Genomic DNA, 144179 nt, shown 5'->3' with positions numbered 1-144179 from the left:
TCACCTAGTATGAAATTAACAACATCCCAGTTAGGTGCAAACAGAATGCACAGTCTGAGTATTTCCAAGTATCAAGATGCATGCGACTCACGGTATGTCTGTTATCACTGTCACTGTTAATGACATTATACTCAGCCTGCGACTTACTTTAATGGTTTTCCTTTTGTTTTATTTCCATCCATTGATGCAATGGTTTGAAAAATATTCAACTACAGGTAAAGCGATTTTTATATAATGTACTAAAGACTATGATATTTGTCACTGAATTTATACTGTTCCAAATACTGTATTTTCGCTGTAGCATGTCTCAGGTCACTGGTCTTAGGGCTGTGAGATCCATGCTCAAGCGGGAAACCCACTCTACTGCTAAGACTAAGTATCAGTGGCAAGTCTGAGCCCAGGGTCAATCAGCTCTGGGGCTCCCACACCCTCACCGTTCACTGCACAACAGTAATTCCACAATAATAATAATAATTATTCCACAACGTAAAACCAAACCCACATGCTCTTAGGCTTTCCCTGGTGGATTCTGGCACCTAGGGAAGAGGGAGTGTGGAGGGTGTAGCATAAATCCATTGTCACCAGTACAAAACAAACAAGAACATATCTTAAAAACTCTAAGCTGGGTGGCAAGGAGGAAACTTTTTTTTAAAGATTTTTTAAAATTTATTTATTTGACACACACACACAGAGAGAGAGAGAGAGAGAGAGATCGTAAGTTGGCAGAGAGAGAGGGGGAAGCAGGCTCCCTGCTGAGCAGAAAGCCCGATTTTGGGGGCGGGGGGGGCGATCCCAGGAGCCTGGGATCATGACCTAAGCCTAAGGCAGAGCTTTAACCCACTGAGCCACCCAGGAGCCCGGAGGAAACTATTTTTGATTTAAGGGATTATCTTGTACCTTAGAAATGTCGCAGCAAAAATATAAAGCTTTGATGAAAACACACAACAGACTACTTCTATTTTTCATTTCAGAAGAGGATCCATTTCCTATCCTACTAATGCAATTTAAAGATCTCCAAAACAGAAGGAAAGTAAATGCACTGTCTTAAAGTATATTTTCAAAGTTAAGATTTTATTTTTATATTTTTAATTTATTTATTATTTTATTTTACTTGAGAGAGTGAGAGGGAGAGAGCACAAGCTGGGGGAGCAGCAGCAGCAGAGGGAGAAGCAGACTCCACACCAGGCAGGAAGCTGATGCATGGCCTGATCGCAGGACCTGGGATCATGACCTGAGCGGAAAGCTTAACTCATCAAGCCACCCAAGTGCCCCCAAAGTTAACTAACATTCTAAATAGCTGGTGGTTAAGGTACGAAATCTAAACAATACTCTTCCGTTTGTAGATACGATTGTTAGCTATCTGTAAATGTGGAACATTAAAAAAAAAAAAAAAAAGGCAAATGCAGAAGAAAAGCACAGTAATTACAATCACAACCTTTCAGACAAATGTGAGCTTTATGAGATGTGAACTGGAGTATAGCATAATTCTACCCTTTTGAGGAAAGGCCTGTGAACTGGGAGATGAGGAAAGAAATAAAATGCACTTAAAAAATTCTAACCTTTCAGCAAAATCCATGTATGATTGATCACTGATCAGCTACAATGATGTTCGCAGAACAGGGAGAAAAAAATATGTCTCTGAGGAAGAGCAGCAGAAGTTGAAATGACTTCCCAAGTATATGAAATCAGTTCTAGGATGAAGTATACGCAACCACTTCTAAAATACATGGCTCAGAAATACTGATGCTATCGTTCTTGATGCCAGTAAAGCTACGTAAGATGTCACAAGAATGTTTAAACTGGTAAGTATAGAGAAAGGATGAATAAATTGATTATACAAATATGAAAAACAGATACTACACAGAAATAAACAGACCACTTGTCGCTCTATGACTGAAAGTCATGTTTATTACAGAACACACTTAATTGCTCATGTACCAAGAAGTTCAGGCCTAAGTTAAGACAGCATCCATTTGGATTCTGGTTTGGAAAAAAAACAGTGAAGGAATAAAGCAGAGAATTAAAAACAAAAACAAAAACAAAAAACACACAATTCAGGCTAAAAGCAATTAATTTTCCTTGTGCTGTTCTTTTATCAGAATTAAAATAGGCAAAAGTATAGCCAAAGGATTATTCAATACCTTTTTAGATAAACAGTTTCTCTTTTTGCTTAAATGCATTTAAGTGCACGAACAGTGAGCATTCCCAGGGCCTGGTCTACAAGCTGATGGATGTTAACGACCTACCCTTTCCTACATAAATTACTACTTGGAGCTGCTGATCATTCATTGCCACCTTGAGTGCAGGCAGAATTAATACTACGCAGAGCTCTAAAACATTTTTCTGTGTGGAGAAAAAAACAGGTGTTAATTAGAAAAATACAAACTTTATTCCAGAATATACCCAGAGCCACAAAACACACAACTTCCAATTGTTTTACAAATTCAGCAAGATGCACGAAAAGCCAAAAGACCATGTGGGCGATCAAAGTCCGAAAGTGGGCAATTCAGTCCCATGTTTAGGTGTCTATCGAGGTAGAGGAAGTCCCCCAAGTTCAACTCTGTAGATGTGAACAATGGAGTCAAGGGTAATTTGTACAGTATCTTCCCTTTTACTGAACAGTCTCAAAAGCTTAATGACAAGTCATCGTATGTTGCAGTCATATCTTGTTTTATATATAATAAAGGTATCAGAATTTGGAATTTCGGAAAAAAATAAACACAACTGCATGTTCATTAGAATAATGGCTTTGACATCAGAAGGTCCATCCCTCCACTCGAAGCACTTAAGATCGCCAGAGTCAGGAGTTGGCCATTACAAACATTCAAAGCAGTTCTCTCCTAATCCATGAGTTTCGTATCCAATATTGAGCATTTGGGGGTTTAAAAAAAGCAGTATCTGATTTGGGTTTAGTAAAATGAGAAACAGAAGATCCTAGCCGGTTTGTGGTCTATAATCCTAAATTCACTGAAAAACAACAGTGCCACCTGCTGACATAAAGATAAATCACCAACTGCATTGAAAACCAACAGTTCTGAAAAGGAAATGAACCAGCAGTACACAGTCTACATGCACGAAACAAATATACAGAAAAGGCATAGAGTCTACATGCACAAAATAAGTTCTGTGGGCAATGGGATGGTGGAGAGGGAATTATTAGTGACTACATTCACGTTTTCCTCCCCAATGATCATTTATATGAAGAACAGTGATCACGGAAGGTATCAGTTAATACTAGGCTGCCGCCAACAGCATAAACGAACCAGAAGCACATCGTCTCTAAATGTAAACAAAGTAAATTCTTTTGCAAATCTTCACTTACGGCCACACTATAAACTTTAAAGCAGAACCGATTTATCACTGAAAAACAAGAGAAATAAAGTCAGTCAAAAGAAACCAGCCGACTGTGGGATTGTGCTGTTTTTTTTTTTTTATTGTGTTTTCAATGGAGAAATACATCATCTGTTTACAAAATAGCTCTTGAAAAATACAAGGAGTACAGATACTATAAAACAAAGCAAACTCCAGTCATGAGACACTACATACATCATGCGAAAGCAACAGTCTGATCTCCAGGTTATGAAAACTAGAATTAAAAAGTCACTACACAGAAAAGGTCCAAGTTTCCAGCTTGGCAAAACTTGGGTGCAGTTACATGAAACGTTTAATAAACTGAATTTTTCCCCCAATGTGTAAACAGAATGACAAGACTAAGTCTGCGCCTGGCAATTTCAATCTAACTCTGAAGCTACACAAAACACACACACACCTTGTACACTTCACCTGTTAGCATGACCATCTTTTTTTCTTAGGTGGTGGGAGGAAGGGCAAGGTGAGTGTGCGGAGCGAAGATGTGGGAAGCGGAAACACTGCCTACTAGACATCATAAGGTACGTTGAAAAGAAAGCCTCAATTAATGCATAGCCTAAGGGGAAAGACTACACTCCAACTTTGGAAAATTAATTTAGGAGGATGGGGAAGAGTTTAAGTAACTGCAGTTTAACATGGAAAATGCACATGTGATAGGACGGAGCACGATGAAGATTCATAAACATGCTCATCAGAAAACGCTAGGTCTGCTTTGTCCAGATTAGGAAAGAATAACTAACTTTATCAACATCCGGCACCCCTCATACTTAGTGACGATGGATGCTCTGCTGCTTAATTATGAGGACTTCTTTTCTTTGCAGAAAGGAGTTCCTAATCTATTGATCGGATAAAACAAAATGAAAAAGGAGAAGAGAGCTGACTAGATGCCAAGTGCTTGCTAGAAATGATTTTTAAAATGTTTCTACATGTAAAATTTACTGACAAATTTTGGTCAACCATTTAAAAATAAAAATTACTTTAAAATTCTTGGAGAAAATGCCTTTTGCCCACGTGTTTAAAATTGAAAATCAACTTTACTACAGAGAGTTGTTCTGTGGAGTGTACAAAATTCCGCATGTCCAGAGATCGAATGGCCGTCCCAGACAGGGCATCACATTCCACTCGCATTTCTTTTAGTCACCCTAAAGTTTCAGCCCCGAGACCGAAATTTAGTGCTCTGTGCCGCATGGCCACAGGATCATTGGCTTCACATCATGGCTTAAGAAAATACTGGCATTTTGTTTCTTATGAAATTAAGTTCTATCTTATGCATATAAGCAAAGAGGGAAAAAGAAAAGGGGGAAGGAGCAAAGAGCTTTGTTTCAAAGACAACAGACTGAAGGCAAAAGAATATGGAGCTTAATAAGCTCAAAGAAAAATATTTGCTGGCTGATCGCTGATTTGTATGCACTCTAGACAATTCTATAAATAAAACTAATATATCACTTCTTAATCATGACCCCATCAAAACCAACTATTTCCTAATTATTATTTCAATGTCAAATATACACCCTTAGAGTTGACATTTCATTGTTAAGGGCTGCAGCTACCGCACAGGGACTGAACTAGGTGTCCTTTCATCCTTTCTCTGAAGTAGAACAGTATGCCACTGCACAATGGTATCCGATTTGAAGACTAATGGTAAAGGAAATTTTTCAGGAAAAAATGAAAATCCATCAAGCTGAAAATCTAAAATTAGTTCTACTTTCTAATAAAAAAATACATAAAAGTGCATCATTGAACAAGGAATTCTTATGCCAGTTTGTATTGCAAATTTTCCAAACAATGCATCAAACATAAACCCAATCCAGATGTCAAATTATGGATACAAATATAGCTTGAGGTTGGTTTTTTTTTTGTTTTCATTTTTTTGTTAAAGGCAGTAATTTTTTGAAATAGTTAACGCAACTGTTGCTAACACAATAATAATAGTACTCCTGGCTTCACATACTAACCTGGACTTCCGATCAAGTGCTGATTAGCCCAGTAAGGGAGGTCACCAAAAAAACCTAAATCCATTTTCAGTCATGTCTAGTCTTGTACCCTCCATTCTCCTTTTTTAGCATTTGAAGACAACAGGTTGAGTTGGCAGAGATTGTTTATGGACCCCTGAGGTTGTTTTTACCGATTCAATCTCAGTTTTATTGAATTCTTGATAACAGGAATAGGATTTGCAGGGAGAGCAGGGATATCAGAAAGGTCTGTACTGGATGTTTTCTGAGAACGAAAGCAAAGAACACAACATTGTTCAAAGCACTGTAACTTAAAAATGAGATTTACGTTCCACTGCTTGACTCTCTAAGAAATGGATGGAAACCTTACCATAGAAGTACTAAAAATTTAAAGAGAAACAAGAATAAAGTGCAAATAAATATGACTATTACTATGAGATTATTTGTTCTATACTTGTAATTTTCAGATAATAAAATATGAATATTTTAGCAATACACAGAAAACTCTTAAGTAATCTTAAAATACAGCTTTTACAGCCACACTCCTCTAAGAATGACCTATCATATAATTATTAAAGTCATGTTAAACTGTATTTACTCATAGTAACACTAACAGCTGTGAAGTTAACTGGTGCTGGAGCACCCCCGTGTGGGAGAACACTTAAAGTTCACCTCACACCCTGGAGAAGCAGTTACCAAGACATTATTTTCTGACCCTATACATTATTAAATTAAGTCTATACAACTCAGCAATAATTTAGTTATTCTAAATTTTAGGAAAACTTCATGTTAAAAAAACAATTAAATCACAAGCCTTCTTTAACATTCAAAAACAGAGAGAGAAATTTTTAAATGTTTTATTATGGGAAATTCCAAGCATCCACACAAGTAGAGCGCGTTCTATGATGATGAATCCCATATAGCCATTACCAAGCTTAGCCAGCGGCCCAACCAGAACCATCCACTGTCCCCCCACCTTCACTCCCAAGCTTACTCTGAAGCAAATCCCAGAGATGTTTTGTAAGTATCTCAAGTTATCTCAAAACAATAAGGATTCTCTATTACACACAGCCACAATAGTATAATTCTCTCCCGGAAAGACATATACCCCTTATATCACCAAATATAGGTATTTTTTTTTTTTTGTAATCTACATCATCATTCTTTTTCTTAACTGGGTCATTTTTCTCTCAATGTCTCTACAAATCTTTCCATTAGAAATTAAGTTCTACCTCCCCATAAAAATACAAAAAGGTAAATTACCCACGAGTACTCATCACCATAGGGATGAATTTAGTAAGACAAACTTTGAAAACAGTTCCCCAGAGGACTGTGACAGGCCAAAAGACATGCAGTCACATCACAGGAGCTTAAGCCTGACAGACTACTTAGTCCAGGTATCAATGCCAAGCATATTTCCTCGTGTTGTTTTAGTTACTTCCTCCATCCCAAATTTTTATTAGATAAAAATTATGGAAATAAAAGACATTCTAGAAAGTCAAAATGGTATTTCTCCCTTTAGAGGCTATGAGGGTTAATAGTTAGCAAAAACACATCTTAAAATGACCACATTAATTAACTCTGAGCCACAAAGCAGCAAATATCACTGCGCCAGTTCTGCAGCCTCACCGTGAGCAGCAACGACCTCAGTGGGGCTGCAGAGCGTCACCAGCTCCACGTCTACTTAAAGAAAGTATTTACTATGTGTCAGAGTATACCCCAGATCCCACATATACTCACACTGAAAGGGTTCAAAAAGAAAACCATTGTTTCACAAACCAAACGAAGGTTCACAAATCAGTATTCAAAAAGAAACTGATTCTAGGTGCCTACTGTATATAAGAAGGGACAATCACAAAATTTCTAGGACAAATAAAAAATTTGAAAGAATTACGGGTTACATTAAATTAATAATTGAAAATCAGGAGTAAAATGTGAGACAGAAACACATTTTAAAAAGAAAAAATCATTTTAACCTCACAAAAAGATCCACAAAGAAATGTTTTTTAGTTCTGTCATGATTCAAAATTCACTCTTTGATCTGTAGAGAAAACCTTTATATGAATACTGCATATTGTGACTAGTGAGGATTTAAATAATTTGCAATATCAAGTAACCTGTAAGGAGATGGGTTAGCATCTTGACAGTGCAAAACAACGGTTCTACCGAATCTGATGCCCTACCTTGAAACTACGATACACACTGATACACGAGTGAGTTAATCACTGTTACAGTGAGAATTTCAACAGCCTTCTGTATATGCTCATTTCAGTTCATTATACCACAGTCATGTTAACATTTATAAAACTCTCCTTGCTTTTTGCACTTAGTACCTGAGAGGCCAACAGAGCAGCCGCTGTGTGAATAGTTTCTGATTGAGCTGTACTTGTCTCTGTATCAAGTTGTTCCTGTGAGACAAAGAGGACGGGGGAGGAAAGAGACTTAAAAAAAGAATAAAAGAACATGACTGGGTTTGGTGGCTAATAAAGAAGACAACCTGGAAGACAGGAGGATCAAGAGAAAGACGGGACCACATCACAAGATCATGTAGCGAGCCTGGCCGCAGGCCGCCTCGCCCGTCACATCGCATGTATTTCTATTTGCCTACTTCAAGTCCACGGGCACGGTCAGAATATCTCCTGACTTTCCAACTACCTCCAACTTAGACATTTGGAGCAGATAATAATTAAAGACACACACAGGCACATTATGAAATGTTGCCCAGACAATAATTAATACACTAGAAATCTAAGCCCTAGCTTATGTGAAAAAAACAAAACCTGGTTAATATTATTAAATAAAACTACCTTTTCAAAAGGATAAAAACTGCTCCCACACCTTTGATTAAAAGTAGAAAAAAGTCCCTAAAATATTCCTCTTTTTTTTTTGTTTTTCCTCCCCCTCCTCAAAAATCAATGTACTGATCTACTCTATGTATTATCTGAAAATACAGGGAGAAGCACGTCATGCCACTGCTCTCAACGTTTTTAAAGCTGTGCACAAAACAAAATACAACATATATCCAGAAACAGATGAAAATAAACATGTAAAAATCTGAATTTCTGTAAAACAACATATATAGTAATAAAACAATGAAATGTCAATTTTCTCTTATGAAACAAAAGAGGGTAAACAGGATGCAGGTAACAGAAATGGAAGCACGGGCTTTCTGAAGCACAAACTGGAGTGATCTACTGAGTTTTACAAGTAAGCATACTATTTGCCTCAGTAACTCCTTTTTCATTAATTTAGTCTAATAAATATAAATGGACAGCAGGTATTTACCCACAGTCAATACTACAGTAAGAAAGAACTCTCTTTTTTTTTAACAGAAATAACTGCAACAATTGGAACTGGTTGAATACAATATGGTTATGGCCTTAAGATAGCTATTAATAATTTGTAAATTATATAATCAAAGGAACAATTTTTCCTGGTTTACAGAATGAATAAAGATTTGAAAGCAAAAGGCATTAGTATGTGTGCCCAAATAAAATCTATAAAGACCCAAAAGAATACTTCCTAAAATGTCGATTATGGGAATAATTTGGGAGGAGGAGGATTTCCAAATTTTCTACAATAAGAAGAAAAAGTTAAAAGCCTACAGTACATTCCAATTTCTGAAAAAATGATGTCCGGAGTCTAATGTGGTTTGGCTAAACCACTCTCTCTCATCTCATCTACCTCATCTCAGGCCCCATGCACTCCAAAAGGCTCTTGCCAGAACCTTCTGCCAAACACTGGTTCTCAAAACATACCATACGTTCGCACCAAGTGTGAGATGACCTTCTCATCTTGGACTGCCTCAAATCCTACATATCCTTCAAGGACTATGTCAAATACTACATGGTCTTCCTACAAAGCCTCTTAATATTTCTTCAGTCAGAAATAACAACCCACTGCTCCTGCCCTTCACACCACCCCAGCAGCCTCAATTACTCTGATCTTCTCTGATAATATAATTAGTTGCTCCTACCTCTTATCTTCTCTACTTAATTACAAGTTCCTTTAAAGGCACGGAACATGGCTCACTTGTCATTTTATGCCATTCAGTATCCACCCAGATTACTCTGCATTTAGAAGGAACTCAAACATTTGAGAAATTCAATTTCACCATTATAAATTAACATTCAAAAGGGACAAACACTTCTCTAAAAAGAATACTAAAAACAACCTACAACCTAGAGAACGAAAAAGACAGTACAATATTCTAGAGACATTTCTATCACATCTTCCGTACTCTTGTGTATGTATTTCAAGGCTAAATTAGTATACCTTTGTTTCTGTTTTATCATGTCCACTCAAAGCAAGACAGTTAGCATCTTCGCTTGTTTCATCCTGTTTTTGAAAAAAAAAGCTTTATTCTCTAAAATGAAAAATTTAGATTATTTGCCAATCAATGCTTTAATTGATAAAAAAAATTTTTTAATTATAAAATAATTTAACCTGTAAGATCAACTATGGCCTTAAAGTAGATTACTCATTCACTTGAAAAAAATTTTTAATGTAACGTATTTAATTCAGCTTCAATATCTTCCAAACAAAGAATACGAAGAAAGCTGTTACTGTTAAGCAATACCACCTAAAGTACTTTCCTAAAACCACTAAGTTCATAAAATATTTTTTGTAAGGAAGAGAAAAAAAAGAGTTCTTTGATCTAACAATTTAGAAACTTGGAATCCTATCACCCCCCATTCTGGGAAATTCACATACATATCAGCACTTTTTATAAAAGGTTCTGAGAAGTTCTATAAAGAATACTTCTTTAACTTTCCCCAACTTATTAACCACAGAATCCCCCTGGCTTAGTAAAACTTAATAACATCCTGAAGAACAGGTGGTTTGAGAAATGCTCTCTTCGCAGTCTTAATTTTTTAATTTATTAGGGTTATATTAAAAAACAACTCATTTGATAAAGGAAGGAAAAGGGAGGCCAAAGATGGCTGCACTTTCCCATATTTGCAATTAACATCCCTTTAAGAATAACTACTTTAACCCTAATTTCTCTGCTGTATTTACTAGGCATAATTATAATTTTAAATGCAGCTTTATAACAAGACATAGAAACTATGTTTCTATGAGTAGAAGAGATTTAACAGTTAACAAATTCTAATAAGGATCTTATTTGTATCCTGCAAACATTACAAACTTCAAGAACAGTAATTTGTCATAACTAGGCAAATATCAAACCTGACTGGATACGTAGCATTATGGAATTATTGCTAATACTCGTAAATATACTGGCATATACATATATAGGTATGTACACACGCACACATATGGTGATAATATACTGTAGTTGTGTTTTCAGAAATCTTTATCTTTCGATACACACAGAATATTTATGGCTGAAATGCTACGCCTGGGATTTGCTTCATAACAAGGGAAAGGAAGTAGATGTGTAGATGAAGGAGACTGGCCGTGAGCTGTTAAATGTGGAAGCTAAGTGATACAAACAGGACTGTTCATTAAAATTTTGTACATGTTTGAAATTTTCCATAAGAAAAAGTTTAAAAATACATAGGTAGCATCACTTAACCATACAATCCAGGGCAAACATTAGTCTATTTTTATTTTACATATCTGTAAAGCCTTCGCCTATGATGCAAATCAAGGGGCAGTACACCTCCTGACCACCCTGAACCTCCCTGTCTGTATACATGTTAGCACACGATTAAGACCAGTGTTTCTACCTGGTTAAAATTTCTAATACCAAGTACTCATTAACAGAAAATAAGAGATCCAGTTGAGGAGACCTCCAAAGTGATGATATTCATAATAATCTTCTCCTTTAGCACCATGAGATTTAGGCCTGGATTCTAATCCTACCTGACTTTAATTAGCCTTATAAATGGAAAAACCACTGAAACTCAAACTCCTCCTTCTGGGAAATGAGGAGATCAGCCCATGAGATACCTCAGACCCTCACGTCTCTTGTATATCATAAAGCTGTTTTTGTTAGTCAACTCCATGAGGCTGCGATAAACAAAACCCAGACTCTGAGAAAACATAAAAAAACAAAACAAAAATTGCAGGGAAAAAAGGGAGGGAAGTCTGTTTTAAAGAATACTTAAGAGAAATCAATAAATAGCTACACAGGGATCTTATGTAGTTACAGAATGGAACAAAGACTAAAAAAAAAAAATCAATGATGATGCAATCGGGGTCAGTTGAGCACTGACTAGATATTTGATTTTTCTAAGCAGGATAAGTTTAGTTTATTTATGCTTTCTTTTTTGTAATCCTTATCTTTTAGATACATGATTTAAAAAATACTGATGATATATGATGTCTGGATTTTTAATTTCTGTAATACAGATAGAGGGAGATGGAAAAGGCCCACAGAATGAAGGGTGTAGGGACTGGCAGAGCCCACTGTTCCCAAAGCTGCAGTGGGAATGACTCTCTACTTGTGTACAGACTTAAAATTGTCCATAGTAAGTTAAAAAATCCTATAATCCTACTGCCTTCGTATCTAGACAGGAAACAGGAGTGTTTTCTACCAAGGTAAGTGCAAATGAAACTACCAACATTATGCCGGTACTCCATGAGTCAGAGCTCTCAGGAGCCATTAAGGGATTAAACCATTAACAGAAGTAAACAGAATGAATAGGCATCTCCAGTTATCCTTACGTGTACTTTACTAAGATCAAAAGAAATGTGAGTTCTGAATTCTGCAATGCTCTGCCAAATTCCAAACAAGTATCAAGAGACACACAAAATGTGCAGTTCCACCAAAACCAGCACACTTTTAGGTTGCTGCACAACAAAGTCATGCGGCACTGGGGGTTTGAATAAAAGATTCCCAGGCCTAACTTCTGGAGTCTCTGATTCAGTGTATCTGGAGGAGGCTGTAAAATCTCTATGAGGAGGGAGGGAAAAATCACTCTGAAAAATTCTGATATGCAAGCAAGGCTGAAAATCATTGCCTTAAGAATTAACTACGCAGATGGGTTTTCAGGATAGGAGTTGTAAAGCATGATATGATATAATCATTCTTAATTCAGGACCATTAGAGTGACAAAATTCATCAAGTTATTCATATTCAGTTAATAGGGACCATATTCAAAAAAAATCTAAACCAATAGGCTTCAGAATAAGCTAGGGAATAGAACACTTACAAATTAGTGACAATAACATTTCACTATTACAGATCAAAACACTCACTCTCATGAGAAAAATCCAGATTTTTTTTTTCCCATTCTAAAGAAACTTTGATGAAATGAGTAAATTCCTAAGTAACAAAATTTCAACCAAAAATCACAATGAAATTAGTTTTTGGACTGTCATCTCTGGGACAACAGTGACTGTCCTACTAACTGGAAAAAAACAAGAGAGTGAGTCCAGGGAGCAATGAAATTGTGTGACAAGCCTACTCTCTTCTGTTTTATATTTCAAAACACACACCAAAATCAACGTACACTTTTAACGGTTTCCCTAAAACTATCTGAGACTTTGGCAAGGCAAATTGGCCACTATAAAAAGTGAAAGTATTGTGAGAAAATTTTCCTGAAGGGTTGGAGGAAACAGTTATTCAAGGTCTCAAAATTAATCTGACTTTGCAACTTTGGCCAGTTATTCAGTAAGAATTCCCTGAAAACCTCTCATAGTCAGTAACCCTGTAACACCAAGTATGGTGTAAGAAACTCCAAAACTCCACTTGGATCCTGGAACTATGTCCAAAGGGGCTATCAAAGAATCAGTACACGTAAAAGATACAGCTACGAGAGAAAGAGAAATTGAGATGACATGCTAAACTGTGCTATAGACTAGACAAGCTAAGTTTAAACGAGGCCCAGCTTTATGGACGAGGTAGGCACTGAGACGGTAGAAGGGTGAAGAGAGACTATGGCCCTAAGGCACTACCTGAACATTTTCTAAATGCTTTCTTCCTTGCTGCTTCTTAATTTTGGCTCACAAAGATTTTCTTCTATTGGACTTTAAAATAGGCAGACTGGTATTCCCATGGCTAACTAATATATAGATACCTCTTCTGTTTTGGTTTTCTTAGGACTCTCTTCTTTATGAGGTGAGGACGTCCTCTTGACTCCTACTATAGGGTTAGGTATTTTTGTTGCTGCATTTCCTGAAGGTCTAGGTGGTGGGTTTACCAGACGTGTTGAAGAAACAACTCTGGAGACCGTAGGCTTTGGTGGTGGTGAAATGGCTGGTTGTGTGGCAGTTTGAGGAATGCTTTCACTCGATGTACCTAAGTAGGTAAGTACATGAACACCATAAAAATTACAGTAAATCCTGTCAACAGCAAGTTACAAGTAAAGCTTTAAGTCTCTGAGTTTTATTTTTTCATCAATAATAACACAGTAACATTAAAAAACTGAATTCGAACCACTTAATCAACAAATAAAGCTACCCTTTGAAATGAAGGCTAACACCAAACACTGTGTAAGGATTCTCAAGCCTGTCAACCCCATCTCCTTACCCCCTGAGCTTTCACTGGAATTTACTTGTGGCACAGAAACTTCAGTAGCCTGTATGTTGGTCACAGATGCTGCTGTTACAGCTGGAGCAGGACTGTTTCTGCTAAAAAAAAAAAAAAAAAAAAAAAGTGAAAATCGCAAACAGGAAAGTATAAAATAAAATTCCGTAACAAAATTTAATATGGAAATTATTATTTGAAGGAAATGATTGTTTGGTTTTACTTCTGTGTATACATCAGTAACTGACTTTATTTGATAAATATGACCAACAACCCAAAGCGCTCACTCTAAAGCAGTGCTGTCCCACAGAACCCTCTGGAACAATGTCTCACAGCTGTGCTATCCAGTACGGTAGTCACCATACAGATGCAGCTACTCTGCACTTGATATATGGTTGGTGAGAAACTGAGTATTTTATTTAATATTAATAAATTTAAATCACCACATTTAAATTTGGCTAGTGACTAGCCTATTAAACAGGACAGTTTTAAAAACAATCTGTATCTGATTTAGGGGAAAAGACTTAATGGATCTGAGGTTTAAGAAAATCCTGTCAAAGGCTATAAATAAGAAGATGGTCTAAGAAACAGAAATAAATTTCTAAGGGTTCGTGACACCCTAAAAGACCACCCAGTGGCCCAGATAAACAACAAAGGCTTTCAATGCCATCCCTCCTCTTCTATGTTCTGGATCCTACTCCCTCCTGTCATTTCAGGAAACTGAAATCATCCATTCTTTACTCTATCTCTTCAACTTTTTTGTCTCAAATAAATCCTATCGCAGTTAAATAATCTCATTTTAATTACCCCTTGAAAGAAAAATAAAAGCACAAAGTCCCCTGGTTATTCTCACTCCCTCGCTACAGCTGGCACTCTGCAACTGTGGCACAATGACGCCCTGACAAGGTGGCGGCAAGAAAGGACTTCAACTTTTGGTGCCTACAAGACATCTGCATTTAACCAGGACTGTCAGCTTATTAAAGCTTTGGAGTTCAGGGGCGCCCGGATGGCTCAGTCGATTAAGTGTTTATCACGTGGTTTCGGCTCAGGTCATGATCTTGGGGCCCTGGGATTGAGCCCTATTTCAGGCTCTGTGCTCAGCACGGGGTCTGCTGGATTCTCACTCTTCCTTTCTCTCTGTCCCTCCCATTTATGCTTTCCCAAATAAATAAATCTTAAAAAAAAAAAGTTTTGGCGTTCACTGGTACACAGAAGTAAATGCAGTCAATAAGCACAGATGACCCCACTCCCCCAGGGAGAATACTGAGCCAGGACAAGAGCATCCTCAAAGGCACACACATCTAATGATCTAAACAGAAAGGGAGAGCTGGCCAGAGCACCACCACAGATGCAGAAAGAAAACCAGAAAGAGCTGGCAAAATGGTTAGTGCATAATAAATACTCAAAATATGCTAAGCAAATATACAATTACAAACTTAAAATCCAGAAGTCTTATTTACAGATGTTACTCTGTATTACATAGGAAACTACCGTTGTTTAAGCTTCTGCAGTTACTTACTTAGTTCCTTACTTCATTACTCTGAAGTTACTACTTTACATACATGTGCATGAACTCAAAATACAAAAGGCTTTTATACAAATCCCTTTGAAGGTAACCTAGTATTTCCATTAAAAATAAAAAAGACTCTACAAGGATACACTGGAAAAATTTACAGAAGATTAAACATAAATACAGCTCTTTGTGTTCTAGTTCTTGCCACCATAGCCATGTTATTTCTTTAACAAAAATGTTTAGCTGTGTTAAATGATTTTAAAGACACTTAATTCTTAAAAAATAAATAAATAAATAAAAGTTTCCTGTAATTAAAAGCAGCCCACAAAGACCTTCACCTTCCTTAGAAGACCCCCAGTATGTCCACACATCTGCTCCCCAGCTATACAGATGTAAGCAGCCCCAGGACAGAGAGGCGATTTTGTCCCTCTTGTCCATTCTCCTTAGCACCATATAGTTCACCTGGAGGCAGGAGAAGCCTCAATACAGATCTTTCTTAAGATGGCGTTACATCCAGTTCAATCCACCATAAACTGAAAATACCTTAAGTCCAAAATGCATTTAATACACATAACCACCAAACATCACAGCTTAGCGAGCCTACCTTAAACATGCTCTGGACACTCTCATTAGCCTACAATTGGGCAAAACCACCTAACGCAAAGCCTGTTTTGTAAAAAAGTGTTAATTGTCTCCTGTAATTTACTGAATATTATACTAAGAGGGAAAAACAGAATGGCTGCAGGGGTGCAGAATGGTTGCGGGAGTAGTGGCTGCTGACCCTGGGAGCGCAGGGCTGACTGGGAGCTAAGGCTCACTGCTGTGCCAGGTACCACAAAAGACTATCATATGGTGGTGTGTACTGCTACCCTAGAAAAGGTCAAAATTCAGACTTCAAATTATGGTTTCTACGGACTGTGTACTGCTTTTACACCGCTGTGAAGTCAAAACATCTTAAGTCAAACCATGTTAGTCAGGGACCATCTATATGTGAAATCTGAGGGATTACAGCACTAACATTCATTCACATCTGAATTAAGATACACCTGTCTCAAAAATGGAATACAAGTATGACACAATAGGATAAAAAAAAATTACTTTCCCCCCAAAATCAGTTTAATTGCTATCTTTAAAGAATCAGAAGGAATAAAAATAATATGCTAAAGAGACAACTCTAACAAGGGGATTCATCAAATGCATTTAGCGAACAGCCAGTCCACTTCACTCCCTCCATTTCCTTACCCCTGAGAGCTGCCAGAACTGTTCAATGGACTGGTCCTCACAGCACTCGTAGGTGAAGGCACAGACATGCTGTTGTCACTGTCCATAGACAAGTCGAGGCTGCTGTCGTTCAGAGGCGCCAATCTGACACCTTCTGTTGAATGCTGCGATTAATAAAAATATTTAGTCAAATATATAGTTTACCCACATCTTTGAAACACGAACATCTTTTACTTTGATAAATGATTCCTACTACACAGCATAAATCAGTAAATGCATGAAAACTCCGAAGTGTCATGCTGACTTGTAATACAAGGCGAAGATTTTGTAGATACACACCTTCTGACTTTTAAGAGGCCTGACTACACTACAATTCTTCCATGGGAGAAAAAAGGAGAAAGGAATGCTACATTAAACGTACACATTCTCCACAAGATACACTGCACACTAAAAAGCACTATAATGTGAAAACACATGGATCTTAACTCAGACAACTATAAATATATACACACACATACACATATAAGGAAAAAAGTCTTAATGATAAACCCAATACTAGCAATGAATATCTCTGGCTTTGGGGACTGTGACCAATTTCTAATTATTCTACAATGAACATAAAATTGTGTAATATCAAAAAAATTACCAAATAAGTACAGCATAGTACCACTTCTAAACATCTATAAATAAATGAGGCTCTCTCAAAAGAAAGAATTTCTGGTGCTCTGCCTGCCAACTTAGAATTTTAACACGGTACATCTAATAGTATAAATTATCCTGTGAAAATAGAAACAGCAGAAATACTTCCTGAAAGTGAAACCTAATATCCACATGTAAATCCTAATGCTAGTCCTGCTTCTCAAAAATCAAAGCACTCAACATGTTACTTAATATAGGAAAACCAAAATAAAGCACGATTTTTAAAGAACTTAGTTTCCGTTTCTACAATCAATGGTATTGCAATATCAAATTGATTTCTTCAGCTTTTTTTTTCCAGAATACTTTTTAGCCTTGGTGCTCCACTTACCTACAGAAACATTTTAATGGAAACGACTGCATTGCTGACAAAAACCCATTTCCCATACGTGTGTGTGTCTGTGTGTGTATGTGTGTGCTCTAGTTCCCCAAATGACAAGACATTCTTTGATCTAGCACTACAGACATTACTTTTGTACATAAATCAGTATTAATCAAATGGGGAAGATGAGACCTGGCAGAATGGAGAGAAGAGAAAGTAATGCCACATGTTTATGAAGTCAGTTGTGAAAAGAATTTTCTAATGAGCTTCTTTCCTATGCAAAAATGCTACCAATTTCATTCTCCACCAGTGCACAGTAACTAAATTACACTAAATCTACATAGTTACCTGCCTGCCCAGGTGATCAAACATCTGTGAGACAACAGGCCACTGCTGAGGATGATCTGTGAACCTGAAGGTTTTAACTGGCTGGTTTGAACACAAAACAGTTGCTCTGCTTTGCCTGTGTCTATACCAAATTTGGCACGAGAGACTTCAGTACCAAGATACCATAAATGTTCTATCCACACTTTCTAATAAAAGATAAATAATGACAGAACATACTACAAAGAGAAATAAACACACGTGCACTGAAACCTAGGTCGAATTCACATCTCCTATTATACAACCATGGGCGAATTTATTAACCACTTGGTTTCTTCTATTAGACAATACCTGTGGGTTGTCGTATCATTAAAAACATAGAAAAACATTCATACAGTGCTTTGCAAATAAATAGCAGTTAATAAAAGGAAGTAATCAAGAAGAGTCTAAGAAAAGATTCATGGATCTAGATTTCTAGATACTACTTCTAAAAACAAAGTGTTTTTTTACTAGTGGCAACTTAGAAATAATCCACATGATGTCAAATAAAGTACAGATATAGTCATACTATAGCCACACAAAGAAATACTAAGCAGCCACATCGTATCTGTAATGTAATATAATTTGGACACATAATAAACACCCAAAAAGCAGGTCACAAAAGGGCATGTACCAACAAAAACCTTTTAAAAATACATATGATATGTGATTACATATGTGCACCAAGAGACTATGTAGAAATACACACTGGAATGTGAAAAGTAGCTATTACTGGGTGATGAGAGTACGGTTAAGCTTTATTTGATAAATAACAAAGTTTAGACTAAGTAAGTTATTTCTGAATGCTAATAATCCTTTTTGTTTCTAGAAGATTATATTTAGATAGATAATACCTTAAGAAATAGAATAAAAATAAAATTTATTTAAACTGTACTTTTGTCGTTTCAAATATCAACAATACCATGTGAATAGGGGTTTTAAAAGGTAACCAGAGAATAAAGGGCTCTGGAAAATCTAATTCCCTCAGACATAAATAGATGTTTTAATAAAATAGAAATAGCTAAATAATGTTAAAGAACATAACAATCTATTTACATTGACTTCTGAAAACACACAAAATGTTTATATACTTTTACATGGAGTAAAGACACATTTAAGTATGGTTGTTTAAACTCATTAATAACACCAAGGGACAATCAGAAGACAAATGTCTGGCTTGATATTTTAGTTTAAAAATAAAATTATTCAATGGCAAACTTTATGTATATTTTATTACAAATAAATAAAATGGCTTGAGAAAAGAACAGTACTTTTTGCCACTTTCTAGATTATTTAGTTAACTCACAAAAGCATCAGGATGAGAACAAAACAAGTCACATAAAGGCTTTAATGTACCAAGTTACTTTAAAAACAAAAGTGCCTTTTAAAACTGCATTTTAGACCAGACTAAAAAAGCAAGTACCTCTACCCCCAAGTTATGGTGATGGCAATAGAAACAAATATGAGCATTTGCTATGTGCTAATAAGCACTAGTCGAAACCACTTCCTACAGGTATTAACTCATTTCATCCTCACAAAATATCTAATGAGGAATATTATCTTAATTTTAGAGAAGCAAATCCAGAACATGATGTTGATTATACAGGTGGCCCAAGTCACAGCAGGGAAGTAGTGGAACTGAAACTGAACCAGCCTATCTACTCCAAAGTTCTTCTCCTTGATTTAGATGCCTATATCATACTATATGCTATACTACTTTTCTTTCATATTCTCTTAAATAATATATTGTTTTACATTTTTTAAACTTGTAAAATTAAAACTATAGAATTATTAAATAATACATATTCATCAGAACCTTTTAACATACTAATATATGTAGCTCTAACCCATTCATTTTCACTGCAATGTATATTCCATTATAGAAATTAGCCACCTATTCTTGAAATCACATAAAGTAAAAATGTAACTGTCATCTCTGCACTAAAATTCTAGTATGTCCTTTACAGTAAGTTTAAATAAGAAAAATATGTCCTTTAAGAGTTATTTAAAGAAAAAAATGTAATAAGGAAGTCAGTAAATAAATAAATAAAAGAAAAATATGGCTGTAAGTTATTTGACAGGAAGCACTATTACCAGAACGACATGCTACAAAACATTAATTCTGGTCACCTCTGTTTGTGATCTTTATATTCAATAACTTAATTTTTCAATAATACACATCTATACTCTTAATAAAACAAAGCCATTTTATAAAAAGTCATGTAATTTATCCACATGTTACCTAACTGACTTTTTAAAGGAAAGGAAATTAGCTACTGAGGTGGGTATTAAATGGATAAAAACAGAAGACTCTGAAAGAGACTATAAGCCTATGTAAAATAAGGACAGGAAGCATCACCACTAGTCTGAGGTCTCCAAGTATGTGCAAGAAATACGACTGGGAGCAAGGTTTCACATAATGGGACTGCTCCCTGGAACAGATTTTTAAAATGCTGTGATCTACTTCAAGCATGCCTTAAACAGAGTCTAAATGCTGAAGTAGGGATAGGCTGAACACAGTAAAAACATCATGCTAGTAATGCTTTTGTAAGTACTTTCTAAATTTACCTTTTTCTTCTTCTGAAGAACATGACTAGGTAGTAGCTGATGGAGTTGCTTTCTTTTTACATGCATTGCAGCAATTTTCATGTCCACCTCAAACATCTTGCTGTTTATTGCTTGCCTATAAACTACACAATTAGGAAATTGTTACAAGAAATAGAAACATTTTAACAAAGACAGTTAAACCAGGATAAGCTATTCTAAGTAAGGATCACTTCCTATCAATCCTGTGCATAAAATGATCAGGCCAAAATTACCTCTCATCTGACATAATCCATTGCCTAATCAAACTCTTGAGTACCTTTTATACCACGAGGTCTACAGAATGAATAAAAGCACAAAGTATACTAACTCTTCCAGTTAATTACTCTTAAAATAGTAACTTTAAAGAGGAACTCTGAGAAACAGCAGAATTTTGGGGGGAAAGGGGGCTTCTTCATACCCTTTTGTGCTACCACTATTTAAAATTCTAGCCCAATTATGTAACAAATGCAGCAAAAGTCAAGCTTACTGACTAAACCCAAAGATACCTTTTCAAGAATGTGCAGGATAAAAGTTTAAGTATTCACCATCTTCTATTGTACAATCACTCAAATAACAGAGGTCACAGGCACAAAAAGAAAATGCTAAAAATAAATTCATCCAAATAAGTTCCAGAAAATCCCCAAATGGAAAAATTCATTCACTCAGTCATATGACAAATTATTTATTGAGCACCTATACTGTCTCACACTGTTCTGGGCATTGGGGATACAGTAGAGAATAAGAGACCAAAAGAACTTCGAGTCTACATTCTAGTAGGGACAATACAATAAACAGGAAACAACGAAGTAAAAAATAATTCATATCAAATGATGATAGTGCTATGGAGAAAAACTGAGTAGGGAAGAAAACAAGAAACTCAGTGTAGAAACTGAGAGGACATCAGAGCGGAGAGTGAAATCAAAGTGAAGTAAGCAAAGATAACTGATGGAACCACATTCTAGGGAGATCCAAGGTCAAAGACAAAATGTCCTCAGTTGAGCGCATGTCTGGGATGTTTGAAGAACAACAAAAAGGCCATTGGAGAGAAGAAAAAAAAACAAAATCCATAATCCCTTAAGAGCAATTCTAGAAATCCCAAAAGCTCCCAAAACATAAGTTCTTCCCAAAATTGGCACCAAAACTCATCTGGTAACAACAAACCCTGATCTAACCTATTTGTGGCTATATGGTCTATATGGCTATATGGCTACCTTTGCTTAATGTGAATCCAAAACAGTTCCCTGAAGAAACGCTAACTGTCACTGACTACCAAATGTTGCTCCAAGCCCTACAAGGAATATTACTTACTAACTTTATTACCTTTCTGGCCCCAAGACATATGGATAAAGGATTTTAAACTTACAACAGGAAATGAGGCCAGAGACATAATGAGAAGTCCAGATTAGGTAAAAGCTTGCAAACCACAGTAAGGAAGGACTTGAACTTCTTTCCAAATGAGAATGGTAGCCATTATAGTTTTTAAGCAGGCAAGACATGATCTGGCTTAATATCATTTCGTATGCTGGCTGAGAATAACCATTATCCCATTAGTAGCTGGGCTAGGACAGGCCAAGGAAACTGTAGTTAATGAGAGTAATACAACAGAACAATGATAAATGGCTTGGACTAGTGGGAAAGCAGCAGATAGCAATTAGTAGCAGGAATCTCAACAGATACTAAAAGTAGAGACAAAAGGATTCATCATCAAATTATGAGAAAAGCAGGAGTCAAGGAGGACTCTAAGATTTCTAGCCTGAACAACTACAGGGATATAGCTGCCAATACCTGAGATCAAAAAGATCGGAAGAGACTGGAAGTAAGAATTTGAGTACTGAACATATTAAATGTTCTATTAGAAAATCCCACAAAGAATGCAAGCTGGTATAGCCACTCCTGAAAACAACATGGAGGTTCCTCAAAAGGTTGAAAACAGAGCTACCCGAGACCCAGCAATTGCACTACTGGGTATTCCTGAAAGATACAGATGTAGTGATCTGAAGGGGCATGTGCAGCCCAGTGTTTATAGCAGCAATGTCCACAAGAGCCAAACTATGGAAAAGAGCCCAGATGTCCGTCAACAGATGAATGGAATACTACTTGGTCATCAAAAAAAAAAAAAAATCTCACCATCTCCAACAATGTGGATGAAACTAGAGGGTGTTATGCTAAGCAAAGTAAGTCAATCATATGAAATTAAGACAGTTATCATATGATCTTGCAGATATGTGGAATTTAGGAACAACACAGAGGATCATGCGGGAAGAGAGGAAAAAATAAAACAAGACAAAATGACAGAGGGAGACAAACCATAAGAAACTCTTAAGCATAAGAAACAAACAGGATTGCTGGAGGGGAGAAGGGTGGGGGGGATGGGCTAACTGGGTGATGGACACTAAGGAGGGCACGTGATGTAATGAGCACTAGGTGTGATGTAAGACTGATCAATCACTAATCTCTACCTCTGAAACCAATAATACATTATATGTTAATTGAATTTAAAAAAAAAAAAAAGAAAAAAATCCCACAAAGGGGGAGCCTAGCCTGGGTGGCTCAATCATTTAAGCATCTGCCTTCCACTCAGGTCGTAACCTCAGGGTGCTGGGATGGAGCCCCACATGGGGCTCTCTGGTCAGCGGGGAGCCTGCTTTTCCCTTTCCCTTTGCTCCTACCCTCTGCTTGTGCGGGGTTGTGCACACTCACTCATGCTCTAATAAAATCTTAAAAAAAAAAAAAAAAAAAGAAAGAAAGAAAGAAAAAAGAAAACCCCACAAAGTATTCCATTAAAATGTTTCAAGATCCAGGACAACTAAACACTTTCCTCCCAAAATAAAAATTCCTTGAAAATCCCAATGGTTCATCAACAATCTTTGATAAAAAATTGAGGATGAAATGCACAAAACAAATTTTCTAATTCAAGTATCTCTACAGGATTTCTTATAGTTCAAGTTGACATCAGAATTTTTACTCTGGAAAAAAACACTTCTGCGGTGTTCAGCAATGTAGTTACTACCCTCCAAATCACATCCTAAAAAAATCTGTATGAGTGTTTTTGTTGTCAGTTATTAAGAGTTACTACTTGCTAGGGACACTAAATATCCTTCAGTGTTCCCAGTGTTCCTCATCAAGAATTGTGTATTATGCCACTTACATGCCTAAAAATGAAAAACCTACTTATCAATTATTTGAGAGAAATCAACTCAATTTTTCATAAAAACAGAGTATTTTTAATCTGAATTCTCCAAGGAGGCAACTACCATGGGTCTCATTTAGAGTTCATTTTGTTTCATTTGAAAACTTAAACTGCTTCTGTATCACCAACAGCAAGGCTGCTGTGGTCAGAATCACAACAGACAGCACCCACATCGCCAAAGGCAGCTCCCGGAGGGCACACTGCTAGTGATCCCACACATAGTGCCACCACCTTCTAGTCGCCACACCTGCATATTCATCTCTGTCTCTATACATAGTTACCATTCCCTTGAAAAGTTGTACATCTGTGTATAGCCTTTGCTTCTGTGAACTACACTCATTTGTTCTTTAGATAAACTATTCTATCTCTGTTCTCTCAGGGTATAGGTCAATCTGAAATGTAGCTCTAATCACCGATACTCTAACTGTGAATCAACACTTGAGTCTATATATTTGACACAAAGAATAAAACTTCCTCACATCACCAGAAGTCTAGCTTTGTCAATGGCTAAGCTTCAAGATTACTGAGGCAGTCAGACACAGACTCAGTCTTCTACAAAATCAAATTCTCTTCTAACTTCAAAAATAACTGTGAACAAATTAAAATGATCCTACTTAACTTTAAAGCTATAATACAAAAAAAAACCCCTTTATACATTAGACATTACTGAAACTAATAACTAATCCAAAACATTACGATTATTCTGATAATCACTGTTTAATTTTCCCAAGTAAATTAACAGTTATTGCAAATATTACTATGGTACACATGAAGACAAATTAAAATATGCAAGTTACGTGTTTGGATCATCCAAGGAGAGATATACCTGTATCTGTGAAAGACTGAATATCATAGGTGAGATCAACACTGAGATTTTCTGAGTTTTCTGTTTTTTTAAACACTAACCCAATCACCCACATCGTGCGAAATTCTTCCCTGCAAAGTAAGAAAAGTGTTACTATTTTATCAAGACTTCATGAAAATGTTATCAATGTGGTTGACAACCTGAGGTATGCGGAAGAACTTGGAATACAAATGTGTCAGCAAACTAAGTGAAGTTCTAAACCAAAACTCCATCAAAACTACCCCCCCCCCAATGCCTGTCCTTCATATTCCTATGACTATATACACAGGGTAGTGACAACCAATGTTAATGATGATCCCAAGTACGAAAGGCACAACAAAATTATGTTCAAACTAACAAAGGAAAAGGAATAATGCATTTTAGAAAAATCTGAAAGAAAGAGTATTCTAGACAAAAATTTTAACTAGAACTTAACATATACTCCTTAAAATTTTAAAACTCAGTTGAAAAGGTGGCATGAGGGGCACCTGGGTGGTGCAGTTGGTTTGAGCATCTGACTATTGGTTCGGGCTCAGGTTGTGATCTCATGGGTCACAGGACTGAGCCCTGTGCTGGGCTCTGCACTCAGCACAGAGTCTGCTTGGGTTTCTCTCTCCCTCTCCCTGTGCTCCTTTTCCCCCTGACCCCTGCTCTCTCTCTTTCTCTCTCTCTCTCTAAAACAAATAAATCTTTTTTTAGAAAAGAGAAAGAAGAAAGAGGACATGAAAGTAATGTGACTACAGCACAATATAGTAGAACAATGGGTGATTCAGGTACTTGTGAACAATCAATAATCTATGTGCTGAATGGATCAGTCTTTTAGTAATTAAGACTGCAGCAACAAAAAGTGATAAAAAAGCTCACATAACAACTCTTTTACGGGACTGCAAAAGAAAATAATCTCTATCAACAAATCAGAGTAATGGCCATACCACTGTCACAAAATCTCAAACGATCGGTTCTCCTACATTTTTCAATCTTTCTTTAATGCTACTTTATCTTTTTTAACTCCTTTCACCTTCCAAATGCAATGAAATATAGGCAAAGTAGAATCTCAAGTAAATAATAATACAGGAACTGAACCAGAAATTGAAAGACCCTTAAAAGAATAATGGGAGCCTTTTATTAACAGATCTTCCCAGTGTTCCAGAATCTAACACAAATCAGATTTTTGCAAGGTAAATTGAAAGCATGTTCTCTCTTTCAAAAAATTTAGATGAAAAGCAAGACACATCTGGGATAGCAGCTATTCTGATGACCACTGTATACCACGGGTGAGAAGTTTCAAGAAATGCTAAAAGGCAGATATGCATCATTTGAACTCTAATTAGTTAATAGGTATATCATTAGACTATTATCAGAGAAAAGTATTTTAATATTGATTTTTTTCAAGAAATAATTTTTCTCCTGTTTCCAATCTGGAAAACCTAATCTACTAATCTCAAATTGGTTTTGTGCCATATATGATCAACAGAATGGTGACTCTAGTTATTAAAAACTGCCTAAGCTTCTATGAGCACAAGTTAAAAAGGAGAGAAGGAAACTAGATGAAATTAGAAGACTGCTTACTTGTCAGGATTTTCTTTGGGTGCTGGAAATGACTGGGGATTCACATGCGCCAGCGTAATAAATTCATTCTTCTCCAAACTGCCAACCAGGATTCGGATTTTTGATTCCACCAAGCCCACCCTGAACAAATGTCACTTAGTATTAATGAAAGTTCTGGTTAATTTAAAAAATAAAATAAAATGCACAAAGTCAAATACATTTACACCAAGCAGTAAAATGAAGATGATACTTAAATACATGTGAGGGCAGTTCAACCATATGAACTCACATAGATAAAACCAGTCTTAGGCTCTAAACAAAAATGCTGAAGCAAAACTGAGGAAGGATAATCAAGCCACATTTCAAACTAAGAAGGTTACAAAAGACATTCCTGCAAATATTTAAAAGAAAAAAATCAGTAAGCTAAAACAAAGAACTTTAAATATAGTTAATAATATATGAATGTCCCTAAGGGAAACAAAAAACAGTTGTGTATGAATCCCCAAATGCCTACACTTCGCTACAAGTAGGAAAGTTCCATTTATGGATAAAACCAGACTGAATGGGAGGACAAGCTTTCTCCCATCTGCTGTGTTCTGAAGCTATCTGATTTTTGCTTATTTTCTCTGTAAAGTCTAATCTTATACTCACCATTCTAGGCGTTGTTTTTCTGTTGGTGCACTTGCTAGAAGTACAATATAATGCCTTTGGAGATAAAGACAACATGCTATTTATTTTATTTAACTGCTTTGTGCTGGATATTAACACCATAATGTAATAGTTTTGTGACAGTTCTAGATCAGTATCAGTTTAGCAAGGGGGACTGCAATCTTAAGATGTACATAAAATCCTAAAAGCTCAATTCCTCGTTTCTAACTATTGGTGGGTTTAGTTGTTCTGAAAAAGAGTGATTTTATAAATTATCCCAAAGCAGCTTAGTTCAAGAACAATAAACAAACATTAACCGATAGTTTGTTCAAAGACTCTGGTGGAGTACTTTGTATCTATAAGCTGCTCACTAAAATATAATCTATTAAAACAAAGTTTTTTTTTAACAGAAATAATGCACCAAGTCTCTAGCCACAAAAACAAGATCACTAATTATACATATTACATCAGTAAGCTCAAAAACAGTTCAAACACACCATGCTTTTTACTCAAATTAATAGGCAGCAAAAATTAAACTGAATACTAAAGACAGGCCTCATGATTTTTTTCAAATAACACCGTAAATTTCTATTAAAAAGCAGACATGACTAACATGAGAGCAAAGAAGAAATCTGATTTTTATGCAGAATCCAATTCCATTAAATTAGAGAAAAGGCAAGTTTTCATTTTATAAAATGCCATCATAACCAAATGCTAAAAATTTAAGTCTTTTTAAAACAAACTATTTAGAACTAAAATATAATTCATGTAATTTTATGATATTAAAAAAGTCCAGTCCAACGTACTCTTCCACAGAACCCATTTTTGAGGTACGAGAAGCCAAACTTCTTACCAGAAACTACCTCACAAAAAAAGCAAACGGACAGTATGGGCACTAGTCTTAAATACCAGAGCACGATGGAAATTTTTAAATTAGTTAATTCTTTTTTTAAAAAAAAGGCTGAAACCCTTATCTTTCACATATTATAAATAAGGTTTCGGACCAAAACCAAATGTCTGAAAAAAACTAATAACCCCAGTTCAAATTAGCCATTAAAAAAGAGAGAGAGAGAGAGAGAGAAGATGTTTAGGTTAGGGACAGTGGAAATTTGGCAAGTTAAAGCATTTTTTAACCATTCTTCCTTAAAATATTCCATTTGATTACTTATTATTTACTCTCATTAAGTACTTGAAAACCAGTTATGATTCTTCCTAACTACGTAACCCAAGTGAGACTTGTTTATGTACGTCATCTGTAGTATAGGGTAATGCCTCTTACTGGCAGGGAAAAAGTGAAGCTCAAATGATCTAACTTCAAGTATTTATCAACAAGGTAACAGAGGTAGTATGTATAAATACGAAAACATGTAGACATATATGTGAATATGCAGCTCAAATCCGTATAGACCAATACTTCCCTTACCACCAGTTTAAATCTGTTCAGCATTATTTGGATCAAACCAAATATACAGAACAAACACAGATGGCTCAAATAAATAGAAGTTAATAAAAGACACATAAAAGCACTAAAAGCTCATGCATTTTATGAACACAGAAACCCACTCTCAGAGCCCTTAAATTCTCTTAAATGCACTAAAATCCTCACAAGCTCAGTCAGCAACCTGAGCAGATTGGGCGGGTCGGGGGTGGGGAGGAAAATGGAGAAGAGCTCTCTGACAGAAGCGTGACAACTTACAATGAGAGACAACAAACTATAAAAAGCAGGCATGTGCACAAAAAGCAAAGTTGTCTGCATTCACCTAGGACAGGGACAAAAGTCCCTCAGTCTCTAAACTACTCTTTTACCACACTATTTAAATGGATGTTCTTAATCATCACCTGAGTCTTCAACAAATGATGCACAATGTTCTCTATTTACAAAGGCAAAACATACAATCCATTTGAACATAATTTTGGTGGAATTCAAAGTTTAAAGTTTTGAAGTTTAAAAAGTTCACCTTTGGTACTTATTGTAATGAGGGAGGCCTGGGGGGGTGTGGTTATGTCCTTTACTCAGCCACATCTAAGCAATTTTAAGCAAAAAAGGATATATAAAATACAATTAAGTTTAATAGAAACAACCTGCCATTAGGAATCCACTTATAAAACAAATACTCATCCGGCTAAGAAACTGAAACCAAAATACCAACCAAATTTGTTAAGTTTTAAAAACCAGAACTGGTATTCAATTCCTAAGGTCCCTATCAGAAAACAGAGAGACCAAGAAGTATTTCTAAATTTAGACTACATATGTTTTATTGCTATCCCAAAAAATGTGATCTCCAATTTCCAACTGCCACCATCATTTATTTGCTCAAGATACTCAAATGCCTTCAGGAGACACTCTCAAGTCTTAATGCAAGTCATACTTTCCCCCAAATTTAAAGATCTCCAGTTTTCCAATAAAAAAATTTTACTATAAAAATATATCTCCAATGAATTAAAACCTATTTAAAAATTCTTAAGAACAATTTAGCAGCTTTTATTACCTAGTAACCTAATAAATACCTTATTTACCCAAAAAACAGTACGTAAGCAGGTTTCCTGGCCATTTCATCACATTAATATTTTACCTGGGTAGATTATAGCTCAAATATGTGCACTGAAAAATCTAATTATCTTAGAGGAAAATCCTTGTAAGCAACTTGGAACCCAAGAGTTAAAGTTCAGTATTTTAAGTTTTTAAAACATTTTAAGGCTAAATTCATATATTCACACAAACTCCTTGAAATCATGAATAATCTTATACCTTAGAAAACATGCTGGCCTCTTGCTATTACCTTTCCTTCCTCTTTTTCCTAGTGAAATGGAATACCTGAATAAGTATTCACATTTCCTATGTCAATGATGATTTTACGGCTATGTGTCAACCTGAATTATCTTAAAGGAAAAACATGAAAAATGTCTTCTTATAGTTATTTAAAATTGCACAAAGCAATGTTACCCCTTTTTCTCAAGGAACACTGAGATCTTCTGGAAGATGACTTGTCTGCTTTTTTAAGAAAATGAAATTTTCCCATGCTTCCCTCCCTTCTAAGAATGATAGGTAGGTATATTACAATTTAAAATCTAATATTTAACAAATGGCACTACTTTCAGGATATACTTCAAACAAGGCTTAACCAACTTAGACTCAAGAGAAAACGAAGGATTTCAATTCAGTTGTACAGCCGATCTGGGGGGTATTACATTTGATATGTTAAAAGAAAAATTCAAATCTATGACTACCTCTACATTCTAATGATAGTAAGCACTAGATATTTATAGAGAGGAACATTTTTGGAGAAGTTAAAAATATAAACAGGATTTGATATAGATAAAACTAGCCCCTTACTGTCACATTTTCAAATCTGCTTTCTCAGGACTCACAGCTAAAACTTAAATTTTATGATACAATTTCCTCTATTTGTTGCTGCCTCCTCAAACCTAATCATGCTTGTGAAGTTGTTTTTGATCACCTAAAATGATTTGTTTCAAGAGAACTCACTAAAGACAATAATCTATGATCCTTCATTCAGTCCACTGAGGACTTTATAAGTACTATTTGGCATAAAGGACAACTTAAAACTTCTAAAAGACTAAAGATTAAACAAGGTTCCAAAAAAAAACCCTTCGAAGTTCTGGTAATGCAAATGTATTCAAACAGATGACACTATCAAGGTTTCAATTTCAACAATTAATCTTTCAAGTGAAGGAAGCCACTTGAGTACTTTCAAAAACTTCTTTCTACCCACCTTAGTCCTATGAGGAAGTGAGACAGGAAAAGAATGACTCTAGCTTAGTCTTTGATTATCAGGTATTAAGAGATGCTGGTATTTTTCTAAAAAACCAATTTCTTCCTTATTCTCCATACAAGCAATTACATACTTTGATGTTGTAGTCTTAAATATCAGAATATGTGTTTATTAGTTTAAATGTTCAAAGGTACTTCCTCAACATCGGTTAAAATAAAAAACAAAAAGTTATCCGCCAAATGGAAAAGCACAACTTATGGGGAATAAGTAATAAACAAGAGCATTCAATGTTATGCTATTTAAATATTTACTGACAACGCCGTGCTCCCAGAACACAACAATTAAGCTGGCTCCATATTGCTTTTTCATGCAAAAGATACAGAAACAAAACACAGAGACATCATGAAGGTCATCATTCTTGTTTTTAATTGGGGAAATAGCATAAAGCAATCTTGCTTAGATTATTACAAAACACAATCCAACACAAGATCAAATGGTCAGGAAAGTTTCAAGCATTAAAGAAAAAAATTTTAAGTGGGACTTTGGCAAGTTTTCAGCTCAGGGCAAATAAAAGTGCAAGTCCATTTTTTTTTAAAAAGTAAGATTTATTATAACTTACAATTTTCATCAAAACCAACACAATCAGGCTTTTATCCTGTACTAAGGTATGAAATCATTATATTAAAACCATTCGTAAAAAATATTACACCCACTTAGTTTCCAAGAAAATTATTTGTAGAACTATCTGAGGGGCTTTATTAACATTTGGGGAAAATGGTAGGCCAATCATGGGCTATAACTAATGGAAACACTTCACTGACTCTATGTCCACATTTTATTAGATCTGCCTATGGTTATATAGAATCTCAATGCTAAGTTTCCAGAACTTGCAAAATACTTCGTTTCCTGAGAGAGAACAGTAACTACAGATTTTAACTGCTCACTCCTCTGCCAAGGCATATGGATGGAGTGTTCTGGTGATGACTTAAAGACGCCTACAGAACTAACGTTGCTACAAATGTAGTTCAGTTACACCAGGCAGCAAACTATAGGGGCTACACTTCACCTCAACAAAGGAAAAATAAAGGGTTTACTAAAAACAGTACACCCTCTGTGACAGGAAGGAAAATCCTATGGAAGATGTTTAAAGGAAAATTAAAAACTACGTTAGTCTAGCAAGAAGAGATGTCACATATGCTACCATTAAACCATTACTTAAGAGAGCAACATGTCTGACATGCCTTAAAATACATACTTGTACTTTTGAAAGAAGTTTGGAGCTTCAAAAAGTTTGGACCACTCTGCCTTACTCAGCAAAATTTCATCTGTGATAGCAAGACCTAAATTAAAAACATATTAGAATGTTGGCATGCTTCGGTCTAACAATCTAGAATTTTAAAGATCTTAAACATACCACATGCATTCACTATAATCCTAAAATCGTAACTTAAACAAATAGCAATTTCAGTCTATGACCTTAGAACATAGAGACTCTCACATAAACACTTCTCAAGAAGGTTGAGGAGTTTTTGAGAGCCAGATTTCTGGTAAATTAGCATTACTCTCAATGCCATGCTCATAGGATGGCTCTCTCCAAAAAGTGAAGCACTGTAGTTAACCAAGAAAGAAAAATTTCCCATAAGCTCTGATTCTGGCCTCTCTAAAAACAAGCTTCCTGATGTTTCTAAGCAACATTCTCCCATGAAGAGAAAAGAATTTTACACTCCTAAGTTTGAAGTTGGTAGTGGTACAGCTACTTCTCTTTCCATGACTATTATCAATCAAATCAAATAATCCTGCTCCAGCTACTTCCCTCAAAGACCATTTTTGGCAATGAAATTGGAACAGTACTGCTGGGATTCAGAAAGTTTACAGGTTCTTCCAAGTAATAGGCATTCTGGCCCCAATCCTACTCAAAGTATATAGCTTGCTAAAAGCATCTCTTTTGTCACCAGTGGAGACAAGCTGGTATCATTTTAAAACTTTACAAGGCAACCGCATAGCACTAAAAGTAGCCCATAAAGGGCCACCTAAGGGGAGAGCTTTAAATTGGTTAACTTTCTAGTCTATAATCAAAAATAATTTGCCTCAAAGGATAAAAACTGAGTTTTTCAAGTCAATTCTCAAATACATACTGTAATCTAAACACCAAAACCCACTTCAGTGACTGCTTTCTTCATTTTAAACTGCATAGCCAACTACTGGGTCTACAATGGTATGTAGATCCTTCGTGTATAAAGGAGAGCATAAGGATAAACACTTACCTTGTTTAAACTCCTCAACCATGACCATCCGTGTTGAAACGGACACATTGTACGTGGAGTTCTGTTGTGGGTATGCTGGTGTAATTATAGGCATAAGATGGTACCTATCACTGGGGTTTACCTACATACAACAACAGCCAATCAGTTTCTTCAAGTACATATGCAACAGACACTTGGACTTTTTACCCCTTGTTAAACTGAACCAATGATTACATTTTATGTCATTCATAGCTGGAGTTGAGAAAGAAAAACCATGTAAGGCGACATTGTTTTTATAGGAATTCTTCACAGAATCCGAGATTTGGTCTCAACTAAAGGTCTGCTTCGGTCATTTGGGCATGACTATTTTGGCAACCTTACGAGAAACAGTGTGCCTGCCAAGCAAAAAAGGTTCTAGCTGAGCATCTATTGATGCTTAGTTTTTCTTTTTTCAACAACAGAAATGGGGATGCACACACAATTACACTTTTCAAAAATGTCATGCTAAATAGTGTTCTGTGCAAAACAAATTTTAAACAAAATGGAAACATAGTTTTTAATATATCATTAACTTATAGGAAGTATAAGCTTCTTAAAACATGCTGAGGCTATATTATCTGTGTTATCATTTTAAGAAAAAATGAAATTACTTAGTAACTTATCTTTGCCTGTATACTCATGATAACGGACATATTTCCACAAAGGAAACTATCAATTCACATCCTTCCAAAATTAAATGACTGAGGTTTGGAAAACTTGAAAACAGATAGCTTGATATAATTAACAGACTTAAAACGGTCATAATTTTCAATATTGTAATAAAATAGGAAATTATTGGAGAAAAATAGAATTTTATAGACCTAAAAGCCTTACTGAAACCTCTATTTCTTTTATCAATTAATAAAGTGCATGTTGTTAACATCTAAACTGCGTAAGCGGTTCCCCAAAAGCAGAACAGAAGCTCTTCTTTTATCCCAACCAGGTTTTTGTAATCTGAAATATCCAAACCAATTTTTACAATTACATCATAGTAATTAGAGTGATACTGCTCAGAAGTTATTTGCCACATGTAAACGTTAAACAGTTTTCCTACCACAACCCAATTTTAACAGAATATTTAGATCAAATAAAAAAATACAGGGATTTTGAGTATCCTTTTATTTTTTTTAAGCACAAATGCCCACACAAACTTTGACTTACAAGGTAGTTCTATATAGAATTAAAATGTTAGTGAACTTGATATTATAAACTATGTACAATTAAAAGGAGTTTACAGGGTACATAATTATGCTTCTCACATCAGAGGACAATTATAGTTGAGGTTATCTAAAAGAAAGTGTAATACGGACATGTCCACTCATACATAAAAGGATGGGAGGTCTCCCTGAAGATTATGCAGATGATTTTTACTCGTTATTGCACAGTGCGAATTTGTAGGGGAAAAAATAATACACTAACCCTTGGGTCCCATACAGGCAAATTAAGATTGCATTCTTCAGGCTGTTTCAATAGCACTGGATTTGGCCATTCCCTGTTTAAAAAGATTGTAGCACTTGATAAGACTATTGGATATTACCATCTAAACGTATTTTGTTAAACATACAGCATTTGTGAATGTGATCCTTCTTCATTCATTCTGCCCTCTTGATATTTATCATCTTTTACTCCTAATCTGTTGATGTTAAGACTACTTCAAATACTTTTCCTCTAACTATGAAATCAACTTAAACCATCTGGTAGCTTTCTCAGGCTGGTAAGTCACACATCTTCTCTGACTCTCAAAGAACTAAAAAAGCACTATTTAAATTAGAAAATACTATCCCAAGACATCCGATGTGTTCACCTCAACCTTCAACAGGATAAACCCCTCCTGAAAGACAAAAGTCCTATTCTCATACTGGCTACGTCCAAAGACAAGTGAGGGTGAAAAAGTTAACTCATTTCGGCAAAGGAATATGAATAATTACAGAGACGGATTAGGGAAATTTTATCTCACAACCTAAAGGTTCTAACATGAATATGTGTGATGAAACTTTGTGACGTGAATAACATTGTTTTCAAGACGCATTCTATGAGTTAGCTACCTCAGTTCTTTAGCGAAGAGATTAAAAATTCAAAAATATTTGCCATCCTTCGTAGCAAGCTTAGCTTCTTAGAATTATTTACTATGTATGTGTAGCATTACAGAAATTATGACACTCTTTAGTCCATCTCATCAAAACTGATATATGATTAAGCATCATCAGATCTGTATATAACAGAATGTGTACTGAAAAGTGGGGCACAGTTCTATATTATAAATCTCTAGTAACTTAAATTTGTATAAAATAACTAAAAAAGAACTATTTTTGCAGAGGGAGGAGGTACAAGGTTTGGCAGGTACTGAGTGGGAAGACAGATCTCAAAGATCAATTTGATTACAAACCAAGAAACCTAATCTTTTAGGCCAAAGCAACTAATATGAATTGGCAATCATTTTTTTAGCTTACTTTTCTTAAAAGAAATAATGACTGACAAATGTGAACATGCTGAAATGAAGAAGCTTTAAAAAAACTCTCCTGGGTTAATAGCTAATCTCAAAGGGATGACAAAATTGCTATCTTTTAACACATTTATAGTTATTCTTAAAAGCTTTTTATATACATTTTTAATATTTTACCAGAGATAAATGGGCAGCTGAAAGCAAAAAAAAATTTCCAAGAAACGACCTAGAGATTCAGAAGAGTCCGAAGAGTAAAAGCAGTGGTATATGTAGTTTCATCCATACTTCCTAAAACTGATATAAATTCACTGGCTTTTAGCAGGCATGACGGCTAAAATTCTGGGTTTATTTAGAGGATACGGAAGCACAGAAAAAGCACCTGCCTTACTATCCTGGGAAAGCTAGGGAAAAGGAAAGGAATTTAGGTTTGCCATTTTATATACAACATGATCTCCCCAAGGCTACCTAAATGGCTACATCATGAACTAAAATTTGAATCTGAAACCAGCTGCAGAAATGTCATAGAAATAAGACTAAACTTCAGTGTCTACAATCAATTTTATTTTAATATAATCTAAACACATACCATTTAGAAAATACCAAGAAAAATTTATGTACAAGAGTTGATGCTATTGCATTTGGATAAAGCTGGCAAGTTCTTGCTACTAGCATAGCCCAGGAAACACCACCGAGGAAACCTAATATATTGGAATAGATGTTGTGGCCTGTTGATAAGGGAAAAGCAAAAAGAAAAGTTAGTGTTGAACAACAGTTGAAACATTTTTAATAAGCTAGCCAACAAATTCTGAACTCACGTTTGGCCCACAGTTTGATAGCTCTCAGAGTTAACCTGAAGTTGTCAATGTTTGGTACTAGATGTAAAATTTCATCGGTTACCCTGCAACCTGATTAACAGGGAGTGAAAAAACAGAACGTTACATCATCAAAAGTTCAATGATAATGTTCCTTTTCAATTTTCTAAGACCGATGTCAAACTTAAATAAAAACTATTTCATTGAATCAGTAACATTAATTGAATAAAAAGGCAAATAAAAAATCTAAAACTTTAATCTCCTATCACAAATATTACTGTAAACCAAACAATCTGCCTAATCTCAAACGTTGACTGTAGAATTAAAACTTCTTCCCATCCAGATATACTGACAAGGGTTTAATCCACTTAAGTTTGTAAGAATTGTTCTTTGAGAACAGGGTAATAGCAATGTAAATACAATAGTGTTCAAAAGTAACCCCTTTAAACACAACAGCTGAAAAGGTTATCAAGAGTATACGATCACAATTAATTAGGGTTATGCAGTGAAACCTAAACCACTAGTAATAGAGTACAAATGTCAGTCTTTAAATGCCCCAGGAAGAAAAGAAGTAACAGTGCAAGATACTAGTAAAATAAATTACCATATACCCCTCTGCAGTCTTAACTATTAAGTAAAGCATATTTCATCTGACTCACTATGGGTAAACAGCAGGGCTATAAAAAGTTCCATTTTAAATTTGAGGTAAAACCTATTTTGTATTTGACAAAAACTGTTACTATGCAAATAGAAGTAGGTTTTAACATACCATTAAGACTTCTTATGCATCTTATATCTAAATTCTTAAGCAGACTGTCATCTCGTAAGTCCAAGTCTTCTGGAATAGTCTGCAGTGCTAATCTTGCAAACAAAATATCAATCTAAAACAAAAACAAAACTTAATATTCCATACCCATCGGACTATTTTTAAGGCATTTCTTTAACAAAGAAAATACTTTAAATCCAGGATCTTCTCATCAACTATAAATATGACAGTGCCTCCAAAAGTCCAAAGTCCACTGATTTTTATCAAAGGTATTTTAATCAGATGTTAAAACACTGCATTATGAAAGAGAACCTGAATAAATACCTCTCATTTTAATCATGCTTACTAACGCATCTACTGGATATACTACATTTGTTAATGCATCTACTACCAGACTATTTAAAATTAACTGTTTTCTATATACATAAATTGTGAACTGATTATATATTAAAAGGTGCCCAACTATAAGGCCAACATCCTTTTATTTAGCCCAAATATACCTGCCAATAAAAAGGGGGTTCCTTTTATTTAAGAACTCACATATCTACCATTAGAGTAGATTTCCCCAACTTACTTTTGATTAAATAGAAACAAAACAAAAATAAACACTAGCTAATTTTGAAGGCTTATAGATGCAACCGACAAAACTCCTCCCCAACTCATCGCTGGGCATGGAGCCCAATGCAGGGCCCAGAACTCTTGACCCTGAGGTCAAGAACAGAGCTGAGAAGAGTCATACACTTAACCAACGGAGCCACACAGGCACCCCTCCCTTTTTTCCAAGGGAAGGTGAAAGTATGAACAAACTTAGTATGGATTTGGTCATTATTCCTGAGGGTATGATTTTATGGTTCCAAAACTTTGGATGCTGCCAGAAATAAGCCTTTTTAGAAAATCACTTTAGAAGGCAGGATTTTAAAAGAGCTTATTGTGAAAAATCATTTAAAACATGCACCTACAAAACAGAAAAACAGCTATACGCTTTTATAAATAATTAACTTGTGGTACAGCATAAATGTTCAAATGAAACAGATTCCAAAGTTCAGTTGCTCCCCGAATTTAGACAGAAATAAAGATTATGTGCTACAAAAACACGTAACTCAAAAAGCAAGGCAACAGATATTGACATTTTAAGTTAGGATAAAGTAATTTTTAAAATGTTCTAATGTAAAGACATTCCCTAAAATAGTGTCATTTTTATATACAATGTATGGACAGAAAACTAACACATTAAATATTTCAAGTAAACCATCTGACTTTCATCTCCATCCTGAAAAGTTCACACAATTGAGTCAGGTCTTTCACAAACAACCCCCCCGCTTTGGTAATGTTCTTTTGAGGAAAGCAGGAAACTGCCTTACCTTACACATTGTTTTATATTTATTTAAACAGTGACAGCAAAATCTACCTGAACAAACCTTCATTAAATTTAACATTTTACGTCTACTTAATTAAGGTTAATCATTCGACTTTTCAAGACGACGAAGCTGGTCATCTTTACGCAGCAATTAATTAGAAGTTGCCTTTTTTGCAGAACGATGAAGGATTATTCTTCCAGTTCCCCAAATTTCACAATCTTCACTACCAGTGACTTTCCAGAACTATTATATATGACAGAAATAATGTAAGTAACTGGAGTTGCTTCACTGTCTTACAGCTTTGTTCCAAATGCCTTCACTACAAATGTGGAGAACAGCAGACAGAAATGAGTATCATCTAAAGAATCTGAACTCTGTAAATCCTCCCCTACCAGAAAATATCTCCGCATACACACTATCAGGTCAGTTTTCTCTCAACTTCTTAAATATTTAATTTAAATGAAGTCAAGGCAAAGTTCCATTTGCAAAAATATATTACTACCTTAATAAGACTAAAAGTATTTAAATTTGCAAATGGAAAACCTGCGGAGTGAACAGTTTTGTAAAAGCATTTCACAGTAAATGTTTAGTTATTTCTGCCTATATCTTAACTCTTAATTTCATGAGGCTCTTTGAGAAAAGATTAAGGGGCACCTTGGTGGCTCAGTTGGTTGAGCATCAGACTCTTGATCTCAGGATCCTGGGATCGAGCCCCACTCTAGGCTCTGTGCTCAGCAAGGAGTCTGTCTGAGATTCCCTCCCTCTCCGCCCCCCGCAGCACATCTCTCTCATTCTCTCTCTAATACATCTCTTTAAAAAAACAAAAACAAAAAAACACAAAAACTGGGGTGTCTGGGTGGCTCAGTCGGTTAAGCATCCAACTCTTGATTTCGGTCCACGTCATGATCTCAGAGTCATGAGACTGAGCCCAGCGTGGAGCCACCCTAGGATTCTCGCTCTCCCTTCCCACTCCCTCTAAAAAAATAAATAAAAATTTTAAAAAATAAAGACTAGAACTGATTTTCTACAAAGAACAGAGTCACTTCTATTAAAAAAAAAAAATAGTATCACAGCAACTTACCAATTAAAATAATTTTTAACCTACAACAATCAACATTATACAGAGCAAGAACTATCTGAATTACACCTTACCTCTATCCCATCAAAACACAGTTTGATAACTGGTACAAATGCCTCTTCAACAGCCTGTAAGAAGAGTAAGGGAGTTCAGTGTCTCTGAAACTACATATCAGACCTATACTAGTTTTAGTTCTTTTAAGTGAATGAGACCTTTGAAATTGTTTAAACATAGTAGCATAATGCCTGACACAGACTAGGTTCTCAACAACTAGCTTTAAGACACTAGGCTCTTGAATCAGATAAACCTAGGTTCAAAGCATTGATTTCTGCCACTCAGATGTAACTGTAGCAACACTGCTTAATACTTATTCTTTTTTCCCTGATCTCCTACTCTGAACATGAGATGAAATTTATTTTAGGCTTGTAAAGAATAAAATGCAAGCATACACGTTCAGCCCTTGAAAGGATCTGGCAAACTGTAAGAGTTCAATAAATGACGGCTATACCACAAAATTTGCTCTATTTCACTAATTTTTGTAACTCCTCCCCTCTCACCCCAAACATTTACGCACTCTTAAATCTTTTACTTCTTCCTGTAATTTCAACTTATCATAGAATGAGGTGAAAAAGTCACTTCGATCAACATGTCTTGGTGCAACACACAACGCATCAATATCGGCACCTAAAAAAAATTAAGCCCATCAACCACGAATTACTATTACGATAAAATTATTTTGCATCTTATCATGGCAGTACTTGATGTTGAGAATCTGCTAACATTATACCGGTGAGCCTCTAAAAATGTGCCCTTCCCCTTAAAAAACATTACGGTCAGTATAGGAAAAACAGGATCCTAATTGACGGGTTATCTTTTTTCCTGCAATAACCTCTCTTTGTAGTGGTCCAGGTGACCTGGGAGTCAGAGGAAGGTAACTCAGATAAGACTTTTATGTTAAAGAGAGGGAACTGTTCAAGAAGACACCCAACATTTTGATGTTACTAGTCACAGCCATATTCATTAGCAAACCGTAACAAAGTATTCCCCCCCCAACACACATTATGTGAGTAGTGCTTATAAGCCTCTATCTGGCCCCTAAATGGGGCCTACAGAATAAACTCCCAAAAGGATGACTGGCAAGAATGCAAAAAGGCATACCATGGTTAAGATACTTGTTACTAATTTAGTGCTTGACAGGAGCCAAGCCTCAAGCGCATAGGGGGAACACAACAAAGATGACTTAAATCAATAACTGGAATCATAAAAGGGAGAGATCAATGTGGAATCAGGTCAACATAGTCATTTCCCTAGAAGACTCAATAGCTAAGGCACTACTCTGAAGGCTGTATATTTGGCATATATGTGAAAGGAAGAAACTGTACAGTGCACAGGACACATCAAAAGCAAATGCCTAACTACTACTGGCACAGAGCAGTGGGAGATAGGGAGAAGAAAGGGTGCCAGGACAAAGAGAATACTATCCTGGCAGACACTTTTAACAAAGAAGTCAGTGGTTAATGGTTGAAGAATGCTAATTCTGCCAAGAGATGGCTGAGAGAAACTGTTCATGCCTACTGTTTGTGGAAGCCTCAGACATCTATTTGTTACATGAGAATAAGAGAACTGAGGAATAAATGAGATAATGAAGACCAAAAGCTTACTATTAGCTCAGTGCCCAGCAAAAAAGTCCAATAAATGTTCTCTGCCATGGTACCATTCTCACTGTGTATTTCTTTGTGTAAGTACAAGCATAAGCAAGAAAACTAATAGTAATCATCAATGACTGCACATACACTATTGTGGTCTGGTTTTTGCTCAAATGTATTTTACAACTATTAAAAAAAGCATGGGGAAAAGAAAATCCACAGGTCTTTTTAAAAGGTCTGCATTCATTTTTTTCTGATTTCCTGACCTGATATTCTTTAGGTAGAGGAACTGATACAGAGAACAGCACACTGTCCAAAGAACTCTCCAATGGAAGTAAGTTCTCTCAGCACTTTGCAGCACAGTAGCCACTAGCCACCATGTTACTAATGGACAATGAAAACGTGGCTACTTCCACTGAGGCACGCAATTAACTTCTTCAGCTTAAGTACAGTTGATGTTCAATGTTATGTTAGCCTCAGGTGTACAACACAATGACTGCACAAGTCTATACACTATGCTCTGCTCACCACTCTCAAGTACAGTTACCACCTCTTACTACACAAGATCGCTACCATACTACTGACTATATTCCCTATGCTGTACAGACCTGATTTTTTAAGTTTACTTAGTACCACACTGGTCAGTGCAGGTTTAGAAGGCATCTGTTTTTATCTTCTTAACTTTAGGCTCCCTGAAGTACTCTATCTTCCAGGCAAACCCACTCAAGTAACTGTGATGAATGTGTCATTACGATTTTTAAGAACTAAAAAGGGTAATTCCTTCGCAAGATAATTAAAACAGTATTTACCTTTTGTATGTACTCCTAATCTGTAAGATCCAAACGTAAAAATTTTTCCTCCAACATTTTCAATTACAGATTGTGGAAGATTCTGTTAAACAAACAAGAAATGGGATAGTTTATCAGTGGAGCACAAAAGAAATTATTTTAAACAGCACTATATAATAATTTTTAAAAACCCAAGAATTCAAATTCAGTGCAAATTCATGGAGGGTAAACAAACTCTGTCAGCTCTACCAAATACCAGGTCTTCAGGTAGCAACCAATTCTGAAATAAAAGCAAATTCCAATTTTAGTGAATGTGACTTAGTTACCCATACCGTTTTAGAATTTTGCCACATTTCTGGAAACTGCTATATAAGAGGACTATCATACAGGAGAACATGTGATTCCATTGGATCAATGTTAGAAGCAGATTTTATTCATGACCAAGATGCTGCAAATATCATGAATGTTAGAATAAAACAAAAACGTATTTGATGGCTTAAAAAAATTACATTCAATGATTATACTGAATATTCCATAGTACATCAGACATAATTTTACCATATCAAAAGTGACTTTAAAGCCAATACTGCTACATAATAGTTGAGATTTCCAAAGGCTTTGGTGGGATTACTTTGAACAGAACTAAAACTTACTGATAGTTTCTTAGAGTAGAAACACCAAGAACAATGATAAAGGCAAGCATTTAAAACTCATCTTCCCAGGACGCCTAGTTGGCTCAGTCGGTTAAGCCACTGCCTTCGGCTCAGGTCATGATCCCAGGGTCCTGGGATCGAGTCCCACATCGGGCTTCTTGTCCAGCAGGGAGCCTGTCTCTGCCTGCCACTCTGCCTGCTTGTGCTCTCTCTGACAAATAAATAAATAAAATCTTTAAAAAAAAAAAAAAATCATCTTCCTGGCCCTGGTACTACTTTAAAGTACTATGGTGAGTACTTAATACCACTGGTGGTAAGGATGGTACCTGTCCAAACGAAAAACAATTTTAATGTGTGCTTGGTCAATGTTTCTCTTCACTTTCTAATTCCTCAGTAACATCTGATTCAGTACCAAAACACCCATCACTCCTCCTCAAGTAACATAAATGAAAGTGTTACTTCATACTACAAAAACCTTAAAAATAAATTGTAAAGATTCAGGGACTCCCTTGTTTTTTGAGGGCACATTTAATCAACACTTACAGAAAAAGGACCATGTAGATATATTACATTTGTCTTCCTACATTTAGAAATCTAAAAATCTCACTTGCAAAGATGGCCCGGTTATGTAAATTAAGCCAGGAAGATGTTGCAGGAATAGGTCTACAAAGGGAGTTAAGAAGAAATTACCTGAGAACAATGATCTATGAACTTTTCTAGTAAAACAGATCTTTTGGATAAGTGAACTCTAAACTGTCCAATATAGCAGCCACTACGGTGTGAAATACATATGTAATGTGTATATAGTGAAATAAAGCTAGCTTGGCTGAGGAGCTAGATATTTTAGTTCATTTAAACTGAAACAGCCACATGTCACTTATGGCTACTATTATTAGCACGTTTACACATTTATATGCTTATAGCTATTTTAGTAATTTTCACCCAGAAAATTAAGATTCTTTAATTCAGGTCACAGAAAAATAAATTGCAAAATCTTTTTTTTTTTTTTTTTAAGTCTCAGAATATTAGCAAACAAGACAACTGAAGTAAAAATCAAATCTTAGGGGCACCTGGGTGGCTCAGTGGGTTAAGCCTCTGCCTTCAGCTCAAGATCTCAGGGTTCTGGGATCCAGCCCCGCATCAGCCTCTCTGTGCAGCATGGGAGCCTGCTTCCCGCCCCCGCCCCCCGCCTGCCTCTCTGCCTACTTGTGACCTCTCAAATAAATAAATAAAATCTTTTAAAAAAAAATTCAAATCTTACATAACTCCCCCTCCAATACCATAAATAAATTAACTGGAACTATCTATTAATCACTGCTTCTCAACAAGGGATGACTCCACTCCTCCAGGAACATACAGGAATGTCTGGAGACATTTTTAGTCATCATCTGGAGAGACAGAAGGCAGGTTTACCAGTAAATCTAGTAAAAAGGGGTCAGGGATGTGTTTTGCTTAACATCTTATGATGCACATGACAGCACCCTAAAAAAGAATTATCTGCTCCCAAAATATCAACAGTGTCAACATCAAGAAATCCTGTATCAAGCCCTAAAACTAACCATCTGGAGAAGAAATTCTCTCTACAAAAGGCAGATACAAAAGATCAAAACTTTCTCTAACCAACTCACTACTAATGATTAGGCTATAGTGGAAAGGACATTGATAAAACCCAACAGGAATAAGCACTACTTTCACTCATCCTAACACATTTTCTTACGGCAGTAAAACCAGCAGGAAGAACTGTATCAAGAATTACTGGTGAAAGAAACTTACTGAAGTAAATACCTGAAACAAACTATCCATGAGGCAGTACTCATGTTTCACAATAAATAAATCTAAGTTTTGGCTTTGTCTACTTGACTACGGCTTTAAACTTAAACATTTAAAAAATGCCATTAAAACAAAGCTGTATTTCCTGGGATGCCTGGGAGGCTCAGTCGGTTAAGCCGATGCCTTAGGCTCAGGTCATGATCCCAGAGTCCTGGAACGAGTCCTGCATCAAGTCCCGCATCGGGCTCCTTGCTCAGCAGGGAGCCTGCTTCTCTCTCCCCCTCTGACTGCTTGTGCGCTCTCTCTCTCTCTCTGACAAATAAATAAATAAAATCTTTAAAAAAAAAAAAAAAAACTATTTCCCACAGAAGGTTAAGGAAACACTAAGTTCAATAAATGAGTAAAAAATACTTTAACTTGGACATCTGCTGCTCAGCTCAAATAAAAACCTTCCTTTATGAAATCTCATTCATGGGGCGCCTGCTGGCACAATTGGTTAAGGGTCCAACTTTTGATTTCAGCTCAGGTCATGATCTCAGGGACCTGGGATCAAGCCCCACATCCAGGCTCCGAGGGAGTATGCCCAAGATTCTTTCTTCCCCCTGCACCACCCCCCAAATCTTTAAAAATAAATAAAAAACAAAATCTCATTCATATCAGGAATTCTATCAGTGAGAAACCATAAAATACATGGAGTTCCCCATTTAGAACACTCCCACTATTTTAATCAGTTGCTTAAAATATATATATGCTGTTTCAAGAAGACAATATTATATTGGGACGCCAGGGTGGTTCAGTTGTTAGGCATCTGCCTTCGGTTCAGGTCATGATCCCAGGGTCCTAGGATCAGGCCCCATATCAGGCTCCCTGCTCAGCAGGAAGCCTGCTTCTCCCTCTCCCACTCCCCCTGCTTGTGTTCCCTTTCTCGCTGTCTCTTTGTCAAATAAATAAATATATAAAAATCTTTTAAAAAAAGTATAAAGTTGACTAAAATCGAAACACTTTCTTCTTTGTTAAACCCCTCCCTCAAGTTTTCTTCAATCCCTGGTTCTCTTTCCATCAATTTTTCAAGATGTATTATAGATTAAATATGCATTTTGTACTGCCTGGGAAAATTACCACTATGTAAGCAATTTTTTTAATATAAACTCTACCCCCAACATGGGACTCAAACTTACAACCCCAAGATCAAGAGCTGCACCCTCTACAGACTAAGCCAGCCAGACGTCCCTAAGCAATTTTTAAAAATGGGTCAAATGAATCCCATACACAGCTCTAAGAATACATTTCCTTTACCGGAAGCCCAGTCATGGATTCATCAACTGTATGTATGATTTTTCGTAATAAAATTTTAGGAACTCAGAGAATATTATAAAAAACTAAGGAGATACTGAGTTTGAGAGTTTACTATCTGCAAACCTAAAAATTGTTCAATGTCATAGGTTGCTTAAAAGGTAACAAGATTCTCAAATATTTAATATACATTTTTAAAGCACCTCTTCAGGCAATATCTATTATTTCTGTGAAGCATAAGTAATTATGGAGTTTCAAGTTAAAATACTGCAACAAAAAAGTATTTATAAAATCACTGAATTCAGATTTCCCTGCTTTCAAAATAATTAGAAACAATCTAATTCTGGTATCAAAATAGTCTAAAACGGACTTTGCACTAAAGACTCTAAATTCACTCTAATAAGAACAGCTTAAGACTGCTGCTGCTCAGCTGACAAATCATTTCATATACAAGTAAGTCACCTTACCTTGCTTTCACTGATTTCTCGTATCCACTCTTTTACCAGGTTATTTAATTTTCCCAAAATTAAAATCCTGTTGATAGAGCAAATATCAATCAAGTATCAAGTTGTTTCATTACTAATTAAAATGAAAATCAGTTTTCAATAGATGGATCCCTAAATTTTAACCAGTTTTTAAGTTATCAGAAAGTATACAGTAGTTTACTACAGGCACTGTTACACTGGGTAAGGCATTCTTTTAGCTGAGTAAGAATTTTCCTTCTGACAATTCTGTACTATAATAACTAAAAGCATCAAAAATCAAAAGGGAATAAAATTCACTATAGGAAAAAAGTTTCTAAGCTTCGCTCTTGTACAAGACAGATTTCAGGGAATATTCTGACTGAGTAGATAATGCCTCAAAAATTACTTTACTGAGGTGCCTGGGTGGCTCAGTGGGTTAGGGCTCTGCCTTCAGCTCAGGGCATGGTCTCAAGGTCCTGGGATCGAGCCCTGGCATCGGGCTCTCTGTTGAGCAGGGAGCCTGCTTCCCCCTCTCTCTCTGCCTGCTTCTCTGCCTACCTGTGATCTCTCGCTCTGTCAAATAAAATAAACTCTTAAAAAAATTAGTTTATTACACTGATGAAAAATTACAAATTAAAAGAAAAATATATGTGTATTCACCTGCGCTGCAGTTCCTCTTCCTCTTCAAAAACCCCGAAGGGCTTCAGAGTCTCAATTAGTTTCTGCGTAAGCAGGCAGTCCGTCTCCTTGGGGGCTGCTAAGCTGATAGGAGAGGTGATGCCATAGTGCTTCTGGGGCGGCTGTGTTTGTTGTGATCCCTGCGTTGTAACTGGACTACAAACAAAATGAGATAAAATTACTGCCGAAGAATTTCTACAATTTGAAACAAACCATTTGACTAGAAAAACTGCTTTAATAAAATGCATTTCTAAACACAGTTGGTTCCCTGCCATACTCAAAAAGACTCCTTTCAAAAGACATCTCAGAACAAAAAGTAACCAACCAAAAGCAAGTGACCGAAGAGAAAACTCTGTATCTCTTCCCACTCCAAGGACTTTTACCTTTGTCATTAACTAAATACTTAAATAAGCTGTAAGAATCCAGATCAAATACACTGGTAGAGAAAACACAATCTAGAATATGGTGAACTGAGAAACTACTTCTTGAAAAGAAGCCATAATCTGTTGTATTGTTATTTCTAAAGCAATGATAAACACACTACAATTAATAAAGTAAAAAAACACACACTATTTAACCAATACAACAGACTACACAAATAGAATTTAGTATCTGACTCACAGTGAAAAAAATTTATAAAATACAGGGCAAATAACAAAGATAACTTGCAGAATGGGGGGGGCACTGTAGTCACACACTTAAACTTATTACACATTTCTGGTGAGAGACTGGCACTTAACAGTGATGCTAATCTAGAAGTAGTTTTCCCCCACTTTTAGAGAAATTCCAGATTTTTTACAATCAGTGGGATTTTACTGTAACTAGTTAAATATAAAAAGGCATGGCATGCTTGAAACGCTTTAGAAAATTAGACTCGAGTATTTTTTGATGAAACTCATTCTTGTCTCTTATTCTCTGTTAAAATAATTGTAAGTCAATGGATAAGAGCTCTAAAGATAAGTAGCACAATTATTATTTAAAAACTAACAAGTCAAATACCATACAAAATGAGGAACGGGTTAGGAACCTATTTCTCCCATATCTGTTCCTTAAAAAATTAAAGTGTTTGTTTTATATACACACACACGCCTACTTTTCTTTCTAAGTTCTAAGTATGTAATTTTTTTTTATACTGAAGAGGAAAAAATAATTGAAGTGCAATAATCTACTTAAGCAATAATATGCCAAATCCAAGAATCCTATGCATGGAAGTCCCATTATGCATTTAATACCTACCCGCTGGGTTCTGGTTTATACAGTGACTGCTGGACAGTGTTCTGTATTTTGTCTTCTGATAGCAACACAGAAATAAGAATGCCAAAAAACTCATACTGCTTGTTTCTAAGTTCACCATTGGTCTGTATATTCTCTAGTCAATGTTTCCTGGTCTAGTTATGCACTTTCTCAATTTTAATCCAGGTTTTGTAGTAACATTTACTAAATAAATATGTCAGATATATTATCTGTTGCAGCAATTAATTCATTTTAGATCCTTCCTCCTACTCCTGTAACCTAAACTACAAAGCTATACAAAGGCTATGCTAATTCCCAGAGCTGGGAGTCCACATGAGCATCAAACACTGTCTCAGACTAAATATCTTACATTAATGCTCTATTTTTCAAATTTATGTAGCATTTTCTATGATTAAAATATAGAAATTAACCTAAGTGAAAACGCATTCATGTCTTGGTTAGTACATACTGTCAATAAAGTTACCATCAGGTTCCATAAAAGTGACATCAAAAAGGTAGTTCTTGGGTGCCTGGGTGGCTCAGTTGGTTAAGCGGCTGCCTTCAGCTCAGGTCATGATCCTGAAGTCCTGGGATCCCACATTGGGATCCCACATTGGGCTTCCACATCGGGCTCCCTGCTCTTCAGGGAGTCTGCTTCTCCTGCTGACCTCTCTCCTCTCATGCACTCTCTCTAATAAATAAAATCTTTTTAAAAAGGAGGGGGGAGTAGCCCTCAGGGCACCTGCATGGCTCAGCTGGTTAAGCCTCTGCCTTTGGCTCAGCTCATGATCCCAGGGTCCTGGGATCCAGCCCCGCATGGCACTGGGCTCCCCGCTCAGGGGGGAGCCTGCTTCTCCCTTCTCCCTCTCCCTGCCGCTACAGCTGCTTGTGCTCTCTCTAATAAATAAAATCTTAAAAAAAAAAAAAAAAAAGTAGCCCTCAAAACTGCCTAACCATTTGAGAATTCTTCACACTATACATACTGATTTCAGATATATCAGGTATTAAATGAAAACATCACACTTACCACATACCCAAAGTGATTATATTCTCTCATATTTTTCACTGCTTCATATGAGTTTCTCCAAGTAAACTAGAACCCTTCGTGACTACCACAGGATTATGAATACCTTAATAAATGATTTTAACATGAGTAGAGCCAGAAATGAAAACAAATACAAGTTCATTCTAGCTAGACTTGGTTCAAGCAAGGCGAGATTTCAAGTCAAGTGTGAACTGGATTTGTTTTCATAACTTCAGGTAAAATAATCCACTCTAGTGGAATGGTTTTTGTTTTGAGCAAGTAATACATTTCTCTACATTCATTCCTTTCTGAAGGGGTTATATCTATTACCAGTTGAGTTGGGTCATCAACAAAATAGGAGTACTCACTCTCTGTGAGGTTAAGGCTCAGTTCTCTTTCCCAGTTTTTCTTTCTCAAATATTCAGGTTTTCCACTGTTTCGCAAAATAACAATGCTTGGAAAGGTCCTATCTACTTCAAAAATATCACCAGAATATTAGGATACCGACTCATATTTCTAAATTCACACCAAGTCTGCTCACCCTAATTTGAAAAATATGTTGATTTCTAGGAGTTTGATTTCTAGGAATTTAACATTTTGATGGGGAAACAAATTAGATGCAAATTACAGCTTTTTATTTACTTTATTCAAAAAATCATCACATAATCTAAAATAAAATCATATTTATTTGCCCCATCTAATTCAGGAAAGAATTACATATACAGCCTATGTCTACACATGTATACATACAGAACATGTATCTAACTCAAGTACATACATAAAACATACACTAATTCAAGAACACTTGTCAAAAAATAAAAATGAGTCAAAATCAAGTAAGAAAAAAGAAATACATATTCTGAAAGTCCCGAGATACCTGTGCCTCCAATAAAAATGGCTTAATTTTAACTTAAATATCTGGACTAGAAATTACAAGCTACCATATGCACTTTCAGTGTCCAAAATGTCCCAAGTAGAAAAGCTAACCATGACTGTAAATGGAAAAAGTGAAGTTTTCCATTCAATTTTAGTATTAGAAATCAAGTGAAGTGATAAAACAATTTAAGGATCTTTTATTTGCTATTCTAACAAAACAAAAATACACATTCAATACTGAGTAATTTAAAGGATTCTGCTTTATAGAGCCTCTCCTAGAACAATACACCACAAAGCTATCAACCCCAAGAATGCATTTCTTCCTCCCATTCTCAAACACATTAGATATCTGCCCCATCTATCACTTTCTAGTCATTTTTTAACCAGCATTTAGTTTTTAGACATGACTCTATTTTAACAACGAAATCCCACAATTACACAAAACAAAGAAAAAACAGACTAGATACAGAGCTACAGTATTTGTGATTTATTAAAATTTCTTTCGGGGTTTTTACTATGAAGAACGTTCTACATGTGCTTTTCCTGTGCCTGAGATTTTCCATCTCATGAACATGATTTATCTTTACTTTCAGGATACTCTATGAATTCTCTGGGTGAAACTGGTGGCCATCCAGCAAGTTCTCTACTCTACAACAATGCAATTATCACTATGTAAGAACTTGTACCCTAATTTCTTGCTGCTTTATATCTCTATCCTTATTTTTCCTTTTCACCCAACCTTTAATGCAAAATATTTTGCTGGTTTTTAATGTGTGACTAAAGCATTCTGTCTTAATCCTTTCTGGATTGGAATAAGATGTAAATACATCTTATTTATTACAGTACATATATGAATTTGCCCCCTCTCAAAACCACAAAAAAAAAAAAAAAAAAAACCCACAGCAAAACATTACTTCCCCCATCCCAAGTGTTTTGGTGAGTAGAAGAGTGGCTGGCACCTGGGGGGCCCAGAGTGTTTAGTATTTTCAGAATTCTTCTCTCAATCATGGAACACAGCATATTTTCTTTACAACATTTAAAATATTTTCATTACAGAAAGGCTTACACAAGACACATACCCGTTTTTGCCTTTTTTTTAAATTTAATTTTATTATTCTTACTTTTTTTTTTCCTTAAGTTTTAACATTCTGTGTAACAATTCCATTCCAACTACTCTAGTTTTAACTCCTGGCACCTTGTTCTCACTCCTCCTTTCTCCCTTATCATGCCAGTCCACCATTCATTCTGCTACCAAGCACATCTTCCTTAAAAACCTCCATGATTGGGGCGCCTAGGTGGCTCAGTGGTTGGGGCCTCTGCCTTCGGCTCGGGTCATGATCTCAGGGTCCTGGGATCGAGTCCCGCATCGGGCTCTCTGCTCAGCAGGGAGCCTGCCTCCTCCTCCTGTCTCTCTCTGCCTGCCTCTCTGCCTACTTGTGATCTGTCAAATGAATTAAAAAAAAAAAAAAATCTTTAAAAAAAAAAAAAAAAACCTCCATGATTTCTGGTAGCGGAATTCAAAACTCTTGTCTACAAAGCTTGTTCTCAATTCAGAAGCAATCTGATAAAGTAGTAAGACAGAAAGCGGGCCTGATTTCACAACTACTAGTTATGTATCACTCTGGTTTCACTTCTGTCATTGTCATATTATTATCTCTAAGTTGTATCTCCAAGGATTTACCTTAGAATTTATCTCTCTCCTCTACACCAGATGGTAAACTAGGAATCTAAAAACTTTAGCACATCTGTAACACTGAAGAAGAGTTTCCAAGCATAGGAAGTTTTAATCCAACGCTCAGAGAAAAGTCCACTCTTTCCCCATGTTAGGCTGTGCGTAACAGGACTCTAATTAGGATAAAGATACTTAGAATAGCACATTTTTGTGAAGTTAGTGTATGACTGCAGGTTGCTTATTTCAGCTATATATTTATTTCAAAAGTCTAGGCATCTAACTTAGTAAAAGTGTACTCTGAAATACCGAGAACCACTCTGGTACAGTAATTAAAAAGCTAACTCAAATAATATAGTTTAAGTTCCCATGATTTGTTGACTGCAGTTTAGTGGCCATATATCCAGTCAAAGTATGATCAATCTTCAGATAAATGATACTAATAACCATTTCAAGTCATTGAGGAAAGTACAGAACACTCAAATAGATTTAGTTATCCATTGTAAAATCTAAATTCCAGATGCCATGGTATTTCAAAATACTGAAGAATCAGAAATACTAGAAACTTCACACTATTTTCAGAACCATATTTAAGACACACAAAACTCAAAAGCCACACAGAAAAAAATTTACCTACATAAAAGTATTCCAGCTTTTATATAATAAAAATATGTCATAAGCGAAGTTAAAACAAATTAACAAGTGAAGAAAATACATGCAACCTATCCCAAAGAGTAATAGTCTCAATGCATAGAGTTCTTAAATCAACTAAAAAAAAAGTTTCACTGCATATCATGCAAGCAAATTAGGACAACTACTTTCCTGTCAGACTGCAGAAAAACAAAGCTGATATACATATGGTAAAAATGAAAGATTATAAACCTACAATATTGATAATGGTGTAAGAAAATGAGCACTCTTATCCATCACAATGTAAATGAACATAATTTTAAAAAGCAATCTGGCAATATTCATTAAAATTTAAAAATGCATGTATCAATTTTAAAAGTTTATGTTCCACGACTTCACCTCTAGCAATCTATCTTCCAGAAATAGTAGGACACAGGAGTCAAACCAAAACCCTGAAGTTGGGACACATGATCTTTTTAATTCACAACACAGTTTCAATACATGAAATATAACACAAAAATCCAAGTTTTTAGCCGCTTGTGGGATAGGGATACAATTAAGACAAGTCAAATATGGGCCCCAAATCCTGTACAGCAACAATAAACTTGAAATGAGCAGTGCCTATCCCAAGGTTATCCCCTATGTGTGGGCAGGGGGACAAGTAGCATGACTGGTATGTGTAAGTATCTCTGTGACTCCACAGGTTCTAGAATTTCACCCTTCTCCTAGGAATAATACAGAAAGATGTCCAAGGTTCTTCACTGGACCACTGTATACATTGTACTAAGTGGAAGCCACCTAAATATCCATTAATGTGACTGGTTAATTACAGTAAACTCTTGAAACATAACACTATGCCATATAAAAAGAATGAAATGATTATTACATGTGGTAGCATAGAAAAACGCACACAATATATCAGCTGAAAAAAGCTGTGGAATATAATTATGATAACAGTATTGACTGAAACCTCAAAATATTCCAGGTAGCATGTCAAGCACTTTACAATTGTCCCAATTGTTCCTAACAACTGCACTATTAACTGTCACCATATTACAGATGAACAAAGTGGGGAAACAATGGCTCATCTAAATTTACTGCGCCAGGGTAAGAACCCAGGCATTTAACCTCTATGCTGAAGTGCCTTTATACATCTTTCACAATGCACAGTTTTATATATTCAAAAATTATTTGTTTTTGTATCTACATAAAAATGCACCAAGAAGAACTGATAGAATTTCCACTTTGTACTTTATAAAGATCTCAACTTGTTAAATTATTTTTAATTAAATATTAATGATGTCATACAAAAGGTGAAAATCATCTAATTCTACGATGTATTCACCATTAAATTAGGTTAGTGATAGTAAGGAGCCCAAAATCATGCCCTAAAATTACTCCCTGGCAGCAAGTCACACCAAATAAATGTTCAATTTAAAACAGTAATTAGCATTTTGATGACTGGACTTTAAAAATCAGTTTATGCTAATCAAAGCACATTATCTAAAAGTGAAATAAACAAGACTTTAAAAAATGGATTTTTTTCCCCATGCAATCCTGCAATGAGAAATAGTAAATACAAAGCAAACCATGCTTTATTTATTGCTCCAGAAAACTGCTAAGGCAGTTTTCAAAGTTATCAAACTTCATCAATCCAGTTTTTCAAAAAACACCTTTGCCTCATATAACTTAATTTTGCCAGAAAGTATAGCATTTATTAGGTTGAAATTTACTGAACTCCTAAATATGTATGAAAGACAACACTAAAATCAGGAATACAAAGACAGTCTCTGTTCTCAGTGACAATCTCAGATTTGGTCTGGGATTCAGATCCTTAAACAAGTGCAAAGTAAAAGCTTAAAACAAATACTACAGAACCAAAGAATTAAGGCTATGCCAAAGAAAATCAGTAAGGAGGTGTGTACTCCCAACGGCTTTAATGAGGGGTAGGAGGGAGGGCAGTCTAGGCAGAGGACAAACACAGAAAAGGAAAGGACAACAAATCACCAATGGTGTTTTCTCAAAGAGTTAATGTTTAATGACTTTGCATCCCAATTTAAACAAAGCTCATACTACTAATGAACCCGTCTCCCATCACTGGGCATATGGAATATGCTGTGGCCTAAAGCTAGCAACAAAGTGAAAATTCATAGCTACCAGCCAACTGAAAACACTTTTATAACTTCTTTCTAGTTTTACTTAAGTTAGAATTGAAAGCTTAACCTGTCTGATGGTCTTCTTTGGAAGAAATCAGATAAATCACAAAAACATATTTAATATAACAATTCACCACAATATAATTTGCTGTAAAGAGGCCTTAACCTTAAACATAATGTGCCCACTGGGATTAAGCAAGAAAGGATACCAGACAGAAAAGGATTAAGGGTCCGCATGTGTATTCAACATTAATTCTTAACAGAAATAATATCTCTTTCACAAGAAGTTTAACATAGGATGTTTTAATTTTACTAGTAGCTTAGTCCAGGCTATAACCGAAACAACCTATTTGATCACTAAGGAAGTACGCAAAGACACTAATTCCCCTGCCACGTGCTCGTGAAAGTGATAGCAAACATATTTACAACCTCGCTATATTCTTAAAATATGTATTCCAGTTCAATCAGCCAGTATTTAGTAGGCAGCAGTAGAGGGCCCAGTAATAATCTATGCTCAAGGGGACTAAATTATGATGACTCCCAAGGCAGAACTCTGGAAATGCAAGGTTGATTGATTATGCAGGGAAAGCGTACTTGTTATTCAGTTATAAAAATGACCAAGTTAGGGGCGCCTGGGTGGCTCAGTGGGTTAAGCCGCTGCCTTCGGCTCAGGTCATGATCTCAAGGTCCTGGGATCGAGCCCCGCATCGGGCTCTCTGCTCGGCAAGGAGCCTGCTTCCTCCTCTCTCTCTGCCTGCCTCTCTGCCTGCTTGTGATCTCTGTCTGTCAAATAAATAAATTAAAAAAAAAAACTATTTAAAAAAAAAAAAAATGACCAAGTTATTCTTCCTTCCTTCCTAAGGGCACTTCCAACTGCCCCCTTGCCCTCTTTCTCCCAAGGGGCTAGAAGAAGTAAAAAACCAGCAAGACCACAGTACTCATGCATCAGTTTGCCAAATACAACTTGAAAATGAAGAAAACCCAAGAGAATCTGAAAAAGTACAAAGATGTATTAGAATAGTCAAAAATATGTCATAGTATTGTAACACATTAACTCCAGGAAATGCAAGATGTTTCTGATGACCGAAATGACAGAAACACTATTCTTTAACAACCCCAAATTATAAAAGCCATCAGAGAATGCAAGAAGCTGGTTTCTGGACAAAACACAGAATACAAATTTGAAAGACCATTCTGTAAGAGAAGAGGTAGAAAATAAAGATATCTAGCAAAACCCCTAGGTTTTTCCCTTTCCCAAATCCTTAAATTCCCACAAATGAGAATATTATATAATTCTGCAGACCTACAATGCAAAGATTAAAAAATAACACATTTCACGGAAGGCAGTGGTCACAAAATGAGAGTGTAGAGTGATAAATCTGTATGTGACTTTAAATAAATAAAGCTAAAAATACAGTCTAAGATTTTAAGTTTTGTAGTGTATCACTTTACATGTACTATATGTATATGATACATGTCATCAGTAAAAAAAAAAACTGATTCAAATGTTCCACACACAAGAAATGTGATCTTAAAAATTAATTCTGCTTAAGACATTTATTTTTTTTAAAGATTTTATTTATTTATTTATTTGACAGAGAAAGAGAGATCACAAGTAGGCAGAGAGGCAGGCAGAGGGAGAGGGGGAACCAGGCTCCCTGCTGAGCAGAGAGGACCCAGGACCTTGGGATCACGACCTCAGCCGAAGGCAGAGGCTTAACCTACTGAACCACCCAGGTGCCCCTCTACTTAAGACATTTAAACAGACTCCAACTGAGCTGGTGAACATAGTTCCCAAAAAAGTCCACAGGAGATGGTATATATATATAGGTATATATATGTATGAGAAGAGAACATAGAACCCAAGCTGAAGTAAGCCCCAATCTACAACTTAAGCACCCTGAAGACCCTGGACAGGTGACTACTTCAAGCCTTAATTTAACCAACTTATTTATTTTATTTGGCAGGGAGAGAGCGAGCGAGCGAGCACAAGCAGGGGGTACAGCAGAGGGAGAGGCATACTCCCGCTTAGCAGGGAGCCTGATGCGGGGCTCAACCCCAAGCTCATCATGGCCTGCGCTAAAGGCAGACACTTAACAGACTGAACCACCCAGGCACCCCTCAACTTAACCAACTTTAAAGGGAACTAATACCTCCTACAATGCTGTTGTGTAAATAATAAACTGAGAATGTGCAATTATTTAAAAGCTGCTGAATAATCAGAACAATGAACATACAGAACAAACGAACAAACCAAAAAATGCCTCCCACCCCACCAAAATGGGAAATACTAGGAATCCAAATGGCTTCATTCTGGCCACAAGGCTTTCACCTGGGAGGGGCGGGGCAGGGGATGGGGGTGACAAGGCAACAGGAACTGAAGAGGTTCAGAAATGATTCCAATACCTTACCTCCTAACTTCTCCATAAAAAAGCATGAACTGAGAACAGACTTAAGGTAATACACCACATTCCAAAACCATAGCCAACATTAATTTGGCAACAAGCAATTCATTACAAAATCTCTAAATCCTGAAATCTGAAAACCAAAATCGCTGTTAGAAGTTATCTTCCCTAAAGGTTATCCAATGCATTATTTTGCATTGACAACAACAACAAAATAAATCTTTAAACCACATGTGTGTCCATCCCTCCAGACTGTCCAAAAGCCACCCGGAAATGCTACAGTGACGCCACCACTGCAAACAGCAGCTTGGAGCGGCAGTCAGCTGTTCCTGTCAGGCCGCAATTCTCAAGGTCTCAAACTGTTTGGTCACAGGCTCCTTTTACAACTCTTAAGACTCACTGAGGACCCCAAAGATCTTCTGCTTATATGGATTATATCTGCCAATATTTACTGCATCGGAATTATAACTGGAATAAATTCTTAAATGTTTATGTACTTAAGTAAACAAGAACTCTATTACATGTTAACATAAATAACTTAAGACTGTTTTCCAAAACAAAAAATTTAGATACTAATCTCACTCGTTGACATGTTTGCAAATCTCTTTAATTATCACTTAATCAAAGACAGCTATATTCCTCTATCTGCTTCTGCAATCAATCCCTTTGACAAGTAGTTTTGATAGACACGTATGAAAGAAACCTGGCAGGACACCCTCCTAACTGGAAGAGTAGTTCAATAACCTTTACAAATAATTGTGGATATTCTTCTATGATGCTACACCAAAACTCCACAAGTGGTGTTTTTTTGAAGATTAATTACAGTATCAAAGTTGAAACCCTATCAATAAACCCCTTATACTGCTGCATGAAAATCCATTGGTCTGGGGCGCCTTAAAGGTGGAGCCTGTGACTCTTGATCTCAGGGTTGTGGGTTTGAGCCCCATGTTGGGTGTACAGATTACTTAAAACTAAAATTAAAAAAAAAAAACAAAAACATTGCTCTACACTGCACTTTGAATGTAACTTTCACCGATGTACTTTCATTTCATCAAAATTAAGCTTATCTTCCAAATATTGACACATTATTACAAGATATATTTTTTAAAATGGTAAAATTAGTATCACACTACCAATCTAATCAGAAACATTTTTTAACTACCAGGAAGCTATCAAGCCCACAATTGACAGAAACAAGGCTTCCAAAATTTTAGTTTTTATCTTCAAATTTACTGGCCACCAATGCTGTCAGCTGTTTTCCTTAAAGAGACAGGCTCACTTCATTTTCAGGAAAATGATAAATGGTCCAAGTGTCAATACCCACGGTAGGTACATCATCTGTTTTTTTAGATGAAAGAACTCCACAAGAAAAATACTAGTTTAGCTCACAAATCAGACATGTGCTTTTTTCAAAACAACCACTGTACTTTTTAGTATACAGTTTTACGTGTACTTCCCATTTTATCATGGCTTATGTAAAACATGAAAATTCCAGTCAGGATTCATTAAAATTAATGTGTTTTACCGTTTCATCAAGAAACTTTTAAAGTGTGTGTTACGTGTGTAATGAAGAAACACAATGACTACTAGTACAATATGGTGCCTCTGCCTCAATCTGTCCTAAGGCCAGAACAGCATCATCTACTACTGCCTTCACACCATAGATGCAATGTTATTCGAGTAAAAAAGACATAACATTTCAACACTACTATGAAAACGGTTTCAATTTTTTTGTACTCCTTAAAACGATCTGAGATCCCCGGGGTTCCACAGATCACAATGTGAGAATCACCGGTACCCATTACCATCCCCCAAGAGGTCCCAGTTCTACCTGCTATGACTTCATGAAACTGATTCTTTTTTCCTGACAGCCCCAAATATTTGGGAGAAAAGCTACTGTCTCCCCCAAGTCTTGCTAAATATCTCTTCTAGTAACTTAAACAACATTCTATGAATGTGGTTTAAGTACTAGGTCACTGAGGATGGTTACTCTCCTCAAAATCTTTAACTTCAACTTGTGACAGAACTCAGCTGTTACAAATAATGGATCTATCCAGCACAGTAGGGCAGAAATCAGAATACAGTTCCCAGAAAGGCCTTATACTCTATCAATGCCACGTGATTCTCAAGAAGGATAATCTTGCCAGGATACATCTGGCAACATCTGGAGACATTTTTTGGTTGTCACTACTGGAGAGATGGGGGTGTGGGGGTCCTGAAATCTAGTGGGTAAAGGCCAGGGATGCTATTAAACACCTTACAACACAGAGACGCCCCCCTTCAAAGAATTATCTGGCCGTAACTGTCAACAGAACCTACCAGAGAAGCCCTGCATTAATGGCTCCTAAAGACTACCCAAATTTTTGGAAGTTTCATCACCATGGCTCTTAAATCATACCAGCCTTTCAAAATTATACATAATATTACATATGAGTTTTAGACAAAATACGAGCACTTACTTGTTCATAATGTTGACCGGAACTTCAACAATCTATTTTGATTTAACCCATTCTGACAGCTCAACTACGGCCTACTCCACAATCCCACCCACATTTAACAGGACAGGCATGCTAAAAAGCAGGTGGAAATCAAGCACGATAAGCCTGGAAATCAAAATTCAAAACTCCAAAGAAACGAAATGAAAGGCAATGTGACACCAGAATATGAAAAACAAAGAAAGCTGATTAATGAGGAAAAAGGCCCATTTAACTAGGCAGTCTGGTCTTTTTGTTGTTTACTTAAAAATATAGCATACTTAGGGTTAATAATGAGAGGGACAGCTAATGAAAAACTGGGCATACTGTTCACATTTCAAAAAACACACTGGAAAGCCAATTATCCAAGTGTGAATGTGCTGTCTAAACTGTCTTCCATTTCATATATTTGAACTTCCAAGAAAATTTATGCTCTTAGGTCTTTATAGAAAATGTACACCTCCCTTCCTCAAAGAAGGCTGGAAAAGAATAGATATAAAAGTATTTTTATTTTCTAGAGAAAATGATATAATTATCTTTTATCTCTAATTAAAATACAACTGTTAAGTTGTACATTTCCTATCGCTGATCAAATTTTAATACTGACACGATCATCACAAAGTTGCTTTTCAAGCACAGCAATAAAATGTGAGCTAACACAAAGAAGTCACATGGCATCACTAAAAAACATTTATTTATTTTAAATTCGGCTGAACTGAAAAATGCCACACACAAAAAATCAGTATCCCCAGTGTCTTTCTACTCATAAAAGGATGAATGAATCAATTAACAGGGATCTTGTAGATAAGATTTTATATCTGCATATTTATTTAAAACTAAGTAATATTGTCATTTGCAGAAATATGTTGACAGGCCTCTTAAAAATGACAGGAGTGGTTAAGGAGGAGGAGCATGAAATTCTTTTTAAAAATACCGTGTAAATAGCAATAGGTATCTTAAAGCCTGTGTCGAAGTTAGAGCCTCACCTGCGCACACGTACACGTACAGAGACACATAAATAAAACTAAAACCATAACCAGTAATATCTGCGAAAAAGGAAACTTAAAAAAAAAAAAACAGATAAACCTGAGGTGCTGTATTAGGTGTCTAGAAATCATAAAACCTTTATTTTGTAAGTAAAACTTCGAGTGTCAATTACATGGTTCATTTGGGGCCTACAAAGAAGAAAATTCGGTCCCTCGTCTCAAAGGAGCACGCTTACACCAGAATGTTCAAAAATGGAAGAAATGCAGTCTCACATTTAGGCCTCTCCACCGCTGGATACACGCAGGGAAAAAAAGCTGTAATCTACTGTCGATCCCTACAACGAGTACTCAGATTACATCTCACTCTTCGAAACAGAACATCAACTTTTTTAAAAATGCTGCAAGGGTAAGAAAGTGTAAGACGCACACCTGGTGAGATGAGAAGGCAAGGACGGACTAGCTTTAAGTCTACAATCAGAAAAATTCCAAGCACCACTGGAGACGGGGAGTGAAGGAGGCAGGACACCTCCGACCAGCCTATCACAACAGCACAGAAACAGCAATACCTAACCCAACGCGCTGCGGAGGACACCCTGGCAAGTGCCCCTTTGCCGACGGTGGGAGGCCTGGGGAGGACTGGGCTGGTTCCGGGGGCGGGGGGGCGGCGAGGCTTCCAGAGAGCGAGGCTCGTCGCTCACAACTGGGCTTTTAGCTAGTGCTCGTGCGAGCTCGGGCGTGGAAGTGGGTTCACTCTGCGCACGATGTGGGCATCTTGCTGACGGGAGGGAGAGAGGGACGCAGCGGAGGCAGACCAGGAAGAGAAGCATCGAAAGGAGCCGGACAGACGCCGAGAGTGAACCTGAGCGCCGTGTGCAGACCCCGCAACCAGCCGGGCCTGCCTTCCCCGCCGCCGGGCATTGTTTTTCCTTTCTCTTCCCCCCCACCCGCCCCCCGAGCGGGGCGGAGAAGCGAGGGCACTCAGGTTCAGGTTCCCCCGCCCGTTCCGGAAGGGGAAGGCCCCCGGCCCCACGGCCGCGGAGCCAGGAAGAGGTGGGGGGAAGCGGGAACCGAGCACAAGGGGAAGTGCGGCGGCGAGCGGCTGAGGAAACAGGAAGAGCCCCGTTCCCGCCTGCCTCCCCAACGGGGCGACAGCCCGGCTCTCGCGCCACCCCTTCCCCCCTCCCCCGACGCCCCCAAGGCCCCGCAGGCGTGCGAGAGAAAACAGAATACAAATCACTTACAACGGCATCGTCTCCTGCGCCGGCACCGCCCAGTCACTTCCCCCCCGCAACCGCCGCCGCTGCCGCCCTGGGCATGATCCACTGAGGCGGGAGGGAGGGGGGGGCCTGCCTCAGCCCTGGGTCCAACCCCACTCCCGCACCGCTCCCGCCGCTTTAAGCGCTTCTCCTCCTTCCCCTTCGTCCTAACATGGCGCCCGAGCGCTACCACAGCAACGTTCTAGAACTGCTGACGCCGCCACGCACGCTGTGCGTGCGCCTGCGCAAAGGCCACCCGACGCCGCGCAGCTTCACGGGAATGGTAGTTCGTGAGGCGGCCGGAGGTCCGGTAATTTCCGCCCCAAAGCCGTCGCGCTTCCGCGGTGGGTGTGAGGTGTCGGCCAGCCGAGGTGCGGGAGGCGCTGGTGGCTGTCCGTTCCTCGAGCGGGGACGCTCCTATCGCCGATGAGCACCACGCGGCACCTCACAATGAGCCGCCGCTCTCGCCGCCGAGGTCGCAGCTGCCGCACCTCCCCTCGAACGGCGTCATTGGCGGCGCTCGGCGGGGATCCAGGCGCCCATGCGTGCCCGGTGAGCCGCCCGAGCTCTAGGCTTGGGGTGCGGCCGTTCGGGTTGGCGCCTTGGGTGGCCCAAGTTACTCGGCCTCTTCCTGCTGTCCTGCGAAGTGAGAGTAAGACCCGCTTCCGGGGGCCGTGTGGACTGCTGCATGTGTTGGTTGATGCCGGGCAGCGCTTAGCACGGGCTGGTCATTGGGACTCCCCCTCCCCTGTTAGACCGAGGTCCACCCCTCTCGGGCTGTTGGCCGACCTGTCGACCAAAGTGTGTACGCAGGCGCTCAACAAGTGTTTGTTGAATGAATGGATTTGCGGGGCAGCGCTATGATGACACCGAGTTCTGGAACGCGAGCTGATTTTACCAGCGGGTGGTGTCCTGGAACCTCCCGGTAAAGCTGCCCTGAAGTGGAAGGATCGAGGGCAGGAACCAGGGGGATTTTAGCACAGACTGTTCTGCAGCCCTCATCCGTCCCTGGGGTGGGACCTAGGAGCGTATTCGCCACCCCCAGCCAAAGCTGGAGTCTACGTGCCTGAGCCCGACTCCGGTACTCAGACCTTCCCTCTGCTAATTAGAACACGTTCTGAAGGGTCACACGGAGGGTTTACGGAGGGGCGGGAAGGAATTAAACAAACACGGCAAGGATAAAGTTCTAAATTATTTAAGTAGGTTAATATGGACTTGTATAACCTCAGGAAATTGGGCAAAGGACTTACCTGCTTTCACAGAACATCTAGTCTGACAAGCGGTCGAGGCATAAAGACTGAGTGGAGGAAGCACAGGACCTAAACCTGTACTGTCCCGTGCTATAGCCATTTGTCACGTGGGACTTTTGAGCACTTGAAATGGGCCTAGTCCATTTAAGATGTAGCGTGAGTGCAAAATACAGATTTCAGAGATCTCCGTAGGAACAAAAGAATGAGATCCCTAACTGATCTCATTTTATAATATATTTATATTCATATATTTATAGGTAATATATCTGCGTTTTATATTCATTACATGCTGAAATAGTATTTTGGATATATAAAAAAAATTCATTAAAGTTCATTTCATCTGCTTCCTTTTAAAACGTGGCCACTAGAAAATTTTAGATTATATGCATGGCCCTCATTTCTGTTGAACAGCGCTGTTGGGAGACAGACTTGTCCTTGATTCTCACTTCTACTTGTTCCCTTACCCTCTTGTCATCAAGGTGGTTTTGGTTGGGGACCCAGTAGCAGACCTGCCCTTAAAAGTTTGGAAATCTGAGATCCAGAGAACTCAATAAAATACGTTAAGGCTCTGATGTTAAAATTTGCTCATAAAGATAGGCACTGATGATGTATGTTACAGATTAGAGAATGGGCACTTCTTGAGCTCAAGGCTGTCCTCCACTTGGCCTCTCAGAAGGCAGTGAAAGAGACAGGGTCCTTGAAACCTTTGTGCTTTCAGTCTCCAGGTGCTCCACACCGATTTTGTTTGAGCCTTCTCTAGAATGAGACAGCAAGATAGTGCAATTAACGGATATTTATTTAGTACCTGGAATGTGCTAGATGCCATGTTACTTGCTGAAGACAGAAGGAAGTAGACTTGTTGGTGGAATCAAGGTAGATTTCCCAATGTGACTTTAGAAATGTCCTGATAGGGTGCCTGGGTGGCTCAGTCGGTTAGACATCTGCTTTGGCAGAGGTCATGATCCCAGGATCCTGAGATCAAGTCTTGTGCTGGGATCCTTGCTCAGTGGGGAGCCTGCTTCTTCCTCTCCTCCCCATTCATGCTCTCTCTCTGTCCATCTCAGACTCTCAGATAGATAAAATCTTTTTTAAAAAAATATAGAAATATTCTGGTAGATATATACACTTTTCAAATCTCTATGTTACATACCTGAAACTAACAGCATGTATCAACTACACATCAATAAAAAAATTTTTTTTAATAAAAAAAGTTTGACCATTAAAAATACACTGACAGAAAAGTTAGGATTTAGTAAGGGAACAGGAGGAGAAGGGCATAACAGGAAACAACTTTAAAAAAAAGAAGGAAAGTACAAATAGCTTAAAGTTTATTTGGAAACAGAGAGACTTTTGAAGTAACTAGACCACAGATACGTGGTGGGAATGAAGCTGCCAAGGACTGAGAGCAGATAATGGGGGGCCTTTGTGTAACAGATCGTTGTGTGCCTGCCACGCACCATCACTGCTAAGCTGGGAGATGGCTTCCCACTTTGAAAAACAGTCAAGATCCCTGACCCAGTTAGACCATATTTTCTTGGGAAGTGGGGGGCAAACAATAAACCCATAAACAGACAAGGGAATTACGGGTTGTATTAAGAACCATGAATAAAATAAACCAGGTAATAGAATTACGGAGGAGGTCAACTTTAGGTAAGGTGGTCAAACAAGGCCTCGCTTCGAGACCTGGAGCCATCGAGAAGATTCAGCTTTTATCTTTGTTGATGAGTGGGGGAACCATGGAAGGTTTGAAAGCAGTGATGAGATCACATCTACATTTTCAGAAAGATCACTCAAAAGGTAGGAACAAATTTGAGCTGGGAGAGCTTTTGAAGCTGGAGGGTAGTTTAGTTCTTGCCAGGGTTCAGGTAAGAGATGCTGCTGCTCGAAATAAAGAAGGGACTGATTTCAGAGAGATTTAGGAGATGTAGTTAATGTGAATGAATGTGAGAGGGGAGGGAGAGGAAAAAGACATGATTTCAGACGTTCTAGGGAGGGTGACCTAGTGGAGGGAGCTACCAGTGAATAGGAAACAAGGGTAACTAACAAGGGTGAGTAGAAGAGGTCATGAGAGTCACTTGGTATGGGTTTTTTGAAGTGCCTGGGGGTCCTTTAGAAATGCCCATCAGGTGAGTGAAAACATGTTTCAGGAGCTAAGTCAGGGCTAGAGATAGATTTTAAACTCTGAAAGCAAAAATTGCGTCTTGGAGTCATGTTTCAGTTCACGGAAGGAAGGGCCCTCCATACACCCAGTAACTACAATCTAATCCAACCCAAACTTCACCAGTGGGTAATAAGCTAGGCATTCAGTATCCCCAACATTTAGGGTCCACCGAAGAACAGAACTTGAGCCAAGGAAAGTGGAGCGTGAGATAAAGCCAGTGACCAGTATACCGGGTTAAGACAGGACCCCTATTGTTAGCCTTACCTTGCTTGTCCTCAGAGCCCTGCCCACTCCCTCCAGCTGCTGCCCCATCCGCACAGCCCTCACCCTACCACAGTGCCTGTGTTCTACTGACTACGGACACGGGGGATGGCACTTCCTACTGATGTCTTAAGGATCATTCAGATTGCATTTTCCACAGAACAATGTCATAAGTAGGGGGAATTCCTAAGCTGGTTCTCATAGGTCCATAGTGCATTCAAATTTAAGAAACGGACAGAAATGTTTTTGAGAACAGAACCTCTTCCTCTGCAGAGGAAGAGACACAAGAGAGAGAAGGAACACAAGCAGGGGTAGTGGGAGAGGAAGAAGCAGGCTTCCTACTGAGCAGGGAGCCTGATGTGGGTCTTGATCCCAGGACCCTGAGGTCATGACCTGAGCCGAAGGCAGCTGCTTAATGACTGAGCCACCCAGGTGCCCATGATATGGAGACTTTTATCCCAATAATAAACTACAATAGATTCATTTGGTGACTAATGATGCATATGTTTTAAATTTTTTTAACCAACGTAAGAGACAACTATGGAGAGCAAACAGGGTTGATGGAGGGGAGGTGGGATGGGCTTTCAGGAGGGCACTTATGTTGAGCGCGCTGGGCGTTACATATAAGAGATGAAATCACTAAATTCTCCTAAAACCAATATTACACTATATGTTAACTAGAATTTAAATAGAAATTTGGGGGAAAAAATTTTAACCAACATTAACCGGATTGATGAGTCCCTCAAGTAAAAATAGTAGCATAAGCACTTCATCTAATGAGTATTATATCCTTGAGCTATCTTTCCTTTAAATTCTTTAAAATTCCTTTTAGATCTTTGTTAGTTTACGTTTTAAAGAATGTGTCTACTAGGGGCTCCTGGGTGGCTCAGTCAGCTAAGCGTCTGCCTCCATGGTCATCTCCTGTTGATCCACCAGAAACCACCCCCTTCTCTGACTCTTCTGCACCACCCTAGTCTCAGCCACTGTCTCCTCTCTCTTGGGTGTTGGGGGCAGCCTCCGTGCTCTTCTGCTTCTGTTTGTGCTTTCCTTCCATTCATCCTCCATACAGCAGCTGGACTTTGAAAACATAACTCAGATTTTATCACACTCTCACTATAAAATAAATATATATATATATATCAAACCCAGTTTAGTGGCTTCCCATTGCTCTTAGAGTAAAACCAAATTTGACAGTGGCTTACAAGGGCTCGGTGACCTGGCTCTTGAGTTTCCCTCTAACCTCATCTCAAACTCTGCCCCTTGCCTCTCTGTGCTTCCACCCAACTGGCCTCTTTTCCTTAAACATGCTCAGCTCCTAGGGGCGCCTGGCTGGCTATCTGTTAACTGTATGCCTTCGGCTCAGGTCATGGTCCCTGGGTCCTGGGATCGAGTCCCGAGTTAGGCTTCCTGCTCCATGGGGAGTCTGCTTCTCCCTTCCCCCCTGCTCATGCTTCCACACTCGCTCGCTCTCTCAAATAAATTAATAAAATCTTTAAAAATGCCCAGCTCCTTGCTGCTCAGAGCCTCCATGCTTATCCCCTGTTTATTCTGTTACCCTTACTAAAATCTAAACTCCATGAAGATAGGAACCCTAAGCGTATTGTTTGAAAGCCGAAAGCACAAAACCATGCCTGGCACATATTGGCACTTAAGAATTAAGTTGTTTCTGATTCTTTAAAGACAACTTAGATTTGTCCAGTATTTCCAGTTATTTTTTTTCCTTTCAATTATTTTCAATTCTGTAATTAATCTGGCTAAAACAAAAACAGTTGGTAATTATCTTAGCATGAGCTGCCATAACAAAATACCACAGAATTGGTGGCTTAAACAATAGGAATGTGTCTCTCACAGTTCTGGAGGCTGGGAAGGCCAAGATTAAGATGCCAGCGTGGCCACCTTCTGGTGAGGACACTCATGCTGGCTTGTAGATGGCAGCTTTCTCACTGTACTCCCATGGCAGGGAGAGGGAGTAGGGGAGAGGTGATGGGAGGGAGGGGAAGGAGAGGGAGAGGGAGAGGAAGAACAAGATCTCTGGTGTCTCTTAAGGAGACCTAATCCTACTGGATCATGGCCCCACCCTTAAGACTCTGCCTAACCCTAATTACTTCCTTAGAGGCTCCATTTCCAAATACAGTCACATGGAGGGAGTTAGTACTTCAACATACGAATTTTGGGACATTCATTCAGGCCATAACAATGAAGATCTCAGGTTGCTCACTCCTAGAAAGTAATGATGCATCTTCAATGGTACTGGCTATTTAGTGCTGTGTAACAATTTGCCACAAATGTCAAACTAAAACACACATTTCAAAAAATAATAAAAAACACATTTATTATTGAACAGTTTCTGGGGGTCAGGAATTTGGACATGCCTTAGCTGGGTCCTCTGATTCAGGGTCTCCAACAAGGCTACATTCATGGTGGGCTGGGGTTGGGGGGGGTCTCATCTGAAGGCTCAACTGTGGAAAGACTTAACTTCCACACACGTTTGTTGGCACGATTCAGGTCTTCAGAGCTGTTGGATTGAAGGTAGCAGTGTCCTGCTGGCTGCTTGCTAAACCATGTGGGTCTCCAACAGAGCAGCTTGCTTTATCAAAGCATGTAAGCTCAAGGCAAAAGATTCTGCTAGCATGATTTCATATAGTCTTAGGTAACCTAAGATCTGCTGGATTCCATGGGAGAGAAGCAAATCCTGTGTACCACCCACACTCAAAGGAAAGAGAGTACACAAAGGCATGAATACTGTTAGGCAGAGATCACTGGGGGTTATCTCAGAATCTGTCTTCCTTCTCCACTAAACTGACTTTGTATAGAACACCTAATATTGTATGGTACCCAAAAACACTCTTAAGTAATTTGAATGGCATTTTGATTAATTTCAATTTTTTTTTCACACAAAAGACTAATTTTTCTTAATGTGAATTCAGATGGCATTTTTCTTTCCTAAACTGGATCTCGGGAACTCTCTGGCTATGAACAGGTCCGCATTTTAAGGAGTTGTTTTGTTTTGTTTTGTTTTTAGTTTGCGATATATGGTATATTTCATTTTTTAAAAAATAGAATACCAGTTCCTTTTAAAAAGATGATTAAAGTACAATTAAACAGTAACATGTACAAGCATGAAGGCCTTTGTGCTTACCCCCCCCATAACACTGCCTATTGAACTATATCAGTTTTTATCCTGTGCACACTCTGTCATTAGTACCTGAATCAGGATAGAGAAAATGTTCATTACCCCAGCAGAATAATTCTCTGTCGTTATCATCATCACTGCCACATGACCCCTATTTTGACCTCTCTCACTACGGACTCGTTGTATGTTTTTCAACTTCATACACATGCACACACTATTCACCCTTGTGTGTAACTTCTTTCACTCAACAGTATGTCTGTGAGACTTTGTGGAGGGAGTGACAGTTCATGCTTTTTCATTGCCGTGTACTATACTGTCACTGTATCTTTCTCCTATTGTAAATATCACAGTATATCTTTCTCCTCTGAGGGACATTTGGGTTTTTTCTTTCCAGTTCAGGGCTTTCATAGTAATGTTGCTTGAATATTCTTGTACGTGCCTCATTGTAGACATAAGCACTCATCCCCCTTGGGCGTATACCCAAGTGGAATTGCTGGACCATGTGTGTACACATGCTTAGCTTTGGTAAAGTACTCCCAAAGACTATCATAGGGGTAGTGCCAATCTGTAGTCCGCCAGCAACATGTGTGTGTTCCCGTGGCCCTACATCCTCCCCAACACTTGATGTAAACAGTCTCAATTAATTTCCGCCATCCGGCAACATTGTGCGGGAATCCCCCTGCAGTTTTCCTTTGCATTTCTCTGATGATTACTGCCTTTAAGCACTTGTAAATATGCTAATTGCTCATTTGGATATGCTCTTTTATGAAGTGGTTTCTCAAGTCTTCCTGTTTTTAAATTGGATTGTCTTACTAACTTTGAGGACTTTTTGACATATTCTGAGTACAAGTCCTCTGTCATATATCTACTGCATATGTGTGCATATCTATGTGTATGCATTGTAAATATCTTCCCAGTTCTGAAGCTTGGCTTTTTACTCTTTTTAAAAAAATATTATCTAAGTAATCTCTACATCCCACATGGGGCTCAAACTGATGACCCCAAGATCAAGAGTCACACACTCTTTGGACTGAGCCAGCCAGGTGTTTGACTTTTTTTTTTTAATGTTATTTTTTATTTATTTATTTATTTATTTATTTGAGAGAGAGAGAGAACATGCACACCTGAGAGCTGTGGAGAGGGGCAGAGGAAGAGGAAGAAGCAGACTCCCTGCTGAGCAGGGAACCCAGCGAGGGCGTTGATCCCAGGACCCCGGGATCATGCCCCAAGCTGAAGGCAGATGCTTAACCAACTGAGCCACCCAGGTGCCCCCTGACTTTTTACTCTTTCAGTGTTATCTTGACAAATCTTTGCCCACCCCTAGGTTATGAAGAATTCCTCTTACGTTTTATTTAATTCTAGAAGCTTTATTGTTCTGACTTTCCTGTTTAGGTCTATGATCCATCTTAAAATAATTTTGTGTATAGTGTGAATCAGAGGTCAAGGGTTTAAGTTTTTTGGATTTGGGGAGTTTTCTGGGGGGTTTTGGTTTTTTGGTTGTTTTTAATGCATGACTCTCCAAAGTGCCCTGCATCATTTGTTGAAAAAACCGTACTTTTCCCCCATTGAATTGCAAAGGTGAATTTGTTATAAATCAGGTGATTAATGTGTGAATCTGCTTCTGGACTCCTTAATTTCCACTGATCTTAATCACTGTGACTTCATAATGAGTCTTGGTGTCTGGAGAGTGAAGTCCTCCAAGTTTGCTGTGGTTCCTTCTGACTCTCCTAGGTTCTTTTGCATGACCATACACATTTCTGAATCAGATGACCACTTCCCACCAACAAAGAGAAAAGAAACACACTAGAATTTTGATTAGGATTGCATTGACTCTACAGGTCATTATTTGGGGGAAGAATTGAAGTATTAACAGTACTGAGCTTTACAAGGCATTAATATAGTTTATTCCTCCATTTCATTTTTCATTTCTATGAGCAGTGTTTTATAGTTATGTGGACGTTTTACACATCTTTTTTAGATTGGAGCTAGGTACTTTATTGTAAATGATACCAGCTCTTTTAAGTAATATAGGAATATGTCCATCCAAATTATAGTTCTACAGAGAGGATGCTTAGCAGTGACAAGCTGGACTGCCTAGATTTTAGGGGGGGAAATTGCCTTCAAAGACCTTAATTGTAAAGTGACTCTTAATGAATCAAACCAGAAAAATGAAAAGTCCCCTTAAAGAGAGTGCCTCCTAACCTAAGATCCAGAAGAATGAATATGTCAATATCTCTGAAGAGGGAATGTGTCAAGGGGAGTCTCAGAGGTAAAACTCACTGCCCACCCAAAAGTCTGGGCAAATGCACCTTGTCAGGAAGAACCAGAACACAGGACGGGTGCAGTGGGGGTGGACACATCAAGCTAGCGGAAGCCAGTGCCGTGTCCTGGTTTTGCACTCCCCAGGCACTTGTGATCTGCCGGCTACTCAGAGAACCTGCTTCGAGGAAGAGAATGTGCTGGGGAAATGGGTACAGGTATCCTGCCACTCTACAATTATGTGTCTCATTGTGAGTCCAGTCGTACTCTTGTCTTCTCTCCTGGTCTCCTAGGAGATGAGTTAAGGCAAGTCAGCCTCTCTGGGTCCTGCCTGACCTAAGACATGGCTGAGATCACTCTTCTTACCTTGCCTGGCAGAGGGCTAGACTCTATATGAATTCACCAAAATCAGTGTCACTTAGTGAAGCCTCCTTGTGACCCTGAGAGTTCCTCAAATATCCCATGACAGCCTATGGAATGTGTATTATGGACTTCATCAAAGGACCGGAGCTCTGAATTGTATAACAAACAATTTCAGCTAAATAGCTCTCACTCACTAATATTACATTTCTACTTTGTGCTGTGTACCTTTTTCATCTCTAGAGATAACAGCAAAAAACAATCGCGCCTCTGTGGAGCTTACATTTTAGTGGGGGAAAGAGACAATAAAAACAGCGGCTTAGGGCGCCTGGGTGGCTCAGTGGGTTAAGCCGCTGCCTTCGGCTCGGGTCGTGGTCTCAGGGTCCTGGGATCGAGCCCCGCATCGGGCTCTCTGCTCAGCAGGGAGCCTGCTTCCTCCTCTCTCTCTGCCTGCCTCTCTGCCTGCTTGTGATCGCTGTCAAATAAATAAAAATCTTTAAAAAAAAACACAGCAGCTTATAAAGTGAGGTCAGTGCAAGCAGAGAAAAGGAACAGAGTGGGAGGCCGTCGAGAGGATGGTCTGAGGAGGCCCCTCGGAGGACAGCATGTTTGATCCAACCGAGGATGGAGTGAGAGGGAGCCACAGGGTTATGTGTGGGCCAGGGATTCCAAGCAATAGCCCCAAAGCAGACTGCACTTGGCAATGAAGAGCGAAGTGAGGGGGCAGGGAGGTCATGAGGGGTCAGACTAGATAAGGCCTCTCAGGCTGGGTCAGGACTTTGCCTTCCACCCTACATGAGATGGCAAGGCCTTGGAGGGGATCTGACATCTGTTTGAAAAAGATCCCCCTGCTGCTATGTTGAGAGCAGTCACAGGAAGGAGCCTCCAAGGGAGTGATGACAGCAGCAACCCAGGTGGGAGACGGTGGCGTCTTGGGCCAGGACACTAGTGTTGAAGGGGTGAGAAGCAGGCGGACAGGATATGTTGCAAAAGTTGGGCCAGTATGATGCACTGGTAAACTGAGCGAGGATAAGGAAAAAAAGAGCCAAAGGTGACACCAGGTTTGGGCCCTGAGCAACTGGAAGGATGGAATCGCTGATCCCTGAGATGGGGGCCTGCGGGAGCAGCAGCAGAGGGGAGGGGCGAGTGTGCTTAGAAATTGGATTGGCCTTGCTTTCAACATTCTGGTGGAGGGGAGAGAGGGTTTCAAGGAGGAAATGATGAAATGCTCAGAGAGGTCAAGTAGGATTTGACAGTTGGATTTGGAGGTCTTGAAGGTCACTTGGTAACCTTGATCTAAAGAGGGACAGGATACTGGGGCCATGGCTGGAGGAGGCTGCAGAGGTCAAGGAAGTTTTCTGCATTTTAATCTGTTTCAGTCTCATTTTCTGTTTTTTTTGTTTTTAAAGATTTTATTTATTTATTTGACAGAGAGAGAGATCACAAGTAGGCAGAGAGGCAGGCAGAGAGAGAGGAGGAAGCAGGCTCCCTGCTGAGCAGAAAGCCCGATGTGGGGCTCGATCCCAGGACCCTGGGACCATGACCTGAGCCGAAAACAGCCGTTTAACCAGTTGAGCCACCCAGGCGCCCCTCGTTTTGTTTTAAAGTGTAGGAGCTAGTACATTAAGTTGGAAGAGAAGGGTGATGATCCAGAAACAAGGGAGAAATCTGGCTGTGAGAGAGAAGAGCAGTTCTAGGAGCAGCATCTGATGATGTGAGACGGGGTGGCATCCAGGCACAAGTCAGGAGTTGGTTCTAGATGGAAGCACAGAAGGGAAACAGAGCTAGTTTGTAGCAGGAGGATAGAATGGCTCTTTGGATTGCTTGGGTTTTCTCAGTGAACTAAGAAGCAAGGTCATAGAATGTATCCATCATGAAGGCAGGGAAGGTAAGTATTATGAAGGCTATTGACTTCAAACTTGAAGATGTGTTCTATTTACTTAGTGTCTTTGATTAAAGTAACAGGGTCAAAAGTAGTGCAGGAAAGCAAAAGAAGAGGTAATTGGATGTCACCAAAATGAAGAGATTTTGTGCATTCAAGGACACCTGTCAAGAGAGTGAAAAGACAAGCCATGGAATAGGGGAAAATATTTGCAAATCATATATCTGATAAGGGTCTTGCATGAAGAATATATAAAAAACTTGTACAGTTCAATAGCAAAAAGACAAATACGAAGTGAGCAAAGGACTTGAACGTACATGTCTCCCAAAGAAGATATACACATGGCCAGCAGGCATGTGTAAACATACTTAGTCACAGTGTGACACACTTCAGACCCATTAGCATCACCAGCATGTGCACACACGCGCCCCCACATGCACACACACAATAACAAGCTTAACTATGCAGAGAAATTGGAATCCTGTATCGCTGGTGGGAGTGGCAATGATGCAGCTACAGTGGAGATGGTCAGAAGTTCCTCAGGAAGTTAAACATAGAATTACAGTGTGACAGCAATTCCGCTCTAGGTATCTGCCCCCCTAAAATTGACACCAGCTGTTCAAACGAACCTGTACACAAATATGCATAGCAGCATTTCACGGTATCTAAAAGATGGAAATGACCCAAATTGTCCCTCAACGAATGAATGGTTCAAAACCCTGTGGTGCATTTGTACAGTACAATATTATTCAGCCATCAAAAGTATGTAGCCCTGATCCATGCTACGGCATGAGCTTTGGGAGACATGCCCATGAAAGAAGACACAAAAGGCCACATATTGAGTGATTTTGTTTATGTAAATATCCAGAAGAAACAAATTTGTAGAGACAGGAAGCAGACTAGTGGTTGCCAGAAGCTGGGTTGAAGGACTAGTACAGGGTACAGGATTTCCACTGGGGTGATGGAAAGGTTCTAAAACTAGGTAGTGATAATGCTTGTCCCAGGCTGTGTGAACCAGGCCAACACCATCTTGGACAAACGCTGACAGTGGACAAATGGACAACTCTTCTTGAGATCAAGCCTTCACTCACATTCTTTCCTTTTGTTTAACACCCTTAAGCGCACCCTTAGGGCATAAGGTCCATGATCTGCCCTGGAAATAGGACTCTGACACACACCTATTCTTTGTTATTGTTGTTGTTCTAAAGGGGGAGGGTGCAGAGAAAGAGGGAGGGAGAGAATCTCCAGCAGGCTCCACCCCCAGTGGAGCTCAGTCTCACAACCCTGAGATCAAGACCTGAGCAGAAATCCAGAGTCAGAAGCTCAATGACTGAGCCACCCCTGTGCCCCAACAGACACCTGTTCTCCAACTGGGTGGACTTCCAGCCCCTAGGGCTGTAAGAGCAGCTCTTAAGTGGGGGGTGGGGTTGGGGACCTACTGGTCTAGGGACTACCCTGAGACATACTTCTGTCCATAAATCTCCTTAATAAACCATTTCTTGTCAAGCTGGGCTTGTCAGCCTTTTTCTTTGGTCCTCCCACTCCCTCAGCCCTAGGAAGTCGTTTTGCATATGCCTCCCTTTCATGGAATAAATACAACTGATGCACCTAGTGCCACCGACTTGTACGCTTTAAGAAGGTCGCAGTGGTAAATGTTATGCTGTATGTATTTTACTATAATAAAAAAAAAACAGTGCAGTTATATTCAAATTACATTATTTAAAGAGATGAAATATAATTTATTTTTTTAAGATTTTATTTATGTATTTGAGATAGAGTGAGCAAGAGAGATCAAGTAAGAGCAGGGGGGCGAAGGGGCGAGGGGGACAGAGAGAGGGGAGAAGCAGGCTCTCCCCTGAGCAGGGAGCCTGACTCAGGGCTCTATCCCAGGACCATGGGATCATGACCTGAACCAAAGGATGACACTTAATGGACTGAGCCACCCAGGGGCCCCAAGATGAAATATATTTTAATACATTTCTCATTCAATGTAACTTCTCATAGTGTATAATTCTGGGAATTATGGGATTTTTCAAGCTGGAAAAGACCATAGGGATTGAATGCTTATGACTATATTATAAAGTTTGTTGAAAATATTTAACTTTTAATTACCACAAATACTGGGATTATTTATTGTTATGGTATTTTTTTCTACCAAGAGGTTTATAATTCTCTCTATGACTCATTGCTTAAGATGAGTCAAAAATTTACCTCCTGGAAACCAATGACATCTGACTCAGCGTGAGTCACCAAAGCATAAACCATTTTCATTTCTTTCTGACACCATTGGCACTAGGGCAATAGCAAACTATGTAAAGTCATTAGCCTACATGTTCAAATAATATACAGTCTGATTCTCTTCATGCTATAAATTACTGTAAATCCAAGTGTGCCAAACACTTTGACTAAGAATGAAATGTTCTATCAATATTTGTCCTATGAACTATACACAGATACTTCATCAATTTACCTTTAAAATAAAGTTCTTTAACAAAGTCACTCATTGCCATCAGCTTTTTATAATGATTCTACTTAATAAAGTATTGGCCCCCCAAAATTATAAAGTATTAAGAAAAAATAATAAAGTCTTTGCTTAGGGGGAAACAAAGAATTTTCCAAAAACTGGAAAAGCATTTTTTTTCAAGCAGAACTCCAAATCACAATTTTAACCTCATCTCTAACTCTAAAGGTGTATCACACCCAATCTTTAAATTTTCACTGTGTTTCAGGATTGTTCTTGAAGAGATATTCTGCCTATAATTGAAAGAGAGAAAAAAAGACACATCGGTTTAGAAGACAGTACTACTACTGTCTATCATTTCAAAATAAAAGTACATAAATCTTTACTTTCAAATGAGTAAGAAAATCTTACTATAAACTGTGAAGGTCTTAAGAGGCTATTTCCCAAAAAAACGAGACACAACGCTTTCTCTATTTCAACTAGCTTTTTGTTTAGATTCGGGCATCTTTTAATTTCAAATTGATAGTAAAACAAATATCTCTTACCAGAAAATCAACGGGATCATCCGGTCTGACCTTACAACACTCATTCAGACCCTGCATCAGGGTCGGCATCACGTGGGTCATTAAATAGTTTCTCAGGGGAATAGACTGGGCCTCCAGTAGTTCTCTTTCTTCTCTTTTCACTTCCTCTAGTCGTTTATTCTACAAATAGAACATTTGGGGGTTGGGGTCAACAGAAAGGGGAGAACACGTTCACCTGATTGACCCCAGAGTACATTGGAACCCAATACTGCTGTATGTGGCCACTAGATTATGATAAAGATGGCATCGCAAACAGCAGAGAAAAGATATAAATGGTGTTGTAACAACTGCTTAGTGTGCTAGAAAATAATAAACTGGATCCCAAACTCACATCTTAAATCAAGATAATTTCTAGCTGCCCAGATGAAGAAAGAGCGGGAGTGGGGGAAGGAAGGCATGAGGGAAAGAATCACAGAAGTGCTAATAGAAAGTCTAGAAGGTATTCATCTGGTGAACACGTGTTATTCCTTGCTTGGCATATGGTCCCTCCTCTCTTGGGAATAGTAATTCCAGATTCCTTTGAGAATTCTCCCTTCTTAGCCTGGTGGTTTAGGTGGGACTTAATCCCATCAGTCCAGCCCACCTCCTGCCTGTGGATATTAATAAAGGAGAAGCACATCAGGTAGAACCCAAAGATGATGCCAGCGTGGAGAGCAGAGCAGAGATAGGGACCTCAGGTCCTTGATGAATCATCTGAGTCACATATCAAGCCTTGCCTGAAGCCAGCTCTATCTGCCCCCCCCCGCCTTGATTTGATGTGAATCCGTAAGTTTTCTTTATTTCTAAGCCATATTGAGTTTGCATTTCTGTCACTTGCAAGATAAAGAGTCCTAGATGATATTATCTGTTAAAAAAGAATTTTTCCCAGCAAGACAGTAAACCCATAAACCAACATGGGAAATGGACTGATGGATTTGACTGCATACAACCATAAAACTTCTTTATGTCCAGAAGACACACCATAAATGCTGTCAAAACATAAATGATGAGTTGAGAAAAACCATTTGCAACAGATTATAAAAAGCTAGGCTATCACGAGAGGCACACAATTTGCATACTTCTGCACATAACTGACTCATCACCCCATCGCTGTATGAAGCAGGTACTATCCTCCTCCTCCTCCTCCTCTCACAGATGGAGAAACGGAGACACAGAGAGAAATCTGTACAGAACCACAAAGCTACACAGAGAAGGAGCGAGACTTGGACTCTAGCAACACAGCTTGGGAGACCCTTGTCTCGTGAGCCCCCTCCTGTTTCTATGACTACACTACCTTATCGGGAGCTGTTCTTACAAAATACTAAGAAAAGGACATACCGCCCAAACATGGGCAGAGAAAACGTGCAACATGAGAAATAGAAATGCCAATGAACACAGGAAGAGTTGGTACATGTCTGATCCGAGAGATGAACATTAAAGCAATGGGATGGGGTTTTGGTTATCTGGTTGATAATTTGTGAGCAAAACTGAGAAAGCAGAGTTGGAGGAAGTGTAGGGAAAGCCACTGGTAGACAAGGTGTGAGCTGCTCTACCCTTGCTAGAAGGTAGTTTCAAAATATGTATCAAAAATTAAACCACGTGTAGTCTGACCTAACAAAATTCAGGAATTCATGCTAAGGAGATAATCGGACACCCAAAGATGTGTGCTTAAGGACATCCTTCCTTCGTCTCCCCGTTCCTTCCACAAATATTTGTTGAGTGTCTGTTAGGTGCCAAGCACTGTTCTTGGCATTGGACATGTGGTACTGAACAGCAATAGAAAAAAATCCTTGTCCTCATGTGATTTAAATTCTGTGCAGAGAAAAGACAGTAAGATAAATATATTAAAAATATAGTCCCTGAGAATAAGTGCAAAGAGGGAAATTGAGACCTATGAAAGGGGATAGGCCATGTGATGGGGAGACCAGGGGTTGACATTTTAAATATGGTGTGCAGGAAAGGCTTCCTTGGAAAGAGGGCTTTTTAGGAAAGACTCAAAGCAAGTGAGGAAGTGAGCTGCGGACACGGTGTGTTGTTGAAATGCGTCACGCCAGAACCTGGAAGGCCCCAATAACGAGTCTCACAGGGATGGAAGCCTGTGAAACGTTTGCACAGGGAATTGCTCACGTGGGTCTGTACGTTAGAAGGACCTCCAGCGGCAGCATGGGAACAGGCTGGAGATGGACAGGAGCCCAGCAGGGAGACCAGGGAGGAGGCACCATGATTCCAGCGAGAAACTCCGACCCTGATCAGAAGTGAGGAGCTGTGGGAGGATCTGAGTGCGATTTTCGGTAGCAGAATAGGCAGGAATCCATGATTTGGGGAATCGGGAGGGTGAACGAGGCTGACCATGCAGGTGAGATGCGTAAATGGAGGAAAATCAGAGGAAATCCCAAGGTTGGCCAATGGCACCAGGGGACCCAGTTACAAGGATCTGGATTATCAATACTCCTGGTGAAGGCTAGGTACTATTATTGTGATGATGAATCCCAAGCAAAAGGCCACAGGCACCTTTTAGGAAATGAGCATATGACAAAACAGACCAAAACCAAAACAAACACAAACACACGCTTGGGTATTTCCATGACATTTTTCTAGGAGCAGGATGGGAAGTGCAGCTGCCAAAATGGCTTGGCGTCCCGCCCCCAGACCCGCGCACACACTCACGCACCCACTCCTCCCAGCGAGCGATCTTCTCCGCCAGCTCCACAGCTTCCCTGTGCTCCCGTTCCGCCTCCTCCATGGCCTCCTTGGCCAGCCGCTCTTCTGCAGCCCTCCGCTCCTCCTCTGCCTTCTCTTCGTCCGTTAGGCCATAATTTCGAGGCTCCCCGATCTCTTTGATGAGCTGTTTGATGGCAAGTCTGTTTTGAGGGTCTTCAAGTTTTCCTACGTCTTTCAATACCAGGAGACAGGAAGGAGATCAGCACACACATTCTCCAAGGTACTACTCTGAGACCACATTCGGGAAAATTCTTTGTTCCCATAAATGTGCCGTGGAAATGTAAATTACCATGTTATGTTATGTTATGTTATGTTACTTTAGGAAATGACCACACTGGGCTTTGCTGTTCTGGTGGCCAGGATGGCTCAGGATTCCTTGGCTCACGAGCAAATACCAGCCCTGTGTCTGGGAGTCCTGGGTCTGGGAGGAAGACGGGGGCTCAGTGTTTGAGCTCTGACAGTGCTGATTTTGAGCAGGGGGGGATAGGTGGGACGGAATTCCTTAAAAAAAAAAAAAAAAAGTTCTCCATCCCTGGAAGCATCCAAGCAGAGAGAGATGCTGCTGTGGGGGTTCACACAGGAGGAAGCCCTGTACTTGCTGAAAGCCCGATAGGAGTTCCCCCATTTCTTCTTCTTCTTTTTTTTTTTTTTCCTGTTTCTGAAACTCAATGATCCTGGGATACATTTTTAATTAATAAGTAAAACAAACCATTTCAGGTAGCCTACTTGAATAGGGAAAAGTCCAAATTCTAGAATATCCGACTAATTTAACATCAAGACCAAAACAACAACAACACAACAACAAACCAGCAGCAGCTTCTTGGTAAACCATGGGTTTCTCTACAAAGTTGCTCAACACTAAATTCTACACCACTCTCTTGGGTTTGCTTGGAAAGTGCCCCCAACAGAAGGGTGTGCAGTGGACGATTTTTGTTCTCAGCGCCTCAGATCTTCCTGGGAGTAGGGACCTTCCCCTCATGGCACAACCATCGCCACGCCCCCTCCCTGCGTTCCTACACTATGACCTTGACCCAGACTAGAGGCACCTCTAGCTTCTGCTTGGGAAGAGGGGAAGAAGGGCCAATATACATCACTTGGTGGGAGGAAGCAAGCCCCCACAAGTGAACAAAAACAAAATAAAAACAAAATTCATATATTCCACGCCTTGCCCGCACTCTGACACTTTAATGTATTTCTCCTGATTTCTCTAACAGTAATTACAACTTGATGTGCTTGAAAGTGCTCTGAAACACTTTTGAAGAGGCTCACTGTTGGAGACCAGTGCTGCCCAAACCAATACTTTTGTCCTGACCCTGGGACAGGGGAACTGCTGATTGGGGGTGGGAACCTACCCAAACCATGACTTTGGCTTTGCCCTTCTAGGGTTGTGTTATTAGGGTGGAAGGTCTAGCTCTAGGCTCCCAGGATAGAAACTCCTGGGCTGTGAGGCAACCCCAGTTCACTACGTGAATGACGGAGGAGAGATGCTGGTCCAAAGAGCCAGAAAGAAAGAGACTCTGAGAGAGGAGAGGAGTCCAGACTTGCCAAGAGAAAATGCAGGTGCCAGCCCTGTTCCTGATCCTTCTCGGGCAGGGCCCGGTGGCCTGCATTCCTGACTTTGACCCCTCCCCCACACCCATCCCCACTAAGATTTATCTCTCCCTTCCCTTTAACGTCATCTCCTCCTTGTCAGGGTGGAGATGAGGTCAAATGTGACCAGCACAAACACACAATGACCACGCATCCAGTCCTCCCTTCATTTCTGTCTTTCTCAACATTTCTCCCCAGGGCTTTCCTGATTTTTCCATAAATCACTTTCTGAGCATTACTGAAAAGATGGCAATCACTGTTTTTGTGCAATGTCCTCACCATTCTCTCCCAGTTCTCTAATCAAATAGGGTGAGCTACTTTCCATATTAGTAGATTCAAATCCTAAGGATTTACATGGAAAACCTGAGTCCAGGGCGCACAGACATGTCCAGAGGAGGACAAAACCCCGTCACTTCTTCAGGGGCCAAACAGATTTTGTAGATTTATAAATTGCATTATCTTTTTATTGCTTAACAGCACACTATGTTATGTCTTAGTAATAACAAAACTAGTCAACCATTGCACCAGACACTTCCTATCTCCTATCTCTGCATTTGTAATAACTCTACAAGGCAGGGGGTATTTTCCCATTTCACAGATGAGAACACAGATGAGCAGAGCCAGCCCTGAGACCAGCTCTCCTGCTTCATGTGGACATGGTTCCTTGGCGGTACACCTCCCGGCACTCCAGGGTCCAGATGCTGTCCTGTCTGGCTCTTGAGGGCAAAGAGAGACCCTGAAAGACCCCCAGGGGTCAGCCTGGCCACTGAGTTCCACCAGGCTAGGGGTTCCTCACCAAACTCAGGGGAGGAAGAAATGTCAAGATCCAGGAAGCCAGAAAGGAAGTTCAGCGGTTCACCAAAGCCCAGGGAAGTAGAAACACCCTATGACAGCTGAGATTTGGAGCCAGGAACAGTGACGGCCACAGTGAGGCTGATGACAGATCCTACTTACTGAGCGCCTGCTGGCTGCTGAGATCTGAGTTCAGTGCTTACTGGAAACAAATGGGAATTCGATGAAGAACAATTTGCTTTCTGAGTAGCAGTAGGGGGTCAGACGGCCAGTCTAAAGGCCAGGAGGGGCTCTGGGAAGAACATCAGGGCCCTGCAAAGCTCTGGGGACAAAACGCCGCCCCCACGGAAGCAGCTGGCAGCAAATATACATATCTTTGAAGTGACCTTCAAAAAAATGGCAATTTGGTATCCGATTTCATAACCTATGCATAGATTTTCATATGCCCCAACACCCCCCCCACCACCACACACCAAATCCTCAAGTAGAAGGACTCTCCAGAAGGAAAGCCCTGTTTGTCCTCTGATCTCCTGACCCCAGGGACATAGCTCTGCTTCCCCGTCCCACCCACAGCCCTGCGACAGACTCCAGACTCACACCAGGGGTGCCTGGGGGCGGAGGGGCGGGGTCCTGACACTTGTCAGTGGTTCTTCACATTGACCGTAGTCTCGAGCCCCACTCATACCAATATGTATCGGGTGGATTTCAATCTCATCGAAATAGTTGATGACAGTCTCATCCTCGGTATTGAGGTCCCGGTAGTTGCTCAGGGCCCGGAGGAAGCGGTCCTGGCTGTAGTGGGTCCCCGCCACAATGCTCTCGGGGAGGTTCATCACCCGCTCCTTCAGGAACTCATCCGAGGCGTCCAGCACGCAAACAAACTCTGGGGAGAGAGTGGGGCTCCTGAGTTAACCCGAGGAACGGAGGGTCTAACCAGCAGGTGGCCCGGGCCAGTGCTAACCGAAATGTCTGGTGACCAGGCTGGACCTCAGTGACTAACTGGCCTCCCTGCCGCCTCTCACGGAGGAGCTTAATGCGTACAAATCACTGACATTTCCAGACACCTCCATATGAGGCCCAGCCAGCGGGTATTTTGTGAGATCTGTTAGTTTTCTATTTTTCCCCTTCTTCCTTTCTCATTCTTTCCCTCCTTTCTTCCTTTTAAGAAAAAAAAAAAAGCAGCAGAAATTGGAAAGCGCAAATCTCTAATGAGAAAAATATAACAAATAAAATGCCAAATAGCAAATAGTAGCAAATCTAATCATCGAGAAAAAAGAAATCCGATAACAAAAAGCAGCAGAAATCAGAATTAGCGGATCTCTGATAACCCTGTGGCATCAACCATCAGCCGCCTCCCAGCCAGGCCCCACTGCACCTTCCCCCACCTCCCTGCACAGCATCACAGGCTCCCAAGGAGACTAGCGGCTGAGCGAACTGATGGCCACTTTGGCCAATTAATAAAAACAAGGGCTCCCCATGGGACTTGAGTTTCCCCAGGATCCAGCTCTCTTCTCATGTAATCCAATTGGCTAGGAAGCGTCTGCCTCCCATTCAACAGAGGCCTATCTAATGTCTGACCCGGGAATCAGATTAACGATGGGGATCATTTCATCCACCTGTGATTTTCTTTTAGCCTATGAAAGCAGCTGTTTCTCCAGCTTCCCATATAAGTTCGGTGGATGTAAGTTGCGTGAATGAGTCATCAGAGCACACATCAGTGAAACAGACTTTCTAGGTGAGTTACTATTCTCAGAGGTTCTTAGCGTGGTCAGAGTATGCGGGTGCCCAGATCACTAACCAATAACGTGCTACCCATAAGAGTCTGGCGAAGCCTGGAAGCCGTTTAATTTTTATCCTGAAATTGTACTGGTTCCCTGTGGACCAAACCGGGCCCATCATCTGACTTCGTAAATTAAGTTTTATTGAAACACTTAAAGATTAATTAATTAATTGAATTGTATCGGTTTGCCACATAATAAGGCCATCTTCACTCAAATGCATTCTAATAAGATTTCTTGTATGAGTGAGAAAAGTAAGCGTACAGAGCAGAGCCCAGAGCAGAGGGTGCCTACGGGGCAAGTGGCCCTCCACTGGGTACCATCTGCTCCCTGCGTTAACAGTGAAAATAAAGGTTGAGGACAGAGCTTGCGGAACAAGATCTAGTAAATTCGTAACCATAGTCTGAAGCTGCCACTATTCTGACCTATTTTAATTTAGTTTAGATGCTCATCTGTGATCATCTGATTTTCATGAGTGGCTATATTCTGAAAAGGAGAGGAGACAGCTAGACCTCCAAATGCCAGTATAGTACTTGAATTGAAATGATGTCAACAAAGTCACTGATATTTGAATCTAGTTAAGCTCCATGACGTCGGACACCTAGAAGAAAAGTTAATAAATCTGTTAGTGATCTAAGACGTTTAAAATGCGATGCTGTATTTTTCTTCCCAGTGACTGGGAGAAGGTAGGTTCTGGTCAGCCAAACACCACAAACAGTGATGGGCTTGGCTTCTAACTTTCAAGAATTTTAGCGGGATGAAATATATTCCCCACTAGATGGTTTCTTTTTTTTTTTCTTTTGGAAGCTCTATACCCAACGTAGGGCTTGTAGTCATGACCCCAAGATCAAGAGTTGCGTGCTCTATTGCCTGAGCCAGCCAGGTGATATTTTTAAAAGTCCTTTCTCTCTTATGATTCAGACAGAACTTCAGGATTTTGCAGTATCTCGAGATAATGATTCAGAACATCTACTCTCCTGGGGAGCCTGGGTGGCACGGTCGGTTGAATATCCTACTTTTGATTTCAGCTCAGGTCGTGATCTCAGCTTTCTGAGATCGAGCCCGTATTGGGCTCCCAGCTCAGCTCAGAGTCTGCTTGGGATTCTCTCCCTTTCTCTCTGCTCCTCCTCCCACTCGCATGCTCTCTCTCTCTCTCTCTCTCAAATAAACAAATCTTTTATTTATTTATTTATTTATTTATTTATTTATTTGACAGAAATCACAAGTAGGCAGAGAGGCAGGCAGAGAGAGAGGAGGGGAGCAGGCCCCCCGCTGAGCAGAGAGCCCCATGCGGGGCTCGATCCCAGGACCCTAGGATCATGACCCGAGCTGAAGGCAGAGGCCCAACCCACTGAGCCACCCAGGCGCCCTTTTTTTTTTTTTTAAAGGAACATCTACTGTCCTTGTATTGGCTATGGATAGCAAGTAATAGATTTCTGCTTGGTAGATTGTATATAACAAGGAGATCACTGTGTTTGGCTATCTAGAGTCATGAGAAATCTGTTTTGTTGTGGGTTTTTTTTTTTTTAAGATTTATTTATTTATTTGAAAGGGGGCAGAGGGAGAGAGAGACAGAGAATGTCGAGCAAACTCTCCACTGAGCATGACACAGGCTTTGTCCTCACGACCCATGAGATCATGACCTGAGCCAGTATCATGAATTGGACACTTAACCAAGTAAGCCCCCCAGGTGCCCCTGAAAAATCTGTGTTTTAAAACCTTTTTTTAAAGATTTTGCTTATTTTTCAGAGAGAGAGAGAGCACAAGCAGGGGGAGCAGCAGGCAGAGGGAGAAGCAGGCTCCCCACTGAGCAGGGAGCCTGATGCGGGGCTCGATCTTGAGACCCTGCGATCATGACCTGAACCAAAGGCAGACGCTTAATGACTGAGCCACCCAGGCGTCCCTAAAACATTTTTTCCATAATAAGCAAACAGACAACTGTATTTATTTATCTTCATTTTTTAAGTAGGCTCCACGTCCAATGTGGGGATCAAACACATGACCCTGAGATCAAGAGTGGCGTGTTCTACTGCCTCAGCCAGGAGCCCCAAGCAGGTATGAGTTTAAACTTAACCGGCTTCAACAATGAGATCTGAAAAGAACTGACCCGGATGCAGGCTAGCAGCCGTTATAAAAGGCAGTGGTTTATCAAGGAGAGAGAACACCACCTATGACTGGGTCAACCATAGACTCAAGTGTGTCACCACTCCAACCAAGCATGAGGACTTGTATTAATCAGATTTATTATTTTCTGTATCTTACGATGTTTTGACATCTCAGGGGGAACGTTACAGACCTGGAGAGAGACTGCCTCTTTCAGGACTGGCTAATTCCTAAAAATGGCCAACCACTTACTCAGGAAAATGGCCATCATGTGCAAAGTGACCACCCCCTTTTTATAAATCTCACACACCAAGCCACCAATATTTCCCTTGCCTTAAATCATCCCAGACCCAGGCACCAGGGAACTAGAGAGCAAAACCCACTGGAACTGGCTCAAAGTAGCCAATCCTCTTAAAAAAAAAAAAAGTTATTTCCTCAGCCCTACCTTGCCTTTCCCGCAGAAACCCCAATTAAGGCAATGACCTAGGCTTCCCCTCACTGCTTCTTGCTTCCTACTTCCTGACCAAATCTGGCTCACTTCCCCACGCGATCTAGACGGTATACGCCCTACTCTGGGGTCCCTTCTTTCAATGGCAATAGCCTCTCCTGTCCTCACGCAGCCACCTCCCTGTATTAAAATTCCCTGAGTACAAATGAGACAATCCTCTCATTTCTTCCAGGAAGACAGAAAATAATGACCATTTCCAGAAAGAGGATAATTTACTAAGAGCAGACTAAACATTCCAAAGAGATGACACATTTGACCCGTTTGGACCACGTCAAGCAGAGGGAGGGCAACCCAGTAGACCACGGTTAAGAATCTTTGAGCATTTCACGTTTGTGATTCCATTTCCTGGAAGGGTTTCATTAATTCTGTGTTTTGGAGGCAGAGGAAAGAGGAGAGGAGACCGAGTTTGAATTTAAGCCATTTCGTGTACCAGGGAAATGGTCTCGGGTAAGTCTCTGGGCTTTGGCTTCTGGATCAGGTAACCATGGGAGTAATTGCAGCCTGGCAGAACCGTGCAAAGAAAGGTTCAACGAATTCCTATCTCGTGCGGTTCTGGGCACATGATGGACGCACAGTTCAGTGCACTGCCCCAGTAAAAGCGTGAGGACTTGCCGGGCAGTTTGCAATGAATGTATATTGCCCAGAAGTGATAAACTCTCAGAAACCAGACAGATCTGGTTTTTTAGTCGATTTTAGTTTTTAACTTTTTCTGAGCCCAACGCATATATTCACGGGAAATTCGAGACAACCCACCCCTTTGGCATTGCAAATTCCCCGTCCCAGGTGCAGGGCCCTCAGGCAAACAGTAACTACCCATCCCTGAGGATGACTGCTTTCTGGAGGCCCCAGTGCTTCCAGAAGCTTCATGGCAAGCTCTTCCTGGATCAAGGGGAGAGGGTTACAGCCATAAACTGACTCCCGTGCAGACTCTGACGTAAGTGAGCGCGCTCCCCTATAACCCTAAGGAATGACCTCGGGCTCACTTGCTGAAAAAAGCTGTTTTTGTGTTTCCTATGACGATATCGCATGCAAACTGATTAAAAAAATAACAACCTTAAAAGTTTAAGACAAGGTCACAAGAAATGCCAGCCAGGCAGTCAGCAAATCCTTTTTCATGGAGTAAGTTGTTTACACTTTACTTCCAGGAGGACATTGTGCAACATCTGTGTATCTACGTGAACAGTGAACAGCTCGGCACCTGTCCAGTCTCAACCCTGGATTTGGGAAAGATGGGAAAGATGAGGGCATGGCTACCACCAAAAATGGGAGGAAGGGCCCAGTCCCTGGTGGTCTTGCCAACTGGCTCAGAAGTCAAACCATCAGGGCACTGGCCTCCCTGTGCTTCGTTCCCAGAGGGAGCAGCAGAAACAAACATTCTCAAAGACTCCTGTCCATTTCAGAACTTAATATTCCTGTATTTCTGACTGTTGCCTCCTATACATTCCCTAGCTCGAGAGCTTATGTTTAAGGGTATCGTTTACCTTTCCCCCCTCAACAAAAAAAAGAGCAGGGGGAGAGAGATCTGTTTTATCGACGTAAAAAAGATGGTTTGGGTACAAAATGGCATTCCTCTAAATATGACCTTCGAGAAATAAATATTTTAAACTTACCGGGTATGATTAGTTTATCAAAGGGGAACATTTTGCCTCTGACTTCTTCTTCTTCCTCCTCGTCTTCTTCTAATAAAACAAAATATACATTTTCGTGTTTATTACGGGCTATCACTGTGGACAGCCCCTCGGCAAAAAATTAAAATATTTAACTAGATGTTAACTAGAAAACTAACCATAAATAGAAAAAGCATGTGTTGTTTTTTTTAAAGATTTTATTTATTTATTTGACAGAGAGAAATCACAAGCAGGCAGAGAGGCAGGCAGAGAGAGAGGAGGAAGCAGGCTCCCTGCTGAGCAGAAAGCCCGATGCGGGGCTTGAACCCAGGACCTGGGATCATGACCTGAGCCAAAGGCAGCAGCTTAACCCACTGAGCCACCCAGGTGCCCCAGAAAAAGCATGTGTTTTAGACAGTCTCTCTGATTTTCAAATTTTAACTGAGTGACTATTACTATGATATGTTGCAACTTATCTCAAGGTGAGCACTCAAGTGAAGGAGGGGCGTCTGGCTGGCTCCGTCCGCAGAGCACGCGGCTCTTGACCTCAGCGACATGAGTTCGAGCCCCACGGTGGGGGTAGGGTTTACACAAAGAAAGAAAGAAAAACTTTAAAAAAATAATAATAAATAAGGGGAACGCTCGAACTCACGATTGAACAGGTCTTTAGCTTGATCATAGGTCTTCGGGAATCCGTCCAAAATATAACCTTGATTCCTGCAAGGTATCGATTTCACCTTTTCTTTGATAAATCTAATTACGTATTGATCTTCTAGTTGGCCTGGTGAAAAGAAAAATATATATATATTACTAGGGAGTCATATTATTCGTGGGGATTACAAAGTCATCTCAAAATTGTTGTGTAGTCCAAGTAACTACTGAAAATCTTTTATTTTCCCTTCAAGTTACAAATATGTGGTTTTGTATTTTGAACACAATACACTGAGCTGTAACGCACAATAAAATAGGAGAACCCCATGTGCTTGTCTGCAATAAAGAACAGAAACAAATGCTGATGTCTGCAATTCCCAAATTTTCTTCTGGGTGATGTCACAACTTCTGGGTGAAGTGGAACGTGTGTTCCCGTGTGCCAGCAGGGTTCACTCAATTCTGTTTTGATATTACGCCTTCATACGTTGCCTTCTAGCCTTAAGACATGGTAATAATAGCCTTAATACATAGCAATAAATGTTTGTGCTATAAGAGTTAAGTGAGATAGAATTCACATGTGTTATTAACACACGACTGATTAATAATGTAATAACAATAATAAATATTTGCTGCATCGGAACAAAATCAAGCTTGGGGTCCCTGACTGGCTCAGTCGGTAGAGCATGCAACTGATCTTGGGGTGGTGAGTTCGAAGCCCACGTTGGGTGTAGAGATTACTTAAAAATAGAAAGTAAGAAATAAATTAAAAAATAAAGATCGAGCTTGATCTAACTCTCAAAGGCACGGTTCTCTTTAAAGCTGCAGGAACCAACGCCCTCCCTACCCGGGTCTCTCCAAATCTGCATTCACGACCTTGGCCCTACTACACAGTTCCCTCCGGAGCCTTGGACGCCCGGTTCCCGCGGTGCGTGGCATCGCTGAGGATGGAGAAGTTTGTTCTAAAACTGCCACAATGGTTGAAGGATCAAATGATGCAGCTTCCCTGTGACAGTCACGTGTTACTCTATCGCAATCATCAGACGGCTAATGTTTCTGAGACCTGGCGCTGCCCTTACATTACTGATGTGGGCATTACCACATCGTGGGTTTGGCAACTTTGAGTGACTGATCTACAAAGCCCTTTCTAGGGTCACACCATACTTTTAGTTTATCAGTGGGTCTACGATATAAAATAGTTTTGGTCTCCCTCTCTCTTTTTTAAATTTTGTTTTAAAGAGAGTGGGAGATAATTTTTTTTTTAAGATTTTGTTTATTTATTTGACAGACAGCAAGCGAACACAAGCAGGGGGAGTGGCAGAAGCAGACCCCCCAGCTGAGCAAGGAGCCCTACTCACTCAATCCCAGGGTGCTGGGATCCTGACTGAGCCAAAGGCAAACGATTACCTGACTGAGCCCCCTAGGTCCCCCAGGGGCAATCTTAAGCAGCTCAGACACGGGGCACCATCTCACAACCCTGAGATCATGACCTAAGCCAAAATCGAGAGTCACACGCTTAACGGACTGAGCCACCCTAGCATCCAGGTTTTTGCTATTATTTATTTATTTATTTATTTATTTATTTATTTGACAGACAGAGATCACAAGTACAGAGATCACAAGTAGGCAGAGAGGCAGGCAGGCGGTGGGGGGCGGGGAAGCAGGCTCCCTGCTGAGCAGAGACCCCCCCCCCCAATGCGGGACTCGATCCCAGGACCCTGGGATCATGACCTGAGCTGAAGGCAGCAGCTTAACCCACTGAGCCACCCAGGCGCCCCTGCTATTTTTAATCACTGTATTAATGACAATAAAATGATGTCATTGAAACACCTCTTCTTTCTTCTATCATTGACACATAACTCATTTAAGCAGTAACTGATTCAAAACTAATTGTGTCTTTCAGAAATTTAAATGTTAGGGCTGAGACAAAAAAAAAAAGAAAAGAAAAGAAAAGAAAATCGAAGGTGTTAATTTGCATAATGAAATTCCTCGAAATGATCTGACATTGTTTCTCAGTAAGGTTCACAGTGATGCAAAGAAACAGAGCCAAGTAAAGTGTCGAGGGATTCAGCAAAATTCAAAGACGAGTTTTATCTAAGCAGTCTATTTCTGATTTCCGAAGGTTCTGTCGCTGAGGCAAACGCACATCTATATTCAGAAACCAGGCTTCAGCCCCTCCAGGCAACCTTCCCTTGATTCCAGCCCCAGCTTTACCATTCGCTCCGTCTGCTTCAGAGCGGAAATGTTCAGTATTCGAGAAGGGACCTCTAGCCGCAGTTTCTGATAATTACGGCATGTGAGCACACAAAGGGCCAGGCCCAGGGGGCTCTCTCTAGAGAACTCTGACCTCCCAGAGATACACCCCGACCCTGGCAGTGTGGAGCTCCTTGGAAGAGGACTGTCACTTCTGCTTTGAAATGAATGAACACGGCCCTCCTGGACAGCCTTCAAACTGATACCTGCTTTTTTTTTTTTTTTTTTTTAATTTTAAGTCTATCGCATTCAAGTAATATTTAAAATGCTAGTATGAGGGGCGCCTGGATGGCTTGGTAGGTTAAGCGTCTGCCTTTGGCTCAGGCATGATCACAGAGTCCCGGGATTGAGCCCCACTTCGGGTTCCCTGCTCAGTGGAGAGCTAGCTTCTCCCTCTCCCACTCCCCCTGCTTGTGTTCTCTCTCTCGCTGTGTGTCTGCCAGTAAATAAATAAAATCTTTAAAAAATGCTAATATGAATCCATATTCCTAATTACTAAAACATGGCTCAAAAATAGGTGCATCCAAGGTTTTAAAATACTCCATGCAGAGGGTAGACACTAGGAAGTTGATACAGTTACATACGTCCTCCCTCTCCCCCCAATTTTTATTTTCTTTTTTTTTTTAAGATTTTACGTATTCATATGAGGGAGAGAGAGAGAGAGCACAAGCAGATGGGAGAGGCAGAGGGAGAGGGAGAAGCAGACTCCCCGCTGAGCAGGGAGCCCCATGTGGGGCTCCATCCCCGGACCCTGTGATCATGCCTGAGCCAAAGGCAGACGCTTAACCTACTGAGCCACCCAGGCGCCCCTAATTTTTATTTTCAAACCCACAGAAAATTGAAAGACTAGTCCAATGACCCCGGAACCCAACCAACTTGTTTCAATCATCCCACAATGCTTTTGAAAAACATAAAGTGAGCACAGAGAATCGCTGACCGGTGCATTCAGGTTTAACCAAGGCCCTATTCCAGCTGCATTGTCGGGACTGGAGTGGAATTCTCGGCACCCAGAGGTGCCCTGTTGCGCTGGGATTGTGAAATTTGTCTCACCGGAATCGTTAGAGTCATTTACTAACAAACTGGATCATGCGAGGGGAAAATCGAGCTGACCTCTATGTCCTCACTCAGGCTGTGAAATTTCTAGGTAGGTCTGTGCAGGGAATTCAAAGGTCTTGTTTTGTCCACACACAATCAAGGTCCACATTCTAGATTCAGGTAAATATGAACAGGAAGGATTTGGGGACAAACTTGAGGGAGAAAACAAAACAAAACAAGAAAACAAAACAAAACAAAAACAACCTTCCTAAGGTTAAAGGGGACGGAATGAACTATTCAGTCTTGTAGGAAGGCGGTGGGTGGCTGCGGGCCACTTCCTCTGTCCCCTTCCAGGGCCCCTCCAGGCAGAGGCTGCTGACCCATCAGTGGCCTCTCTTGGCATCTGGGGGGAGAACAGAGTCGGCTGCCAAGGACAGGCCCTTGTGGCATCTGAGCAGCACCGCGACTGTCCTCAGCTCTGCACGGAAATTCCGTTGGGTGTGCTCACCTCCCCGGGGCCGCCAAGAGCCCCGTCGGGACTTCAGACCATCCCGATGCACATTCTGGATACGACTTTTGGGTTTTTGCAAAGCCCAACGACATGTCTCTGTCTAATAAATATCGTCCAGGCTTTGTCTCATCCTGTTCGCCTGAATCCTCTGCTCTTGGGGCGGCGCTGTTCACGGCTCCCGGCGCCCTGCTCTGGCTCCAGCCCTCAGGCTTACCAAGCATACACACAGGGCCGTGGACACCTGTACAGTCCTTACAATCCCAGCCCTCTGCCCTCTAATGCGGCCTTGCCAGACTTCCTTCCCAGGTGTCCTCACTACACAATGTCTTATTTTGGGGTGTTTCCCCTCCCCCAAGCGGTGGCAGCCAGGACCCCGTTAGTCTCTCTGAAAGCTGCATACCGGCTCCCAAGTGTCTCCTACGTGAGGCAGAGGCAGTGTTTTATCTCAAAGTACTACACTGGGTTTTCTACAGTCAGTGGAGCATGCTACTCTTGATCTCAGGGTCGTAAGTTTGCGTATCATGTCAGACACAGGAATGACTTAAAAAAAAAATTTTTTTTTTAAAAGAGTCACCTGGCTGGCTTAGTCAGTTGAGCATGGGATGCTTGATCTCAGGGTCATGAGTTCAAGCCCTACGTTGGGTGTGTAGCCTACTTAATTAAAAAAAATTAATAGGGGCACCTGGATGGCTCAGTGGGTTAAGCCTCTGCCCTCGGCTTGGGTCATAATCCCAGGGTCCTGGGATCGAGCCCCACATCAGGCTCTCTGCTCGGCAGGGAGCCTGCTTCCCCCTCTCTCTCTGCCTGCCTCTCTGCCTACTTGTGATCTCTGTCAAATGAATAAATAAAATCTAAAAAAAATAAAATAAATAATAATAATAATAATAGGGGCACCTGGGTGGCTCAGTGGGTTAAGCATCTGCCTTTGGCTCAGGTCATGGTCCCAGGGTCCTGGGATGCAACCCCACACTGGGCTCCCTGCTCAGTAGGGAGCCTGCTTCTCCCTCTGCCTCTGTGCGTACTCGCTCTCTCTCTCTCAAGTAAATAAATAAAACCTTTAAAAGAAATAATAAAAAAATTTTTTTAATCAAAAAATTTTTTAAAAAGGGTTTTTTGTGTCTCTTCCTTTTCCTCTGGGACATCTCTGGGATTCTAAATTCCATTTCCTCCTGGCCCAGCCCATACCAAAACAGAAACCAAGACACAGCGAATCAGCTACCTGCTTGAAGTGGACATCCATGGTGGGCATACAAACCCATGTCCGCCCCTAAGAACCAGACTGGAGCGGCATGGGGCGAGAGGAGGGGGAGAGATATCTTCAGAGGGAGGCATGGAGGGACTAGAACCCATGAAGATGAGTGGCTGGGGAGAGGACCACCCAAAGACCAGAAATGGGCAGGGCAGTCAAGAGCTGTGCCCCAAGGAATGCAGCGGGAAGTCCTCAGTGGGAGGGTGTGTGAAGGGCAAAAGCAGGAAGGAGCCATCTGTCACCCAGGACCCAGGACCGGCTTACGCCTCTGTCCTTCCTTCCTCCCTGCTTCCCACATGCCCAGCCCAACCCTGGGGGATCAGAAATGGCCACCAGCAAAGAGAGGAGAGGAGGAGGTAAGCAGAAAGAAGCCAAACGGGCTTGAGAGGTTAGTGAGGGGAGAAACTCCAATGGATCCGAGTCCAGTGGTCACATACTGGCCTAGTCTATAGATGATACCAGTAAAACCAGCTTGATGGAGGATCTCGACTGTCTACTTAAATCAAAATGAAGTGGTGTCAGTTTCCGAATAAATTACACTCATTTCTGCCAAGTAGCAAGATCCCTGGGAAACATCTAAGTTCAAAACACACCTTGCAATTATTTGATTGGAACGGACTTCTTAAAGCATGAACAAACAAAGAGACGACTTACTTACTATCTAGGAGTTGCAAAGGAACCAGCCTGAAACTGTCCAAGAGTGGAGAAAGAATGAGTCCAGAGTCTGTGTTTAAAGTGACCCCTCACTCCAGTGAGTCTGTTCAACAAACTGGTTAAAGTTACCAAATGAGTAAGGGTATTTTTCCATTTATTTGTATTTGTTCCTGCATGTGTTATGGCTCCATGTCATCCATCTCTTTTTTCTAATAAGGACTTAATGGTTTTCTTATTAGTTTGCCTGAGCATTTTATATATTAAGGATATTAAGTCTTCATTATTTTAGTGCTGACTTAGTGGCAAATATCTTTTCCTGGTTTGTCCTTTGCTTTTTAATTAGTGATTTTTGATGTGTATAAAATATTTATAAGTATACATTTGGTCTTTTATTATCATTTTCCAAATTTCTTTTTCTTAAGACTTTATTCATTTGACAGACAGTGAGAGAGAGAGAGAGAGAGAGAGAGAGCACAAGCAGGGGGAGCAGTAGATAGAAGGAGAAGCGGGCTCCCCACTGAGCAGGGAGCCCAATATGGGACTTGATCTCAGGACCCAGGGATCATGACCTGAGCCAAAGGCAGACGCTTAACGACTGAGCCACCCAGGCGCCCTCGGTCTTTCATTATTATTAACTCAGGAAGTTCTTTCCCATCCTATGATCAGATAGTCACCAAAATATTAATGGTGATTTTTTTCCCCGCTGGGGTGGATGAGATTATGATTGAAATTTCTTTGTTATATTTTCTGGACTTGAAATAGCAAACAAGTAGTCTTTTATAACGAGGACACAAAGCCTGTCAACAAGAGCAGCCCCCGGCCTTGCGCACTACCTGCATTTTGCTCCATGCTTTCCTTGATGCCATCCAAGAGCTCCTGGGCATCTTCCACATTCTCCTCCTCTTCCTCCTCCTCCCCTTCTTCTTCATCTTCCCCTTCATCCTTAGGTGTGACAATCGCCTCCTACACACCACAGGGATACTCAAATTGGATGACGCCCCGCATGGATCTGCTACTCGCAAATCGTCTGGCGGGTGATCCTGGAAAAGGCTGGTGTCCAAGGAGGGAACACGCTCACCCGTGGTCATTGTGGAAGTCGTCAGGATGCGTGTATCTACAGAGACGGCTGAGAGCCTCAAGGTTTTTCTCACTCTATTTTAGGAGAAGAATCCATGTCTGTGTTAACACCAGAACTGCTTAAGAGTCAACCCTTTTCTAGATGTCAGGTTGTATCTTACTTGAAGGAAACACATTTTGTAGAAATTCAGACTTCTAGTAATCATTTAAGGAAATATACCATAGTTGCTACCATTTTCAAAGAAATGATAAAAAGCAGTTCGCTGAGGGGAGGGTGAGATGAATAGGCAGAGCACAGAGGATTTCTAGGGCAGTAAAACTACTCTGTGTGATACTGTGATGGTGAGTATGTGTCATTCTACATTTGTCAAAACCCATAGGATGTGTAACACCAAGAACAAAGTTTAAAGCAAAGGGTGGCCTTTGGGTCTTAACGAAGTATCCGTGTGGGTTCACCAGTTGTAACTGATGGAACCATTCTGGTGGGCATGTTGATAACACGGCCGCTTATGCTCGCAAAGGGTAGGGGATGTACAGAAAATTTCTGTACCTACCTCTCAGTTTTGTTATGAACCTAAAATTGCTCTAACAAAATAGTTTTTCTTTTTTTTTCTAAGAAAATAGTTTCTCTTTTGTTAAGAGAAAGTGTGTGTGTACACAAGGCAGGGAGGGCCAGAATGAGAGAGAGACAGAGAATCTTAAGCAGGTTCCACGCCCAGTGTGGAACCCAATGAGGGGCTTGATGTCACAACCCTGAGATCATGACCTGAGCCAAAATCAGGAGTCGGAAGCTTAACCAACAGAGCCATGAAGGCACTCCAGTAGTCTCTTTCTTTTTAAAGCAGTTCATAAATAGTCTGATAATACCCTGAGAAACACACATTAAGATGGAAAAAAAAAAACCTAAAAATAAAATGGGGGTGCCTAGGTGATTTAGTCAGTTAAGCTTCCAACTCTTGATCTCAGCTCAGGTCTTGATCTCAGGCTGGTGAGTTCAGACCCTGCGTTGGACCCCACGCTGGGAGTGGAGCCTACTTAAAAACAAACAAACAACCTCCCCCCAAACCTGAAAATGTTCCAGTAGACAGAGAGAATACAAGATACATGTCTTAGCCACAGCTGGAGACAGACTAGATTTCAAGGGCATCATGAAGGGCACTACCATCTCACAGAGGAACATCCTGTGGGAGGCTCTGTTTTCATGACTGGGGCCAACAAGAAACTCCAATGAAAATAACAAATCTCTTTGCAGGATGCCATGTAAAATTTGCAGCCTCCTTATTATGAGACTAAGGAAAGCACTTTTGAGATATAAAAATTCCCAGTGAAGCAGTTAGAAATGTTACCAGTTTCGCTATGGCTTCAGAGATGACATCCTTCAGTTTAATGTGATGCAGCTTGTAGTGCTTGGCCAAGGCTTCGGCGATACTGGACTTCCCCACAGCGGGAGGACCCAGAATGCAGATCTTGATCGGCTGCAAAAGGAGAACAAGGACCGGCCGGTGAGCTGTGGACACTCTATGGCTTGACAGTGTTCTTTACTTCGAGGGGGGCCCTTTCCTGAACGTCTCGGGGTCCTGCAGCCTGACTCTTCTGCCAAGCCTCCGGAGTCACTTCCTCCACGACCGGCCTCTGTGGTCAGGGCCACTTCGTCCTCACAGCGCTGCCCCCCCCATCAGGCAGCGGCCCTTCCTGTTCATTCTGCTTAGCAGGTACTTAGTGAGCATCTACTACGTGCATTGACCGACCATGGGGCCACAATGCTCAACGACATGTGCTCTGGACATACTAGAAGTACTAGAAGTACTAAAATACTAAAAACAAAGTACTGAAAAGAACTAAAGGACAAAGTACTTGAGCATTACAAACTATCATATTACTCCTTTTTAAAACTTTTTTATTTAAAATTCAATTTAACTAACATACAGTATCCTGAAGAACTAAAGGACTCAAGTACTCAAGGATTACACAAAAGTACTAAAAGTACTAAAGAACAAAGTACTTGAGTAGTATACACTATCATATTACTTTTTAAAGATTTTTTTACTTAAAATTCAACTTAATTAACATATCGTATATTATTAGTTTCTGAGGTAGAGGTCAGTGATTCATCAGTTGTATATAACACCCAGTGCTCATTACATCCCACGCCCTCCTAATGCCCGTCACCCAGTTACCCCCAGCCCCCCACCCACCTCCCCTCCAGCAACCCTCAGTTTGTTTCCTAAAGTTAAGAGTCTTTCACAGTTTTTCTCTCCTTCCGATTTCATCTTATTTTATTTTTCCTTCCCTTCCCCTATGTTCATCTGTTTCATTTCTTAAATTCCACATATGAGTCGTATTACTCTTACAAAGAAAACAAAGACATAGAATTTCTGGTCCAGTGTGAGAGGGCTGAGATTATTGCCTCATGAGTATTATTTCTGAACTGACTGGGTCTTTAATCATACTTTACTTTTTTTTTTTTTTTTTTTTTGTCAGAGAGAGAGGGAGAGAGAGCAAGCACAGGCAGACAGAATGGCAGGCAGAGACAGAGGGAGAAGCAGGCTCCCTGCCAAGCAAGGAGCCTGATGTGGGACTCGATCCCAGGACGCTGGGATCATGACCTGAGCCAAAGGCAGCTGCTTAACCAACTGAGCCACCCAGGCGTCCCTGGATTAAAATTTTTAAAAGAACTTGATTTTAGAAATTGGGACATACGAAAAAGAGAATACTTTCATTAGCGTGATTATACTAAAAGTTTGATTTACTTTGCTTAAATCAGAATTTAAAACAGGGAATCGAAACAGGAAATTGTTATAGTTACCAATAATCCTCTGCTTTGCTTGTACTCTTTGAGGATATTGTTGATATTTTCCACAAATCCTGTTTGGGCAACCCACCGAATGTTAAAATTCTCCTTCACAAAAAGGGCTTCCATTCTCAAATTCACCAGTAAATGGTCAAGACACTCTTGCTAAGAGATAAAGGAATATTAGAGATTTGACTTGACTTTTCTTTCATTCTGACAGTTATAACAGACCAAAATCACCGTGATTAAAGAAAAAAAATTATACAGTCCCCAAACATGGAAGTCAATGGCGGCACTCGGTGTTGACAGAGCGCCCCCTGTGGTCTTCCTATGAGAATTCTAAATCTTCCCACCTCCGTGCTGGGGACAGGCAGCATCCTGGCTCTTAGACAAACAGCTCAGAGTAGGACGATGCCGGAAGTCCCAGTGTAAGGTATCTTTTTTCCAAACTATAATTGTATTATTTTTTGAATGGTGCAATCCCTTGGCTCAAAATCCAAAAGAAAAAGTAGAGAGGAAAGCATTCTTTTTGATCTCCATCACCACCCACTTGGCCCTGCTCCCGAGAGACAACCAGTGATATCTGTCCTTCCAGAAACATTCTCAAAGGTAGTATTTAGATGCAATTTATTCCTAAAAAAATATAACAAAATAATAAAATAACTACGTCCTAAAGCAAGTTCAAAGGGCACACTACTGACTAAAGCTGTGTAGGTTTCTGTTACAATGGAATCAGAAATCCCAGGTTCCTGTCTGTATTACACAAAGAGGCCAAAGAGAAGGACACCCAGTGTCTGTAAAGCACTTACGTATCAAACAGTTTTCAAATACGTTTTCTGAGCGGGACCCCTGAGCGTTTTTCAGAAAAGAAAACAGAAGCTCTCAGAAGATAAGGGGAAACTGCTTTAGGGTAATAAAATGTTTAGCTGTGCAGGAGGAGCAAAGATAAACCTGGAACCCAGGTATTTGGACTCCAAATCCCTCAAGAACCAATACATTTAGGAAAAGAATCTCGTATCTACTCACTGTTAAGTCCTTGGTTAGGAAAGCATTTTCTTTGGGTATTTTCTGGATTTTCCCAGGGCCAGTATTTTTACTGATGCACTGTTAGAGAAAAATAGAAATACTATTTGGTTTGCCTGTAAGATTTTAATACAAGATTTCTCAAATGAATGTCAACTTAAGGGAATACTTTTTTTTTTTTTTCCTAAACAGAGGGGGAGTGCCCTGAAGGCATGCACTGATTCATCTGTTTTGCAAATATCCAACATTCACCACTGCAAGCCAGAGACTGCAGACAGAGAGGAGAAAAGGCCCTCCAAGGGCTTTCAGTCAGGGGAGGCAGCCTAGTACACAGATGATTAATTATGCAAACTGCGTCTTGCAGAGGGGATGCTGGGAAAAGAGGCGCCTGACCCACGCAAGAGGTGGGAAGGAGGCAGGGAGGTTTTCTGAGGATTAAATCTGAGCAGAATGTTAAAGATGAGTAGGAGGTGGTCAGGGGAAAGCCACACGCACTGTGCTAGCTGGGCTACAAGGTGGCCAGTGGCCTGGATTGGAGAGACAGCCCCCACAGACCTAGAATCCCTGCAAGCTGCCAGTAGGTCTGGGGAATCTGACCCTATAAGTACTTTGAGGCAAGTATCCAGGACATATTTTAGTAACCCCCTGTGTGTGTGTGTCTTGGTCCCACAGTGGCCCCTCCTGCTCCCTTTGGTGCACAGACTGGAGAAAGGCCATCTTGCCTGTAAATTTCCCAACACATACACTGCAGATGCCGACGGTAACTTTGGTTTTAAGGATATTCCATCTGGGGAGTCCCCAGTCTTGTTAGCATAGCCGACTCCATTGCTATACTTTAGGGGGTAAAACAGTTTAAGAAATGCAAGCAAGTGTGAGGGGTGCCTGGGTGGCTCAGTGGGTTGGGCCACTGCCTTCAGCTCAGGTCATGATCTCAAGGTGCTGGGCTCGAGCCCCGCATCTGGCTCTCCGCTCAGCGGGGAGCCTTCCTCCCCACCCCACCCCACCCCCCGCCTACCTCTCTGTCTACTTGTGATCTCTCTCTCTATCAAATAAATAAATAAAATCTTTAAAAAAAAAAAAAGAAAGAAAAGAAAAAGAAATGCAAGCAAGGGTGAGATGGAACGGCTGTACCTTGACCAAGTCTTCCAGGGTATGGACAGACTCGTCCACAGCAACCAGGTAATGGAGCTTCGGCACGTGGTCTATGATGTTCTGTATCACTCTGCAGCCCACCAGGAAAAACCATCATCAGGGAAGAAAGCAAGAAAGATGGAGTCAAGTAGAGTGAACCAACCACCGCCCCCAGGGCCAGGCAGTATCTCACTCCACTTCCAACTCAGTCATAGGTGGGACAGTCATGGAAGCCAGGAAGGTGAAGGAACGTGCCTCAGGCTGAAGAGTCACAGGGAAAGTAGAAATGCCATGATTCCAAGCCTGATCCATCCAGCTCCAGCTTCACCCAGTGCCATGCAAAGAGCCCCTGACCTCCAGTAGGACTTCAGTCCGTGAAGTCTGCTCACCTGGGCAGCTCCTGGGAGTCTCTCAACAGAGCTTTGGGGAGGGGCGTCCACAGAGTCAGACACAGATCTGGAGAAGCCGTGGCTGTTTTAGGGGAGCTGCAGGCCGTAAGAGGCAGTGGGGCCAGATTGGGGGTGGGGAGTACGATTTCCTACCCTGGGTGATTCGTGACTTCTGACGTTTAGGACAGACTACCTCTGGGTGAAGACTGCGCTATGGGCTTTCCTGGCACTTTCAGATGGTGGACATTATGCCACCAGATGCCAAAACAGAGATAATGACCAGACCTTGTGCATAGGGTGGTCATGAAGAATGGATACAGTGACACATGTAAGGGTCTTAGCTCTTGGCAAGCGCTTACTAAGTGTTCACTGAAACACAAACACATTAGTCAATTACCTCCGGGGAAGTCCCAGCTCTAGGAGAACACTCACCCTGCTAGATCAAGAACATGAATGGCTGGAATTACATTTGTTCCATCTCCAAACACCGGTAATGCAGGGACCTCACCCAACCAAGCTATCTGAAAGAAAAGCAAAAGTGTATTTCCCCCTGGTTGTATGTAACTATTAGAGCTCACGCACAGCCATCCAAAAGACCTTTGGGCATCTAAAAGACCCAGGGGTCTGATGATGTCATCGCCTAAAGGGGATGTTTTGAAAATGAGTTCTGATGAGATTTAGTTGCTGATCAAATCCTATTAAGAGAAACCGGAACGTGTAACCTAGGCTGAGATACTTTTCAGGAAATCTACAGTCTGGTGGGCTATCTTCAGTCATCATCTGTGTGGTGTCTACACAGAAAGGAAATGCTTTCACATGCCTGATACCTTCCATCCTCTCACATACACACAGAAATGAGAATGAAAGTCTAAAATTGCTCCCATGGGTTAGGGGTAATTATGATCAGTTCAAAGATGAAATGCTTAGTAGATAAACCATTGGAGACTCAGTGACTACTGTGCCTGGATCTGAACCCTGATCTTCAAAGTGCAAACCCTTGTCCTTTCCCCACATTTAAGGTATTTCAGTGAAGAAATAGATAGTCTGAGGTGGCCTGGGTGGCTCAGTCAGTTAAGCAGCTGCCTTCTGCTCGGGTCATGATCCCAGGATCCTGGGATCAAATCCCACATCAGGCTCCTTGGTCAGCAGGAAGCATGTTTTTCTGCCTGCTGTTCCCCTTGCTTGTGCTCTCTCTCTCTCCCTCTCACTCTGACAAATGAATAAATAACATCTTTAAAAAAAGAAACAGACAGTCTGGATACTGTTGAGCTGTCAGGTACTAGATTATTTTATATTGCTTTTAAAGAGTGAAATAGGGGTGGCAGCCACAGCAGACCACTGGATCTTGTAAGATATTTCAGACTTTTGGAAACCATTGAAGGGTTCTAAACAGTGAAGTGGCATCATTAAATTTGCTTCTGTTGCCTTGCAAAGGAACGACGGGAAGTAAGAGTCTAAATGCGGAGGTGGAGACCGGGACAGTTGGGCGAACAAGAGATGTCCACCCTACCTAGCCTGTGGCTGGGGTGGGGGGAGTGCGGTGGGAGAGAAGGAGATACTGAGGAGGTTGGCCCTATAGTACTGGGGGATTTTGTGATGGATGAGAACGAGGGAAGAGTTGGATTCTGGTTTGGTGCAGCTGGGTGGAAGGTCCCATTTTCTGAGATGGGGTCTTGGAAGAACAGAAGGTTTGAGGATAACTGTAGGTAGAATTTAGGTTTGTGAAACTTTCCAAGTGAGGTGCTTGAACAGGCAGCTAGATTCACAGAGCTAGGACTCAGGAGCAAGCCCTGCTGGAGAAACTGATGTTTGAGAGTCGTTGGGCACCAGTCACGGGAATGGACAGAGCAACCCAGGAGAAGAGTGCAGATAGGGAAGACAAGAGGGGGGCCACCTGGTTGGCGAAGTCAGTTAAGTGTCCGACTCCTGGTTTCATCTCATCATCTCAGGGTCGTGAGATCGAGCCCTGTGTTGGGCTCCACACATAGTGCGGAGTCTGCTTGAGATTCTCTCTCTCCTTCTCCCTCTGCCCCTCCCAATTGTGCACTTGCTTTCTCTCTCAAATAAATAAATAAATCTTAAAAAAAAAAAAGGCAAGAAGGTCTGGGGCAGGAACCTAAGAAAGCCAACATTCAGTGGCCATGTAGCTGAGGAGCAGCTGAGAAAGGACAAGGACAAACGGACTTCATCACCTACCCTTCTCCTCTACTTTGGCTACAGTCTTCTATGTGCTGTTCCTTAACACAAGCTGCAAATTTCTCCCTCAGGTCTTTGCTCTTACAGTTCCTACCACCATTCCTCCAGAAGGCAAAGTAGCCAGCTCCCTTATCACTTTCTGCTCAAATGTCATATTATGAGAAAGGCCTTCCCTGACCATCACATTCAAGATACAACCTCCCAACCCTACCGCTGGTTCTCTTTCTTTCTCTTTTTGTTGCTTTCCATCCTGTTTTTCAACATCTGAAATACTCTATGTGTCCTGGCTAATTGGGTTCGTATCTCTCACTCTCCTCCATCCCACTGGGATGCAAGTTCCACCAATGCAAGGACTTTATTATCACAGTATCAGAGTCCCAGAATTGACAACAGTTTCTGGAATATGGTAGGCATCAGTGTCTGTCTCATGGATGAAGGGAGAGCCATCTTTTTCCTCATTGCTCTGAGAATGGTCATCATACAGGAAAGAAAAATAGAAAAAGAAAAAAAACTTCAAACTGAATAACCTTACTGTAAAATGCTTTTCTAAAAACCCTCATAGTCACTGAAAAGTCATACCTTAAAAAAATAATGTAAGATGCCTCCTTCCACTCCATATTGAAGTCCAGCAGCAACCACGTAAGTTGTGAATTTTTTGGTCTAGTAGATAGAGGAGAGGAAAAAAGCTAAATTCAGTATTATTAATCATACTGAACCAGATTATTTTAGTGGTTAAAATGAATGGAAGACATTGAATGCTTCTGACCACTACTGAAATTTATTTGGGACTTTTAATTAAATGAAAGCCAAAGATAATTATCTGTGAAGATATAAAAATGGGTCCTTCCAGGATGATCTTTACGTACCCAGGAGGGGAGGTGGACATACACAGGGAGTTTTTAAGTAACAGGCCACAATATAAGGTGTGATATTGTGATTCATAATAAGAAATATATATTTGGTCTTCATCTCTATATCTGGCATGAGTTCCCAGAACTATGGGAATGGCCAAGCAGAGTAATAAAAGTGTCCTTTGTTATGTTAATCAGGTGGCTTTGAGATCCAACCCAAGATGTGAATGATTGCCCACTTTCAACTTCCCCACCATATCCAGGGAGGGGTGGGGTGGGGTGGAGATGACAGCCAATGATTTACTCAAACATTATGAAACCTCCATAAAAATGCAGAAGGAGAAGGTCTGGAGAGCTTCTAGGTTGTTGAACGTGTGGAGATTTGGGGAAAACAGAAAAGCTCCATGCCTTTCCCCAAACCTTGCCCTGAGCATCTCTTCTATCTGGCTATTCCTGAGTTATACTCTTTTATAATAAACTGGTAATCTAGTAAGTAAAATGTTTCTCGGAATTCTGTAAGCCACTCTTAACAAACTAATCAAATCCAAGGCTTGGAGAGGTAGGAGGGGTTATGGGACCCTCCAACCTGTAAAGGTTGGTCAGAAGCACATATGACAGCTTGAGCTTGCCACTGATGAGGGATAAAAGCAGAAAAATGTCCACCTTCAGCCCAGGAGGCTGACCTAGCCTGCATAGTTTTGGTAAGGATCAAATATGTACTGGTTGCTACATTCTTTTTTCTTTCTTTCTTTCTTTTTTTTTAAAGTAGGCTCCACGCCCAACAGAGGTCTTGAACTTACAATCCTGAGATCAAGCCTGAGCTAAGAGCTTAACCAGCTGAGCTGCTCAGATGCCCCCTAGTTGTGCTATTCTTCAAGGGTCTCATGACTGCCCACGTATTTCACGGATGGTTAATATGGAACTGAATGGTAAGCACCAGAGAAATATTGCAAAAGTAGTTTTACAAGTAGAAATTCAAGAAAACGTTTATGATCTCATACACCCTGCATGCCTCCCACTCCCTGAACACTATGCGGACAACTTACCAGCTTCCTACAGCAAAAGTACAGCCCTTTCTGCCCACAGGTTCTATCCCTGTGCTACTTAAATAAATTTACTAAGTTGTACCATACAAGGTCTCAAGAATTCTTTTTTGATGGTTGTGCTCAACCACCACACAACACAACTGGTGAGGCAAGTGGGGGACAATCTCATAGGACTGAGCCCTAAATCTGTGGGATCTGATGCTACCTCTAGGAAGATAAGTGTCAGAATTGAGTTGAAATATAAAACACCTGGCAGGTGCCCAAGAATTACTTGGTGTTGTGGAAAACCCCTCCCAGAGGGCACGAGCACACAAGTTAGAATTGGGAACCTTTATCAGGAAAATGAGTCTCTCTTCTGCTCCAGGTAATCCATGGTGGGTTATAAAAACCTAAAACCTCCTAATTCAAACAGCTAGAAATGCCAAGTAAAATGTCACTAGTATCCTTCTAGGATGGTAGAATTCTCAAGGACATAAAAGAAAACAGAAGTGAAAACAAGAGTGGAGAAGAGTGGACAGTGTGGGTGCCCTGGGAAGTCAAAGGTTCTCATAATCTAGGTGTGTGCATTTACAAATACATGCAGGTAGAGGAGACAAAGCACTGGATTTGGTGGTTAGGAGTTGGGCCACAATATGAAAGGTTCATCCACAACAAAAGAGTGAACTAGAAAAGAAGGTGAAAAGGAATTGCGTCAAACCTAAGCCAAGGTTCCCTGAAGAATTTTAACCTTGGCCCTATACTTCTCAATGGTTTGTCGTTCACATTCAAATTACCTGCTTAATCCAGGGATTCCAGAACCAAAAATTGACATAAAAAGCATTTTAGGCAGTGAGACTCTCGGGCACCTCAAAAAGGCAAATACAAAGTTCCCTCTACCTGGCTCCCCCCACCCCCACTCTGCCCCCAGGAACCTCCCCTGTCCTTTAAAGCCCCAGTAAAAGGACAACAGCTGAGGCAAGGGTGGTGACCTCCTTGTAGCACGTGGGTGCTGGTTTGAGGGCACAGCTTTGACTAGCAAGCCAATTACAAACCGTAAGGCATAGTCTCTCTGTGATTCCCATTTTGCACTGACCATAATGACTCCTGGAGGCGTCCGACCCCTGAATATACCTGAGACTTTTATAGCAACACTTTTGGAAGATATACTTTACACTTCGATATAAAGTGCACTTGGCTCACTTTTCCCTGAGAATTCATTTACCTGAGGTTTTTAGGGGTGATGGATAAAGAAATGGATATTGACAATTTAAAGAGATGCTATTTCTAAAAATCCATGCCAAATAACAGGTTTACTTTTACAATTGGAGTTCCCGAAATCACAAGAAAATATGCTACTAATACTTACTAATAGAAACTTTGTACTAAAAGACCTTACTAAAGATGAGCTCACAAGCCAAAATTATAAAACTGATGAGGGAACAATCCACGATGAGTGAAATCAGACTTGCAATGCCTTTAGAAAATAAATTAGTAGAGATTATGAAATAAATATGGTTATAATGATGAAAAATTAAGAAATTGGAAACAAAAGAAAAGAACAGGATGATCAGGACAGTGATGATGATGACAAAGAATAGGCAGGTGGTGGTGGATGTGGTGGGGAGAGCCTGGGTAGCTCAGTTGGTTAAGCTTCTGCCTTTGGCTCAGGTCATGATCCCAGGGTCCTGGGATCGAGTCCCGCATCAGGTTCATTGCTCAGCAGGGAGCCTGCTTCTCCCTCTGCCTGCTGCTCTTCCTTCTTGTGCTCTCTCTCTCTCTGACAAATAGATAAACTCTTAAAAAAAAAAAAAAGAACAGGCAGGTGGTAGAGCAAGGAACAGAGAACAGGAGAGAAGGGAGCTGACTAAGGTGGAGAGAGGAGGAGAGTTGATCACGTCTTAGCCTCCCTCCCTCCTGCATTCATGTGAGCCTGAATCAGGCTAAGCTGGCAGAAGAGAAGTTGAAAATTTCATGATAGACTCATGACTTTATTTTTATGTTTTTTTTAAAGATTTTATTTATTTATTTCAACACAGAGAGAGAGATAGCGAGAGAGGGAATACAAGCAGTGGGAGTGGGAGAGGAAGAAACAGACTTCCGGCTGAGCAGGGAGCCCAGCACAGGGCTCAATCCCAAGATCCTGGGATCATGACCTGAGCTGAAGGTAACGCTCAACCGACTAAGCCACCCAGGCGCCCCTAGACTCATGACTTTAGTATTAAACCTGTCTGAGCCTTTGTGAGAGCTAGAAAAGATTTCATTAATACCCAAGAATGGTCCGGAAATCTGCAGAAATGGCTAAGATATTAGCCTGCTCCCAATGTTAAGAAAAAACACATGATTTTATAGTTTCATTCTGACAATGTGTAACACTGTGAAGGGGTTATAAGACTGTGCCTTGAAATGAACAAAGCAAAGATCTAAAATAATTTCAAGAAGATATGGATACGTTTACTCCATAGTGGGAGATTTTTTTAGTATACCCCTTCTTAGTAATTGACAGATTCAGGAGACCCCCAAACTAGTAAGAGATGCAAAACACCATTAAGAAACTTGACCTAGGGGTGCCTGGGTGGCTCAGTGGGTTAAAGCCTCTGCCTTCGGCTCAGGTCATGATCTCAGAGTCCTCGGATTGAGTCCCGCATCAGGCTCTCTGCTCAGCCTCCCCCCACGCCTGCCTCTCTGCCTACTTGTGATCTCTGTCTGTCAAATAAATAAAATCTTAAAAAAAAAAAAAAAAGAAAGAAAGAAAGAAACTTGACCTAAGGAGACATAATGGAAATTGCACACAGGTTTGAAAAACACGGGTTTTTCAAGTCCGTAAGGAATTTAAAATAAAAACAACGCTGGCTGTGTACTATGGAGCAAAGCATCTCATCAAAAACTACAGAATTGCCACCACCCACACCACATCCTCTGACTAAAAAGCAATTCAGTGATAAATGGACAAAAAAAGGTGACACTGGAGGAGGAGTTAAGATGGAGGAGCAGCAGGGGGTCCCTATGCTTGCCTCACCCCCCAACACAGCTAGATAAATATCACGCCATTCTGAACACCCAAGAAATCAATCTGAATGCTGAGAGAACAAACTGCAGAACTAGAGAGAAAAGAAGCCACATTATGGAAGGTAGGAGGTGCAGAGACATGATTCCAGGAAGAAAAGAATCATAAGTACTGCAGAAGGGAGGGAGCCCTGATCTTGGAAAGAGGAGAGAGAGAGAGAAACAGAAAGAAAGCAGCGTGTGGGGGGATTGCCCAAGAGAAACACTTCCTGCAAACCACGGATTGGGACAACTACAGTGGCTGATTACTGCAAGTTTTTACAAGCACTGGAACCAAAGTCTGAAGTTTTAGAAGTCTGCACCATTGCGGGGTGGAACCTGGTGGTCATAGCAGCACTCCTGCATGGAAGGAGGGAGCGGGCAGTGTGTCTGAGTATCCCCCGGATTGCACTGGGAGAGGCAGTGCTCCCCTTCTTGGAGTGCATTTCAGAATGAAGTGGTGGCACTGCCTCTCCAGGGACAAAAATGCTGGCAGGCATCAACATGCTGCCTTGGTCATTTGCATAGGAACAGAGACACCTGCTGAGGGCAGTATATCATGGTGCTGGCTTTTTGTTGTGCTATAAACCTCAAACTGCTGCATGGTTGTGTGACTACTGTTCTGGGACAAACCAGCACTGGCCACAGCACGGGAAAACCCTTCCCCCAGAGGATCAGCACAGGTCCCTGTGCACCAGGTGCCTAAGATGTGGAGTTTTGAAACCCAGCTGTGTACCCCAGATAAAACATAGAGGAGTACTGTGCTGCCTGGCAGGTAGATAGCTTGGACACAGACAGGGTGAGGCCAGAGATCTCATGGAAGCCAGGGAAACAAGAGGGGAGATGATTCTTTTGTGGGGCTTCCTGAATAGTGGTGGGAGCAAACTCCCCTGTCTGGGGATGAGAGAGAGCGGTGATGCCATTATTATGTCCTATTCCCACCAGCAAGGACAGACATCATTGAGCAACACAGTGCCCCTGCCCCCTTGTGGAGCCTGGAGCTGATTAGGCCAAGCCCCACCCCCCTGCACCTAGCAGGTGCATCTTACTAGGACAAGTCAGCCTAAGAACCAGTGCAGCAGGACGCTTCCTGAGAGGACCAGCACACACCCCTCGCTCACACCAAGTCTACTGACCAAGATTGCTGCAAAGATTCAACTCTATGGAAAACAGGATCTAGTCTCCTAACAAGCAAACCAAAAACACACCTAGTTAAAACGTCCACACTGTGGATGAAGTCCAAACCCTGCAGAAGACTGACCTCAGGGAAGGAGCAGCGAAAACACAACAACACAGTGCACACCCTGAGACGCTTGCTGAAGCCCCAGGTCCTGGACAGTATAGGACTCTTCTTAATATAGACATTACTCTCAGGAGCAGGAACTATAACAGGCTTTCCTAACACACACACACACATACATCAGACAAGTGCACACACCAGTAACCTAGACAAAACGACAAGACGGAGGAATTCATGCCACAAGAAAGGACATGATGAGGTCATGGCCAGAGATCTAATCAAAACAGATGTAAGTAATATGCCCAAGCCAGAATTTAAAATAACAATTACAAGGATACCTGCTGGGCTTGAGAAAAGCATAGAAGACACTGAAGAGATAAAAGAACTAAAAAACTAGTCAGGTCAAAATAAGAAATGCTGTAACCAAGATGCAAAACTGGCTGGATGCAAAGACAACAAGGATGAAAGAAGCAGAGGAACAAATAAGTGATGCAGATGGTAAAATTTAAGGAAAATGATGAAGGTCAAAAGAAGAGGGGAAAAAAGTACTGGATCATGAATGTAGACTTAGGAAACTCAGCAACTCCATAAAGTGTAGTAACATTCGTATCATGGGAGTCCCAGAAGATGGAGAGAGAGAAAAAGGGACAGAAGGTTTGTTTGAGCAAATTATAGCTGAAGACTTCCCTAATCTGAGGAAGGACACAGACATCCAAATCCAGGACGCACAGAGAGCTCCCATCAAATTCAACAAAAGCTGGCCAACACCAAGACATATCATAGTAAAGTCTGCAAAATAGAGAGATAAGGAAAGAATCCTGGGATACCTGGGTGGCTCAGTCAGTTAACTGTCTCCCTTTGGCTCAGGTCATGATTGCAGGGTCCTGGGAGTCTGCTTCTCCTGCTCCCTCTCCCTCTGGGTGATCATGTACTGTCTCTCTCTCTCTTTCTCTTATAAATCAGATTAATCTTTAAAAAAGGAAAGAATCCTGAGAGCAGCAAGGGAAAAGAAAGCACTAACCTGCTAGGGAAGACAAATCAGATTAGTAGCAGATCTCTCCACAGAAACCTGGAGCAAAATATGTTCAACCTGCTGGAGGAGAAAAATATGCGGCCAAGAATACTTTATCCAGCAAGGCTGTCATTCAGAATAGAAGGAAAGATGAAGAGCTTCCCAGACAAACAAAAACTAAAGGATTTCACGACCACTAAACCAGGCCTGTGTCAGGCTGTCTGCTCGGCTGGGAACCTGCTTCCCCCTCTCTCTCTGCCTGCCTCTCTGCCTACTTGTGATCTCTCTCTCTCTCTGTGTCAAATAAATAAATAAAATCTTTAAAAAAAATAATTACTCTAACTATAAATGGACTAAATGCTCTAATCAAAAGACACAGGGTATCAGAATGAATAAAAACAAACAAACAAGACCCATCTATACGCTGCTCATAGGAGACTCATTTTGGAGCTAAAGACACATCCAGATTGAAAGTGAGAGGGTGAAGAATCATCTATCATGTTAATGAGCATCAAAAGAAAGCCTGAGTAGCCATACTTACATCAGACAAACTAGATTTTAAACCAAAGACTGTAATAAGAGATGAATAAGGACACTATATCATAATTAAGGGGTCTATCCAACAGGAAGATCTAACAATTATAAATATTTATGCCCCCAACTTGGGAGCAGCCAGATACATAAATCAATTAATAACAAACTTAAAGAAATGCATTGATAATAATACCAAAATAGTAGGGCTCTTTAATACCTTACAGCAATGGACAGATCACATAAGCAGAAAATCAACAAGAAAACAATGGCTTTGAATGATACACTGGACCCGATGGACTTAACAGATATATTCAGAGTATTTCATCTAAAGTAGCAGAACACACATTCTTTTTGAGTGCACATGGAACATTCTCTAGAATAGATCACATAGTGGGTCACAAATCAGCCCTCAACAAACAAAGATTGAGATCATACCATGCATATTTTCAGACCACAGCATTATGAAATCTGAAGTCAACTGCAAAAAAAAAAAAAAAAGTTGGAAAGACCACAAATACATGGAAGTTAAAGAACATCATACTAAAGAATGAATGGGTTAACCAGGAAATCAAAAAAGAAATAAAAAAATACATGGAGGCAAATGAAAATGAAAACACAACAGTCCAAAATCTTTGGGATGCAGGAAAGGCAGTCCTAAGAGGGAAGTATAGAGCAATAAAGGCCAGTAAAAAATGTCTCAAATATACAAGCTAACTGTACACCTAAAGGAGCTAGAAAAGGGAACTGCAAATAAAGCCTAAAGCCAGCATAAGAGGGGAAATAATAAAAACTAGAATGGCAATAAATGATATAGATACAAAACCAGTAGAACAGATCAATGAAACTGAGAGCTTGATTTTTGAAAGACTTAATAAAATTGATAACCCCCTAGCCAGACTTATCAAAAGAATAAAAGGACCCAACAAAAAAAAATGATGAATGAAAGAGGAGAGATCACAACCAACATCACAGAAATACAAACAATTGTAAGAGAATATTATGAAAAATTACATGTCAACAAACTGGGCAATCTGGAAGAAATGGATAAATTTCTAGAAACATACAAACTATCAAAACTGAAACAGGAAGAAATAGAAAATTTGAACAGACCCATAACAAGCAAAGAAATTGAATCAGTCATCAAAAATCTCCCAACAAACAACAGTCCAGGGCAAGATGGCTTCCTAGGGGAATTTTACCAAATATTTAAAGAAGAGATAATATTAATTCTTCTCAAATTCCAAAAAATAGAAACAGAGGGAAAACTTCCAAACTCATTCTATGAGACCAGCATGATCTTGATTCCAAAACCAGATAAGGACCCCACTAGTTTGGGGCTTGAACCCACAACCCTGAGATCAAGACCTGAGCTGAGATTAAGAGTTGACCGACTGAGCCACCCAGATGCCCCACAAAAAATGTATTTTTAAAATAAAGTTTTATTTAGATCATGAAACAAATTTCATGTTTTTATAAGAAAACAGATATTAAAATGGTAAGATTCTCCACTTTATCAGTCACATCAATTATTTGTGTGTACGTGACCATATGTTCTCATCTAGATAACTGAACATAAATGATCAAGAAATCATGGATTCTTGATCTGTGGCAATGCTTAATCTTAATAAAATAATACACTCACAAGATTTGAAATTGGAAGAAATTTAGACCTGTCTCGTCTAGCGCCTTTAATCATTTTACTCCAAAACTTTAATAACTTAGAGAAGGTCATCAATCAATGGGTAGAAAAGGGGCTAGAACTCTCAATCCCACTGTTATTTCCTTCAAACATTTTATACTTGCAGTGTTTGTATTGCCAGAGGTTAAAAAAATTTTTTTGTTTGTTTGTTTTTGTTTTAATAGGATAGAAGGTGAGGACAAAGTTCCTATGGTAATATCCTCTGAGACCACCAGGTGTCACCATGATTACATGTCACTTCTGTGGGTTCTCTGCCAGTGGGGAAAACGTAGTAGATGGAACCTTTGGAGTTTTGGGGGTTCTGTGTAAGTTCTACATAAGTTAAATGTGAATGATGATAACAGGCCTTGATTCACAGGAGTCTGAGAGTTATCTAGGAGATACACAAGGATTTCATGAACTACCAGAAGCCAAACATTTAGCACAGGGCCTGGCACTTAGTGAGCAAACTCTTGATAATTCTTAAATATAGTAAACTCATTCATCACCAGGGCATTCCCATCATCCATTCTGACAAAAGATAAGAAACAAACTGGTTTTACAATATCTACGTATCAAAACGATCAATTTTGCTGCACCAGAAGGCTAAGAAGCTGTCGGTGTTTACAGTTTTCCAGTCGTAGGTCTATCTTAGTAACAGGTGGCCGTGCCCATGTCCAGGTCAACTCTATGGACTGATGGAGCTTTGGAATCAAGAAAAAATAAAAGTAAACCCTGTCGTCTTTGCGGTCTGCTGGATCTGAGGTTGACACAGCTCTATCATGGGGCTCTTCTTTCCCACAGCGCCCGCGTCTGTGAAATGGGCATAATTATGTATGTATACAACACTGGGGTTGTACAGAATGGATCAGACCAGGCCAAGAAGTGCCGGGGACAGTGCTCAGCAAATCCTACTTATGTGACCTTGAGCTAGTTACTTAACTTATGAGAGGCTCATCTCCGGATCTGTGAGACAAAGTTAATACGTACTTTTCTGCTATAAGAAACAGATGAGATTCTGAAAAAAGGGGAAATGTGCTCCCCCACACACCACACTGACTCTGAGTTATTTGCCTCTTCTGGGCTAAGGGACTCTTGACCCACACTTCAGTGGGTGAAGGCTTGTGCTCTCTTGGGGACCTAACACAAGGCTGTCAACTTAGTGGGCTTGACCAACATCAGGACCAGAACCCAAGAACGGCGCATCTTGGGGGGGGAACCTGAAGCTCAGAGATCGTGGGCGTGAGGATAAGGAGACCAGACACAGAGATGTGTAAGGAATTGACCTACACGTGGAACAGCCCGGCCCTGGCCGTGTGAACCAAACATCGCCCCCAGACAGACTTTCTCTCATTCTACATGCTTTACTGTTCCAGACTTACATTCTTTCCAAACTTGAGAACCATTTTTTCAGCATTTATGTGGTCCAGAAAATTCGGATGGTGTTTTCTTCTTCGATAATCCTCTTCAGTAAATGGAATCTCAGAATCATCCTATGGAAGACAAAAAGCCAGACCAGGGCATGGAGCTTAGAGCTACGTAAAACTACTAAGCCTGGAATGCTGGCTCGACTGTTCTGGAGAGCTCAAATAAAGCATCTGAAAAGCTATTACTTACTTTTCCAGTGATTCAACTCCCTTGAAAATGTTTTAGCTAGCCAAATGTTATCACTTACACTTACCTTAAGCAAAAGAAAAAATTTAAATGTCTTTCTTTTAAAGACATTAAATAACCCATTCCTTTCAAAAAATTTTTAATTTACTTAAATTCAATTAACATAGTGATTGTTAGTTTCAGAAGTAGAGGGCAGGGATTCAACAGTTGCGTACAACACCCAGTGCTCATTACATCACGTGCTCTCCTAAATGCCTGTTGTCCTGTTATCCCCCTCCCCCACATTTGTCCCCCACCCCCAAATCCTCAGTTTGTTTCCTAGAGATAAGAGTCTCATTATTTGTCCCCCTCTCCGATTTCATCTTTCTTGATTTCCCTCCCTTCTCCTATGATCCTGACTTGTCTCTTAAATTCCACGTATAAGTGAGATCATGTAATTGTCTTTCTCTGATTGACTTATTTCGCTCAGCATAATACCCTCTAGTTCTATCCATGTTGTTGCAAATGGTTACGATTTCATTCTTTTTGATGGCTGAGTAATAGTCCATTGTGTATATATACCACATCTTCTTTATCCATTCATCTGCTGATGGATATCTGGGCTCTTTCATAGTGACTGTTGTGGACACTGCTGCTAGGAACACTGGGGTGCGTGTGCCCCTCTGGATCACTATGTTTGTATCCTTTGGGTAAATAAAATAACCCATTTCTTAATAGCTTTCGCAACATATACGGTTTCATGTTTTATTCTAACTTGTGGGTGTTTTTTTTTGTCTTTTCCATGTTGCCCTTTCCCCTCAAATCAACCTCATGTTAATAAGAGCATTCCATGTGTAAGTTTCTATCAGATAAGGAGAAATATCATTTGCATTGGGAATCAGGGATGAAAAATATTTCTCCACAGTCCACTGAGCAGCACATCACATCACATTCATTCCCTCCACAGCTCACCATCCTGGGAAGACCCATGGAAGGATCCTCCCAGAACAAGGAAATGAACACTTAACAAAAATCAAAGGAAGAAATTGAGACTCATGGTACAGAGTGACTTTCCCAGATCCATCCAGACACAGAGGTCCTAGTAGCTGGAGAAGGATTTTTTTTTTAAAGATTTTATTTATTTATTTGACAGACAGAGATCACAAGTAGTCAGAGAGGCAGGCAGAGAGAGAGGAGGAAGCAGGCTCCCTGCCAAGCAGAGAGCCCGATACGGGGCTCGATCCCAGGACCCTGAGACCATGATCTGAGCCGAAGGCAGAGGCTTAACCCACTGAGCCACCCAGATGCCCCTGGTGGAGGATTTTTAAAGCACAGTGTTCAGTAAGGAAACTTTCAACCACATCACAGTGGTCCAAGTTTGATAATCGATCCAAAACATTTGAGTCCTGGCTTTACATGGACTGAATCAGAGAGACAGCAGAAACACGATGAGGACCTAGAGGGGGCACAGCTGTTGGTAGGAAGGACCCAGGTGACCAGGGCCAAGCTGGGAATCAGTATTGGACAATGCAAGTAATAGCCAGGGCTATTGATCACGGCTTATGGACCATGTCGAGAAATTTAGATTTATTCTAAGAGCATAAAAAGGCATCGAAGGGTTTTGAACATTTTTTATTTTTATTTATTTATTTATTTATTTATTTAATTTTTAAAAAGACTTTATTCATTAATTTGACAGAGAGAGAGAGAGAGAGAATACAAGGATGGGGAAGGGACAGAGGGAAAAAGACAAGCAGGTTCCCCACTGAGCAGGGAACTCCATGTGGGGTTCTGTCCCAGGACCCTGGGATCATGACCTGAGCTGAAGGCAGATGCTTGACTGACTGAGCCACCCAGGTGCCCCAGTTTTGAGCATTTTAAACAAAACTAAAGCACGAAGACCTGAATTATATTTTCACAGGATCACTTAAGATGTTCCCTTGAAGACTGGATTGGAAGGAGGGGATGACAGGAACCAGTTACCAGGGTGCTTTCGTAGTGAGGGGTGGGAAAGGCTGAGGCTTGGGCTAGAACGTCGCCATGGATAAAGGGAGAGAGCAAGATGCATTCTGTCTCATTCGGGGTGTTGAGGTAACAGAACGTATAGATGGATTGGCTGGTGGGTGGAAGGGAGTGAGGCTGGGGCAGCCGGAATGGTGCTATCACCATGGGGAGGAAGACCGGGCGAGGGTCAGTGTCCAAGGAGAAGATCAAGCTCTCCCACCTCAGCTCTGGGTCCATGGTAGATGTGCAGTGAGTATGTTACGTGATAAGCTGATCTCTCAAGTATGTCGAGTGGCTCACATACAGGGTTGCCAGAGAAAAATACAGGACACCCAACTAAACTTGAATTTCAGATAAACAAACACATAATTTTTTAGTGTAAGTATGTCTTAAATACCCCCATGGGATATACTTATGCTAAAAATTATTCACGGTTTCTCTAAAATTCAAATTTAAGTGAGTATGCTGTATTTGCATTTGCTAGATCTGGTGATCCTTACTTGGGGTCTAGAAACAGGCTAACCGGCTTTGCCTTCAGGATGACTTGAGTCCTGGCAACTCCAGAGCCCTGGCTGTCACGATGGGGTGGCCAGTCTGCCTGGCTGGCCCTCCTGGGTGCCCTGCACCCCTCTTCTAGGATTTGCCTCTCCTTCCATCCTCATGGCCGTATCAGAGATGGTCACATCCCCGGTGCTCTGTTCTCTGGCCACAGGTTTTGATAGTCAGTCAATCTCTTCCTCGAAATTGTGAGACCGGGGCCAAGGGGGAAGGAAGCTCACCCTCTCTCTGGCCAGCTGCACTGTCGCCCATCCACTAGCCCGGACTGCGGGGACTGAGCTGTCGTCCTGATTCCCGGTTTGAACAGAGACCTGGCTTGCACACCACGTACGAACCTTCATTACCGACCACTGGGCTGTGTTCCCTCTAGTCCTTGAATGTCACTTGTTAGAAACAGGTGACAAATAAAGTATAGTTGGATCCTGTATCTTTCGCAGAGGTTTTGGTTCCTTGTGACTACTTGCATCTGTGCTTTCCCAATAAATGGTGAGTCGACTTTCTGTCGGCTTTGTATCCATTATCCTTTGGTTGTCACACGGTGGTGACTGGTGGCGTTTCCGGACACTCTGCCGGTCTTGTTAACATCTCACCACAGTCAGTCAGCTTCTTTAGACGCTTCCTCCTTCCAGGAGGGGGAGAACTGACTCTGCAGAGTGATCTCCCCCTTTCTGTTTGGCTGAAATCTGTTGTCTTGTACCGCGGTGTTGGACCCGCTTTCTCACTGGTCACTGTGTTTGCTCGAGCGGCTCACCTGCTGGACTCTTCCTACCAGGTTACTCCGTAACTATCAGCACATCAGTCCTTTTTCTTCTGGGCTGTTGGCTAGCATAATGGTCTCCGCTCTTGACTCACACGTTAAAAAACAAACACATGGCTGTACTTTTGAAGCAGATACTAGGGGCGCCTGGGTGGCTCAGCCACTTAACCATCTGCCTTCAGCTCAGGTCATGATCCCAGGGTCCTGGGATCGAGTCCCACTCTCCTTCTCCCTCTGCCTCTGCCTCACTCTCTCTCTCAAGTAAATAAATTTAAAAGTCTTAAAAAATAAAACAGATACTAAAGAAAAAAAAAGGCCCCATAAATATTGAGATTCTCCCACTTTTTAAAACAAATACAAATGAGTTAATGTATTAAAAAAATGCCAGGGGGTGGGGGGATGGGGTAACCTGGTGATGGGTAATTAGGAGCACACGTGTTGTGATCAGCACTGGGTGTTACACGCAACTAATGAATCATTGAACACATCAGAAACTAATGGTGTACTATATGATGGCTACCTGAACATAATAAAAAAATGAAAATAAAAGTTAAATTAAAAAAGTAAAAATAACCAAAATGAATAAATGCCCTGTATACAGTTTTCTATCTGTTTGGATACTTTTGGCTTCGAGGAACAGAAAACCAAATTCAAAATGGCCTCAACCCTGATGAGATTCATTATGTCCCCAAAATAACTTTCAGAAATAGGGTGGCTCCAGGGGAACCTACATGGCTCAGGTGGTTAAGTGTTCGGCTCTTAGATCTCAGCTGCGGTCTCGATCTCACAGTCAGGAGTCCAAGACCCGTGTTGGGCTCCGTGTTGGGTGAGGAGCCTACTTAAAACAAAACAAAACAAGTCACAAAAAAGCCAGGGTGGCTCTAGGTGCCATGCGATGGGCTTCTCTGCCCTTCTGATGCTCTCTCAGCTCTAGCTCCCTCAGGGCGTGCCCTTCCTCTTCGGGCTCCTAGCAAGACCGGCAGCAGCCATTAGTTCCAAGTGTCGTGTCCAGAGCGGACAGTATCTCCAGAGGGAAGAAGGCTGCATCTTCTAAGCAGAGATGAGCCCTTCACAGAGGTCTCCCGGGGGACTCCTCTCCATGCCAGATCCTGGACCATGCTGATTTCCCAGGCACAGAGCTAGATGACATATCCCGGGTCTCTCGCAGTTGGGTTTGGCTGTGCGATGGGGTTTTAGTCAAAGGCATTTAGAGAAAGGATGCATATGTCTTCCACGCGTGGCTTGGAAAGCTTCCCGTGCATGAACTTCTGTGCCTTCTACCTGGGGTCCCCAGGCTTGATGTAGATTTGCATAATGGCTCTGGAGGCCACTCTGGAAGATGGTCAAGCCATCCAGTGGGAGGACCCTGGGTCTCGAAGCAGAGTTGGGAGGACACTTATTCATCAGAAAAACCTGTCACATGTTGCATATGAATAAGGAATAAACTTTTACCACGGCTAAGAGAGTCAACATGTTTGGGGTTTGGCTGTTACTCTCTGGCATTCTGGAATTAGCTTGCACGCCTGCCCTTAGCCCATTGTTCGCAAGAAGAATGGGACCATCACAGCTCATTTGGATTCATAAGGATTTCCCTGGAGGTGGGGATAGCATCCCCCTTCCGTGGCTCTCATGGGCAGCTCAGCCACTGAACAAATCAGGACTCCACTAGAAAGGAAGAGAGGGGAGTGGGGTGGCTGTCAGGGGACCAGCAGCGTCTACACCAATCCACGCTCACCTTTCTCTTTTGAGTTGCATAATGAAGTCGTGGCTTTCCACCAACTCAGTGGACTTCAGTTAAGCACAATGTGTCAGGCAGCGTCTTAGCAGGATAAAAAGTACACGCAAAGTGGGTAATTTGAGGAGAGTTTAAAAACAGGATGATTGGGACTCCTGGGTGGCTCAGTCAGTTAGGTCCCTGCCTTCGGCTCAGGTCCTGATCCCAGGGTCCTAGGATGGAGCCCGCATTGGGCTCCTTGCACAGCAGGGGGTCTGCTTCCACCCCCGCCCCTGCCACTCCCCCTGCTGGTGCTCGCTCTTGCTCTGACAAATAAATAAACAAGATCTTAAAAAAATACATAAAACAGGATTATTAACAAAGATGTGGACAGCGTGAAGGGGAATCCAATACGTTGGAGTCAGTAACGGGGTGCTCTGTACCACTCGTAGGTCCCAAAGCTGAGAGGAAGCCAGTGATAATTAGGGCCTGGAGAAGAGGGGACAGGCTGCCCGATAGGCACAGTGATGTTGGCTGAGGAGCTCAGCCTGCCAGTTCGCAGGATAAACACGCTGACCTCTCTCTTTTCCTTTCCCTCATCCTCTCACCCAACTCCCCACTGGCCAAACCCAGTGGGCAGGAGAGGACAAGCTTGCCTGCTGACCTAGCCTGTGACGCCAGAGCAGGGTCGAGGAAAGTGGGGACTGGATCTGCAAGGACAGATGGGAAATGCCCAGCATGCAAAATTATTTTCGTGATGCTCACCCTTCACCACTGGACAAGTGGGGAGCCCTCTTTGGACTCTCAACACCGCCCAGGGCATCTCTGAAAATGTCTCAGCTTTCTGACATCAAAGATAAATTCCAGGCTCACCCAGATTTTTACTGACCCAGAACATGGAATCTAGTCCCTTCCATAGTGTCCTGGAACTAGTTGTACTGAAAAGTGGCGTTAGAGCCATTTTTCATGATGACAGAGCTGAAGATCTGTCTTTCTTAAAGTCAAGAGGTCACAATGATTTTTTCCAGCTTAACATATCTTGTTAATGACCGCTACCTTCTAGGACCAGGTTTGATTGGCTGTTAAGATTTCCTGGGATGATGGGCTGCCTGGGTGACTCAGTGGGTTAAGCCTCTGCCTTTAGCTCAGGTCATGATCTCAGGGTCCTGGGATCGAGTCCCACATCAGGCTCTCTGCTAGGCAGGGAGCCTGCTTCCTCCTCCTCTCTCTCTCTACTTGTGATCTCTCTCTGTCAAATAAATAAAATCTTTAAAAAAAAAAAAAAGGATTTCCTGGGATGATGACAAGAAGACAGAAGCAGGGAAGAGCAGGGGAACAGGTGCACAGGGCGTGCCCAGCTTCCCAATCGCTGATGCCCAATGGCCCCTCTGACCGTGGATTTTTAGAGACCTTGCTTATATCTTTACAACAATGTCCTCTTTCTGCGTCAGCTAACTCCAGCTAGATTCTGTTACTTGCAACCTGATATCCACTGATGCCAAAGTCTTCCTCTGCCCCACACCCTTCAGTTAAATTTCTGGGGGACAAACTGCCCTTCAGAGCAGCCTGGTCTGTCAGTTTGCTTCTTTGTCCCTAGAAAAGGGGGAACCAGATCTGAGGACAGATATTCCAACTTCCTATTCCAACCATAACCACAACTGGGATGATAAGCATCACTGGGCAAGGAGGCGGTCATAGGCCTTAAAGGAAGTCATTAAGGGGTTGCACTCAAATGGTCTTAGCTACATTTGCAGGGCCTCACACTTACCAGGTCCTCCAATGTCTTGCCCTTACAGATCTGGCTGAGCTCAGCTCATAATCACAAGTCACCTGTGACTTGCACAAACACCCTAGACTAGGGTAATGCAGCTGTGCCTCAAACAGGAGAAACCAAGGGACAACTCGGTGATGCAGTCAGTTGGGGTCGAGCTCTTCATCGGGCTCTGCGCTCAGTGCAGGGTCTGCGTGACATTCTCTCTCTCCCTCTTCCACTGCTCCCCCCACCCCCAGCTCTCTCTAAAATAAATATATCTTAAAAAAAACAAAAAACAAAAAACAGGGAAAACTGAAATCCCACCTGGCTTTCTTCTGCTCCCAGGGTGATTCTACTACATTTTACTTATTTGTGAGCTTCTACACTGACATAATCTCACATTTAAGGAACGTTTACAAAAACAATATGGAGAACTCCTATACATTTTTCCCCCCTCAGATCCACTAATTAGAAAAAAAATTATCACATTGTTTTCTCATTATCTCTCTCTTTCTATTTGTATGAATATTTTAAGGGCAAATAAAAATTAAAAACAAGAAGCTTCATTCTCCCTGTTGACAACGAGGCAAGAGGCTTCTCTCCCATCCTTTTTTCTTAGAGCACTATACTTTGATAAAAAGTCTGTAAGTCCTTTCTCTGTCTCTTTGAAATGTATGTGGGTTTTTAAAAAAGATTTAATTAATTAATTTATTTGAGAGGGAGAGTGAGCAAGCCCATGAGCCCACAAGGGGGGTGGGGGGAGAAAGGAGCAAAGGGAGAGAGAGAAAATCTCAAGCAAACTCTCTACTGAGCTGAAATCAAGAGTCGGACACTTAACCGACAGAGCGACCCAGGCACCCCAAGTGTGTGAGTTTTTGGTTTTTTTTTTTTTTTTTTTTTAAAGATTTTATTTATTTATTTGACAGACAGAGATCACAAGTAGGCAGAGAGGCAGGCAGAGAGAGAGAGAGAGAGGAGGATGCAGGCTCCCCGCAGAGCAGAAAGCCCGATGTGGGGCTCGATCCCAGGACCCTGGGATCATGACCCAAGCCGAAGGTAGAGGCTTAACCCACTGAGCCACCCAGGCGCCCCTGTTTTGTTTTGTTTTTTTTTAAGATTTTATTTATTTATGTGTCAGAGAGAGAGAGCGCACACGTGCATGAGCAGGGGGAGCAGCAGAGGGAGAGAGAGAGAAGCTGACACGCCGTTGAGCAGGGAGCCCAGCGCAGGGCTCCATCCCAAGACCCTGGGATCATGACCTGAGCCAAAGGCAGACGCTTAACCAACTGAGCCACCCAGGTGCCCCAAGTGTGTGAATTTTTTTTAGAAGCCAAATAAGCCTCTTAGCAGCTTCCTAACGAGGAAAGGCCTTTCTGAAGGACCTGGGAGATATCTCTTTGAAATAGAAACCATCAAGGGAGAGAGCACCTCTGTCTTCCAGTTTCTGCAGGAAGGTAGGATCCTGACTTTGCCACACCCCTTGCTCTCAGTTGCAGAACTCCCTCCTGCCATAAAGGTATGAAAGATCTGTTTTTCCTCTGGATAAAGCCAATTAGCTAAGCCAGATGGCCACCCAAATTACTAGGTGAATCTGGGATGAACTACCTGTGACAGATGGTGCTGTCAAGTCCCCTTTCTCAAGAACTAGTTATTGTTATCGGGAAACATGGAGGCAAAGGGTGGAACCTGCTTGGCTAACGACAAAAGGGAGATTCCCCTCTGTCTTTGCCATCTCTTAGCGGATTGCCCCTGACGTGCATGACATTCCGTTTTCATGCTTTTTAGGTAATAAATTTGTTTTCTTTCTCTGCTCCCTTGTGGAGAGATTTTCTGGGTTGGGTGAAGACATTGTTTCTAATTGTATTTCCACACAGCATACATGTATCATTTCTTTCTTCTGAAACATTTGAGAGCAGGCTGCATACACTGTATACATATTCTCTGAACTTTTCAGTGAGTATCTCCTAAGCACATCTTCCTAGGAAACCACAGTATGGTGATAAAATTCAGGAAATTTAATACTGATATACATAATTTTATCCCATTGACAGTCCATGCTCCAACGTTGTCAACTGTCCCAGTGATGTCTTTTTTAGTGTCTCTTCCCCAGCAGAGGTCCAGTCCAAGATCACGTCTGGCCCAGAACTGCCATGTCTTGTTCATCTTTATTTGGAGCAGAGCTCTGGTTTTCTGTCTTTTACTGCCATTTTAAAAGCTTATGAGCTAGTTATTTAATAGAACATCCTTCATATTGGGTTTGTGTGATGTTTCCATGTGATTTGATTCAGGTTCCTGCACAGTGGAACCTGGTTTCCTCTCTGCCCAGCATCTACTTCCTCATCCCCTGGGCGATTTCAAAGGTAAATCTCACACACAGCATCTTTTCATCCATAAATACCTCCTTCATTCCACTGCAGTTGAATTTATTCATTTTGGGGGGTCATATTTAGCATTGCTGGGTCCTAAGAACTCTTCCCCTGTAAGTTCTATTAATTTTTCTTAAAAAAATGAAAAAGTGTTGGTTTTTACTTTTAATTATGTGATCCGTCTGGAACTGAGCTTTTGTGTGGTATGGGGTAGAGAATTTTGGGGGGTGGTAGAAACCCCCCCAAAACTGGTTCTGTTTTGAGTGCTGTGGTGGCTACACAACCGTATGCATTTTTCAAAGCTCACAGAACTATCCAGAACTCTATGTAGAACTACCTGAACTCTATGTAGGTTATACCTTCGTAAGCCTCACTTCAAGCCATCATGAGCTGTTGAGGAAATACAAGTTACAACCACGGTGAGAGGATATGGACTTGCCATAGGACACAGGTGCTAACGCAGCAGCCATCTTCCTCAATTTTCTTGGGGGACCCATGTCTTCTCCACCATCAGAGCATGCAGTTTGGGGGCTGATCCTTCCCACCTCTGCAAGTGAGTAGATAAGCCCAGACCTGGCCAGCCTGAGCTCTGTGTTCCCCTGGCTGCAGTGCCTGGCTCAAGTTTAGACCCCAAGACTTAGACACACGGCACATTCCAGTCCTGGGGTGGGACATGAGCAAAGTGGAAAAGGGAACTGAAGTTCTGGGGATGTAAGCCCGGGAGCTGTTGGGGGCCAGCAGGACGGGGAGCCTACCTGAGAATGACACCTACCCAGGAGGAAAGAAGCAACAGAAGAGAGAAAGAGAATAGTGAGCTCTGAGGTCATTGTTTAAGCTTCTAGGTCCAGCTGTGCCTGCAGTCCACCTTTGGACGTATCACTTATAAGCCAATACATTCCCATTTTGCTCAATTCAGTACGAGTTAGTTTATAAGTGAAGGAGCAAGCACAGTCTGGCAGGCCAGCAGCCAGTCAAGAGACCAATGATTGTTTTGTAGCAGACATTTCACTGGATGGTCTGCAGGAACCAGAACAGGAGCCAAATAACTGGCTAGGTCTTTGACTGAGGGCAACCAGATGGGAGTGGATGAGTGACCTTTACAAGAAAAGGACAGAAAACAGCTCTCCAATCTCAACGATCTCCCAGTTCACCAAGGGAAAGACAATGAAAGAAACAAATGGCCTTTAACGCAATGTGTGATAAGTCCCTCCATATCTCCTCGTTATAAGTAACATATTCCATTGATTCTAGGATATTGCATTTCCCTCCCACATTCTGATCTCTGAAGTTGGGATGGGTCTTGTGGTCAGTGTCTTCTTACAGCGGTGCTCAGCCAGAAAGTGTTGAGGCTGTCCTTGCTGGCACCTGGTTGACCTTGAGCACAACTGATTCTGTCATCCCTTCCAATGGAAGGAGGCACTGCACCTGTTCACTGAACTGCCTTTCTAAATGTCCTTCACAAGATCGCACTGTGATTCAGTTCACAGGCACAAAGACACTGGGGCAGAACGGCCAAGGGACATCTGATATCCGTAGAGAAAGCCAACAGCTCTGGAAGACCGAGTGTAAGCCCACATGGAAAAGGAAGGAAATGACCTAAGGCAGCGTGCACACTGCCTTACTGTGTGCACAAAGATAGGAGGTACGGGTGAGTCACCCACCTGGCCTCTGAAGATGAAGGGCTTTGGGGGCTCCCATAACAACTGTATAGGGCATCCATGTTCCTTTTCCTCTCTGCACGAGAAGGTGTAAGACAGGAATAGAGGTCTCAATACAGCTAAAAGAGAGCTTTTTCAGATACGAAGTCTAAGTGATAAGTAAGCATGGTTTCAGCTTAATTGGTATCATTTATCTTTTCCTTCCCAAGTGGCACATAACACAGGGAGGGCCCTTAGAATTGAGTGTGCTTAGAGTCAGTGATTTCTGTTCAACGCTCATTATGGGATAGAATTCAGGAGGGAAAGACCACACGGTGCACCACAGAACGTCCTCTCCGCACACAGATCACAAGGTATCAAGGGTGAAAGGCTGCATAAAGGAAAGGCTAGTGCAGGGGCACCTGCATGGCTCTGCCGGTTGAGCCTCCAATTCTTGATTTCGGCTCAGGTCATGATCTCGGGTCCCAGGATCGAGCCCCATGTTGGGCTCCTCGTTCAGCAGGGAGTCTGCTTGGGATTCTCTCTCTCTCCTTCTCCTTCAGCCCCTCTCCCCTCTAACTCACTCTCTCTCTCTCAACTAAATAAATGAATCTTTATTTAAAAACAAAGAAGGAAAAGCTAGTGCGCTACTTACAGGGTCCAGGAGTTTGGATCGTGCCCAAGTCATCACGGTGGAAACTAAAATAAATACCTTGCGCTTCTCAAAGTGGCTGACTTCTTCATTCAGGGCTGTAGGGCCAAAAAGTGGAGCAGTTATTCGGGTCCCCAAAGACCTCACTTTCCCCATCATGTGTGGGACTTGAAATTAAGATGGGTGTCACCTCTGTGCTTCCCTGGCCAGTCCCGCTGCCCTTGTGGTTCTTGCCATTCTCCCACCAGCCACCCAAACTCTACTAAGCCCAGCTCCCAGGTTTAACCCTCCTTCTTGCCTCCTGGGCCATAGCAGTGGGCCAGTGGGCATCCTGATCCTCACTGGTATGGACTAGAACAGTTCATGGCTTTTCTTGCCTCCTTACCACTATGAGATACGTACTACTATTATCTCTGTTTTACAGACCAGGAACTGGGGTGTACTTTGCCCAGAGTTACGGAGGAGAGATGGGGGACACAGTCCAATCCAGGCAACCTGGTTGCAAACGCTGAGCTCTCCCACTATGCCTGACAGCCAGCCGGCTGCATGGAGAATGAAGCAGGGGGCCCTAGCAAGGTTGGGGCTGGGGCTGCGAAGGCCCCAAATCCAAAGGTAAGGCCCCATTACGATTTCACCTAAAGCAGTCCTGGGGGTTGCGGGGACAGCCCATGCAGTGGACGGTGTGGGCCGCGGCTGGAGGGCCTTGGGTATGGCGGGAATGGCTAATGATGAACATTCCATAGGGATCAGAATCTAAAACAGTGGTGGACGGAAGGATGAACATTGGATTTCTAAAGGGTCTTTTGCCTCCCGGGGGAAGGGGAGGGGGCTCTCCACACACTGAAGCATTCAATCTCCCTTAAATACTTTCTGCATGTGATTCCATTAAAATATTTTTCACGATGTGTAATTTTCCAGAAAAAAAAATCTAAAGGGAGGTCTAATTAAATTGTCAGAGGAGGTAAGTGACACGGTTGTCATGGTGCATTTTTAGTCTCAGGAGCTAATTCCCTGAAGAAGCAGGACAATAAAAGGCTGACGATCCCCTGAGTCTAAGGCACGTGTGGAGGCCGACCCTGAGCTAAGAAGGCGTTACTGAATTCAGCCTGAGAAGGCGATGTCCAAGCGTTAATCTCCAACAGAAGCGTTCATTTTAGTGCCATTTTCATTCTATTAACAAAAATGGCCTCTTCAATTTCATTCTACCCTTTTACCCTGTTGGCTCCACGATGCCTCAGACTGGTTTGTGACCTAGTTAGTGACTGCTCAGCCCACTTAGAGCTCTTCAAAGTGGGTTATCCTTTCATTTGTGATCATTTTAATGGGTCTAAAATAATCTTGTTCACTTGTGAACAAGCACATTTTATCCTCATATGCAAATGGTTTCTCCCATTCCTAACACTTTGTTCCCTTCTTCTGGGTCATCTTGCCTTCCTTGGAGAGTATCTGTGAAGAGCAAGGTAGGAGAATCCTTTTCTAGTAAAACATTTTAAAATTACTTAATAAAACATTATTAAGAAGTAAGAATTACCCTTTGCAAAAAACACAAGACAAAAAAAACCCACAACAGCGGACACCTGGGTGGCTCAGTCAGTTAAGCACCTGCCTTGGCTCAGATCCTGATCTCAGGGTCTTGGGATGGAACCCTGAGCTCCGTATCGGGCTCTCTGTTCAGGGAAGAGCCTGCTTCTCCCTCTCCCTCAGCCCCCCTCACCCCTTCTCGTGCCCTCTCTCATTCCTGCTCTATCTCAAATAAATATATAAAAATCTTTAAAGAAAAAAACACAACAAACAAATATGCAAGAAAAAGCCCCAAACAAAAACCATACTCCCAATCTAAGATTGTGCACATCAGGGAAAAGGACAAAATTCTCAAAGCCCCACCAAGCCCACGCCCCACGCCCCAGGTGACCCTGATGGCAGCTGAAGACCTCTAACTGTACTTTCTCACAGACACGAACACTCTGCTTCTCCAAAATGTGGTAAGACAGTTACAACCTTTCCCCCAAATAGAGAGGTAAAATCTTCTTCATTATTTAAAGCTCTTCATTAGAATGAAGACAGAGGCAGTAAAACCCACTCCATTTTAAAGCTCATGAAAGGAGACACCGTTGTCAAAGTCTGGGAAACCATTGTGTTCCCTCTGTCATGGCAGGAGGGCAGTGGCTAATGTCTAAAATTCATAATCAAAGGACATCTGTCTGTGCAAGGATTTTTATACATTAAAAAGTACAAGTGGGGGAGGGGGAAGATGGTGGAGGAACAGGAGATCTACATATCATGGGGTCCCAGGAGTTCGGCTAGACAGTCATCAAACCATTCCAAACAGCTACAGACCCAGCAGGAGATGGAAGAGAAGAAGAGCAGCAATTCCAAGAACAGAAAAGTGACCACCTTCTGGAAGGCAGGACATGCAGAGAAGTGAATCCGAAGCGACAGGAAGATAGACCGTGGGGGGGAGGGGCGGCTCCCGGCAAGCGGCGGAGCAACGGAGCACAAAATCAGAACTTCTAGAAGCCTGCTCCACTGAGGGACGTTGCTCCAGAGGCTAAGCGGGGATGGAGCCCTCACGGGGACAGTATGGTCTCGGGAGGCGCGCAGGGTCACAGAAGGATCGTGGGTGTCTGAGTGCGGCAAGGCCCCCAGGTATCTGAGTGGGGAAGCTGGCTACAGAGACAGAGAGGAGGAAGGGCTCTCAGCTCGGGGTTACCTTAAACCATGGTCCGCAGCACAGTCGGGACACTGCTTTTCAAGCAGGGACCCCACACGTGGCACATCCGGGAAACTCACCTTCCTCCCCCAGGGGGAGTGGTGCAGGAATACACTGCAGGAATCTGCTAGGTTTAGAGACTCTGAACAGGGCTGTGCGCCAGAGACAGAAATGCTCGGTCACAGGCCGGGTGAGCACGGAGCGCAGCGGGAGACCAGGGAGACGGAGGGACTGACTGCTTTTCTCTGAGGTGGGGTGGGGCCCCCAGCTCTCGGCTCCTCCAGGTGGAAGATTGGGAGGCCGCCATTTTCATTCCCGTCCTCCAAAGTGGTACGGAAAGCGATCAGGGAACAAAAGCTCCCGAGCGCGAACCCGAACCCGAGCAGATTACGTAGCCCGGCCCCTGGCAAGGGTGGTGCTATTCTGCCTTGGGCAAAGACATTTGAGAATCAGGGCAACAGGCCGCCTCCCCCAGAAGATCAGCAAGAACATCCAGCCAAGGCCAATTTCACTGATCAATGAGAACTGCGGAACTCCACAGCTAGGGGGAAGCAACACATGGAATTCACGGCTGTTTTCCATGATCCTTTAGTCTTTCAAAGTTAAATTAAAAAAATTTTTTTTCTTATTCTATTTTTAAAAATTTTTTCCTCTTTCCTATTTTAACATTTTTAAACAATTTTAAACTATTTTATCTTATCAATACCTTTTTAAAAAATCTTTTTAAATTTTCATTGTTATAGTCATTATCTATCCCTTCATTGTATTTAACCTTATTATTTTGTATACAAATAGGTTTTTCTTTCTTTAAAATTTTGAGATACAGTTTCTTCTAAAAGATCAAAATATACCCTAAATCTAGCACATGGCTTTATTCTAGTCTCCAGCCTGATCACAATTTTTCCTCTTTTTTTTTTCTTTTTTCAACCAACTTCTTATCTTATCAATTCCTTTTTTAGAATCTTTTTAAATTTTCATCTTTACAGTCATATTCCATCCCTTCATCATGTTTACACTTATTTTTGTATACATATGTTTTTCTTTCTTTAAAATTTTCAGAGGTAGTTCCTTCTAACAGACTAAAATACATCCAAAATCAAGTGTGTGGCTCTGTTCTATTAACCAGTCTAATATATATATATTTTTTTTCTTTTTCCCTTTTTCTCCTCCTTTCTTCTCCCCCCGGTTTCAAGTCTCTTCTGATTTGGTTGGTGTATATCTTTCTCATGTCATTGCTACCCTTTTGGTAGTTTGCTCTCTCATTCATCTATTTTTTTTTTTTTTTTTGGTAAAGACTTTATTTATTTATTTGACAAACAGAGATCACAAGTAGGCAGAGAGGCAGGTGGGGGGTGGGGGATCAGGCTCCCTGTTGAGCTGACAGCCCGATGTGGGACTCAATCCTAGGACCCTGGGATCATGACCTGAGCTGAAGGCAGAGGTTTTAACCCACTGAGCCACCCAGGCGCCCCTCATTCATCTATTCTTACCTGGATAAAATGACAAGGTGAAAAAACTCACCACAAAAAAAAAGAACAAGAGGCAACACAATGGCTAGGGACCTAATCAATGCAGGCATTAATAAGATGTCAGAACTAGAGTTCAGAATGATGAGTATCAAAGTGCCAGCTGGGCTTAAAAAAAGCATGGAAGATACTAGAGAATCCCTTTCTGCAGAAGTAAAATCCCTTTCTGGAGAAATAAAAGAACTAAAATCTAACCAAGATGAATCAAAAAAGCTATTAATGAGGTGCAATCAAGAATGGAGGCTCTCGGGACACCTGGGTGGCTCAGTTGGTTGGACGACTGCCTTTGGCTCAGGTCATGATCCCGGAGTCCCGGGATCGAGTCCCGCATCGGGCTCCCAGCTCCACGGGGAGTCTGCTTCTCCCTCTGACCTTCTCCTTGCTCATGCTCTCTCTCACTGTCTCTCTCTCAAATAAATAAATAAAATCTTAAAAAAAAAAAAAAAGAATGGAGGCTCTTACTGCAAGGATAAATGAGTCAGAAGAGAGAATTAGTGATATAGAAGACCAAATGATGGAGAATAAAGAACCCGAGAAAAAGAGAGACAAACAACTACTGGACCATGAGCAGAGAATTCGAGAGATAGGTGATACCATAAGATGAAACAATATTATAATAATTGGGATCCCAGAAGAAGAAGAAAGAGAGAGAGGGGCAGAAGGTATATTGGAGCAAATTATACAGAGAATTTCCCTATTTTGTGATGGGAACAAGCATCAAAATCCAGAAGGCACAGAGAATCCCCCTCAAAATCAATAAAGATAGGTCAACACCCTTATTCTAATAGTAAAACATACAAGTCTCAGTGACAAAGAGAATATTCTGAAAGCAGCTCAGGACAAGAAGTCTGTAACATACAACGGTAGAAATATTAGATTAGCAGCAGACCTACCCACAGAGACCTGGCAGGCCAGAAAGGACTGGCATGATATATTCAGGGCACTAAATGACAAAAATACACAGCCAAGAATACTACATCCAGCTAGGCTGTCACTGAAAATAGAAGGAGAGATAAAAAGCTTCCAGTACAAACAGAAACTAAAATAAATTGAAAACACCAAACCAGCCCTACAGGAAATACTGAATGCGGTCCTCTAAGCAAAGAGAGAGCCTAAAAGTAACAGATCAGAAAGGAACAGAAACAATATACAGTAACAGTCACCTTACAGGCAATACAATGGCACTGAATTCATATCTTTCAATAGTTATCCTGAGTGTAAATGGGCTAAATGCCCCAATCAAAAGACAAGGGTATCAGAATGGATAAAAAAACAAAACCCATCAATATGCTGTCTGCAAGGAACTCATTTTAGACCCAAAGACACCTCCATATTTAAAGTCAGGAGCTGAAAAACAATTTACCATGCTAATGAACATCAAAAGAGAGCTGGGGTGGCAATCATTCAACCAGATAAATTAGATTTTAAGCTCAAGACCATAATAAGAGATGAGGAGGGACATTATATCATAATCATAGGGTCTGTCCAACAAGAAGATCTAACAATTTTATATATCTACGCCCCTAACGTGGGAGTAATGAACTATATAAACCAATTAATAACAAAATCAAAGAAACACATTGACAATAATACAATAATCATAGGGGACTTTAACACCCCCCTCACTGAAATGGACAGATCATCCAAGCAAAAGATCAACAAGGAAATAAAGGCTTTAAATGACACACTGGACCAGATGAACATCATAGATATACTCGGAAAATTCTATCCCAAAGCAACATAACACACAGTCTTCTCTGTGCACATGGAACATTCTCCAGAATAGATCACATCCTGGGTCACAAAACAAGTCTCAACTGGTACCAAAAGACTGGGATCATTCCCTGCATATTTTCAGACCACAATGCTCTGTAGCTAGAACTCAACCACAAGAGGAAAGTTGGAAAGAACTCAAATACATGGTGGCTAAAGAGCATCCCACTAAAGAATGAATGGGTAAACCAGGAAATTAAAGAAGAATTGAAAAAATTCATGGAAACAAATGAAAATTAAAACAGAACTGTCCAAAATCTTTGGTGTAATCATCCCTCCCAACAATGTACTGCTTAAAATATAATTTAGGAGAAATTATACTAGTTACCAAGCATGCTTAGATATAGCCTTAAGAAAAGCATGTACTGGCAACAGGCCTCTGGGGGAGGACGTCCTTGAAGGACGTCCTTGAAGCAGAGCAGCTGGGGATGCCCGGCCCACTCAGGGCGGAACGCCACCTGCTTCATTTTTCCCTTGTCTCTCCTTCCCTGGAAAGCACCAGCAGTCAGACAATCCTTTCGTTTGGGCTTGCTCACTGTAGGTCACATACTACATGACCAGACATGTTTTGCCTTTCTTCTCATGTATGTACAAGACTCATGGTCAATGTGTAATCTCCTCTGGCTCTGTTGATTGTTACTCACTTTCTAATAAATATGAGACTGAGGAGTTGTTCGGGGCGACAGTCTTTTCTACTGTTGTCCCTAGCTCCCATTCTCTTACAACCGACTCATTTGTGCCTCATTCTTCTCCTGTGCGCTGTCAAAAGGCGGCACTTTGGGGCATAGCAAAGGCAGCCCTGAGCTGGTGCAGCCACTCTGGGAAACAGTATGGAGGTTCCTCAAAAAGTTGAAAATAGAGCTACCCTGGGACGCCTGGGTGGCTCAGTGGGTTAAGCTGCTGCCTTCGGCTCAGGTTATGATCCCAGGGTCCTGGGATTGAGTCCCGCATCAGGCTCCTTGCTCGGCAGGGAGCCTGCTTCTCTCTCTGCCTCTGCCTGCCTCTCTGCCTACTTGTGTGCTCGCTCTCTCTCTCCTTCTCTCTGACAAATAAATAAACAAATAAATAAATTAAATCTTAAAAAAAAAAAAGAAAAGAAAATAGAGTTACCCTATGACCCAGTGATCGCACTACTGGGTACTTACCCTAAAGATACAAACGTAGTGATCCGAAGGGGCACGTGCACCTGAATGTTTATAGCAGCAATATCCACAACAGCCAAACTATGGAAAGAGACTAGATGTCCATCCACAGTTGAATGGATAAAGAAGATGTGGTATATATACACAATGGAATACTATGCAGCCATCAAAGAAATGAAATCTTGCCTTTTGCAATGACGTTTATGGAACTAGAGGGTATTATGCTAAGCAAAATAAGTCAATCAGAGAAAGACAACTATCATATGATCTCTCTGATATGAGGCATCTGAGAGGCAGGGTGAGAGGTTGTGGAGGGTAGGGAGGGAAAAAAATGAAACAAGATGGGATCAGGAGGGAGACAAACCATAAGAAACTCTTAGTCTCAGAAACAAACTGAGCATTGCTGGAGGGTGGGAGGGGAGGGAGAGTGTGGCTGGGTGATGGACACTGGAGAGGGTATGTGCTATGATGAGTGCTGCGAATTGTGTAAGCCTGATGATTCACAGACCTGTACCCCGAAGCAAATAATACATTATATGTTAATAAAAAAAAAAGTATAAGTGGGGTAAACAAGGTTCCTTTAGGGGTGTAGGGATGGAGTGGAAGGGAAATGCAAGGAATCGTAGCTTTCTATTCTAAGCCTTACTGTGCCTTTTTTTTTTTTAAGATTTTATTTATTTATTCGACAGAGAGAGATCACAAGTAGGCAGAGAGAGAGGGGGGGAGGCAGGCTCCCTGCCAAGCAGAGAGCCCAATGCAGGGATCGATCCCAGGACCCCGGGATCATGACCTGAGCCGAAGGCAGAGGCTTTAACCCACTGAGCCACCCAGGTGCCCTCTTACTGTGCCTTTTTTTTTTTTTTTTACTTTAAGATTTATTTATTTACTTTAGAGAGTGAGTGCACATGCGGGAGGGGCAGAGAGAGAGGGAGAGAGAATCTGAAGGTGACTCTGCCCTGTGTGTGAGCCCAATGTGGGCCCTGAGATCATGACCTGAGCTGAAACCAAGACTCAGATGCCTAACCAACTGCGACACCCAGATGCCCCAGCCCTACTGTGCTTTTTAATTTTCAAGACATATCTGGGGGTAATTTCAGAAAAAAAATTTAAACATTGCAAGTATGCATTATATAGAAAAATCAATTTTCAAAGCCTGACACGAAATAAGAACTCAACAAATGTTAGTTAGCTCTGATTGCACTGCAATCAAATATAAGTGCAATTCTTTTAGAAGGTGCCATTATACATCATCAGTAAATATTTGCAAAGGGGCAAAATACAGAAAGTTGGCTTTTCAAAAAAGCTCTGCTTCAAAAGATGACACAATGTTCATGCTTTTGATTTGTTTCTCACTGAATGAAATGGAGGCACAAAGTCAGAAAAAAGAAATCATTCTAAGCTCCCGAGGAATCCCACACATTCACAGATAGTCCTTTTCCATTGTTTCCCTGAGTATGGTACAGGCATTCCTGAAGATGCATTACCTTATTTTTTTTTTTTAAGATTTTATTTATTTATTCAACACAGAGAAAGAGAGAGCACAAGCAGGGGGAGCAGGAGGCAGAGAGAGAAGCAGACTCCTTGCTGAGCAGGGAGTCCGATGTGGGACTCAATCCCAGGACCCTTGGATCATTACCTGAGCTTAAGGCAGAGGCTTAATCAACTGAGTCACCTGGGTTCCCAACTCCCTTTCTTTGAACTTAACCCAATATATCATTTTGCTGTTGATTTCACTCAAGGGCTAGCAAATAGTGCCTCATTTTATAAATAAATTTTTATTGGAACCCAGCCCATCACTTACATATTGTCTATGGCTGTGTTCTCACCATAGCAGGACAATAGTTGGCTCCAACAGCCAAAAGTACTTACTCTTTGGCCCTTTACAGAGAAAGTTTGCTGACCTCTGACCTAATCTGCCTGAAACAAAGATACTGATGTGTATAAAATATTGAAATAGAAGGTGTGCTGTGTCTTTTTGGCTGTCCTGCTAGTCTAGGGTGGTGATTTGAATAAGCTGATATGTTTTCTCCTTTGCTCCCAACTTAATCAAGAGATGAATCATAACAGCACCAAATTGCTAGACATCACCTTGTTCTCTAAGACCTGCGGTCCTTAGAGTTCATTACAGTTATGAAAGCATTGGAAAAATGCAAGCACTCTCCCTGAGGCCTCACTGACCCTTACTATCAGGGGACATTTATTAAATTGAATCAAATCCTCACAGAAATAAATCCTCTCCTCTTAAAGGCACATCCCTCTCGTGATGCCTTTCTTGCGAATGTGCCATTCTCTGTCCCGCGGTGAAGTTCCTCGCATATGCCTTGGCTCTCCCCTGGGACTACAGGGACCTCGCGGGTATAATCTTTGTCTCATTCGTTTTTGTATGTTCCCAGTGTGTTCAACCCCACCTCCTTAAGCATGAATACAGGTTGAATCTCCAAAGTTACCGTTTCCTTTCTTTTCACGAGTAACAATATTCTATTCTTCAGAAGCATGCATTGTTTAATTCATTCAGTAATGGGGTCATTAAGTCTCAGGTGGCTCTAAGGTCACAGCAGTCCCCATAAGCAAACCAAAGCCTCGGTCTACAACTGCCGCAAGGTTAGGAAATCAAAACCTGAGGATGACCCATCGTGACAGCTAACTAGGCTCTTCCAGGTCAGGCCATGCTTAAGCTATAGCCAATCAAATCATTTGTTTGCTTTGCTCTGCCTTTGCCCTGGTTCCTGTCCGTGGAGCGCTTCTAACCGCTTCCCACATGGCAAGCTCTCCTGAATTGGTTTTTGCTCACATCAACTCTTGAAGGTTTTCCTATGCCCCAGCTTATCTTTAACACGACCCAAAGGCATCTTCATTAGCCTAACTTCATTTCATGTTTTAGGGAAGTTTCAGATCGGTTTTCCTGTGGTCGTAATTTGCCTCGTGGTCATTAGACAGCTCTGAGGGTAAGGACGTTGCATGAGAGTAGTTTCCCTGGAGAGAGAAGAGACTGGTTCACTGACCAGAGACTGCCCAGATGGCCTCCTCTGCTTGCTGTGGGTTCTCGGAGATGTTATAAATAATGACATCACACTCCAGGAGGCGCATGAGAAGGTCTTCTCGAGAGATGGTCTGAAAAAAGAGAATTGAGAGTCATTTGTTGAAAGGAGCTAACCTTCATATTTAGCCGGAATGACAATTTCCAAATTAGATATACTGTGAATGAAGTGTCCTACAGGAAACATTTGCAGGATGTCTATTTAAAATGGAATTTTGGCTCTCTTCTGTGTGTAGTTTCCAAGTAACAAATAAGTTTATGAAAAATAGTTGGGAACAGATGATTAAAAAATTGCATAATGATCTTAGGTACTATTTCTGCATGCTGTTTACACCCCAATTCAGAAGGGAAGAATTACAACACACTGAAAGAAAATGTGTGAGGCATTTGAAATTAACTCCAACTCTGTGCAAGATTATTCAAGCCATTATGTATCATGAGCCACTCACAAGTGTTGATGAGTGATTAATGCAGATTGCTTCAGAATCCTCAAGATGGAATTAATCGGTTCTCTTTGTAGATGTAAGGTGACTTATTACAGCTGACATTTGGGAATATTTTAAAAATACAGAAACTTTTAATGGGTAAAAATATAAAATTCTTACATTAGACAAAGTAACTTTGGTGATCACCACGTTTGAAATAGTTATTCCTTCCTGTGTGGAAGTTGGTATGTTTCCTAGGAGTGCCCTACAGTGGGCGGGTATTATGGTAACCATCAGAGGACCCTGCATTTCCAAATCAGGATTTCCATTGGCTGTTAGTCCAGTTATCCTGAGAATCAGATACTCCCCCCAGTTCCTTGACCACCTGCATTAAAGCAGAACATTTCAGACCAGACGTGATCTCTTACCACATAACTTGGTTAAAGAACAGAAGCAAAGTGAATGCCTTTCCAGAGAGAGAGAGGACCCTGGCAGGGTTCATGCCCCTGTTAAAACCCACAGCACAGCCAGCTAGGTTCCCCAGCCCAGTTCCCTAAGGCCCTTGGAGTCCCCCGGTACTCATTTCCGAGGGCTGCTATCACTTAGGGTCACACATTGAGTGGTTTAAACAACAGACATGCATGTCCCACAGTCTGGAGGCTACAAACATTGCTGTTTGTGACTGTGAGGCTCTAGACTGTTGCCTCCTTCCTGCCAGCCTGAGAATGAAATCACCCTCAAGGGGAGGCAGAGCCCAGGAAGGGGCAGGAAAAGCAACAGCAGCCCCTGGATCACGCCAGCCCTGAAACTGCATCTTCTTTAAGAGACTGCCAGCCACATAAACTGAAGAATTTCCTTATTTATTAAGCCAGTTTGCATTGCCACATTTCCCTAGTGCTTATAGACCTGAACAGCCCAGACTGATGCAGAGAGCAGGGTTCTTAATAAAAATGAAGAGTCTAAAAGACAGAGGGGTTTTGTAGAGGAGCATAGTAAATTTAATTTGGGGCATATTGATTCAGATGTGCCAGCAGGGCTTTCTGGGGGCAGGGGTGGGCACTATAGGGCAGCTGGATTTGGATGTCAACAGGGCTGGTGGCAGATGTGAAAGACATTGGTTCCTGTTGGGGAGCCGAAGCCACAGGCCTGGATGAGATTGAGGAAGGACATCCGTTAGGAGAAAGGAGGGGGCTCTGGGGAAAACCGCATTCAAAGGGAGCCTCAGACGCACAAGAGAAGCCAGGTTATGAAGGCTGAGGAAGGAGGAAGGAGACTGACTCCCGAGAAACCAGGGAAGACAGGACTTTGGGAATTTAGAGCTCCCTGGTGGGGGCAGAGCCTTCTGGCAGGTGGGACTCACAGGCCATGAATGCAGGAGTGAGGCTGGTGAATGTAGCAGTGGTGGCCTGGGGCTAGGGCCAGAGAAAGAGGACGGTAGCCAGCAGGGAGGCCACATGTGATGTTTTTGACTCTTGGAAAGATGGGAGCATGAAGCATGTGGATAGGTGGAAAGAAAGAAGCCGGTGGTGAGCAAAGCCCCTGGAGAGTGTGAAAACGGGTAAGTGGTGGAGAAAGTTCCCTCAGAGGGCAGGAGGGGATTCATTCATTCATTCATCTCACAAGTGTTTACTGAGGGCTATTTTCTGCCAGTCGATGTGCTTGGGGCCAAAGATGCACAAATGAGCAGGAGAAAAAGTGAGGTGTCTGTTCTCCAGGGGGTGATAGTTATAGTCTGGGCCACCCACAAGAGACAACAATAACCATAAAGTGTGACAAGTGTGATGATGTAGACAGGTAAAGATGCTATGGGACTACAAGAAAAGAGCTCAGTATTGAAACAAGGAGTGGAGAAGCAGAAATCACTGAGAGCTTCCTGGAGGAGGTGACATCCTGAGTCAAACCCTGATGGATAAATAGGACTGGGTGGGTTGGAAGAGGAAAGGCTGTTGCACGGTGTGGTGTCTTCAAAGCTGTAGGGTAGGGCCTGAAGAGCGGCAGGCAGGGTGTTGAGAGGGACTCCCCTCTCAGAAGTACATAAATATCCAGGATGAGGATTGAGTAGATGGGTCATGGGAGAAGCAGTAAAACCGCTACAGAAACATAAAGATGGGTGGAAATTCAGATGGACACGCTACTGCTTTCTGAAGTCTTGACTTTAAACGGAACATGTTTTTCTCTTCTCCATTCTTGAAGCTTTCCCCTCCCCTTCACTTGCTTTTCTGTAGAATTCTGTCCCGGGAACTGGGTATTCATACTGACAACCCACTGACCTCAACTTACACTTAGTAACAAGACTCGGATGGCTGGCGCCAGTGTTGGTCAGGAGACCTCCTTGAAGACAGGGGGAGCGAGGCTGCCAGCATTGACCAGATTCTTATTGAAACCATTCAGATCCTGTGTTTTCTTATAAAAGTGGGTCTACAGTATTTGTTTTTCCCCCCAAGTTTTTATTTAAATTCCAGTTAGTTAACATACAGTGTAATATTAGCTTCAGGTATAGAATTTAGTGATTCATCACTTATATATAATACCCAGGGCTCATCCTAACAGGTGTCCTCCCTGATACCCATCATCCATCTAGTCCACCCCCCCATTTCCCATCTAGGGACCCTCATTTTGTTCTCTATTATTGAGAGTCTCTTATGGTTTGCTTCCCCACACTCTTTTTTTCCCCTTGCCGTGTGTTCATCTGTTTTGTTTCCTAAATCTGAGCTATGTGTGAAATCATTTGGTATTTGTCTATGAATGTCTTATTTCACTTAGTATAGTACCCTGTAGTTCCATCCATGTCATTGCAAATGGCAAGACGTCATTCTTTTTGATGGCTCAGTAATATTCCATGTAGATACACCACATCTTCTTTACCCATTCGCCCATCAATGGACATGTGGGCTCTTTCCAGTCTGGCTATTGTGGACATTGCTGCTATGAACCCTGGGGTGCAGGTGCCCCTTTGAATCAGCATTTTTGGATCCTTTGGGTAAACACCGAGTAGTGCACTTCCTGGCTCGTAGGGTAACTTTTTGAGGAACCTCCATACTGTTTTCCAGAGTGGTTGCACCAGCTTGCATTCCCACAATAGTACAAGAGGGTTCCCCTTTCTCTGCATGTTTGCCAACATCTGTTGTTTCCTGACTTGCTAATTTTAGCCAGTCTGACACATGTGAAGTGATACCTTATTGTGGTTTTCATCTGAATTGCCCTGATGATGACTGATGCTCAGCATCTTTTCACATGTCCCTTAGCCATCTGCATGCTGTCTTCAGAAAAAGGTCTATTCATGCCTTCTGCCCATTTTTTAACTGGAAGGGTCTGAGTTGTGAAGGCATTAGCCCGCTTCAGCCTCCTTTGCCCGGCAAAGTAATAAAATGATTGTTCCTCTTTATCCCCCAACTCTGTCTTCGTGTTATACTTCAGCTCCAGAGCAGAGGAGGGTTTTTGACAAGAGCATCACTGTTTCTCAATAAGACAGTAACATAATGATGTGTTATTATGTGGTGGGTTTATTACCAAAGGAGGTTTCTCTTCCACCCGCCATGGCCTGGGGTTGTTGGGTAATGTAGGGTTGAATGCATTATTTTTATTTTTATTTTTTTTAAAGATTTTATTTATTTATTTGACAGACAGAGATCACAAGTAGGCAGAGAGGCAGGCAGAGAGAGAGAGGGGGAAGCAGGCTCCCTACTGAGCAGAGAGCCTGATGCGGGGGTCGATCCCAGGACCCTGGGACCATGACCTGAGCCGAAGGCAAAGGCTTTAACCCACTGAGCCACCCAGGTGCCCTTAGGGTTGAATGCATTTTAAACACAGTTTGGAAATTTTTTTTTTTAAGCTGGTGTCCAAGGGAGAGGGAGAGAGAGAATCTTAAGCAGGCTCTGCACACAGCATGGAGCCCAGTGCAGGGCTCAATCTCACACTGCTGAATCATGACCTGAGCCAAAATCAAGAGTTGGATGCTTAACCAACTGAGCCACCCAGGCGCCCCAAGGTTAGAAATTTTATAGTCTGAAAGTCTAGATTAGATCCACCCCTTCCAAGAATACCTAATTTAAATGTTTTGTTTGTAAAGGCACACATTTAAAGTGGAGACCGTGGTTATTCTCCATCAGAGGAGAAAGACCTACTTCCACCTGCCCCTCACTTTCTCCCACTCCCAAGTTTGCAGAAGAGAGAGGAAGCAAAGACTTAAGAGTGTACCGTGAAGGTGTGGGAGCTCGAGGCGGCTCTGCCCTTGGTTTACTCTTAGCAACAGCCACCTAGACTTACAGTGTATGTCTCCACGGCAAAGTTGGGCTGAACGCTTTCGAGCTTGGAGAGTGTGCCCACAATCTGGAAGGTGCCTTCCTTAAGTTTGACTGATGAGGCTTCTGGCAGGGCTGACTTATTTTCTTCGTCTTCTTCCTCTTCTTCCGTAATTTCTTCAAGGGAAGCCCCAACAACGCAGTTAGACAGAAACTGCAAGAAAACATAAACGTACTAAGAAAACAACAAAGAACAGTGTAGAGTGAGGGCTGTACACTGGTAGCTCGCTGACGTTAACACTAACTGAGTGACACAGCAAAGTGCGTGCTCTCACGACATTCTATTTTATAGAGGAGGAACCCTGGCTCAGAGAGCTTAAAGCATGTGGCAAGGGTATTTCCCTGCTCTGGCAACAGGCAGGGAAGGGCTGTGGTCACCATGTTGGTCTTGCCTAATAGAAATGGAGTAATGTCATGCTATCCACTCTGGTGAATTAAACTGGCTAGTAGCCCCATGAACAGAAGTAAAAGGAAACCAGTGAAATGAATGTAGTCATGTTTTATTTAACCCAACAGGTTAAAAATATTCCTAATTTCACAAGTAATCCATATAAAAATTACTAGTGAGATCTTCTAAATTCCTTTTTACTTATACTCAGTCTCAAGGTCAAGAGATCCAGCCCTCCATCAGGCATGGAGCCTGCTTAAGATTCTCTCTCTCTCTCTTTCTCTCGCCCTCTGCCCCTCCCCCCTCCCCTTGCTAGCTCGTGCTTTCTCTCTCAAAAGAGGAAAAAAAAATCAGGTTGGTGAAGTTTTATTTCTTATCTTACAGAAGTTATCCTTGGGAGTGATTTATGCAATGTTAAAGAGTTTCATATATATGTGTATGGTATATGTGTGTATACTTAACATATAATTATTTGCATGTAAATAAGAATGATTTTATTATAATTTACATGTTAAACATATGTAAGCAATCATGACATGATCATACCTTGGGAGGAAAACATACAGAAAAAAACCCAAGCCGACTGGAAGTCCCACCTCATTTATTTTGGTAACAGTCATTTTACATAAGTAATCCAGGCTTGTCAGGTTCACCCACTTAAGGGAATACATTTCTTCTAAGTATGTCATATATATTTTCATTTTTCTCTCAAACATACATATTCCAGGGCACCTGGGTGGCTCAATGGTTGAGCATCTGCCTTCAGCTTGGGTCATGATCCCAGGTTCCTGGGATCAAGCCCCGCATTGGGCTCCCTGCTCAGTGGAGAACCTGTTTCTCCCTCTGCCTGCCCCTCTCCTACTTGTGCTCCCTCTCTCTGACTGATAAATAAATAAAATCTTTTTAAAAAGTTAAAAAATACACATTCCATTTTATTATCCCATTTCACAGTCGAGGACACTGATGCCCAGCTATAAGGAGCTTGCCCAAGATTGCATGGGCAGGGAGGGGTGCAACTGTACCTTTTGATCCCCAAGGCGGGACATGGACCATAACCCTCACCCTCCTCTCTCCCAGGGACGTGTTGGGGAGTGGGGGCAGGGGAGCAGCTGGCCTTGCCCAGCTGGGCAGGAGCCTGAAGACTAGAGACCCAGCCGCCATTTCTTTTATATGCTTCATATTCCCACTCCTGCGCTGCTTGGTATGGAGAACAGAAATTCCCTAAAATTTCAGAACTGGAACCCAGGTTAGTCAAGGAATAACGGAAACATTCTGTTATCGATAAGCTTTTGGAAAAGATTTCTACAAACTAAAAGAAAACTTTTGTTCTAAAAACATTGTGCTGTAAAAAAATAGCCAGAGTTCAAAAGGGAGTAAAGAAAAAGTTTAAATTCTCTTGCCTCCCACCCTCCTAATCTCAATCAAATCACCTCCCTTTTTAAATAATCCAGAGGGGCACCTGGGTGGGTCAGGGGGTTAAGCCTCTGACTCTTGATTTCAGCTCAGGTCATGATCTCAGGGTGGTGAGATCGAGCCCCCCAAGGGGCTCTGTGATCTGTAGGGAGTCTGCTTGTGCCTCTCCCTTACATTTCCCCACAGCAACCCCCGCCCTCTGTGTGTGATTCCGCTTCGTTAAATTTATGCAAAAAGTGGATGGGGCACCAGAGAGCTGCTGAGCAGGGCCATCTTTGGACTTTCATGGGTCCTTTCCTCCAAGAAAAAAAAAATACTAAAAATTATATTTCATGACTGTATTGCCATGAAGACCCACCGTCTTTAACTTTAAAATCTCATTTGTTTCCTTCTGATTATAAAAGAAATTAAAACACGTTTGTGGGCCGCCAAGTCTAAAGGGTCCTGGGCCCTGTGCCTGCTGTCCCGGGCGTGATTCCCCACACGCTCACCTCTCTGTCCTCCGACTCCCACTCAGAACGTCTGCCTTGGAGCTTGCCTTTGAATCAGCTCCTCCGGCTTGATGCTCATCCTGGGGTGTGAGGGTGAGGGCCAGAGAGAGGGAGAGAGAGACCAAGAATCTCAAGCAGACTCTCTTCTGAGCACAGAGCCCTACGTGGGGCTTGATCCCATGACCCTGAGATCATGACCTGAGCAAAAATCAAGAGTTGGAGGCTCAAACGACTGGACCACTCACGTGCCCGTACTTTGAGACATTTTCTGCATACAGATCATCTCTATTTATCGTTCTACCTACCTATCTTCTCTATATCTGTATCTTTTTGAAAGACATAAATCCCTTCATACTACACCTGTCTTTTTAAAGTTTTTATTTTATTTTATTTTATTTATTTATTTGACAGAGAGAGATCACAAGTAGGCAGAGAGGCAGGCAGAGAGAGAAGGGGAAGCAGGCTCCCCGCTGAGCAGAGAGCCAGATGTGGGGTCCGATCCCAGGACCCTGAGACCATGACCTGAGCCGAAGGCAGAGACTTAACCCACTGAGCCACCCAGGCACCCCTAAAGCTTCCTTTCTTTAAATAAACATATTTTGTTACTTATTTTTGCCTATTGTACCCTTGTCCTTTCTCTGCCCCTCCCCTTGCTTTTCTAGTCATGTAGGAGATGTATCATATATTTTTAGTCTCTCGTAGTAGATACTTATCACATACAATGTACATACTGCTGAAAAATAAAACTGAACTGAGAACATTAGAAGATCTAATTGGCTTTATTAAGTGATTCATGAATTCAGCAGAAATCCCATCTTGCAAGCAGAGGGGAGCCCAGAGAAGCCGCACAGAATGGAAGGTTTTTACGAGAAGGAGGGTGGGGTGAGGAGTTATTAGCAAAAAAAAGAAAGGATTGTTTTAGCAAGGTCACCTTCCCTTAGGGAAGTGGGGGGGTCGTCATGCAAATTACCTCATCTTCCTTTGGGGAATGGAGAGAGCCCTGTGACAGACAACCTCATTGATGCTGCGCAGAGAATTCTAGATGATTGTCTAAAATTTCACTCCTGGAGAGATTGAAACTAATTAAGTCCTGGTTTACTGTCTTGGCAAATGACTCCTCCTTGAGCCTTGTAGCTTCCTTTCTCACAACACCATCACAAATATTACCATATATATTGTTGCATGCCATATATACAGTATTACTATTTTTACATATAAGTAATCTAAATCTATATATTTTTTAAAGATTTTTATTTATTTGACAGGCAGAGATCACAAGCAGGCAGAGACGCAGGCAGAGAGAGAGAGGTGGAAGCAGGCTCCCTGCTGAGCAGAGAGCCCGATGTGGGACTCGATCCCAGGACCCTGGGATAACCACCTGAGCCGAAGGCAGAGGCTTTAACCCACTGAGCCACCCAGGCGCCCCTAAATCTATATATTTTTTGACTGATCTTTAGATGGTGTACTGGATGGAGTAGTGGCCCCCTACTCTCCATCCCCATTTGGAAATAGGGTCTTTGCAGCTGGAATCAAGTTAAAATGAGGTCATACTGGATTAGAATGGGCTCTAATCCAAAGATCAGTGTCCTAAAAACAGGGAAATTCGGACACAGAATTGCGGGAAACACCATGGGAAGACAGAGGCAGAGGTTGGAGTGATGAGTCTACAAGCCAAAGGATGCGAGAATTGCTGGCAAGTGCCAAAAACTACGAGAGAGAGAGAGAGAGAGAGAGAGAGAGAGAGAGATGTGTGCAGCAGGAATCTTCCCCGCAGCTTTTAAAAGGAACCAGCCTTGCCAAAACTTTGATTTTGGGCTTCTGGCCTCCAGAACCAAGACAGAATAAACCCCGTTGTTTTAAGCCACGAAGCTTGCGGTACTTTGTTGACCACAGCCCTAGGAAACCAGTACAGATGGTAGGCACTGCAGCCACATCCTATTCTCGGTAGCATGTGTTGTCTGAAAGTGGGATCCTTAGCCTGCCCCACGTCTGCCCAGGGCGAGGACACACGTCTGTGTTGTTCCAGAGGGGAGAACGGAGATGAATGAGTCCCGGTCAGGGAGATGATAAAATTATGGCTTCCTTTTGACTACTGAGTATTTCCCGACGAACGGTCTCAGGACCCTCTTTCAGAACATCCTCATTCCCCAGGGCTAAAGACGGAGGGTGGGGAAGTTCGGTGGGACTCAGGGCCCAAAACAGTGCCTGGCACATAAACAAAACGTGCCTCAACGACCCTCCAAATGTACGTGGAAGGGACGGAAGAACGAACATGCTGAGCCTCGGTTTCCTTTCGTAGATGGGGAGGACGCCGCGCCGAACCGGCGAGCTCTGAACACCTGGGCTTCCAGCTGGCGCTCCGCGTGCGGACTGTGCCCAGGACGAGGGACCTTCCTTCAGGGGAGGCCCTGCAGCGCCCCGCGGCGCAGACCCTCGCTGGGTTCGGGAGCTCGGGCACCCCGGGGCGGGGGCCTGGGAGCTGGGGACTGGGGCTCTCTGTACTCTGACCCGCCGCCGCTCACCTTCCCGATGTTCCTGCTGCTGTATGAATCCAGCAGGTTTACAAACACCCTCTGGCTCCGGCTAACTTTCTCCGTGGCTGCAGTAACCTCTTCCTCAGCCATGGTGGGAGCAGCCCTGGTTGCTAAGGAGAAAGCGTCCCTCTGGTTGCCAAGGAGGTGGGGCGGGGGCTGGCTCTCCGGGGGCGGGGCCTACAGCGCGAGGCGGGGCGTTCCGGGGCGGGGGCGGGGCTCACCCGGGCCTTGGGGCCGCGGTCTCTCCCCATCCCTGCGCGCTCCGGCTCCACGCCCGGTGCTCTCCGGCCGGGGCCAGTCGGCTTTCGGAGCCTCCCGGGCCCTGACGCCGGGGCCACGTGACCGCTGCTCCCTTTCATCTCTTTCATTCCGAAACTGGAAACGCGCCCCAGGGTTCACGAGACCCGGGGGACTGAAAATAACTGCTGGTTCTCTTGAACCGGGAAAGCCTGAAGCCCATTCCCCTGTGGGATG

General features: G+C 41.4%; 2 protein-coding genes across 8 annotated transcripts; both read right to left on the bottom strand.

The window, feature by feature from the left end:
- Positions 1 to 2366: 2366 nt before the first annotated feature.
- LOC111148683 (poly(A) polymerase alpha) lies at positions 2367 to 61351 on the bottom strand. Of its 4 annotated transcripts, none has more exons than XM_022505458.1 (22): positions 61149 to 61351; positions 46437 to 46610; positions 45780 to 45846; positions 41618 to 41699; positions 39737 to 39846; positions 39237 to 39290; positions 36730 to 36841; positions 35964 to 36053; positions 35735 to 35873; positions 34125 to 34197; positions 32688 to 32808; positions 31679 to 31763; positions 26693 to 26746; positions 26063 to 26182; positions 24476 to 24585; positions 20442 to 20563; positions 16514 to 16656; positions 13762 to 13862; positions 13310 to 13530; positions 9597 to 9659; positions 7655 to 7729; positions 2367 to 5586 (listed from the first exon to the last, which is right to left on the bottom strand). In XM_022505458.1, the coding sequence occupies exons 1-22, from the start codon at positions 61154 to 61156 to the stop codon at positions 5491 to 5493; spliced, it is 2220 nt and encodes a 739-aa protein (XP_022361166.1). In that variant the 5' UTR covers positions 61157 to 61351; the 3' UTR covers positions 2367 to 5490. The 4 variants fall into 4 exon arrangements, with proteins under 4 accessions (XP_022361166.1, XP_022361168.1, XP_022361170.1 ...); XM_022505460.1 differs by having other exon boundaries at positions 13762 to 13859; XM_022505461.1 differs by lacking the exon at positions 9597 to 9659 and having other exon boundaries at positions 5245 to 5586.
- A 13683-nt stretch (positions 61352 to 75034) lies between these two features.
- On the bottom strand, positions 75035 to 143795 carry LOC111148653 (adenylate kinase 7). Of its 4 annotated transcripts, XM_022505409.1 has the most exons (18): positions 143694 to 143795; positions 138845 to 139033; positions 134119 to 134227; positions 123969 to 124063; positions 112314 to 112424; positions 102129 to 102209; positions 99786 to 99874; positions 98965 to 99055; positions 97837 to 97914; positions 96826 to 96975; positions 95366 to 95494; positions 93776 to 93905; positions 87245 to 87373; positions 86596 to 86664; positions 81282 to 81479; positions 78165 to 78385; positions 75476 to 75634; positions 75035 to 75223 (listed from the first exon to the last, which is right to left on the bottom strand). In XM_022505409.1, exons 1-18 carry the CDS (start codon positions 143793 to 143795, stop codon positions 75185 to 75187), a joined length of 2169 nt encoding a protein of 722 aa, XP_022361117.1. In that variant the 3' UTR covers positions 75035 to 75184. The 4 variants fall into 4 exon arrangements, with proteins under 4 accessions (XP_022361117.1, XP_022361119.1, XP_022361118.1 ...); XM_022505411.1 differs by lacking the exon at positions 97837 to 97914; XM_022505410.1 differs by lacking the exon at positions 86596 to 86664 and having other exon boundaries at positions 75046 to 75223.
- Positions 143796 to 144179: the final 384 nt, after the last annotated feature.

This window comes from Enhydra lutris, unplaced genomic scaffold (genome assembly GCF_002288905.1).
Source record: "Enhydra lutris kenyoni isolate GAN:26980312 unplaced genomic scaffold, ASM228890v2 scaffoldscaffold20, whole genome shotgun sequence".
In the NCBI taxonomy this organism is placed as follows: domain Eukaryota; kingdom Metazoa; phylum Chordata; class Mammalia; order Carnivora; family Mustelidae; genus Enhydra; species Enhydra lutris.
This window is presented reverse-complemented; position numbering and strand designations above follow the sequence as displayed.

Coding starts and splice junctions, on each gene's coding strand:
- LOC111148653 (XM_022505409.1), bottom strand. CDS start 143,795: ATGGCTGAGGAAGAGGTTACTGCAGCCACGGAGAAAGTTAGCCGGAGC. Junction 134,228..138,844: donor TTGCCGTGGAGACATACACT/GTAAGTCTAGGT, acceptor CTCTTTTTTCAG/ACCATCTCTCGAGAAGACCT. Junction 124,064..134,118: donor GGCCATCTGGGCAGTCTCTG/GTCAGTGAACCA, acceptor TTGGCCCTACAG/CCCTGAATGAAGAAGTCAGC.
- LOC111148683 (XM_022505458.1), bottom strand. Junction 39,847..41,617: donor ATTAGGAGTACATACAAAAG/GTAAATACTGTT, acceptor AATTTTTTTTAG/GTGCCGATATTGATGCGTTG. Junction 31,764..32,687: donor GGTTGAGGAGTTTAAACAAG/GTAAGTGTTTAT, acceptor TTTTTAATTTAG/GTCTTGCTATCACAGATGAA.